This window comes from Harpia harpyja, chromosome 11, assembly GCF_026419915.1.
Source record: "Harpia harpyja isolate bHarHar1 chromosome 11, bHarHar1 primary haplotype, whole genome shotgun sequence".
NCBI classification, from domain to species: Eukaryota; Metazoa; Chordata; class Aves; order Accipitriformes; family Accipitridae; genus Harpia; species Harpia harpyja.
The window spans coordinates 35,665,130-35,777,435 of NC_068950.1; the positions used below are offsets into that span (position 1 = coordinate 35,665,130).

General features: G+C 49.2%; 7 protein-coding genes across 15 annotated transcripts; 3 read left to right on the plus strand and 4 right to left on the minus strand.

Annotated features, from left to right (window-relative positions):
- Positions 1-20,033: 20,033 nt before the first annotated feature.
- Positions 20,034-43,541, plus strand: RAD54L (RAD54 like). Of its 3 annotated transcripts, none has more exons than XR_008237137.1 (19): positions 20,034-20,137; positions 20,234-20,338; positions 21,395-21,514; positions 22,282-22,342; positions 24,116-24,251; positions 25,033-25,102; positions 27,576-27,864; positions 28,341-28,465; positions 30,319-30,469; positions 32,379-32,505; positions 34,641-34,715; positions 35,151-35,281; positions 35,389-35,499; positions 35,645-35,768; positions 36,087-36,165; positions 36,273-36,452; positions 37,853-38,016; positions 39,197-39,971; positions 43,440-43,529. XR_008237137.1 is itself a non-coding variant. In XM_052801201.1 (19 exons), the coding sequence occupies exons 1-18, from the start codon at positions 20,135-20,137 to the stop codon at positions 39,396-39,398; spliced, it is 2,253 nt and encodes a 750-aa protein (XP_052657161.1). In that variant the 5' UTR covers positions 20,034-20,134; the 3' UTR covers positions 39,399-39,405; positions 43,440-43,541. The 3 variants fall into 3 exon arrangements, 2 of the variants coding, with proteins under 2 accessions (XP_052657161.1, XP_052657160.1); XM_052801201.1 differs by having other exon boundaries at positions 39,197-39,405; positions 43,440-43,541; XM_052801200.1 differs by lacking the exon at positions 43,440-43,529 and having other exon boundaries at positions 39,197-39,405; positions 39,799-39,937.
- Positions 40,206-48,962, minus strand: LRRC41 (leucine rich repeat containing 41). 4 transcript variants are annotated; one of them, XM_052801196.1, is made up of 10 exons: positions 48,854-48,962; positions 48,681-48,767; positions 48,001-48,071; positions 46,026-47,193; positions 45,357-45,602; positions 44,287-44,451; positions 43,858-43,956; positions 43,242-43,364; positions 42,226-42,301; positions 40,206-41,018 (listed from the first exon to the last, which is right to left on the minus strand). In XM_052801196.1, the coding sequence occupies exons 1-10, from the start codon at positions 48,939-48,941 to the stop codon at positions 40,784-40,786; spliced, it is 2,358 nt and encodes a 785-aa protein (XP_052657156.1). In that variant the 5' UTR covers positions 48,942-48,962; the 3' UTR covers positions 40,206-40,783. The 4 variants fall into 4 exon arrangements, with proteins under 4 accessions (XP_052657156.1, XP_052657157.1, XP_052657158.1 ...); XM_052801197.1 differs by lacking the exon at positions 45,357-45,602; XM_052801198.1 differs by lacking the exon at positions 40,206-41,018 and having other exon boundaries at positions 42,234-42,301; positions 43,176-43,364.
- Positions 48,963-49,303: 341 nt separating this feature from the next.
- LOC128148518 (cytochrome b-c1 complex subunit 6, mitochondrial) lies at positions 49,304-50,818 on the plus strand. Of its 2 annotated transcripts, none has more exons than XM_052802426.1 (4): positions 49,304-49,435; positions 49,526-49,552; positions 49,886-50,047; positions 50,551-50,818. In XM_052802426.1, exons 1-4 carry the CDS (start codon positions 49,394-49,396, stop codon positions 50,581-50,583), a joined length of 264 nt encoding a protein of 87 aa, XP_052658386.1. In that variant the 5' UTR covers positions 49,304-49,393; the 3' UTR covers positions 50,584-50,818. The 2 variants fall into 2 exon arrangements, with proteins under 2 accessions (XP_052658386.1, XP_052658387.1); XM_052802427.1 differs by having other exon boundaries at positions 49,330-49,435; positions 49,532-49,552.
- A 632-nt stretch (positions 50,819-51,450) lies between these two features.
- On the plus strand, positions 51,451-54,939 carry NSUN4 (NOP2/Sun RNA methyltransferase 4). Its single transcript, XM_052801476.1, has 6 exons — positions 51,451-51,573; positions 51,847-52,277; positions 52,441-52,595; positions 52,761-52,915; positions 53,606-53,730; positions 54,514-54,939. Exons 1-6 carry the CDS (start codon positions 51,451-51,453, stop codon positions 54,785-54,787), a joined length of 1,263 nt encoding a protein of 420 aa, XP_052657436.1. The 3' UTR covers positions 54,788-54,939.
- Positions 54,940-55,514: 575 nt separating this feature from the next.
- On the minus strand, positions 55,515-72,185 carry LOC128148068 (vitamin D3 hydroxylase-associated protein-like). Of its 3 annotated transcripts, XM_052801472.1 has the most exons (16): positions 71,988-72,185; positions 69,727-69,942; positions 64,810-64,923; positions 64,320-64,463; positions 63,210-63,343; positions 62,621-62,827; positions 62,103-62,143; positions 61,750-61,874; positions 61,024-61,149; positions 60,135-60,232; positions 59,868-59,967; positions 58,951-58,994; positions 57,855-57,894; positions 57,273-57,381; positions 56,775-56,920; positions 55,515-56,124 (listed from the first exon to the last, which is right to left on the minus strand). In XM_052801472.1, the coding sequence occupies exons 3-16, from the start codon at positions 64,879-64,881 to the stop codon at positions 55,999-56,001; spliced, it is 1,512 nt and encodes a 503-aa protein (XP_052657432.1). In that variant the 5' UTR covers positions 64,882-64,923; positions 69,727-69,942; positions 71,988-72,185; the 3' UTR covers positions 55,515-55,998. The 3 variants fall into 3 exon arrangements, with proteins under 3 accessions (XP_052657432.1, XP_052657433.1, XP_052657434.1); XM_052801473.1 differs by lacking the exon at positions 71,988-72,185 and having other exon boundaries at positions 69,727-70,546; XM_052801474.1 differs by lacking the exons at positions 69,727-69,942; positions 71,988-72,185 and adding an exon at positions 66,304-66,652.
- On the minus strand, positions 70,803-81,992 carry LOC128147633 (vitamin D3 hydroxylase-associated protein-like). Its single transcript, XM_052800373.1, is given in 18 exon segments — positions 70,803-70,931; positions 71,241-71,383; positions 72,231-72,339; positions 75,763-75,802; positions 76,457-76,500; positions 77,069-77,172; positions 77,175-77,251; positions 77,590-77,781; positions 78,006-78,131; positions 79,317-79,536; positions 79,539-79,567; positions 79,893-79,975; positions 79,977-80,027; positions 80,215-80,256; positions 80,258-80,352; positions 80,685-80,782; positions 80,784-80,800; positions 81,783-81,992. Coding segments are annotated over 18 exon segments (1,809 nt in total).
- Positions 81,993-84,699: 2,707 nt separating this feature from the next.
- Positions 84,700-95,176, minus strand: LOC128148338 (fatty-acid amide hydrolase 1-like). The gene is made up of 15 exons (XM_052802057.1): positions 94,772-95,176; positions 93,354-93,467; positions 92,496-92,639; positions 92,024-92,157; positions 90,737-90,943; positions 90,276-90,316; positions 89,580-89,704; positions 89,241-89,366; positions 87,989-88,086; positions 87,510-87,606; positions 87,154-87,194; positions 86,296-86,335; positions 85,616-85,724; positions 85,137-85,282; positions 84,700-85,045 (listed from the first exon to the last, which is right to left on the minus strand). The coding sequence occupies exons 1-15, from the start codon at positions 94,940-94,942 to the stop codon at positions 84,917-84,919; spliced, it is 1,722 nt and encodes a 573-aa protein (XP_052658017.1). The 5' UTR covers positions 94,943-95,176; the 3' UTR covers positions 84,700-84,916.
- Between the last annotated feature and the right edge of the window lie 17,130 nt (positions 95,177-112,306).

Genomic DNA, 112,306 nt, shown 5'->3' on the forward strand with positions numbered 1-112,306 from the left:
GCATCCTTCAGGGCCTGTTAATAGCTGTGTGTCAACCTCCACTTCAGGAGTCCACCAGCCACAAATTGCGGGAAACGAGGAAGAAATTCTAGAACCTCCAGACCTGTTTTTTTCCCCCTAAACCCCTGCTAGTGTCCCCTACCAGTGCCAGACACAGGTGCATGATGAGATGGACTTCTGGCATATCAGTTTTTATAAGTTATGCTTTTAACTGGCAATGCCTTAATTCCTACCCATGGCAGAGCTTTTCTTTCCACTAGGCTGGAATTTCTCACCAGGATGTGGCCAGACCGTTGCCAGGAGGAACACCAAACAGGCTCAGACCACCCAGCCCTTGGAAGCCCAGGCCCCCAAGATATGGTTTTGACTTAGAAACCATGAACATTGAGCTGAGCTTTTCCTGCTGACTGAACCAGGTTTTGCCCAAAGCCTGTGCTCAAACATTTTTCTGTCCCCACAAGAGCAAGGAACTTGGATTTCCTTGCTATTAAGAGACAAGGAATCACCAGACCACTTTATACATATACCCGTGTACCACAGGCTCCTAAATGCCACCTTGGAACCAACCCAGCTCCTCTCTGGCTTAAGCCTGTTATCCAACTCCCAGTTGAAGGCACCCAGAGATACCGAGTGCCGTTCTCCTTGAGTTTGCTCTTCCCGTTTATCTCCCTCTCTGCTAAAGATATGCTCCCTATGTCTTATTTGCATTTGTCTGGCTTCATCTCTCAGCCATTGGCTCTTGTTCGGCTTTCTCTGACAGATTAAAAAGTGCTTTAGAAACTGGTGTTTTCTTCTGCTGACGGCACTTATGCACTGTAATCAAATCACCTCTTGACCTCCTTTCTGATAAGCTAAATAGACTCTTTCAAAGGCTCGTTGAAATTTTTTCTCTTGCTCTCAGATTATTTGCAAGCTCTTTCCTGCAGCACTCAGCCTGTATGCAGCACTCCCGGCATCTGTCTGGGATGGGGAGGGGGGAGAATGGGTGTTTTAAAGAAATAGGAAAAGTTGTGTCATAGCTGAGGCTTTGGTTTAGGTTCTGGCTTCGCTGCAAGGGCATCTACCTGGTCCATAGTCTACCTGGTACATATGGCGTCCTCCCCCTTCCATCTCCACACACCAAACCTCACCCTTTATAAAATCAATCACGCTTTGCCCTCCTATTTAGGGCACAAATGGCCTCAGCACACGGCAGCCCCAGTTCCTAGTCAGGAATGCTTCTCTTCAGACAATGCACCAAGACCAGTGCATACCCACCAGACAGAAGTGACCTGCTGAAGTGTCTCTTGTGGAACTGGGACAGAGCTGTGCTCCAGCACATCTGGTGCTTGCCGCTCCTCTCTTTTGCTGTCCCCTTCAAGAGCACATCTTCTTCCTCTCTTCTCCTCCACCCTTCACTACTCCACCCCCTTAATGGACCTGCAGCCCTTCTTGGGGCACAACAGCAGCATCCTCACCTTGCATATATCCCTTGCAGAGGTGTCTCCCCTCCCTCGGAGCCCTTCCTTTGCGGCAGGATGACCAAGCATCTTCTCTGTAGTATTATAAGAACTGCCGGGATGTGGAAGATCCTCCTCCTTTCCACTGCCAGATGTTGTCAGCCTTTAGTTTCTAGCTCCGTTGTTATTAGAGATCCTCCACTGCTCCCACAGTGTCTGTGTTTTTTCGGCGATGAAGTGAGGAGCCCTGGATTTGAAGCCATCCCTCAGTGTGTCAGACTTGGAATGATTCCACCGTCTTTTTCCCACCGCTTAGAGGCATTCAAAAGGTATTTAATTAAACCCACATCAGAGACCTGTTAGCAAGGTTTCTCCAATTAGCAAGGTGGAGAGGACTACATGTCATGGGGGGAAATGAGCAGACATGAAATGGTTTTGTTGCCTGTGCCTTCCTCAGTGTCAGATTAATTGGCACTTTTCTTCCAATTTAAGGCAGAGCTCTGGGCACAGACAGGTCACAGCACCGCAGTGCAATCCCATCCCATTTCCTAGTTTCCTCTCTCTCTCTCTCTTTAAATATGATGATTGAAAATTTCCTTAGACACCTGAATCATGTTGGGCTCTGTCTGCCAGGGCAAACAAAGAAGAAAAATTAGTGGCACTCAGTTTGGTCCTAGATGTCGAGTTCTTTTAGGATCTTCACTTTCCTCTTCCTTACCCATTCTGTGCGTGTGTGGGTGTGTCGGCTTTTTCTGTTGTTTTAACACATGCCCCAAACCACGACTAGCTCAAATCAACCTCAAATGGACTTGCAGCTGCTCAGGCCCTCTCTGTATGGAGCAAGTTGAATTAGGCAGATGGTGATCCACCCTGACTGAGGATCTGCCTCCATGGATGTCAGTTTGAACTTGCAGGAAGCCACAGGGATCAGATGCAAGGAGAGATGCCTCTTCAAAAGCATTAACAGGAGACTTGCCTAGCAGAGGCACTCCCCCTGCCTACCCCAAGGACCTGCTGGCTCTCAAGGATGTGTGTGCGATACTCACTTGAGTCCTTCACGTGCACTGTCACAGCCCGGTGCCATCTCCCAGCTGGGGCTGGCACAACCCTTCTGTCACTGTGGGACCTTCCTACTGGTTACAGTTGGTCAGTTCTGCAAGACAGCTGTGGCACTGGATGTGGGCTTCTTCCATGTCTGAACATCTCCAGACAGTTAATGCCCCACTGACTATTCGCCTACGTGTACGTGGGAAACAATGGAAGAGTTGCAGGTTTCAGACTTGGCTACTTCTACAACTAAGGCTAGAAATGTGTCTTTTCAGTAGGCTCAGTTCTTGTGGCATGTTTTGTCATGGGTCATTGGCACACTGCTGTTTTAGATCTCCTCTAGAAACCCATGCTACCTTTGGACTGTAGTGATACAGGAAGACAGGCTTGAAAGGTACAAAAGCCCTTCCAGACCTGTGTGGCTCCCTATTGGGCCAGCATGGCAAAGAGCCAATTTAAGTAGCCAACAAGCTGGAGTGTGATCAGGACAGCATTATGTGACATCGTATGACATGACATCACCCCACAGCCTTGCATCCCACTTAAGATCCAGCTACTGATCTCAGTGCACAGTGCCAGGATGACTGGCGGTCAGCACAGACTCAGAGCAAGGTGTGGACCTGTGGCTCAGTGGCTGGAGAGAACCACATGCCAGGACTGGTTAAATAACCAAAGTCCTGCTCCTTGGGCCACGCTACACGAATAATGACACAGCACTGCCAAAGAGCATGCTTCATTTAGAAGAAGAGGGAACCCGACTCTCACTCTGGAGGATACAGAAACAAATTTAACAGCTCTTTTCTTTGGCTCCCAAAATCAAAGTCAAATCTAGGCTGCCTTTTCATCGTTGGAAATCCTTACAGGGGTGTCGTAAGGGTGTTGACAATCATCAGCTCCGTTTTGCCTCCCACAATTAAATGCAGTTGCAATTCCAACAACACAGCAAATCCCCTTCTATCAAAGCAGGGCACTGGGTTTTGTTTATCATTTGCAAATTGCAAACCAGCACATACAAAAGAGCCCTACCTCAATGTGTGAGCCCGCGATGGGGACATGCTGCTATGACAACAACATGAGGCTGAATCATCCAGACAGACAAGACACTCATAATTGTGTGATCACCTGTTCCCAGTTGTTCAAAGGAAATTTTATTAGCGCTGCTGAAAGTACATTAGAGAACAAAGCACAAAGCATCCACACATCAATCAGGGCTCAGCTAATCAATGCAAGCACCGCCTGAGCCTGGTGCCTCACTGTTTGGCCATTCAGCATTTCAGAGGCTTCAGGATAGCATTTACAGAAACTTGTGCTTGTATGTGAAAGATCAAGAAAAACTCAGTTTCTACTAAAATGAAACATTTATGGCTTTTGGATCTTGCTGAGAACACCTGATTTTTGACTGTAGGATGTTTGTGGTCAGTGGAGGGCCAGTCTGGATCCAGGACAATGGTCAGAGAATAAGCACGACTGATAGCAAACATGCCTTTTTTAATATTACCCCCCCCAACAATAATTAAGAATGGCAGGTGGGAGATAAGAGCTGGCCTCTTGTGTTACAAACAGAAATATGCAGAGTCATAATTCACTCAGCCATACCTATAAATCCATATGTGTTTTTGCTGGGCAGGTGCATTAGCCAGAGCATCCATTTCCAGCTGGTGAGAGAGCAGTTCCACTTGGTTTCTTCACTCCCTTGTTTCTCCTAACACGAGGGCATGAAAATCATGACTCTCTAATCATTAGACTGCTTCATATGTCCTTTTTTAGCCATATAACCCCTGGGCAGCACAAAAATGGCTTAATGTCAGTTCCAGAATATCCCTAAATGCGAGTGTCTAGCACTCTTTTTTATGCTCTCTCCTTTCCAAATCTATTGGTATTTTTGCTTCCTGAAGTCTTTCATACCTTAATCTTGTTCACCCAGAAGACTCCAGCAGGTATAAAGGGCTGCTCAAGTGGAAAGAAGCCCATTGTATTTATTAATCACACTCTTTTTGAAAAGGTGGTCAAAACATTCCAAAGGAATTTTTTTTTCAAGCATTTTGTCAAGATTTCAACACTCAGTGACAAAAAAAGCAATTTCAGTAGGGTATTTACAGCATTTGAAGATTTTCTACCAGAAGCATCAATGGCATTTTTACATGACTTGGGGAGTTTTCCGCCAATGCTCCTTTCTGATTCTGCCCAAAGAAATATCAGTTGAGTTCACCCAGAAGCTGACAGGCAGCATTGTTGGCAGCAGCAATAAGAGCTGAGATGTTTTCCTCTGTAGGTATTGCATATGCATGAGTGTCTCCCTGAGAACATTTCCATCTGCTCCGTGGTGAACGAAAGATGTGGGTATTCCACGAGAGCCATGCTGAGACCACTCAATCAACCACTAATAAAACCAGTCCCAGAGTAATCTGAAAACAAAAGGTTCAGATGCATAGACATGAAACACAGCTGAACAAGCCTGTGCTACAAGCCAGGGCTATTCCCTTCAGTGACAGAGCAAATCATGAAAAGCAGCATGTCTCCCCACTTTCCTCTGTACCTGGCACCAAGGTTTAGACAGGTGCAAGGAGGGACTGTTCGAAAGTCAGCTTCAAAAGGCAGTGAGGAAGAAAAAAATATCCCAAGAGGGAGGATAGTGAAGCATGACAACAGATTTGCAGACAAAAGCAAGACCTCTCCATTGCTGAAGATGAGCAGACAGTGGAGTGCATTGAAAACTGGCTGAATGGCCATGCCCAGAGGGTGGTGATCAGAAGCACAAAGTCTAGTTGGAGGCCAGTAGCTAGCAGTGTACCCCAGGGGTCAATATTGGGCCCAATCTTGTTCAACATCTTTATTAATGGTCTGGATGATAGGGGTGAGTGCGCCCTCAGCAAGTTTGCTGATGATACAAAACTGGGGAGAGTGATTGATACACCAGAGGGTGACACTGCCATCCGGAGGGACCTTGACATGCTGGAGAAATAGGCCGACAGGAACCTCGTGAGGTTCAACAAGAAGTGCAAAGTCCTGCACCTGAGGAGGAACTGCCCCAGGCACCACCAGAACATCATGGTGACCAAGCACTGGAACAGGTTGCCCGGAGAGGTTGTAGAGTCTCTGTCCTTGGAGATACTCAAAAGCTGACTGGACATGGTCCTCGGAAACCAGCTCTAGGTGGCCCTGCTTGAGCCACCTAGACAAGATGACCTCCAGAGGTCCCTGCCAACCTCAACCATTCTGTGACTCTCTAATTCTGTGGAGTTTTTAAAGAGCAGGTTGAACAAATATGTTTTCAGACTCTTTTAGGAGGATGGACTAACCTCGTGAAGGCTCCTCCAGCCCTGCCTGGATCCTGGCTGGAGCTGAGAGGACTACCTTCACACCAGGTCTACACCAGCTGGCAGTGTCTCAAACTGCCACTGGACCAGATCTGGCAGCTGTGTTTGCTGAATGACACTCTGCTGTTAACAGGAATCTTCAAGATCAGATGGTGCTATAAGATTTCTGCTTAAGAATGGGGGAAATCTTGACTGCTTTGTCAATATTTAAACTGAAAGCTATCTGGAAAGCAAAAAGAAAAAAAAAATTACATCCACCCTCCTTCTGATTTTGGATCCCCTCCGCAACTCCATCTCCAGTCAGAAGGTCGTAGTTTTGCTGCACGGCTGTAGAGGAGCAGGGGGACCTGTGGGCACGGCTGTCACCTCTTTGCATGTTAGCGCTACAGGTTCTAGTTAGAGAGACAAATTCTAAAGCAGGAACCTCAAGAAAGACATCAAAAAGCAATCCTATGACCTTGCACTGCTTAGAAACCTGGGCGTGCCTTTTGATGGGGTCCCCTTGCCACAGGTGAGGAAACCTTGTGCATTAGCCCTTAAACTCAGTTTCCTTCCATGGCTTGGCAGATGTATTTCATGATTTGGAAAGGACTGACTGAGCTGTAGAGAATGGATCTGCCTCAGATCTCTTCCTTGAACCCTTCCCCTGACAAACAAAGCTGGTGAGGGTGCAGGTGATGGACACAGTGTGAAGTGTGGGGCTGGCTGCCATTCTGCTATGTCATGTTATCAGTCACCTCCTCTCCTCCACCAGCCCAGCTTTGGAAAGATGGGATCCTTTCTACCTGTCTCAGTGAACAGAGCCAGGGGAACATACACACATACAGTGGAGAACAAAAATAACCTAACCTGGCAGAAAGCAGACACGCTGTCACACCTCCAAGGGGAAAACTGATATAGCCTCTTGCTTCTGTTTCAAAATCAATTTCAAGATGGTTCGTTCCATGAAAGAAATGGCATAAAGGGCATTAGGTCCGGCAACAGAGGCTGCCATTCCCAGGATGATGGATGGGAGATGAGTACAATTACCTGGACGCCTAGAGCTGGTACACAGCCTTTTCTGTTCAGCAGGCTCCGGCTGTCCTTCCCCATCAGCAGCAAGATCAAAACAAACTCTGCAGAGCCTCTTATGGGGCTGGGCTTGTCTCTGCTCCAGCTATCTTGGAGAACAGAACAAGGAGCAGCAGTGGCAGCTGCTCAGAAAGGGCTGTCTGTAATGTTGTATCAAAGACGATCTGCTGCACAGCGATGCAGGGGAACCTCTCGTGCATCCGCAACACAGTGCCATGGCTGCTCTCCTGTCCTCTGGTCCCCCTGTCCCCTGAGCTGCTGGTGTGCAGTCCCACACAGGGTCCTGCGGAGGGACCCTGCTGGCAGCACCCTCTGCAGCAGCATCCTGACCTCCCTAGATGAGAGCTGACACCACCCAAACGCTGTACCCCACCCCAGCCTTCACCTTGATGGTGTTGATGTCAATAGCATCAGCCACAAACTCTTCACCAGCTTATCTACCAAAAGGTCCTTGTGAGTAAAAACACAGGGCTGTGTTTACACTAGTTGTAAGAGGTGATGTCGAAGTCGTGCCCACATCAGCCAAGTGTTGATTCTGACTCCTTCTTCCCAATGCCCTGGAGCTGTCCTGCTGCTCATGCCCAAGGCTCGCTTACACCAGTACTCCCAAAGGGGTTTCCAGCGTGGGCAGTCTGTTGGCAGCAATCCCACTGTTCCCTATACCTGCCATTCCATCTCTCCCAAACTCACTTTCCCCTTCCCTTCTGCACCTGATGACAGCAGCAAAGCAGAAAATGCAAGACCAATTCCTACACACACCCTCTTGCAGGTGCCACCTTTCCTTTGGAGGCTCCCCTGGAGCTGGCATGTAGAGTAGGGCCATCATGACCTTGTGGGGAAAGAGATGCTGAGGTCCTGGCACCATCCACACACCCAGTGCTCAGTGGGCCACCCATGGGATCACAGAATGGGGACACTTGCTTAGGGGCCATGTGGCGCTCGCCAAGCTGGCTGTGCAGCAGGGAGAACCAGGTGGCCTGGAGGAAGTCAACATGCTAAAACGGCTGAACATCTTTAGCCCCTGGATTTCACTTCTGTGGAAGAAAGAAACATGGAGGCGCACGGCAGGCAAGGTGTGATGGTCACTGCATTCCCCCCTGATTGGCAAGGGCTTTCCACTGGCTTCTTAGCTCTGCTTTTGTTTGGAGGTCAAATGCGGTAGGAAATGCCAGAAAGTGGCAATTCAGAAATTGTCACCAACTGCTGGCTGTGGTTTTTCTCAGGCCAGCAAAAGTGCAGGGATCTATAGCCAGCTTTAGGAGAGATGGGGACCATGGCATCTCATGTTATTTGATGAAACTAATGAAGTCTAGTCTTTTTTTTTTTTTTCTCTTGAACATTGAAATGCTTTGGGAAAACTGTATCCTCTGTCTCGTGGCTGCAGGCAGCTCTCCCGAATAAGCTATTGTCAGGCCTCAGAGATGTGAGTCAGAGCATCTTTAATCTCTGGGCGGGAGCATTCTCCATGGCTTTCATGCTTTGGAATAAATCTTCAGAGACGTTCCCAAATTAAGCACGATTCCTTTCTAATCTCCTTGCACTTCTTCCTCTCCCCATTTTATCAGCCAGGCTCAAACACATTCAGCATGGCCTACTTCGAAGAAAACTGATTAATGCAATCGCTTCAGGTTTTAGGAAGGATCAGTGCTTACAGCAGGGGCAAGGGCTCCTACTGTTGCTGGCAGCCCCAGCTCCACAGCAGCTTGGGAGGCTTATAGAGATCTGCCTGTGAGCAGAGCTGACAGCAGAGGGTGGCAGCAGGGATCACACACTTACACGGGCATCTTCCAAACTCCAGCAGAAGCCTGCTCAGTGGCCAGGCAGTTCTCTGAGCCCTCGAGGATCAGAAGCTGCATCATGCTGCAGAATGTGGCCAGTACCTCCTGGGCTTGGGGGAGAAGGAGGGAGAGGAGCTCTTGGTCTGCAGAAGGGATGTGCTGTGCGGCTCAGCAGCATCCCTTCCCTCCCTGTCCCCCGGCAGCAGCCGGGTACCACAACCTCTGCCTGCTCCTTCAGTCAGAGACAGCTGAGTGGAGGATCGCAGCTCACGCTGCTCAGCTGCAGCTGGCACACATCTGGCGTAGGAGAGAGGTTTTGGGTTTGCATCACTGCCACGTGGGATTCAGGCCTAGCTGTAGGATGTGAAAAGCCTGAGTCAGGGAGCAGTCGTCTGAATGTCATGCTGCTACGGGACAGGGGTAGAGAGGGATGTTGAAAGGGGGGTGGTCAAATGCTGGGGAAAAACACTAACTCTGGATTCATATGTGTGTATTGATGTTGCTTGCTGGAAAGAAAACTGCTCCTCTTGGCTTTTGTGAATCAATTTTTCTGATAAAAGATGCCATCTCTCACTGCCAACCTTGCCTGCATTCAACTCATGCAAGTCATCTTGTGTCTGTCTAATGGAGGGACTTCTCGCGCGTGGTGTCCTTGGATAGTCCCTAAGAGCTTACAGCCTAAATAGACAAAAGCTGCACAATGATTGGCTGCTTTTTACAGATGAGAAGCTAGAGGTGGAAGAATTATGCAGAAGGGAATCTCCTTCTGTCTCTGCAGTTTTGAACCAACAGGATCCTGAATCCAGCGTTACATTTGCCTGGGGCTGGGAGATACGAAAGCATAAGTGCCCTTTGATTTGTCATCAGACTGCCCAGGACCAGAGTGGGACAGTCTATAATCAGTACATTTTGGATGGGTAACACCAAAATGGGACATTGCCTACGGAAAGGTGAAGCTCATGAAACTCCATGGAGCTCACGGAGCACAGTAGATGTTGATGGTGGAAGGGGTAGGAGGGGCACAACTAAACAAAAAAAAGCCTTGACAGATGTGGGCCTCCTGAAGCTGCTTGTTTCCTGCCGCACCTGCAGAGCCTCTGCTTTTGCCTCCTCGAGTGGGGTGGCGAGGAGCCCTACCAGCTCCTGCCTTTGCAGTCTGGCCCATGTGTCTACAGTCTTGGTTTTTTTCTTGATTGACAAGAGTAGAGGACCCTCGTGCTCTAGTGAGTGTATAATGGCTGCCTTGATGTCATTTATTGATGCTTTGGAATAGCTGTGCTTTCTAATTACTTCTTCCCACCTGCCTGAAGAGCACCTTTTGCTTTCAGATTAACTTCTTGCTATCTCTTTGAACTTGTGCCTCTGTACTCCAAGCACCCTGGGTTTTGTGAGATCAAGGCAAGCTTGGCTAAGGTAAAAGGCAAGTACTGATCAAGGTTTTTTTTCCTTTTCTGCACACAAACGTGCCAGGTTTGCTGATTAGACTGTGTGTGGCACTATCAGCTGACTTAGGGTCCTTGTGCCTTCAAAAGAGACTCTCCAAGAAGAACAAGTTAGTAGGCTGCCTTTGAAGGGGAAAAGCATTCTTCCTGATGTTCAGAGGAGCATTGCTAGTGTCCAGCATGTGCATCCATATGAACTGCACATATATTTTGGACATGTGCAGTGGCTTCTTAGCTCTGGCAAGCAGAGAGGTTTTTGGTCTGTGTGATAGGTGCTTCCTATGAGTACGGTTTTACAATTCAAGCTGAAAGGGCTGATTTACTCCAGGCAGTCAAATGTCCTAAGTAGAAATGGCAAAGTCCAGACCCAGGCTGAAAATCTCCACTATATAGTGGGATAGTGGTTTGGCTGAGTTTACATTACTAACCGTTGCATTGTTCTTACCGAACATAGATTCAGCAGAGCTTTTAAAATGCTAATTCACTGTAGTTTAGTTGTGGCATAGAAGAAAGCCCCAAGGTTTTCCTGAATACAGATAGGAAATTTAGGCATGATTGATAATCTGGAATATGCAGCATCCTTATTGTCCAGAGCAATGGGGCAGGAGTTGTCCTTGGGCTTTGTGCAGCACCAAGCACACGAGGCAAGCTGACAAACTGGCATCCTCTCTTCTAAAGTTTGTATCCTGCCCATCTATTTCAGGGACTGTGTTAAGCTGCCGGTAGTCTCCTCAGTGATGGTGGCTTCCTTATGGAAAACTAGAAATTAGGTTAGGAGGGAGGTCTAGGGGTCATCTCCACCCAAAGCATAACCCAGCTGAAGGGTATATTGCTTGCTCTTAAAAACTGCAAAGGTGGAATGCTATCCCTGTCCAGACAGGATTATTTTTCCTCTTGGCAAGGTTTTCCTTAATTGCTAACCCATATCCTCTTGGGCTGCAACTGAAGCCTGCCACTTCCTTTCCTACCTGTTGTAATCCCAGAGAAGACTCCCTTCTTCACAAGAACTTTTTGCAAATTTGCGGATTGCTCTCCTATTTCCTTCTTCTGAGGCTAAAACAATCACAGCCTTTTCAGTCTTCTTCTGCGCTTCCTATTTTCAAGGGCTCTTGATAAAGCTGGTCACTCTTCTCACCTCCTGACACACTGACACTGGATACTCAAAATGGGGCACGGTATTGCAGCTGTGTAGAGAGGAAGGATGCCTTGATGCATCTGATGACTTATGCCTGATGATACACCCCAGGATGTAGCAGAGCACTTTAGCAGCTGCACATGGGGTGGCTCCAGCAGCTCAGGACTAAAGAAGCCCTGAGCACAACCTCCTTCCATGCTAGAAATCAACTCTTTATTGCTGCTTGCACACAAGCATTGCTCAGAGGAAACTGCAAAACCCTGCTGTAAAGCAGGACAACTTACTTGGGAGACAGATGGGCCAAACTGGCACAGCCCGTTTCCTACGGAGTTATTCCCAGAGGCCAAGTTCTGCTTGGACTCCACGGTGCCCAGTAAATGAGACGTTTCATGCTCCGTTGTGACTGTTGAGGAGAGGCATTTTGTGCTAGCGGAGTTTCTCTCTCCTCTCCCCAGCTGCCTGTTTACTCCAGACTTGTCAGAACTGCACGTCTGATCCCCCTGTGAAAAATTCGGTGCAAGCAGCCAAAGGATTTAAAAGTTATTAGGCAAAAAAGAGAAGAGAACAGCAGCATAATTCTGCTTCTTTTGGAAATAAAGCTTAAAAAAGATGAAAGGTATTTGCCTCAACTCTCTGCAGGCTCTACCTCAGCAGCCAGCTGGAGAGACTTTGGGAAAGCAATTCCAGGAGCCCGGAGCTCTTAGCGTCAGTAAAACCTGCTGCTGGGACAGCCGAGCCATCTCACTGCAATCCGCTCGCCTCTGCTTCCTGGCAGTTTCAGGTTTTTTCTAGTGGTTTTCGGAGCTGAAATTCCCCCAATAGCTTGATCCAATTCCCGTGCAAGAGGGCAAATGATTGCCCCAAATGGCAAGCAAATTCCTTGCCTGGCAGTCCAGGTTGTGGCATTGAGGTTCTTCCTTTTTGTTTTATAGCTGCAAGGACTCATAAATGAGCCCTGTGCCCCCAGAAATGCTATTGCTAGCAAACTGAAAGGGGGACAAAACAAACAAGGATGACAAACTAGGTATCACAGCTTTGGAGTACAGCTTGGAGGCTGGCTTGTGGTGGGGCTGAGTGTCTACAGCATGGCTGGTTTGGATGAGGCTGGTTTGGAGAGCACCCACACTCGATTACTCATGGCCCTACTGAAGGCTGTGGACAGAGCCTGAAGGTTTCAAAAAGCTCTGGCTCACATCTCTCTTTTTGAGCCTTTCCCCTGTGACTGTAGATGCCACTGCATATGCTAACCCTCCTGGATTTCTTCCATGACAATCCCAGGGCAGTGAGGGGCATTAGGACATTTTTTCATCAGAGCACTGAAGCTGGAGGCTGAAAACTTGGGTGCAATTTCTCTGTGACTGGGATGAGGCTACTGGAGTGTCCATCCTCAGAGATCTTCAAAGCTCAACCAGACAAAGTGCAGAGCAAACTGATTTAATCTTTGAAGTTGGCCCTGCTTGGAGCATGGGGTTGGACCAGAGACCTCCAGAGGTCCCTCCTCGACTAAATGAGTCTGTGATTGCAGGCATGGTTTGGGGTAAGACTCATCTTTCTGGTCCTTAGGTCTCCATCTCTGAAAGAAGGAAAAGTTACCTTCCTAATTCCCATTATCCATCCAGCCAAAATCATAAAGCAGAGAGTAAAAAATAAAATACTCAATCCCTTTTTTCAAGGGTGGGAAGATTGTTGTGCTTGTCAGACATTTCATTTTTTATGACATTTTCACTGAATTTTTTTTCTCAAAAATGTTATTGCTTTTTAGCTTGACTGAAAAGCCTGCTTTCAGAGAGGAGAAATTCTCAATAGCCATCTTGATAACGTTTTCTTTTTTTTTTTTTAAACCCCAAACGATTAAAAGCACTCATTACAAATGCTGAAAAGCCCTTACAGTCTGCCTGTTTTGAACCCTGCAAAATTAGAACAACAGATATTTCTGTATTTTTCACAAAATAGTTTTTCCCCTTTATTTTTTAAGTCCCTCCATTCAGGCTGTAAGCTTTTCAGGGCAAAAATTGCCTCTTTAACAATGTCATTTTCCAGCTCTCACTTCACCAAGGTTTTCAATTTGGATGGGAGCTCTAAGTCAGATAATCATGCAAGACCACAATGTCTCTGGTTCAAAGCAATGCTGACCATTTTAGGTCACAACTCCAAACTAAGACTTTGAGTTTATTATGGAGCTAAGTTTGAAGGTGTTTTTTTCCCCAGCAGCTGAGTTTGCTGGTGCCCTGCTTGTTTTGTAAACTATTATTAAAAAATAATTATTTTTTCAGGGAGATGCTGTAAGTTCTCTGCTTTTCATGAATTGCAGCTATCAGAAATGATTATCTTAGTGCCTAAGAGATCTGTCATGTCTGCCCCTTCCCTTAACACTTACAAACATGTATAATGTTGATGAATTTAGATGGTCATTTAAAGGCAAATTGCTTGTCCTACTTTTTCCTTCTTATTGATTGTCATGTAATTAACTGATTCATTTCGTTAATATAATCCAGAGTGTCTGCAACCCACTTAATCAGCAGAGCCTGATCAGAAGACTAGGGTTTAATTAGACTGTGCTAATTGCCCCAATGAAATGACGTTTCCTCTGTCCTGAGCCATTACTTACAGGACCCAGATTTTTTTTTTTTCTATTGAGATTTAATTAGGGGCAGAGAGAATAATATTTTGCCTCCTGCCAGAGGAAGGACTTCTGTAAGCAAAGACAAAGCGATTGGGGAGAGCAGTCACACACGGTTAGAGGTGACACAGCCCTTATTAGCTGAGCAATATGATGGTCTGCCCATCCAGTGAGACCAGGTGTGTTTCAGGTTGCGTGGTCCATCCCGTGAGCTCCCAAGCTGGTCCTGGAGCTCACTAGAGCCATACAGGACCTGAGGCAACGTGGTACCATAGCGGGAAGCTCTGGGAAGGACCACGTGCTGCCACAAAAATAATACGAAAACCCTGCTGCCTGTGTCTTATACTCAACCGCTGCCAGCCCCCCTTCAAAGAGAGGAGCTGAAGTGTTTGGGGACTGTGCACGCTTCAGAAGATGTCTTCCAAGGGATGCACCTCCACCACCCATCAAGATGGTTTCCTCAAACCCAGGTCTCAGCGTAGAGACCACCTCTGCTCCCAGCCAGCCTCACTCCTGGCCCTTGGAGGTTGTATAAATCACAAAAATCATATGCAGAGGCCAAGCTGTTCTCCGAAGGGAGCCAGCACTTGGTCTCTGCAGAGCTCGGACAGCAGGGAGGGAAGTAATTCCTCTTGCCCTAGAGAAAAACCCATTTGCAGAAAAGTCTTTCTTGGTCATGCAAGCCGATAAGCAAAGATTTTTAAATGTGGTGGAGGGTGCTTGGTAGATTAACTGCTTAGAAAGTAAGTGTGTGTGTGTATATATTATATATTCATATATATTCTTTCAGCTTTCACACCCAGACTGACTATGGTGGGTGCCTCTCTGTAGATCATAAAAGTGACATGATGGAGGTAGCCATTATAAGAAGATGGGTGCAATCCTATTTATTTCAGTTCTAGTCCTGCAACTGGATTTGCATAAAGGCGTATTTGTACCCATGAGCAGCTCCCTTGAATGCAGCCCCAAAGAATTCCGGTGGCAGTGCTGGGTGAGTGGTGAGGACCCAGCGGGATCAGGGGCTGTCCCCGGTCCATAAGGCCGAGATCTGCCCTTTGATGCATTCTGCAGCTCTCTGAGTGCTCTGTAAATGTCTGAGCTGGACATGGAAAATTGCAACTGATTGTAAATTTCTTGCAAAAATGGACCTTCAGCAGGGCTAAATCAATTTGTAAAATCAAGCTGAATTTGGGAAGTCATTTCATCCTCCCCTCGAGAAACGAGGGATGTTTTTGGAAGTGCCAACACAGCTTGACTCTGACGTTTCCTAAAATCAGGCTTTTTAATGTTTGCAGGTTTTGCTGTTGGCTTGCCTGTGCTTATAAAGGTGAACGAGATAAGACTGGCTAATTAGCTTGTAAACAAAATAGAACATTTTGCTTTGCATCACATGAAATATTTTGGGTTGCTGAGTCAGACTCATGCATGTTTAAAAACATTTTGGCAAAAAAGTTAAATTAGAAGCAAAGGTGGTGCAGGGGGAAAGTACCCCACAGGGACAACCTTCCTCTTGAATGAAGGGCTGGCTCTTGAAAGCAGTCCCATGGAGTGGGAAATGGCTGAAGCACTCAAGTCGCTGATGGTTTTTCTTGGAATGGGGGGGGATATCTCTTTGTAGGTGAGCAATGCTAAACCCAGGTTGGTGGGTGAGCCTCTGCTTCCAGGTACTCTTCAGCCAGTGCCATGAGCCTGAATAGGAATCAGCTGCTTAATGTCAAATTAGTGACAGAGACTGTGATTAGTGCTGGATGCAGCAACAACGTTGAAGGAGAAAGTTCAGGGCTTTGTCTCTGCAGGAGGTTGTTGCATTACCCGGAGGCCACCCCTCTTTCTGCTTCCCCGCTCATCCCGTGTCCTCCTCCTGTCTCTGTGGCACTGGTGCCCTCTCCGCCTCATGGCTTTCAAGCCATGGCGTGTGGCTCAGCATGGTGCAGAGGTCTTTGCCCTCGAGGGGAGGGCATCTTGATCTCCAACACAGGGCAAGGAGGTATTCAGAGAGGGACGCACCAAACCCGTGAGGAAGGAAGCGGGTGTGCAGCATTTCTGGGGCTCAGAGCTCACTGGAGCAGCAGCTGTGGAGATTTTTCCTGGCTCCTTTTGCCTTTGCTGCTTTAAGGAAATAGGATTTTGTGGGTCTTTTTTTGGTAAATAAACAAGATTAGCAAAGATTTATTTTTTCTCTTCTAACAGTAATAAGGATTAGGTACCACCGGGGCCAAAGGGACAGCAGTCATAAATGAATCAAAAGAAACTGTGAAATCTAGTATGTAATGCATGATGGCGAAGGGCTCCGAGACCGAAGCGGGCAGCAACTGCCCAGCTGTGCCACTCTGCTGCGAGACACGAGAGCTGTGCCTTCGGGTGTGCTCCCCACACAGCGGGGTTCAGGCTGAAGCGGATGCTGTGCGGCTACGGCTGCGATGGAGGGTACTGCAGGGATGGCTGGGTGGGATGTGGGTCAGCCCTGTAGCCACAGCCCTTCACTGTCGGCCCAGCCGTAAGTGCTCGAGCGCTGTGGCAGCTCAGCAGCCAGACGGCCGGGGGTGGGAAGCGTATCAGCTGCCTGACTCGCATCAGTCTGGGCTCATGACTCAGTTTTCTTTTGGGTGGTATTCATGCAAATGTGCCAGAAGCAGTGGCAGTGCTGGGATCGTTGCTGCTGAACCTCTGCCTCCATCCAGCGTGTGGTCCGGCTGTGTGTTGAACGGCACCTGACCTCCAGAAAGGAAAAACATTTTTCTCCCTGAAATTAATATTTTTAAAGTACTTAGTGTTTCCTCTCTCAATAAGTGGCTTTGGTGGTAGGGCAGTTGAGCTGTCTCTGACGGTGGTGAAATGGGATCACAACTCCAGCTGACAGCAACTTGGTATGATCATACTCAGTTTCCCTCTCGTGGTTTGCAAAGGAATTAACTGGAAGGATATTTAACTAATTACCTTCCCAGCTGAATATGGCCAAGCTATGCTGGTACACAGGGGTCTTAATCCTGCAGTCCTGGTCCCTTCAGAGCTTCACCTGAGAAGATCCAGGTGGCACCACTGAATTTTGTTAAAGCTGTAGCTCTGCCCTTCTTATCACAATTACAGATTTTCACCTCTGCTTTTCATTACAGAATGGCTGAAGCTGTTAGACAAGGTCTAAGGTGTCCTTCCATCAGGAGACATTTTCTCACATTATCTCTCCATCATGCTGTTTTCTGCCTGCTACAAAGGTCACAAGCTCTCTTGGGCAGGACCTGTCCTTATTCCTGCCTGCAAAGCGCTGGATACGAGGCCCCAGTTCCTGCAACGCATTTCTTAAAAGTTTCTGTGGGGAACTGGGGAGGGCCTGTGCTCCACAGCAAAAGGAAGGAGCCTCAAAAAAAAAAAGGGGGGGGGGAGTGTAAAAGAAGGGAGATTCCACACATCAGGGAGGTCACTGGAGAGCCACTGCATCCACCAGGGTCTGGGTGGAATAGTGGTCTCACTGAGGTGTGGTGGTGGTTGACACTGAGGGAGTGACATGAGTTCATACCATGGTGGTGACTGGAAAACAAGCTCTGTTTGATTATTTTAGGGGTTTTTTTACTGTTTTTCTGGCCTAATCCTGTAGAGTCCCTGAGGAAGTTGTTTGGCATCCTCCCTTCTCCCTGCTTGTACTGGAGGGACCCAGCATCCTGCAGAGACTGCAAGGGAAATCACAGGATTATTCCCCATGGTGATTATCCTGTGATCTCTCAGGGCTGTATAAATGGGAACTGATTACAGCTAGAAAAGGAGTAAATTGTGTAATTAGAACGGGGGAAGAGGGGAGGACTTAACCTCTGCCTGAAGGTACCAGTTTGGAGAGAAGAGTGGAAAACAGAATGCCAGCGACATCTGCGCTGGGACCCACAGCACCAGAAAGGGCCACCGCTGACCTTGTCCCTGGCTGCTCCTGCTGCCTTGGGCAAGCCCTTCAGGCTTCCCCCCTGGAAAAAGAATGAAATATTTCTTTCTGCTCTATCTCTCAGCCAGTTTCTTTGGGAAGAAAGGGGATCTCCCTTGTGCATGTCCACCTTGCCCCAGGCTTGCTGCGTGGTTGGCTTACGAGCGGACTGGCCGTGCTCAGGCATTAGCATCACCCCAAATCTGGGACTTGTCACAAACGGTTAGAAGAGAAAAGCTGTTGCAGGATGGAGTCCTCAGTGGTTCTGTGTTGGGTGTAAGATGACCAAAATCTTTGTTATTGCTCTACATGGAGCAGGAAAGAGCATTTTACCTCCCCTTCCTCTTAGGGTCTTAGGTCTTCCAGACCTAGCCTGGCCTGGGCCAGAATACATGTCTGTTCCCACTGCAGGCAAAAAAGCACGCAGCAGAATTGCTCTCAAAGCCATGGTGAGGGAGGCTATTAATGCGAATATTATTCATGCCAGGAAAAATAGCCAATTACCTTCCTATAGAACCACTCTCTGCCCAGTGAGCCAGTAATTGCAACATCTAACATTCGCCACCGAGCTCTGAAAGCACTTCAGGAATAAAATACTGACAAATGGATTTGGACTTAAAGACAGGGGAAAAAGTAAAGTTAAGGTACTAGATATTCAGGAGGTGTAAACGGCTGCAGGGAATCTATGCCCACTTACACCTCGCATCCTACAGATGCAAGAATTTGGCTTTGTCTTTTATCTACTCTATTTTATGTTCTGTATATGTATGTATAAGATTATATATGTATGTATAACTGTATTAACATAGATGTTTAATAAACTGAATAGAAAAATAGTATGTAGCTTGAGGTAGGGATACTGCCAAAGGGGCTTCTTGTGTTTCCTGGTGTTTAAGGTCAGCTGTGCAACTGGAAGTGACTGAAGTAAGTTTTTGCATTTAATTTATTTCCCAGGTTTACCAGTTAAACAACCAACAAAGGGGAAATCTATCCTTCCCTTTCTCCTTTTCCTCCTTGGAGGAGGAAGGAAAGACAAAGTCCTTTTAAGAGCTGCAGGGCATTGCACATTGACTCGTTTGCTTTGCTGGACTGCACTGAAGGCTATGTTTCGTTCCCTGCCTGTCCCCAGGTGCTCCACAGACAGTGTCTGGGGATTTGATGAGTTTCCCAAGATCTATTAATGCTGTCAGCTGCTGAGACCTCCTGGAACCCACAGGCGCTGGAGGACGTGCTCCGAGGCCTGGGAGAGGCACATCTTGGTATCGCAAGCTGTGTGGGAATCTCATCATAAGGGTGCCTTTTCTGCCTGCTGATGGAAGAATTAACTGCATGAATCAGAGGACTTGGCTTATTTCACGGAGTGGTTTGGTGTTTCCCCTGTGTAGCTAGAAGGAGAATTTAGCTTGGGTATCTCCAAAACGCTGTGGGTTTGCAATTTGCAAAAAGTCTGTCCTTTAAATTGCTTGGTGAGCGCCAGCTCTCATTTATCACGTCAGCTGTGATCCATGGAACAGGAGCAGCCTTGCTTTTTCCTGAGGACTAGCTCACTCATCTCTTTCAAGGAAAACAAATCGACACGCAAACTGCTGCTGCTCTGAGTTTGCTTTTCACCCTGAACCCCCCCAGATACCCTCTAGGTTGTACCAAAGGGATTGTCTTTTTGTTCTGTGGGTGCACAAACAGACGCTGGTCCATAACCAGGGCTTTAGGGTCAGCCATACTCTGAACAGGTAAGTATGTAAAATAACATAAAATTGTTCAAAAGTGTCGGTCTATTTTGAAACACGACGGTAAAGGGAAGGCTCCTCCCTCTCCACAGCTCTCATTCCTCCGTGCCAAGGGCCACCCGCCTGCTTCTGTCACGACACCCCGTAATTTAATTCCCTCTACCAGCAGTCACGACAGCCACGGGGCTCCGCCTTCAGAACCGGTGTCTAACTTGCTTCGCTTTAAAGCTCAAGCTCTCGTCCTCCGCACCTTTGTGCGCCCATCCTCCTGACACCGCCTGATCCGCGGTACCGGCACAGCACGAGCAGGCCCCGAGGGCCGCCGCCTGCCCCGCTACCGGGGGGCTGCAGGGAGGCCCCTGCCCGTGACCCAGCGGCCGGGGCTGGCGGCCCCAGCTGAGGCCCCGTCCCTCCTCGGGCCGCTGCCGGGCCGCCGTCGGTCGGTCGGTCGGTCACGTCCCCTCTCCTCCCCCCCTCAGCAGAACCCCGAGCGGATCGATACGGCTCGGCGCTCGTTTGGCCACGCCTGTTGCCTTGGAGAAGAGGCGGGGCGGAGCCCGCCCAGCGCCTTTCCCGCCTCCAGCCCGGGGCGCGCGAACCGCTGCGCGCGCGGGAGGTTCTCGCTCCCCCTCACCCCTTCCCTGTGAGGCGATGGTGAGTGCGGGCCGGGCCGGGCCGGGCCGGGCCGGGCTGTGGGGTGCCCCCGGCCCCGCCGTCCCCTCAGTGTTTGTGTGTGTGCCCCTCTTCCAGAGAAGGAGCCTGGCCCCCAGCCAGCTGGCCAAGAGGAAGGCGGGCGACGAGGAGGAGGAGGAGGAAGAGGAGGCAGACGAGGAGGCAGACCGGCATCCCCCGACGGTGAGCGAGGGGCCCCGGGATGTGGCGGCCTCGGCGGGTGGGGGAGACACCTGTGCCCTTCGGTGTCGAGGCCGGCCTCGCCCGGGTGGGGTTAGGGCGGGCTCGGCCCCGTGTGACGCCCGGAGCCTCTCCAGCCGTGGGCCGGGGGATAGGGTGCGGGGTGGCGGCGGACCCGCCGCTGCCCAAGTCAGTCAGTCCCTGGTGCCTGATCGCAGGTTGTTACCGCCCCCGTTTTCTGGGGAGTGAGGGTCAGGCCCCAAGTTTATGCTGTTTTCACCAGTTGGGAGAAAACTCCTGTCTGGGCATCTAGCTGGTGGAAGAACTTCGTTGTGTACAGGTGATGCTTCGTGGTTGTGGAAAAAACTATCCCTGGGAGAGCTTCCAAGTGTTTTGTGGGAGGGCTGGTAACTAGGAATAGGTAGATGTTTAAGACAAACCAGATTGTTATGATGCTATGCTTTATGTCATACAGGTCAAAGAATCTCACTTAGCGCTTTCTGTGTCAAATCCCTTTTTCTGTGCTGGCAGGTGGTTAAAACCGTGCCTCAATCTGAAGAGGACTGTGCTAAATCAGGAAACAGATCAATCACTTGTTTATCTTAATGCCTTGCAATGTGTCTGAAATTTAGGTTTCAGCTTGAGGCCTTTCACCTGCGTAACAACAGATGCTGTGGGAGCCTCTGGGGACTTTCATGTAGTTTGTTCCATGCTATTGACCCTTCTTTTTTTTTCCTTCCGCTTTTTGCAGGGGGTGGGGACAGGATAAATCTTAACACAGACAAGCCTGCCCTTTTACAGGTTAGCAAGTGGTAGCTATTTTCTTAACTAGGACAGTATTTTAAACTTCATACAAGTTAAACTTTAGGGCATGGTGACCTTGGTGGTGTTGCTGGCTCTGCCCTTTGGCAGTGGGGGTGAATCATGATTGTGTCTGTTTAGAGATACTCAGCTGGCTGGGTGAATTGTCTGTGTGGTTACTGAGCATAACAGTGATGCATCTATCTTCTGGTCTCACCGGATGCCCCTGAGTTGTTTTGTCTTGATTCTGTTTTTCAGACTCGGAAGAGACAGAAGCCTGTCAGTGAGACGGAGAGTGGAGAATGTTACAGGTCACCTTTCCGGAAACCCTTGGCTCAGTTGACCAATAGACCTCACTGCCTGGATAGCAGTCAACATGTAAGTGGGTGTTACTGCTGGCATACCATGGCAGGTGGGTTGCATATGGAGCTCATTCATCAAGGATGTCCAAATGCCTCCATGGACTCATTTAATCAGAGGTATTACAGAAGTGCCACACATACACAGAGTCTTTAGGAGACACCTTCTGCAAGCTCCAACCATTTAATGTTGAAGGAGGTGTGGTGGGGGTACTTTCTATAATGGAAATCCTGAATAAGAGAGTTCTCTGGGGTCTAGGTGAAGGACAGTGTGCAGGGATGTGAGTGGCTTTCTACACAGATGGCTCAAGTACTGTCTGCTTGCCTGGTTCTCTCTGGGTTTCCGCTGCTGGAAACTGGGTGCTGGACTGGCTGGGTGCTCGCTGGTCTGGCATGGATGTTCCTACAATGGTAACACAGCTCCTTTACAGGAAATCAATTGCCTGACTGAATTACTAAGGCAGGGGAAAGCAATAGCATTTAAAGAAGTGACTAATGCCAGTGGATTTGGGAAGATGGGAGTTATGAAAAATCAATTTAATGCATTAGAAAACCCAAAGGAAGATAGTTTTGAAAAGCAGAGTTGGTGGGGGGAATTGTGCTGGTTTGTTACTGTCTTCCTTTTGGATATTCTTGAAAACAGTTGGAGTTGAAGCTTGAATAGATTGAATAGAGGGACTCTCAGCACTTGGGAAAATTGAGTTCTCAAAAAATGACCTGGGCTTGCCTTCTTGAGCAATCTCTGTTTTCAGACTTCTTAAGCATGTTTTCTTTTTGAATTCCTAGGAGGCTTTTATCCGCAGCATTTTGTCCAAACCCTTCAAAGTCCCCATTCCAAATTATAAAGGTAAGATGAGGAGGTTTAAGGATTGTCTGTGTTGACTGACTTGGGTAAAACAGATGATGCTCAGGCCTGTCAAATATATCTGTGGGGATTATTGTTATTTTTTGCACTGATGCGTATGTTCCAGAAATCCTGACTTAATTTTGAAAGAAAAATACTGGCACATTAGCAAAGTCTTCATATTTCTTACTAGTGTTTAGTTTGGATAATCCTACATTTCAGAATTGGATTTTGTATTCTTACTGCTATGTATTTGATGTAGTGCCAGAAGATTGTACACCATATCACAAATACAAAAGCAAGATGAATTCCAAGCGATGAAGGTTTACCATCTAAATAATACCCTAATGATACTAACAGACAGAAGGCTGTAGGTGAAAAAGATAGTATGTGCCAGTTTTCTTTCTACTTGGCTTGATGTGTTGAGTCTCAAGGTGATCTTCAAAGCAAAGCAGTATTGAAATTCAAAGCCTCAGCTGGTTTGAATCAGTGAAACACAAGATCTCAGCAATAAATAGACCTGTTCTTGTCCCCTTCTTCCCCTTCACCCCCCAGCTGAAAACTTCAAATGCAGATCAATCAGTTTCACTCAAACTTTAGTTATAAAAATGTGTCCGTAAGCAGACACTGACTATGAAATGACAAGCCCCAAAAGAGTTTGACAAAGTTAGCTTGTGGAAAAGCAGATTTGTCAGGAGGCTAAAACAGAACTGTAACTGGGGAAGCTGCTTTCTGTGACTGTTATCTTCCTCAGGAGATGAGGCTGTTTCATGTGCTCTTTTCTTGGTGTGTACGCACCGCTGCCTCAGCTTGTGATACTTGCTTTGCAAGGAGCTTTGGCAAGCAGCGGGCAAATTGACCCTGCTTGACTCTTTCCCAAGTAAAATCAATCCTGGTGGCACAGTTGCCTGAATTTTGATGGGAAAAGGGATTTCTGTGCATGTTCTTTTTATGTTCATCTCCATTCCAAAACTGTGACATCAAAATACAATACTAGGAAAAGGGACTCATCGTTGGTTTCTGCTTTTCACTGAAATTGGCTCCAAGGCCAAACACCTACTATTGCTCAGCAGAGAGAAAATAATACCCTAGAGTAGGTAATGGCAATATGGTGCTAACTATGATACTGTAAAACTTCATCGCTGTTAAAGATCGCTTCCTGACTTTGCATAAAAGACGCAACTCTGGCTAAGTTGGGGCTAGGTGATTCAAAAAGAGGATTTGACTCAGTATATACTATGTATGTGGGAATGTATTTATTGAGCTGCTGAGTTGTACATTCTGGAATCCTGCTTGTCTTTCAAAAAACTAGAACAACCACCTTTGGGTACTAGGAGTAGCTGCGATGCCCAGAGATAGCTGAGGGAGATGCTGTGCCCATTTATGGTTGGATGCCAGTGGCACAGGTCTGGGATGAAGCTGTCAGTCACCTTGCAAGACAGCTTATACTGTTGTATGCCAGCATATGTGGCATCTGCTGCATCCAGTTGTGCCCATTTTGGTGCTCCCAATGTGGTGGGCAGTGCCATTGCTCCATCTTTGCCTCTGCTCCTTCATTGTATTCTTTCCTGTTGCAGAGCTACCTGCTGTGTGCTGGGCAGAGTGCTGGCCAAAGAACTGCCCTGTGTAGGTTTGCTCTCTGCACTAGTTGTGCCTGCATCTCCACTCCAGCACCCAATTAATTCACTGTTCCTAAACTAATCAGACTCTTCTGCAAGGCTACGCTTTCTTCCAGGAAGAAGTTGTTCTTTGAGTTGTGCCTTTGTTTGCTTTCAGGGCCACTGGGCTTGCGTGCACTGGGTATCAAACGGGCAGGGCTGAGGAGTCCACTCCACGACCCTTTTGAGGAAGGAGCTCTGGTTCTGTACGAGCCCCCGCTGCTGAGTGCCCACGACCAGCTGAAAATAGACAAGTGAGTCATCACCTGGCACAAATGCTTCAGCTCTGACCTCCTTGTATGTGTAGGTTTGTGTGCTTTCTTCTCAAATGTGTCTGAGCTGGGGTCTGAACGTCAAGGGAAGTTTGGTTCCAAGTATTCTGCCTCTGAATTGATTCAGGTATGGTAACAATCAAAGAAGAAATGTACCCATGCCAGATTGTTTATGTTCTTCCACAGGCTGTTTTATCTTCCACTCATCAAAAATTTAAACCTGTCGCAGGGAATGCACACATGGACAAGCTGCTTAGAAAATCTTACGGCTTAGTCGTTAGTCAGGAAACATCAGCATCTAAGGACAAACAAAGGGAGATGACTGACAGTCAAATGTTAGGCTGCCTGTTGGTTTTTATTCTGAAGTAGTTCCTTTTGTGCTGCTGTTATAACTTAAAAGGGCTGTCAGCTGGATCTTTGTGGACAAAGGAGGGGGTTCCTCTCTCCAGTAATGCAGCTACAGTATTGTTATCGAAACAAGAAAATAATAATGACTTTTTAACTGTGTCTGAACCACATTCTGCCCTTGTTTTAACCACAGCCCGAATACATGGTTTCACTGATGTTTTAGATTGTAGATCAGGCCCCTGTGACTTCATTCTCAAAACTGAATTAATCCATTTTTCACTTTCTTGTTGGCAGTTGCTTCCCTCATGCCACTGGGGAGTCCTCAGTATAGCAGTGAGATTTAAAAAAAAACCTAAACATATGCTGTGCCGAGTTCATTAATCACAGTGTCTTCTTCCTTGACTGCCTCCTGCAGGGACAAAGCACCTGTCCATGTTGTGGTGGATCCTGTCCTCAGCCGTGTTTTACGGCCCCATCAGAGAGAAGTAAGTTTTCCATCAGGACCTGAGGGTATGGCTGGAGGACTTGGTGCTTTTCAAAAAGCTGCAGTTCCTCTGCTGGAATTGTTACCCACCAGCTGTGAGGTCTACATAGACCTCACAGACTAACAGTGTGTGACAGCTTAACAGACTCTAGTCTGTTGCAAATGCGAAGTGAAACATTTGTTTTAACCATCCTCTTAGAAGCCTGAATGCTGCAAATATTCTCTGTCCTGTGTTAAGCAAGAGGACATGCTGGGAGTATTACAACAGTCCTGTTTGTCCTTAAAAATGTGGAAAGTTACTGCTTTCTTGTGGGTAAGAACTTTCTCTTCTCTTGCCTCTGATCTAGCAGGGTCAGAGCACTCCCAGCCTAAATATGATGCTGCCTAATGCACAGGTGTGTTCTCTGCGGGCTTGTAGGTCAGGTCAGCTGATAGTGGAAACTGGGGAGTTTCTGTGACCACTGTGCACTGGTTGCGCAGGTCTAGGAAAGCACATTGGTTGACGTTTGTGTCACCAGTGATACCTTAGGAAAAGACCAGATTCTGCAGGGAGATGGGATCTTGCAGAGTCAGGGCTGAAAGTCCAGTCTTTACTTATATTGAAGTCTGAACATGTAGCTCTGCTGAGTGGAACTCAGTGTAGAAGATGATGGTATATAGTTGCAATAAATTATGTTGCAGCCCAGTCTTGAGTTGGTCAGGGCAGACTGTCCACCACTGTGTTTTGCTGGTCAGCAGAATTAATTGGATCCACAGTCTCTGAGTCAGGAAACACTAAAGCTCTTCTTTCTGGTACTGTGGTTCCCAGCACTGTGGAGTAGATTCCTACTTCATTGTGTTTTATTTGGAGGCTACCCTTTGTAGGTGTGAGCTCTCTGTGACCTACGTAGACTTGGAATTCGCCAGTGGAGAGTGCTGAAAAACATTTTGTGTCATAAATATGTGCAACATCACAATATCAAAGCAGTGGGTACTAATCTCCAAATATCTAATGTAGGTATCTGGACAGTTTGAAGTTCATCACAGATGCAGTATATTATCATTTAAGCCTAGAGGCAGCACAGATGGAAGTTGTGATTGCTGATCTTGCAGGCTAAGCAGGTCAAGCTGGATGTGTCCCTGCGTGGGAGATCTTCAGATGGCTCCGAGAGCGCTGTAGGCTGCTCCTAGCTTGTACTTTTATCTCAGGGTTGGTACTGAACCTGTGACCCAGTGTAATGCTCATCTCTGGCTACACAGCTGGAGGCACTTTGGTTTTGGGTAAGATACTGCCTGCTGGTGCTTTTGTCAAGTAATGATAGTTATGTTGGTGTCCTATACACACTGTCTGTTTTTTCACAGCTAGGTGTCTCTGATAAAGCAGTCTCTGTTCTAGTCTAACTAATAAGTCTTTGCCTGCTAAGATTCCTGTGCTGCTCTATTCAGGTGATGCTCCCAGACTGTTGTACAGCTTTGCTCTGTCTTTGTCATCTCTTATGCCCAGTTGCTGGGAGGTTACCCAACTGGAGCCCCAGTGAAAAGCACTCTTTTAGTCAGTAATGTATTTCATAGTTGTTCAACTGGCTTAAGTAAACTTCATTAATCTGTTGTTAAGGGCCTAAGAAAGAAAGAAAAGGACTTGAAAGTGCAAGAGAAAGTGCTCCATTGACCAGTCCTAAATAGTGGAGCACAGAGGGGTGAATCCATCCAGGTGTGTTTAGGTTGCGTCCCTCACTCCCTGCTCTGTTGACACAATGCAGGGAGCTTGTATGTTCCCAGGACAGTGCCCCTCAGTTTTCTCTGACCCTCTATCCTCACATGATAGAAGAACATTTTGCAGAGTCTGTCCCTATTATTTGTCTTGGTGATGTGTCAGAGCCTAACGCAGGGCTTGAGCTCTTCTCCCACCATGTGACATGGGCTATAACCTCAGCCCTGTGCCTTCTCTGAAGCTAAATCCGCTTTGGACCTTGAGTCCCCAGGTGAGTCATTGCACTTCTAGGCAGAAGTGATGAGGGCTGCTGATAGTATTCTGGGAGTTAATCAGGCAGCAGAAACAATTCTGCTCACTCTATGATTCTGTGTTTTTAAAACTACCTAACTGGGTATTGTTAAGATAATTAACCTGTTTGCAGTGATTGATGCAGGTTAGCTGATGACCTGGGCCTATCTAATGCAGCTAAGGGTAGAAATTTCTGGGAACTCACGTCAGGAAGCTAATTATAATTGTACAGTTAAAATGTAGCAAGATTTCGTGCATGTTATGAGGTACGTGTTGGCACCAGTAATGTCATTCCAAACTGGATGTGGCTGCATTTTAGCTGTGTCTCAAGTGATTTCCCCCTGTCTCATTAGAACACTGCACGTCCCTAGGGATGTGCTACGCAGATTTGCCGTTGTAGTATCAGTCCTGTGCATTGCGGTAATGCAGCTGTAATGAAGTTGTCATTCTGCTGATGTCCCCATCCTGCTCTGAAAGAACAATTTTTTGGCAGGGAGTGAAATTCCTCTGGGACTGTGTGACGAGCCGGCGGATCCCTGGGAGTCATGGCTGTATCATGGCAGATGAAATGGGCCTGGGCAAAACCCTGCAGTGCATCACACTCATGTGGACACTTCTCCGGCAAAGTCCAGACTGCAAGCCGGAAATTGAGAAAGCCATGGTGGTGTCTCCCTCCAGCCTGGTGAGAAACTGGTACAATGAAGTAGAGAAATGGCTGGGGGGAAGGATCCAGCCACTGGCCATTGATGGAGGCTCCAAAGAAGAGATTGACCGTAAACTAGGTACAGAAATGTTTGCAAATGGTGCGGTTGCCTGGCTTAGGTTGAAATCTTGCATTGGAAGAAGCCTACAGCAGCTGATGTGAATATCTCTGAGCTGTCATTAGAGCTCTTGGAGACTGATGGAAGTCTCTCCACTAACATGTTTAGATCAGGCCCTTGCATGTTTGGTAATAGTTGGTATTTTGGAATAATCCAAGTCCAGTCATGTGCTTAAGTTAGGGCAGTCCCAGTGCCTCCTCTTTATTCCAGCCAGAAGCCCGGAAAGGAGTGGGCAGAGGTGGGAGGGGGATAGAAATGGGGACAGTTGTGGAGAAAGGAGCATGGGTACATGTGGGTGGAAGGGATGCTACAGAGTAATTGAAACAGACAGGTTTTCCTAGATTTTTAAGGCAAAAGTTGTGACTACAGAGCTTGAACCCTTTTCTATTAGTCTTCCTCATCCCTCTTTTTTTCCTTTTCCCCCTTTCTATCTGCAGTTGGCTTTATGAACCAGCGTGGCCTACGAGTGCCTTCACCCATCCTGATCATCTCCTATGAGACCTTCCGACTCCATGCTGAGGCATTACAGAAGGGCAGTGTTGGGCTGGTCATATGTGATGAGGTACAGGGGAATCTTTAAGGAGAATCTGTTCCTGATATTTTCTCGAGATCCGGGCAAAACTGGCTCTGCTTTCTTAAAAGGGGGGAGGGCAGCAGGAAACAAGGTTTAGCTGTGGACAGCACCCTTTCTGGTGTTTGAGAGGCTCTGGGTAACTGGCTTATCCATACAGGATATGTTCAGGTGAGCCTGAACAGGAGAGGCTGTTTTCAGGAGCTGAGATATGAAGAAAATCCAGGTGGTGGTAACTGTGGCCACTTTGTAGGTCCCTGACAGGGTGGGGGCACCTACTAGGGTCCTCGCAGTGTGAAATACGTAGCAGAAAGATCCACTGCCTGTCTCTGACTCTGAAAGAGGCCTCACTCTATTGGGATGGTAGCGCCCTGGCTCACTGATCTGGTTTTCATTTGTTCGTGTTTGTCTTTGCTAAAGTGAGAAGTACTTTCTGTTTGGCCTGGCCTCATGTTCTGCCGAGTAATTTTTAACTTGGCTCTGTTTTGAGCAAGAGGTTGGACTGGAGACTCCTGAGGTTTCCCAACCTAAATGATTGTGTGATTCAGTATGCTCTTGTGTGTGGAGTTGGCTGCTGTCAGCCACTTTATCTGGCCACCTTACTCTGTGCTCCTGGGGGATTTTGAAGGGCACTCCTATGGCAGGAGTCTCTTCCGCTCTCTGCAGTCTCCTGCTTGGGGCAGAGGCAGGAGAGCTGGGTGAGAGTTACCTCGTGTACTGCTTGTTCAAGAGGAGGCAGACCTGGCTTTACTCCCTGCTTGCTGACTGCTGGATCTAGCTTTGCCAAGGCTGTGTTGTCAAGCTGTGCTTTCACATGGCTGAAATGGAGTTGTTTTTTCATTTATCGTTCCCTATTTGTGGTTATAGGTGGTGAGAGCCAGAGATGCTCTGAAGGACAAAATAAAACAAATGCCCTCTGCCTCCTTGAAACGATCAAACTGGGAGCCTCAGCCACTGTTGAGGTGTCTTCTGCTGCCAGTTAGAGGGGATTTGTTGAATAGCGGTGCCACCCAGTGGTTTGATTTTGTATTTGCTAGAACAGTGCTGAGGAGCTTAAAAAGAGTGAACGTCCTCACAAGTGTAACTCCCATCCACTTTTTATCTACCGAGTCCATGACTGCCCGCACCTCTTGGTGCCCCTGGGATGGGGCCAGCAGCTAGCAATGCTGGGAATGCAGGTCCTTGGCCTTCTGTATGTTCCCAATAAATACTCAGTTCTGCAGTGGTCTGGCACTTGTGAAAAGCATCTCATCACATATGCTTTATCCTACAGCATAGCACTCAGATGCTAATAAAGTTGCTTTTCCCAGGCATGGGAAATGGGGCCTGTATTCAGATTACCCCTGTAAGAGGTGCAGAACCTCTTTTTATTAGTGTGCAAAGGCCTGGCAATCCTGGATATAGGTGGTCTTCAATGGCTTGTGATCTTGATCTTTGGTGATATAATGTTACTGGTCTAGAGTTCAGTGCCTAGTGTTGGTAGCTGAAAACATCCCTGTCTTTGAATGGGAAACAGTTCTTATAGTTAGACCACATCTTGGTTGTTATTTTCATGGTAGGCCCTCTTGCCTGGATGTGACTTGGATGTTCCTGGTCTGGGAAGCTTGTAATGTCATGTTTCCTCACGTAATGGCTTCAGGTTTCCCACCAGATTCTTGCCTTTGAAAGAAGTCTGTCACAACAGCTGAATACACGTACAACACTTAGTCCACAACCAGGAATGGGAAAAGTGGTGAGATGCCTTGTGGGAGATACAGCGTATCCGTGTTGATGAGGATCTCCAAGTTGCTTCCCGTCAGGGCCACTGGCTTTATCAGCTTCATTCCTTTTTTCTTTTTTCAAAGGGCCATAGACTGAAGAACTCTGAAAACCAAACATACCAGGCTCTCAACAGCTTAAATACACCTCGACGAGTCCTTATCTCAGGCACCCCCATTCAGAACGACCTGCTTGAATATTTCAGTCTGGTGCACTTCGTCAATTCAGGCATCCTAGGTAAGAGTTGAACGTGTGAGAGACATGAGGGAGGGGGAAGTTGCTGGCAAGGCCTCTCCTAGTTACCAGTGCCAGCAAAAGCAGCAACCAAGACATTAGTGAGAGGAAAGGTCATGTACAGGTTGGACACTTACTCTCCCTCAGCTTGTATCCAGAAAGTCTAGATGAGGGTCCCGTGTTCTAGAGGCTGTATATCATCAGAGCTCTGTTTCAAGAAGATTGTAATTTAAAGTACACCAGTCTAACAGGTATTTTGGAAGGGGAATTAATTAAGGTAAAATGAATATATGACCCTGAGTATTACATGGCTGATCTTGTGTAGCTATACTGGTCAGCCAAAATGTCCACGTAGGCTAGGAGTTTGTCTACCAATAAGCCCTTAGAGATACTGCAGGAGTTGCTGGGCAGGAAGAGCTAGCTCATAATGGTACTTCCCACAATACTCCCAGGCTATAGCAAATCCAGAAATCTAAGCCAGGAATGATGTCTGTGTAGGAGAGGCTCCATGCAGAGGAAGGTTTGACATAACATGTTCTCTGTGTTGAGTACAGAGGCAGCCTGGGAGACAGCTTTTCCCCGCTCTCTCTCTTGTATCCATCTGGCACAGGACATTGAAGTGACTGGTGCAAGGCAGAATGGTGTACCTTGTGGCAGAGTTAGGCAACAAAGCTCGAATTTCTGGCAGTCTGCCATCCCACTTTCAGATAATCTGAGAGAAAGCTGAGGGTGAAGCATTTGGAGTTAAGACTGCTCTTGTTTTTTAAGGCAAAGGAGGCCTGTGAATATGGGGTTAACTTCACCTGAGATAGAAAGAAAAGACTCTGGAGGAGAGATACTGATTAGTGTGAGTTTTCAGGGTCAAACACCTTCTACAATTGCTAGTAGCAGACTGAAATATTCGGTCTCTGGCTCTTATGCTCTGCTTATGTCTCCAAGCTCTGGTTTCATTTTAAAAGCAAAGTAGTCTTTGCATCCTCTCCTGCATCACTGGGTTAGGAGCAGGTCTATTGCTTTCCAGTGCGGAGCAGCTTGGCTTTGTCGAGAGGTAATTTTTTCTGTCAAGGAATGAAAATAAACCAATCTGTAAGTCATTTCCTTATTGCTGTAACTTGTCACCTGTGTTTATCTCGGATTGTTTGGCGTCCAGTCCAAGAGGCTTCTCATTAATTTTAGTGCATACACAATTCTAGTTAAACACCATTCATCAGGTTCTTAGTCTTACAAGCAGCATTTGGGCCATATTTTTTTCTGTTCAGCTGTTTTGCTCCCAGGATTTCTCAAGGAAAGGATGGGATGGGGTGGTAGATGTTCTACATCTGCTTTTTCCATGTGCTTCAATTTTGGGTAGTTATTACAAGGAGCTGATGTGATTTCCCCTGCCCCCCTTGACCTGTACTTTGGGCAAGCCTAGTCTCCCTGTAGTTCCAGTTCGTTCTCTCTGAGGTGAGGTTAATACTGTAACTACTGCCAGCAAAGCTGCATGCATGCATGCAGTAGTCATTTTTCCCTCTTTCAGCCTATGACCAGTAATAAGCAACTGATTACAGATAATTTTGGAACAGGCACACGTAATGCTGCACTATTGTTTGCAAGGACAAAATCTGAGAGTAAAAGTATAGCTGGAATGTAAGCAAAAACAGTACACACCTGACTGGACTCAGGTTTAACTAAAATTGTATGACCTTTGGCAGTGCATTGTTGTTGGAGTACAGAACAATTGTCTGTTGTACAGATTTGCCTGCCTTGTTTGAATCTTTCCTGGCTAGAAGGGAAAACAATCAGACTGATGGGATGGGTGTTTGTTTTATCTGCTGGGCCCCATGCTTGTGGTATGATAAGTGGGGCTGTGGGGTACTGATCAAAGGTTATTTGGTAGTAGTTGTCACCTTTTCACTTCTGTTTTGTACAGGGACTGCACAGGAATTTAAAAGACATTTTGAAATTCCCATCTTGAAAGGCAGAGATGCGGATGCAAGTGAAGCTGAGCGACACAAAGGAGAAGAGAGGCTTAAAGAGCTGATCAGCATTGTGAACAGGTGAACTTCATCCCTCTTCCCTTTGCAGAGCTTTTGCATAAACCCTTGGTGAACACTCATATCTTTTCAAATTACAGTTGTAGCTGTAATGAATTCTCTTGCCAGTTATGTCTATTCAGCAAGTGACTGTGCAAGTATTTATTGCCTAAGAAATCTACATGGCATGTAGCTTTAGTCTGAAAAATAGCACATTGACGTGGCACAGTTAGCTGCAGTCATCCCCAAGCAAATGTACTCAGATACTGAATCATGATTTGACTCTTATGTTTCTGTTTTCTCCTGGGATCTGAATAGTCAGGCAACATCCTTTTATTTGTGTTAACATAACTACAGTGTAGACTGGGTCATACTTGAGATCCATCCAGGGGTTGGATGTTGAGTGGCAGACAGAAAGAGTATAAAGAATGTCGCTCAGTTCTGCTGTTGATTGCCCAAGTCACAGAAGAGTCCAGCTCACACTGTCATAGCTGTGTTGGATCTGTAGGGCTAATGGGATTAGACTGCTAGTGTCAGAGATGTGACTTTTGATCACCAAGAAGCACCTCTGTGATGTAAAATACTGTCTTATTTCTCTTTGGTTGATTTTTGGTATTTGTTTAAACCTGGCTTCTTTTCTGTTCATGAATACAAACAATTTATCTGCATCTGCTGGCAATCACTTGTCTCTCTCTTAAGAACTCTTAGTAGATACTCTTTTGAATTCTCATCGTTACTGGTGTCTGTCTCTTTTTTTTTTTTTTTTTTTTTTATCTGAGCTTTTGTAACCATCACAAATACAATCCTGCTGTTCATAGTCATGGTAAATCGAATTTCACACTGAGTACAGCTTCTCTATAGAGACAGCCCTGACCTTGACTCTGGGCAGCTTGCAGAAGCCTAAGAGAAAGGAAAGGTTGGGAGAAGAAGAGCATATTCCTTCTTGAGGTGCATTTATTTCTTTTATAGTTGATGGAAAAGGGGTGTAAAAGTGTGTTCAGGAATGCTTGTGCCTGGCTGTGTTGAGGTCTGTGTCCTTTCCTTTATTGTGCAACAGTCATGATACACAAATAGGGAAGATGAAGTACATAAGTAGTAACAGATGAATTGGTTGAATTTGGTAGCAATTACAAATGAGACAGTGATGCAAAGATATGTGGAATCATAGGTGTAAGGCTGGAAGGGCCCTGAAGAAGGCATTTAATCCATCTTGCTGTCCCAACATAGAAGGTGTTAGACCTAAACCATCCCTTACTTAGCCCCCACCCAGCACTGAAGACCTTACAAATTCCCCAGGACACCTTTTTCAGGGCATCACTGTCTTTGCAGTTAGAAAATGCTCTTAATGTGTAACATAAATCTTCCTTACCACAGTTTAAGCCTGTTACTTTTCATCCTACTGCTTATGGGTTTGGAGACCAGATTATTTCTTTCTTTAACAGCCTTTGATGGATTTGGGGGCTGTCATATATCCCTGCTGTCTTTCTTCTGTAGGTTGCATAACATCTTATTTTCAATGTTTCCTGGCAGAACTGGGTTTCTGCACCTCTTTCTTATTCTGGTTGCTCAGTTCAGCACTTTTTCTAGTCCATCCCATCTTTTCTAAAGTGTGGTAGAACTGCTCCATGGGGCATTTCTATAGCCCCAAAGGATATGCCCTTTGCTGAAATCTTGGGCCAGACAAAGAACCCATCTTGGCTGAGGATGGCTGCTAAGTTATTACGTGGGGAGCTGCCTGCTTGTGCTTTGGGTTATGTCCATGGTGTGTGGTGATTAAATCCTGTCCTTGTTTGCTGTCCATGCCCCTGGTCTGTTGTAGCTTATGCTGAGAATGCCATTGGTAGTCTGAGGAAGAGCTGAGTTTCTCTCGTAAGGGACTGGGCTCTGTTACGTGGAATTATGCCTGATCCTTTCAAATCTCATGAACCAAATTTGGAAGCCTCACAAAAACAGTGGGTTATATTGGGCTCCGTAGCATGGGCTGATGGAGCCTCCTAGTGTGGATGGTGGGTGTCTGGCCTTTACCATGTGTTGGACTGTCACAGGCTTCTGGAGATAAGGTGTCAGAGGGACTTTCTGTGGAGCTTGTGAGGAATAATAGTGATACAACAGGGTTTTGATGTCATCCAAGCATCTGACCTTAATTTCCCTCCCTGCAGGTGTCTAATCCGAAGAACTTCAGACATCCTGTCCAAATACCTGCCAGTGAAGATCGAGCAGGTGGTCTGCTGCAGGTATCAGAAAGCATGTAATCTGCCTCGGAAACGGGAGGAGCAACAGGAAGGACTGAAAAGTTGCAAAAAGCACTCCAATGCTTGTGGTGACTGCTTCCCTTTAGGAGTGTGATTGTAGCCATTGTCAATATGTTGCTTTTCCTCCTGAAGCAGGGGTGGACAAGCTGCAACTGGTGGTTCCGCCAGCCAGCTGGCATGCTCTGGGCAGCTGTGTACAGCAGAGCCCTGGGGCTGTGCATAGTATCTGCAAGCTTCTCTTCCAGCTCTGGGTTGAGATATCAGTGCTCTACCATCAGCCTTGGAGGCAGTTCTAGGCTGTCCGTGCTGTAGCTAAAAAAAAATCGGGCTAAAAGGAACCCACTGTGTAGACGCAGGATGAAAGATGGGGTTGGTTTGGGGGCAGGCTGAGACTGCAGAGCTCTTGTTCTGTTTCAGACTGACACCTCTGCAGGCTGAGCTGTACAAGAACTTCCTGAAGCAAGCCAAGCCAGTGGAAGAGCTGAAGGAGGGCAAAATCAGTGTGTCATCTCTCTCTTCCATCACTTCCTTGAAGAAGCTCTGCAATCGTGAGTAGTTCCACTCATGTGATAGGTTTGGTTTTTGCACTGCTGGTGGGGTTTTTTTGGGTCTCCCTTGTGCACTGCACAGCCTCTGAGCTCTGTTTGTTCTCCAGACCCTGCTCTTATCCATGATAAGTGTGTAGAAGAGGAAGAAGGTTTTATGGGAGTCCTGGACTTGTTCCCTGCCGGCTACAGCACCAAATCTGTGGAGCCCCAGCTTTCAGGTGCTGTGGAACTCAACAGTACAAATGTGCTGCCTAACACAGGCAACCACGAGACTATATTTGGCATCTTATCAAGTACCCCTCTAAGGACTGGAATTTGGGAACTTCTGCTCTAGCTTTATTCTTTCGTTCTTTTTTTATCCAGGAAAGATGCTGGTTTTGGACTACATCCTTGCTGTTACAAAAAGCACCAGCAATGACAAGGTGGTCTTAGTGTCTAACTACACTCAGACACTGGACCTATTTGAAAAGCTCTGCAGGAACAGAAGGTTTGTCTTTGGGCTTCATTTGTTTAATCTTGCAAGACTGTACTTGCAGCCTACACTGTAAAAGAAACTGGCTATTTTTAAAGTTTCTATCAGCAGGAACTTGTGATCCGTCTTTTACCTCAGATGTTCCTGAATTGGAACTAATGTGGCTTGTGCTTTGGCTACTGGGGTCACTCAGCAGAAAAGCTCTGGCTCTCTGCAAGCTCCTAAAGCCCAGGGCCTTGTTACAAGGCTGTTGGTGAAAAGATTTTTCTCTTTCAAGTAGGATGCTCTAAAGGTCTCAGCAGTCTGATTTGTAGTAAATGCTGTATATTCTAGGTATTTATATGTTCGGCTGGATGGCACCATGTCCATTAAAAAGAGAGCAAAGATTGTGGAGCGATTCAACAGCCCCTCGGTAAGTAGAACCTGCCAGATGTGAGCAGCTCTCCTGCCAGTTCTGAATGCTGTGAGTAGAAGTACAGCTGCCTCTGTAGTTTAATCCAAGCCTGCCTTTTTCCACAGAGCCCTGAGTTTATCTTCATGTTAAGCAGCAAAGCAGGTGGCTGTGGTTTGAATTTAATTGGGGCTAACAGACTGGTTATGTTCGACCCAGACTGGAATCCAGCTAATGATGAGCAGGCCATGGCTCGTGTGTGGCGGGATGGCCAGAAGAAGACATGCTATATCTATCGACTGCTTTCAGTGAGTCCTAATCCTCTCACCTCCTCAACATGGAATTCTTGGTGCCAACCCAAACTGCAGCTGCTGTGATTGGGACCAGAAGGGGAAGAACTCTTCTGTGTCAGTGACCAGAATTGATTGGAACTTAATTGCTTCCTACCCTTAGATGTGTTGCCATGGAAAACCATGAAGGTTCAAGCTGGAGGGTCATTACTGCAGGCCTCTGTTTCTAATGGTGACTGGCTTCTGAGAAATAGAAACAACTGTGGCTTTCCAGATAAGATGCTCCTTTGAAGACATTTAGGCATCAGACTTTAATTTTGTGGGGTGTCTGATGCTGAGTTTGCTGTTTTTCAGTCTGGCTGCAGTCTGTTTTGGTTGGGTGTACATGTACTTAATAAACAGCAAGTATGTTCCCAGAATTACAGCAGCTTTTGGAATGGGGCTGCCTGTTAGCAGGTGGGGTAGCTGCTCTGTAAAGGAAAAGCATGAAGGACACTAGTCTTTTCAGGCTACTGCAACACTTTGTCCAGCAGTGCCAGTAGGGATTACTGCTCAGAAATGTCCCCCGTCTGCCCTTGTTCACCTTCACCTCTCATTAGTTCAGACTGGTTTTTTGTTTTGGTTTGGGGGTTTTTTGTAAGCTTGTGTTCCTTGGTCAATTATTATTTTGCTTTGACAAAACAGATGTCCTTTGCCCATCTCCTCCTTGTCGTGTTCCATTTTTTTTTTTTCTCTGACCTGGCTGCACTTGGAAGCAGGGAGCTCCTTTGCTTTTAGAACTAGGAAACCAGTCTGCAAATCATGACTGATCACCCCCCTCCTTTGTATTACATTTATTTGCAAACCAGACATTTTGCTTTTAGATTTTTGCTTTAAAAATGTAGCATACTGGCCTTTCTGCACATCTGTTCTAGAACTAGTCATCTCCCTCCAGACAGCGAGTATGATTGATCTGTGTGTGGGTGAACCAGCAAATACTGCTGATGCTCGTGTCACCCAGGGCTAACCTTTGTTGCTGTTTTTTGGGAGAGGTTGTGTTTGGTTTTCTTTTTTTTTGTCAGGGAGTGGCTGAAGCTGCTCAGCTCCTTTCCCTTCCTTCCTGTCAGCACAACTGGGTGCAGTGTGCAAGCTCCAGCCACAAGTGGCAGCTCCACCTCTTCCTCATCCATATCTCAGTTGGATTCTCTCCTGTAACCACGGTGAAAGACAAAAGAAGCAGAGTTGGCTTAGATCAGCAACCAAATAGGATGTTATTGGAGTGCAGCTAGTAAAACTTGCCTGTCATCTGTACTGGTCTGGCAAGGCACTAAATGGTCCTGACAGCTTACTGCTGTTTGATCTGGGACCTTTTCCCAACATAGTGCTCCTTTAACACTAGTGTCCCAACTGTGCATTATCTCTGACTCTCTCTTCTGTAGACTGGGACCATAGAGGAGAAGATATTCCAACGCCAGACCCACAAGAAGGCCCTCAGCAGCTGTGTGGTGGATGAAGAGCAGGATGTAGAAAGGCACTTCTCGCTTGGGGAGCTGAAGGAGCTCTTCACATTGAATGAGACCACCACCAGTGACACACATGACAAGTGAGTATACTGAATGACTAATGGATGGAGTCAGCAAAAAAAAACCCCAACCCTCCACAGTTCGGTCTACTGTTTCAGGGGTTCCTCAGGCAGCAGGAGGAAACTCAGAGAGAGAGGGCCTCAAGTGTCTCTGCCTCTGAAGCTGTTAACCACCCGCAGATGAGCACTTTGTTGTCTTACAAAAGCTGTGCTGGCTGGACAAGTGAGCCATGTATCTTGATGCTGCCTGTGTTTGGAGGCTGTGAAATGCTGCAGCTTATGAAAACAGAGAAATTGATCAGAGGTGTTCAAATTAGTGGAGCCCAACTTGGTCCTTCCTTGCCACTCTCCTCCTGGTGGTCTGTGATCTCCAAATGCTGAGCTGCTTCCACTGTCAGGGCTACTGCATCTGCTAAGAATTTATGAGGCCAGCCCAAGTGCTGTTCTAGGGACTAAAAGAATCCTCTTCTCCCTTGTCTGCCCTTCTCCCCCACCCCTGCAACTTGTGGTATTGTAGCCACCAGAAAGAGGACAGGGAGTGCAGGAAAACGCTTCACTGTGAAAGTTAAGACTCTTAGTTCAGGCAAGAAGTGAAGAGGATTAGTTTTAAGCTGACTCAAAGCTTAGGTCTGTGTAGGTATCTTGTCTGCATAGCAACAAGCTTTGCTTGCAGGGCTGCTGGTGCTCTTTGTCTCCTTATGCGGCAGCTCGGTAGGGCATCTCCAGAACAGCCTAAGCATAACCCGGTGGCTGTGGTGGGAGTCAGGATGGAGCAGTTTGGAGCATGGTGTGCTGTCTTGAAGTCAGAAAGCCTGATGCAGTGCTAAGAATGTGTTAGCAGTAGGGGTGTTCACTTGAGATCTGCTCTAAGCAACAACCTTTCAAGGGAAACTCCTCCTGAACTTCCTCTGGGTCCTGCTGGACCATTCCCACAGGGCTAAACAGTGACGGGGAGTGCCATTAGAAACAGAACCCCAGGGTTTCCAAAATGTGAGTCATTCCTTATCTGTCACACATGCCAGAAGGTGGCTGTGTGTTTAAATGAAAAGTGGTAGTAATTAATCCTGTCTGAAAATCCAGTTGCCAGTGTTGCATTGGAAGAGGTGTTAATCCAAATGTTACTGGGCTGCATTTTTTAAGCAACCCATATGCTAAAGAAGTGGAGGAACCTTGCATTGCCCTTATGCTGGCTCTGTTCCAGGATCAAGTGTCGTCGCTGTGTGAATGGCCACCAGGTACGGCCCCCTCCTGAAGGGTCCGACTGTACCTCTGACCTCTCCCAGTGGAACCACTGTGCCGATAAGCGGGGGCTGCAAGACTCCGTACTGAAGGCTGCATGGGATGCTGCTGTCACCTTCACCTTTCATCATCACTCCCATGAGGAGCAGCGAGGGATTCCCTAACAAACAGGTTACTGTCCCCTGTGGGGGCAAGGGCAGACTGCTGTGGCAGTCCACCCCACTTTAATCGCTTTCAAGGAAAGGGGCAGTCAGTAGCAGTACATGCTGGGTGGTTGTGTGGCTGTGAAATGGTTTCCGAGAGGCTGGAAGGCCCCTAGCATTGGTCAGTCTACTGCAACAGCAAGGAGTCCATGGCTTTTTCTCTGCTGTTGTATTGTGTACCTGAAAAACAGCCCTTTGGGCCCTGGGAATAACTGGACCTTGTGCACTTGATGAGATTCAGCACTGGTTCTCGTGCTGTTGGTGTCTGTACCTTCTACTCAGCCAAGTTTTTCTTCAGGTTTAAGTTAAGCCTGCAGTTTTATAGCACTAGATGTGCACAGTTGTGTTTTTTCCTTGACAGCTCTGGCTAACAGCTGCAGATCAGAAACTTGCAGGATCCATTTCTGTTGTGAAATGTGAACCTTGCTGATTACTCAGGAACAAGAGGATTTGTACAACGGAAAAAAGTTTCAGCTTGTATGAACATCTGGCCTGAAAGATCATGCAGGCAGTAGGAAATCAGGCTCTATTAAGGTAACTCCATTTTTAAAACCACTTGCTTTGTTATGGGCAGGATCCCCAGATCTAGCAGAGTGTTTTAACTAGATCACATTACAAGCCAATAATAAAATTCACACTTTGGTACATTATGGGTCTTTATAATAAAAATATAATTAAAATGTTACAAAAGAACAAACTATTCAAAACCTCTGTAAAATGACTGCAGACATTGGAGAGGACCAACATGATTGCAAATAAACAGTAGGCTACTTGGTACATAAAGAATTTTTTTTTTTTAATAAAGTAAAATTTTCCAAAGGTAAAAGGTCAAGACCAGGGCCTTTTTTAGCTTGTTTTCTACTGCCTTTAAGCAGAGGGAAGAGTTCTTATTTCACAGAATGGTTGAAGTCAAGGTCATATTGTCCAATGCCCCTGCTCAAAAGCAAGGTCACCTACACCTGGTTGCCAAGGACCACAGCCAGATGGCTTTTGAGTCTCCCCAACGACGGAGATAGTTAGTTATTGATGAGAAATTGGCTGTAACAACACCCAGTGAAATAACTGCTTGTCCAGACATCTGCAGGAATTTGGTATCTGTCCCACTTAAAATATTCAAATTAAGAAGATGGTAGAGTTAGATCATCTGCAAATACAGATGTTAACCCACAGGGTCTTGTGTGTCACTTCACTGTGGTACCCCTTCTTCAAATGAATAGAAAATTGACAAGACCAACTGTATACTGCTTGAACCAGAGGAAGAGAACTCCACCTGTGCTATGCAATAAGTCTTATTGGCCAGGGACTGAACTGCTTAGTTCAAGCTGATGGGTTTGCTCCTGGGTCCATCACATGACACTGATGTAGTCAGCAAAGGCCTGGGAGGAGTCCCACGAGTCATTGACCACACTGCATACAGCTTTGAGACGCCGAAGTGCTTCTTGAGCTGTTTCAGCATCCTGGTCCAGCCAATTTTGGAAGAGGCGGAGGTGCGTGAATTGAATCTGTCCCCCTCTCTGCTGGATGTGGCCTTCCAGCTTCTTTGTGAACTCCAGGAGCCCATCAGGTTTGATGCAATTTGAGCTTTCCAGGCAAAGACAGACCAAAAAAAAAGTCATTAAGAGTCTAGGCTATAATTTGAGCAGTTTAAATTACTGTTCCTTCTAGTAACTGCCAGTGCAGGTACTTGAGGATGTTTCAATGCAAAGTACAACTTTCTTCAGCAAAGTGTGAGTGGTCCTTCAGTTGTGATAAAACACAAAACTGAAGCACAGTAATATGAAGGGCCAGAAGCTTTTTAAAACTAAGGTGGTAACCACCACCAAGTTAAACTCATTTTCCTGCCCTCCTTACTACTGACTAAGTAGACCTAGCTGTAGCCTTACACTGTTGCTGGCCGTAAGCTGCTGGCTAAGTAGTGCCAGGAGCACTTCAGTCTCATAGCAACTGTCAACTGCCTGGACCAAGGGGCCTGGCCCAACGTACAGGTCCCAGTGCAAGCCTCAGCAGCAAGTGATCATTTATCTCTTCCTTCTGAGAAAATCAGGAGAGCATGTGTCACACCCTGGTGTTTCTAGGAGATTAAAAGGTCATTTTACCTGCATAGATGTGTAAATAAATAGGAAGTTGCATGCTGGACTTAATTTTGTGAGAGGTGCAGTAACAATCAGGATTCAAGGCTGCTGAAGGAGTGGCCATGATTAAATAAATTGTCAAGCCTATGCCCTCTCAGCAACATGAGCCATTAGGATGTAAAGCTGGGGGGGGAAATCAACCAAAACAGTCATTAGTATTGCAGAAATGCCACCCTCCATGTGCTTCGTGAAGGTTACGGCCTATCTGCAGCAGTTCAGGTTGAAGACCAAAGACAATGAAAGGAATGCAGAGGCATTCACAGGATCTGACAGGGGCAATGACAGCGTTCTCTCCCTATTCCAGGGCAGTGGGAACAGAGCTATTCACACTGAGGCCTAAGAATAAATGTACATGGGAATGTTGGTTCTAACCTACAGCACAGGAAGGGCTTGAAGCAGCCTCCCAAGTAAGCAGAAAACCAAAGCTGCTTTTAAGATGGAACTTGACTCATTTATAAAAGGGACAGTAAGATGCCTCAGAGATGCTGGAGGTCCCTGAGCTTGTATGTGCTCATTGCAGCATTTCTCTAAGCTTTTCCTGGGCACATGTTCCCTTGAAGAAGGAACAAAACCATGCTTAGGCTTCTCCTGCTGTCTGAGCCCAGTTCAGCTCTGGCCCTCCCAAAACAAGAAATTCAGTGAAAGCAGCAGAATACCTGACATCCAGCTGGCAAAGAGAGGAGGAGGAATCTTCAGAGAAAATATCTGCAAGGGCAACCAGCCTGTGATTCCCTAAGAGGGGAGAAATGCAGGTGTTAAGACAGTTCCCAGTTTGTATCTAATTATTTAAATGGCCACATGGCTGGGATAATAGTGCAGAAAGGAGGCTGTAAGCCTGTGCATGCAGCACAAAGGGCTCATCTCTGCACCCTCCGTTTGTCCCCCTTTAGTGGCTTAAAGCAGTTCACCCTGCTGAGCACAGTGTTCAAGGCAATGGAAACATTTGCTGATAGGGCAGTTTGTTTCACTAGAAAAATCGTGGTTTTGTTTGAGATGTCAATATGCAGCTTTGTTTTAAAAATGGCCAATAGCACACGGTTAAACTCAAAACCTCAGAAATTAGGTGTATTTCAGGTGATCCCAAGCTTTCCCGTTTCATCTCATTAAAAGAACAAAAACCAGTATTCTGGATTTACCTGAAATTCATTTCTCAGACATTCCTGCTTGGCCTGTGATCCAAAAAGCCTATCATTTCTGTAAATTCAGCTCCACTTCTTTGACACAAACCCTTCATTTACTTATCCCCATCCCTCAAGTGGCTGTCAACAGCTTTTAAGGCATAAAATCCCCAATCTTGGGCAAAATCTGTGCCTCTGGATAAGAGGCAGTGCATCTGCTGCTGGATCTGTTCCTGTTAAAGAGTCTGAAGCAGATCAGTGTTCAGTCAAATCTGGAGTCCCACTGATACTTGCTTTTGCTGCAGAGAAAAGCAACTGTAATGCCCATGCAGCACCTGGGCTCTTGGTACATTGCTGAAGGTAACTGAAATTCTGCCTTTAAAAAATGAACTCAGCGCTCCTTATTTTGTGAGCTAAATTCACTCTGTTCATGCACATGTTAAGTTCAGCACGGAGGTCACCAGCTAGCAACAGTCGTTAACTCCTACCCTGAAGTTATCTCCAAGAGAACTGGTCTAAGGTCAAGGCCCCATAGCAACATCCACTGTACGCACCAAGGCGATTCCCAGGCAGTTTGAGGCTCTTCAAAGATGAATTTCTTTTCACTGTATTGATTATTTCTGACAAAAACTCAGTAGTAGAGCTTTCAAACAGCCGGCAGAAGGAAAACGTGATTTCTACAGAAGAAATGCATTGACAGTACGTGTTAGTACTCCCTGCGTGCTTCATTATTCCATAATTACATCCTGCAGACAGCTCCAGCCCCTAATCCATATGCAAGAACAAAGCCTCCCCAGCAGTGGATTGCATACAACAGCACTGCCGCTCTGTCACAGGAAGAGAGCAGAGATCACACCCAGGGAAATGGCTTTGCCAGCTGACCCAGTTAAAGGCTGATGTGCTCTGCAGGTTAAAAATCTTTGTGTTATAGCCAAGACTATGGACTCTTCTCTACAGCATACACCAGCTGTGCAGCTGCTCCTTTCTCTGCCCTGCTGGCACAAAGAACCAGACACGTTCCCATTCTGTCAACAGCTACAAATCTGCTTCAGGGACAGGGACATTTGGCTAAGCCTTACACATCTGAAGATCACCTCTTAAATGTCAGCCAGCCAAAAGCAGCCACCTGCAGCATCTTTCCAAGCAACAGCACCCAGGAGATTGCTGTACCTTGCAGGACGGGATCCTGAAGCAAAAGCAGAACTTCTTTCTGGTGCTCAGCCAGGTTCACATCATGAAAGCTCAGTTTCTTCAAATTTGGATTACACTCTAAAAGCAAAACAAGTTCTCAGGTAAAGTACTGTACATCCTTGGGATAAAAAGACCCTGACCCAACCACTAGCTAACACCCAGAAACTGCGTTGGACTGTGGATATTTTGTGCTGGATTGTGGGTAATTAGAAATGAACAATCCTTCTATATAGGATCATTCACACGCTCAGCACAGAAAAGTGGGATGGCTGATAGCCATTTCCTTTTCTCAGGAGACTTCAAGGATGTCCACACTGAAGAAATGGACCCACCTAAGCTGGCTTCATACTAAAGGATGGAAGATCACAGCAAGGAAGCCACTCTGTGTGTCACAGTGATGCTGAGTACCTTTGAGTGCCTCCAAAAGGAGCCCAAGCTCCTGAGAACCGGGCAGCGTGGCGCTGTCAAGGGACAGCTGCTGGAGGGACTTTGACGCCTTGAGCACTGGCAGCAGGAACATGGTGTGCAGAGGTTCCCTGGGGAATCGGATCTCCAGCTGCTCCAGGCAGCTCTCTTAAGGGAAGAAAACCAAACAACAATGAAAGAGCTTGGTCTGGAGTGCCCATCTTCAAAGTAGCTAGGTCCTACAGCAAGCAAGAAGTCTGTATGCCTGACAGAACTATCATTTAGGTTGGTAGAAAGTGCCTATGCAACATGCCCTGCCCCACAGAGCTCTACAACTCAGACCTATGGTAATGTGAATCACTTCAGGCTCATTTCAGGATTCCTGCCAGACCGCAGGGCCGCCAATTTCTACGGCATTCTGGCAGTGGAACAACACTTGAGAAGAGGTCACCTTTTATGCACAAATCACTCAGTGTCTTCGCAGAGCACAGCTCTTCACTGACGCCACTCCATACTCACTCAGGCTTTGCTTACTGCTTTTCTGGTCATTCAAAGGCTAATAAGGCTGATGAGAGACCTGTGAGCTGAGAATATGCTGCTATAGCTCCCAGACTGTAATCCAGAGGCTTGGGCAGTGCTTTGCCATCACCTGTGGTATTGTGATGATCAAGAGATGCTTCCCTCTGCTTAAGGGTCTGTCTAAGGCTTAGAGCCTCACAGTCTATAGGATGGTCAAAGCAGAAGCTCCCAACCCATTTACAGATCTGGTGGAATACACTCCCCACAGGCTGCATGGACAGTCACTGCTAGCAGATTATGACTGGCCCTGTACAAAGCTGATGTTGCAGCAGGTTGGCATACAGCAGTAAAATGCTTTGTCCGAGACTCAGGCTCCACAGAGCATGTCACAGACTGGAAACGACAAACCAACACCATCTAAATCAGAAAGGTGAGGCTGTAATTGCTTAATTACACATCACTGTAACAGTGTAGAGTTCAAATCTGCGTGCCAAGCTTTTACAGTTTTATCTGCCTGCCACATCCTGGTCATCACTCAGAATAATGATTCCTACCTGGGATTTCTACCTCACTGCAGCTTGGATTCCCCTCTGGCCTGTTCCCCTCCAGCTGGTTTTTGAGGTCGAAGCTGACTGAGAGCGTGTGGAGCTGGGGAAAGGCGCTCAGGATGCAGCGAACAAGCTCCATGCAAGGCATGTGGGAGAAGACGTCACTCACACGCACCACACGGAGGTGGCAGTCTGATTGGCGGGAGAGGGCCCGGAGCCCAGAGAGGATGCAGAAGATGTTAGCACCCAGGCCTGGAACAGCATTTGTACAGAAAGGTGTTAGCTGTGCCTGTACAGACACCAGCGCACACGCAGCTGGAGCTGCACCAACGGCCAAGCAACCTAAGGCAAAGGCTAAACTCACAGACTGCTTTATCCACATGTTCTTAAGCTACACTGTGTATACGGGAGAGGGAGATCTGGCTCTTCCCTTCGCCCTCTCTGGATGGCGTTTAAGGACAAGGGCAGGGGCTGTTCTGGGGCAGAAGGGCCCCATTCTCTCCCTCAAACAAGTCCTCATGCTCATTAAACATCTCTACCGATGCCATTCTCAGGATTGGGTACCAATACTCTTACAATGCCCATTCCAGTAAAAATAAAATCAGGGTAAACCTGAGCGATAAGTCAGACCATTAGACCAAAGCTGGAAGGAAGCAACCTGTTGACACCACTAACCGTTGTAAGACAGAACCAAGTTTTCTAAAGATACCCAGGAGCTCAGCAGGTTACTCAGAGTCCGACACGTCTCCCCAGTCAAAGGAATGGAGAACAATTCCAGCGTGGACACGCTTCGGAAGCGGTGAGCAGCTTTCAGAGAAAAGATGCCAGCAGATCCTCCTCTTTTCTTACAGCCAGCATGGCCAGTGCACAGAGATCCTGGGGAGGAACTAGTCCAGTTCTCAGCATTTTCTTCCTCTGTGGTGCTGTTTTTGTCAAGTAACCCTGAATTATCCTCTCTAGCAACAGTAAAAACAAAATCATACAGGTCTTCTGGGTCAGCGTATGGTCCCCTGCTTCGTCTGAGGCAGCGACGTTTCTTCCCCACTGCAGATTTCAGCCGTCTGCGTGTCTTTCGAAGAACAGGGTAACGGGACAGCTGGTCTGAGACGCAACGAGGAGAAGATCTTCCCTGACTGCTGGTGTGGTCACAGGGCATCTTGCTGCTTGCCTCCTCACACGACTGGTTTTGCAGAGGAGGACTTCTTGGTCTGGACAGGACAGAGTTCAGGCAAGTGTCAGCCCCGTATCCATTCACCTCTGCATCAGCCTCCTCTGGGGCCCTGGGGGATCCCTTCTGGTTCTCACCATCGCTCCACTTCCTCTCATCATAACGGCCCCTCTTTGCTTGCTCTCGTGCTGACTCCTGGCTTTGGGCTTTGTCCTCCTCTCTGCAAAGGCCACACGGGCCGCTGTGATACGCGAGGGCGTTTCCCGAGCGCCAAAACCCAGCACTCATGCTCAAAATGAGAACGAGAAGAACTGTGTCAGGAACAGGCCAGGAATACATGGACACTTGGCTGACGGAGCCATGGTGAATCAGCCGGTGAAGAAGTAAAACCAGCGAACGCCTGATGGACTGGTCGGAGGAGAGGAGGTGCTGGAACTTCAGGATCCGCAGGGAGCTAGCCAGGTTTTCAAGCACTTTCTGGTTGTGCTCAGCAGTGAGCTCCACCGCGCCCTGCAGCATGTTGCAGAGGGTAAGCTGAGAAACGTGCGGGGAGCTGTGGAGCAGCGGTGAAAAGTGATGGTCGTTGAGACGCCAGTCAGAGGAAACATCCAAGACACCGTGAAGAACGTTTGAGAAGAATGTTTCAAGGAACTTCTTCCTCCAACAGGTTATATTCTGCAATTAAACAACAGGGCTGTATTAACAAAAAAGTCAGCCACAATTTTTCTCGTTCTTTTTAAGTTAAATTATTGCTAACTGCTAACCTGGTAAATGTAGCATCCAAAAAAACCTACTGCTAGCACAACTGAGACTACCTTTCTAGTTCTCAACATCCTTCCTCAGTGTATTTGTTGAAAACCTGAGCTACTCCCATCGCTCTCTCTTCATCCTGCTTCTGGCCTCATTTAAACATATTTAGTGGTTTGAAGCTAAGCCACATTTTTGCCTATTAAAAACCACATCATCAGGAATCTTCTTCCAGAGTGTCTCTTTGTAAGCTGTGATTAAGTTGTCTGTTAATGATTCTTTTGCAATGCTAAATCAATGGATCTGCTTCAGTTTTTCTACGTAAAACCATTCTTCCAAACTCACTGTCTCCTGTATTTTTCTAGTGTTTTCTAAGACACCAGCACATTTTTTTGCCAGCATAGGTGTAAGCATAATATAAGATACTGTTTTTATCCTCCATTTTCCCAAGAATTACATCTCTAACGGCAGGATTTATTCTTTCGGCAAACTCACTGTTGTGAGATGGTGTGGCTGTGCAGTACGGTTCCTTTTATGAACCCTGTTTCCCCAAATAATTGTACTACTGGGGTCACGCCTTGGTCCGGAGCTCTATGAACGCTTATAAGCAAGCGCCAGCAACCACTTGGAGGCAGCCAGCGGCACCGGCAGGCTTAGAAACCGAAACCTCGTGGAAAACGGCAGGAACGGGGCGCCTGCGTCGTGCCCCTTCTCCCACCAGCAGCGTCCCCTCACCTCTGAGTTGGGCGGCCTGGTTTTCATCACATCGTCCCACAGCTTGCGCCAGATGGGCTGCGTTGAGAGGCCTGGGGGGGGAAAAAAAAAAAAATCAACCGGGTGCTTTCACCCCTTCTCCCCGTCAGAGTGCCCTGCCCTGGAGCTCGCAGGGGCGCGGGGCAGACCCAGACCCCTGCAGCGCAAGGAGGGTGCTCTGCGGTGAGGAGAAGGAAGACCGCTGCCTTGTAAGGGACGCTGGTTAAAAACCCGCAGGTTTTGTCGGTCCTCAAAAGGAGCAAAGGTACAGCAGGGCTCGCACCCCGGCGTGAGCCCTGCCTGGGTGCGGGATGGGGCTCAAGGTTTTGGACACAGAGGGGTGTCCAAGCTCTGGGGGTTCCGCGTGTGTCCCCCCCCTCCTCAGTAGAGGGGTTCACCCCTCTAGCCCTTCACCCCTCCAGCCCGGGGCTCCCGTTTCCAGCCCGGAGGGGTTTGTCCCCCCAGCTGAGGGTTCCTCTCTCCAGCCGGGGGTCCCTCCGGTGTGGGGCTCATCTCTCCAGGTCGGGGGCGGGGGGCATCCCTCCCAGTGTGTGTGTGTGTGTGTGCGTGGGGTGGGTTGCCCACCCCATCAGTTCCGGGGGTCCCGTCCCTCCCGCCCGGGGGTACCCCCAAGGGTCTGTCGCCGTCCCCGCCGGTGTCACCTGCTCTCCGGGCGGCGCCCTCGGCCCGCTCGAGGCGGAAGACGGTGAGAAGCGGCAGGAGCCCCCGCAGGAGGTGCCCGGGCAGCGCTGCGGAGAGCCAGAGGGAGACGGCGGCAGGGTGCGGGCAGGCCCCAGGCCCCGCGCCCCGCCGCCCCGCGCCGCCCGCGCCTTACCCCAGACGTCCCGCTCCAGGGCCCCCATGCTGCGGCTCACCGCCGCCGCGCTCAGCGCGAACAGGCTGCGCGGCCCCTCCGCCGCCATCGCCCCCTTCACCGCCGCCGCCGCCGCCGCGCCGCCGCCGCCGCCATCTTGGGAAGGGACACAACCCCTCCCTCCCTCCCTCCCGCGCGCCACTGCTGCCGCCGCCATCTTGGGAGGTGGAGGGAGCGGGCGGCCATATTGGGGAGGTCGCGTCGAGCAGCGTCCCCTTCCCGCGCCGGGCCGGAGAGGCCGGCAGCGGCAGCCAGGCCGAGCCGGCTCCGAGGTTGCGATCCCCAGGAAGAAGGGCAAAAAGAAGGCAGGGAACGGGGAGGTAGCCATCTTGAGACGGTCACGGCTGCCGTGTTTGGAAGGGAGGCGCCTAGGCCTTGAAGCGCCACCCTCCGGGGGAGGCGGTCCCAACGCGCTGCGGGCGCGTTTCCGCTTCCGGGGCGGACAGCGGCCCTTCCGGCGGGTGACCCTGCGGAGTCCTTCTGGGCGGTGGGAGCGGAGGGATGGGGCTGCGCGACAGCGTCGTCCACGCCGGCGAGCCCGAGGTGAGCCGGGCCGCAGCCCCGCGGGACGCGGGCGAGCGGTCCGCCGGTCGGTGGGTTAACGGCTGTGCTTTCTTTTTTTTTCCCCAGGAGGAGGAGGAGGAGGAGGAAGAGCTGGTGGTAAGACGGGGAGCGGGGCCGGGGCAGGGCCTGGGCCGCCCCTGCCCGGGGAGCTGGCGGGCCTCGGTGGCGGCGGGGGAGGCCCGTAGCCTCTGCGGCCACCCGCGGCTCCCAGGGGTAGATGCCCGGTGCCTTTCAGCGGCGACAGGCAAAATGGCAGGGGCTTGGGCCCCCGTCGCCGCTCTGTGCTGGCGATCCAGAGCTCAGCGGGGAGGCAGCTTGAATCCGGGCTTCGATATGGGTGGATGGATCTCTCTTAAAGCGATGGGTCTCGGGGCGGGGGGAACGGCGTTTCGGGGTCTCCCCGTTCTCACCACAGCCCCGCGTCTGCAGGATCCCTTAACCACGATCCGGGAGCACTGCGAGCAGACGGAGAAATGCGTGAAGGCACGGGAGCGGCTGGAGCTGTGTGACGCGCGGGTGTCCTCCAGGTCCCACACAGAAGAGCAGTGCACAGAGGAGCTTTTTGACTTCCTGCACGCCAGGGACCACTGCGTAAGTGCAGCACCCGTGGATGCAACCTGCCTGCTGGTGCTGGGAGCAGAGCTGCCTTTAGCTGCGCTTCTGAGAGTGCAGACAGCTCACGTAGCTGTTCGGTCACAGTGAGCTCGGAAGAACTGCGAGCCTTGATGCTTTTTCTTGCAAAATGTTTGGTTCCTCCTTGTTACAACAGTTCCAGCTGGAATTTGGTAGGTTATTAAACAATGAAATAAGTCAAACGCATTGTTTCTGCCCTGCAAATGACACTCTGCTCTCTTAGTGCTGTATTTGCCCTTTTAAAGTTAAACCTTCTTAACCTGAGCTGAAACTTTGTAAGAACCCTCGGCTTGTTAGTTTTCTTGAGTGACTTGTTGCAAGACAATGAGAAGAGCGGAGGGCTGTGGGGCCGTGGGGCCGTGTGCGTTAGTGGCCCAGAAAACCAAGAGGTGGCTGGTAACACCCTGCTGATTTCCAGCCCTAAGCTATGAGCTACTGAGTGCTTTGTCTCTTCTTTTCAGGTTGCTCACAAACTCTTTAAGAACCTGAAGTGAAGGCGGGCGTGATTGTCCATCTACTTCCACAGCGCGTGCTGGCAGTTTCTGGATTCACAGTACTGCTTCCTGCCTGTTCATTCTCCACGCCAAGTATAAACGAAACGGCTTCCTGGCAGCGACTGAGCGTCAGTGTGTCGCTGCGGCTGTTTTCGTGGAAGATGCGCAGCTACGCAAAAAATGTGTTGATGTTCTGTAATTTTCCATATTAAACATTCAGAGTTCCCATGGGAAATACCCTCAGTTTATTTACTAGTTCTTGCACTGGGTTACGATGAAATTACTGGGTGTCAGAGCCCAGTTTGGGGGGGGGGGGAACTTTTCCTCACTTGTGGGAATGTCCTTTCTGTGCAACGGCTGGAGCCCAATCCCATAGGTCAGAATTTGTCAGCTGGAGCCACAAAGATTCTTTCCAAGCCCCACAAGACTGATATTGTTTGTGCAGTAAGTTCTGACTCAAACTAAAGGGAGTGACCCTTTTCTAGGAGAGAAGTCCGTCCGTCCGTCCCCCTTCTTGAGAGAGGACTGTCAGCTCTCCCTCACTGTCACCTACTGCTGCCAGAAGGCCTGGCCGCGGTCACCTTCGAGTCCTTGCCCGGACCGACTGACCGCCGGTGGGCAGGGGGTGGTTCTCCCTGCCCAGACCCCGAACGGTCACCGGGGGGAACGAAATCCCTCCGGGGTGGGTCACCAGCCCCTTCTGCTGCCCCGGTGCTGCCCTGCGGGCGGGTCAAGTTCACGCTCTGCCCGTTTTTCTTCCCGCTAGGATGTTTTAGGAGCCGGAAAACGAGGCGGGGAGCCGGGGGGGGGGCGGCGGAGCGGTGCCGGTCCCGCCCCGGAAGGCGCGGCGGCGACGGAGCGGGGATGATGGCGGCGCTGGGGGGGGGAGGCGGGCGGGCGGCGGCAGCGCTGCTGCGGCGGAGGGGGCCGGGGGGGCCGCCGGCGGGGCTGGGAGCGGGGCCGCGCCGGTACCGCTACAAGGAGAAGTGGGTGAGCGTCAGCCGGAGCCGGTCCCTGCCCTGCGGCCGCCCGTCCCCGCCGCGGAGGACGGCCCGGTCCTGACACCCCCCCCCCCGACCACCAGCCCCTTGGGTGTTGGGGGCACAGTCGCTTTCTGGGGCTGCAGAAAGGCCCTGGGGACTTTGGCAGCGCAGAACCCGGCGCTGGATTCTCCTGGAAAAACGTTGAGGCTGGGGAGGGGACACTGGGATGTCGAGGTATTTTGTCGTTTAACATCTCTGATATCAATTTTTTTCCCCCAAGGCTGCCACGGCCCCCCGCATCCCGCCCACGCGGCTGGCCCTGCACCACTTCGACGTGAATTACAGCCTGCAGCTGAAGGACCTGTGGCCCTCTGTCCGCGCCAGCCTGCTCTGCGAGCAGAAGTACGGTGCCCTCCTCAACAACTTCTCTCCTGTCGACCACGTCACCCAAGAGCTGGAGCTGCTGAATGCCACCGATTTTGTTTCCGAAGCCCCCAAAAAGGCACTGCGATCACAGCGGGGTGCAGCTGCAGAGGAAGCAGGGAGAGGGGAAGGCAGGTCCCGGGAGGGGTCTGGCGAGGGCAGGACAGCGATGCAGGCAGAGACGATGACACAGGCAGAGACGTCACCACCGCTTCGACCCTCCATCAGCTCCAACATCAAGTGTTACACCTTCCCCAGGGGCGACATCACGCGCTTTCGCCCTGCACGGTGAGACAACCCTGGGACAGACCGCCCGCTGTCATTGCCAGCCTCGGGGGCTGCATGTGTGTGAGCACCTGCTGCTTCTGTACGTCCCCATCCTCACTTCCAACTGCTGATTTCTTTTCCCCTTGCACGTTTGCTTTTTTTTACACAAACTGGTGATTTCCAGGCCAGATGCTCTGGGGCTCCTCGACTATTATCTCATGGACGCAGCATCTCTCCTGCCCGTCCTGGCGCTCAATGTGCAGCCGGATGACTTTGTCCTCGACCTTTGTGCGGCTCCGGGTGGCAAGACTCTGGCTCTGCTGCAGACTGGGATTTGTGGTAAGTGGAGGTGGGTGTTCCTTGTCCCTGTGCGTAAAAGAGGGCTGAAAGAGTGTGCTGCGCCCATTAATGTCTGACCATTAATCATTTCTGGTTAGAAGAGTTGGGAATCAGGTGTGGTTTTGCAAGAGTGACATTCCCAGTGTGCCTGTTTTGTCTTCTCAGGGCATCTGGCAGCCAACGATGTCTCCATTTCCCGGACAAAGAGGCTGTACCAAATTCTCCATAGCTATGTTCCCAAAGTAATCAGGGAGACCGTGAGTGTCACGTCCTGCGACGGAAGGGACTGGGGGCAGCTGCAAGGCAGCACTTTCCATAAGGTAGGTGATTGGGAACCGGTGAAGATAAACCCATCTAGTTCACTTTCCTGCTGTTTCAGAGGAAGAGAGCAGCTTATCCTACAGTATAATTGTGTAGTCTTAAATGCGGAGAAAGAGAGAAGACTAAGCCACATACGGAGTAGTATTTCCTCCTGCTCTACCCTTCCTGCAGGATCTGGTGCATATGGGCATCTGGAGTTGTACCTTCATTTACCTGTGTAATACCCTTTAAAAGTCCAGTGCTGATCTATCACCTAGAAGGGGTTAAATGTGAAGATTAGATAATTCTTATTTCTCAGCCGTGTCCAGCCATGGGAGCTGGGTTTGTTACTCTGGGAGGCATCACTGCAGGAGCTCTGGCCGTGCATGGTTGCAGCTGTAAGGTGCTGCAGTAACGCCTGCCAGGAAGACACACAGAGTAGAAACGTTAAATGGGGACATGTGCGAGAGCGTGATGCTATCCGCCATTTCTGTGTCTGTTTGCACATTCCTGAAACGCAAAAGCAGCCAGACGAGTTACAGTTCAGTGCGGGTGCACGCCTGCGCTCGGGCAGCATCAGCTAGGCAAGGTACCGAGAGCTGCTTGGTGCGTGGCAAGGGTGGAGGAGTTGGGCAAGGGGCAGGTTGCACGAGGAGACTCGCTGAGCTTGACCTGGGCCCAGGACTGATGCAGGACCTCTGCTGCTGCAGGTCCTGGTGGATGTGCCCTGCACGACGGACAGGCACTCTGTCATGGAGGAGGAGAACAACATCTTCCACAGGAGGCGAACGAAGGAGCGTCAGATGTTGCCCATGCTGCAGCTGCAGCTGCTGATGTGAGTGAGCTCGATGCTGTGTTTTGGTGTCATTTGTGTTACGGTAGCAGCTCTCCATGGCCAGCACTGAGACCTCTTCTTACTTTGTGTGCCCCTGACTGGGAAATGTGGAAACCATGTGTAGTTTTCTGGACTGGCAATAGTTAAACACATCAAATCATAATAAGTGTAAGAAGGTGCAAATGTTCCCAGTCAGATCAAATGTCCTTACTGTCCCCAGCAGTAGCTCACAGGAGGTAGGGAGGACAGTCTCAGGAACAGGATGGGTATAGTGTTGTCCTTTTGTGTGATGATCTCCCTGGTCCTGGCAGTGGAGGATTCCTGAGTGTCCACATCTCCCAGCACATGGGAGGACATGGCGCTTCGTCACCCCATTTCACTGGGAAGGCTGGATGGGCTGGCTGCGAGCTGGGGCAATAAGGAAACAGATTAGACAGTCCCATGGCAGCGCTTGAACTGCAAGAGCCTGTTCCCCTGTACGTACTCGTATCCCATTCCCTTGGAGGTGAGTGCAGGATTACTCCTTCCAGCTGCTCTCCAGTAACGTCTCTCCCACGTTAAGTACTTTATCAGTCTGAGCGCCTATTTGACCCATATTGCCCTGGTCTAAAACAGTCCTCAAGCTGCAGTGACACAGGGAGACTGCTGAGCCTGTGGAGTTCAAGATTTGTCTCTCACCTCCTGAGTTACGTGCTGGCTTCCCAGTTTTGGTGGGTGGGAATGCTGGTGTGCCACGCAGTCTTCTTCTTCCCGTGACAGTGTGTGTGTTTAACTTGCCTGCAGGGCTGGGATCCTCGCTACTAAGCCAGGAGGAGAGGTGGTGTATTCTACGTGCTCCCTCTCCCCGCTGCAGAATGAGTATGTGATCGAGAGAGCAGTAGAAATTGCAGAAACCCAGTTTAACATCAGTATCCATGTTGAGGACTTGAGCCACTTTCGGACACTCTTCCAGGACACGTTTTCCTTCTTCTTGGATTGCCGACTGGGGGAGCTTGTTCTGCCTCACCTCACAGCCAACTTTGGACCTATGTATTTCTGCAAATTACGTCGGATGTAGAAGGGTTGACAGACTATGTCTGTTGGCCATCAGGAAATACCCCAAGTTTCCAGGGAAAGCAAACTGCTTTATATTTATTTTTCTTTTTAAAGTGTCCGAAAGGAAGCCTGCTTTTTTACGGCAGACATAGAGAATAAATGAGAAAGACCTGCTGTGGAGTCTCCTGAATATTTATCTGTTTGAGACTGAAGTGTTTAATCTAGGAAAGAGAGAGAGGTCTTATCAGAGGGAGCAATTTATCCATCCGTCTCAGGATGGGGTAAATGGCCCTGTGTGGATGCTGCTCACTCCCTCCCATCTGACTGCTTTGATCCTACGTGAGCAGGTTTGGGTTAACGAACACCATCTGGGGATCTCAGCCTTTCTGTCCCAGATCTCACCATCTGCATAATTGAGTTGCATCTGTCTCTGCTTATCTCCTGCATTCAGAAAGAGCAGCCTGACATCCTGAAATAAGAGGTTCCTAAGAATGCCCCTGCTGTGAGGTTGGAAACGTGCTTGCGATGCTCGAGATCTGGTGGCGGAAAGAGCTTGGTGCTGTGGAAAGGCCGGTGGCTGTTGCCCTCCCTCACGGACAGGAAAGCTGTGGTTGAGAGGGAAGGTGTGAACGCTCCCATGCTGGGTGCCATTTAATGTCCAGTGGGAAGGCGTTTGTATGATTTTGAGCAGTAACTGTGCATTCATATAATCATAGCCATCAGTAAAGCATTATTGGAGTTCATGATAAGAGTTGCTTAACAGCTATATTTTTATTTTTGTGAGCAAAATACAGTGATGGGGAGGGTAGACATGGCTGTATTCCTTACAGGGCAGCCCATTGTTACATCCATATGAAGTTACTCCAGTGCCAGCAAGAAAATACTATTGAGCTTTTGTAATCCTTTTCTCTCAGCATCACCCTGCTGCTTCTGCAAGAGGGCAGCATAGATGAAAATGAGGGTGAACCCCCATCCATGTCCCTGCTTCCAGGAAGGTGCAGTTCATAGATTTAGCATCATTTGAACCCAGCTTAAGCCAATGCTGCCCTCTGCATGGCATCTTGGTTCCTTACAGGATCTGTGCTTATTGACAAGGAGGGGGGTCAGGAAATGGCTTTTCCTTCCTCCTTCCCTCCTCGCTGTAATCTCTGCACTGCCAGTTGCAAAAGAGAAGTCGTGCAGCACTGTCCGTTTCGCCTTGCCTCTGGCCCTGCGAGCGTGGGACTGTGGAGGCTATGCCGCTCTCTTCTCGCGGCCGAGGGTCTCCACCTCCTTCATGAACCGTAGGCACAGCTCCTCCCGCCACGGCAAGGCCACGCACTGCACGGCCACGGGCAGCCCCACGGCTCCTGCCACGGCCTGCAGCGTGGGCATAAGGGGTGAGGGGTTACCTGGGGGGCTCAGACCTCCAGCAGCTTTTGGAAACTTGGTTTAGGCACGTGGCTCGTCCCAGAGAGCGGGGAAGTTGGAGGCTGAGCCCTGCCATTCAAGCAGCGTTAGCACGCTGGGGCAGAGGGAAGGGTCTTGCTGTTCTCATGATAGAAATGGTTGCCAAATCTTGGGCAGCGTGTTTAAACACCCACTCCTCCAGCCCTCTCTGCTTGGAGCTGTCTTGCAGCCAGATCCCTTTTCTTTCAGCATCCTCATTCCTGATCCATGCTCCGCTGACAGCCTGGGCCTGGTGAAGGCATCACGGAGCAGGAGGAAAATAGAGTGCTGTGCTGTGGCTGTCACAAAAACCTACTCAAAGAAGCCTTGCTGCATGGCTCCTTTCTGATTTCAGCCTATAATCCAGCCTGGGGGTGCACCCCCAGTCCCCCCAAAGCTTAGTGACTTACGTTTTTTGGGGCTTGGGAGAAAAGGGATTTGCAAGGCATATATAAAGAAGAGGTGATTTTTTTGCACAGTGCCTGTATTGCTGGAGACATCTAGGAGCCCCTGATTTCAGTGAAACTATTACTTGAACATGTGTCAGCAGTCTCTGCTCCACCACGTTCCATGTTGCATACCTGTTTCAGCGCCTGGTCCCAGGGGTCATCACAGTATCCTTGGTAAAGCTTTAGCTCTTCCTCATCAGCTTCTGTCACTGTGCTGACGGGTACAACCCCAGCGGGGAAGTTCAAGACGTTGTACAGCATCGTGGAGGAGATGGCAGCTGAGAGAAGCACAAGAGAGAATGCAGGTAGTCACAGCCTCCAGTCTTCCTTCAGACTTGCACATTACATGTTCACTGAAGCCCCTGAGAACCAGCTGCTGCTGGGAGGAGAGATTGCACAGGGCTGGTTATCTGCAGGTCCAAGTTCTACTGCAAGAAACAACTGCCACCAGATCACTTCATCCATGTGTGTGTCTCAATCTGCTCAGGTAGCTTTATGGTAGTTATTTTTCCTTCCTAATGCCCATAAAATGCTTAGGTGGGTGGTGAAGCTCCACAGTAGTGGACGTTTCTGTCCAGTCTCAACCACTGTGGTCCTCTGCCCTCCCGGCAAGGTCCCAGACTCACTTACTGAGGAGTTTCCCGGCGTATCCCGTGGTGAAGGCAGGCCCCAGGACAGGGCACAGCACAACATCCAGCCGGAGTTCCCTCCACCGGGCGATGAACTCGGTGCGGTACGCCTTGGGGAGGAGAGGGGAGATGACATGGAGGCCATATCCATGCCTGGAGCATCTCGGCTTCTCCAGGGTATGCACCAGGCTCTGGCATGGCCAAGGAGGCAGCAGCAGGCAGCCGTGCTCGAGGGAAGAGGCAGGGGAGTGTGTGTCTGCCTCCACAGCACGTGGCCAGGAATTGGAAAGGTCCCTCTTTAGCCATCCCCACACCCAGGACAGCCTTCGTTGTGCTGGGACCGTCGAATGTGGGCATTTGGGCATGAGCACTGTGGGCAACTGGTGAAGTCCTGGCTGGGTTGAGCCAAAAGCCCACCTACCCCATTTCTATGTCTCTTTTGTGCCTTTCCCTCCATCTTATCTCCTCCCTAGCACGCCTTGTACAACCCCTTTCCTAACTGATGACCCTCCGACCTGGCACTTGCCATAGAGCCTCGACTTGTAGCATGATGCCAGAGAGAAAAGAAGTCCTCAAAACATACCTCTATTTGATGGTGATGATTCCACATTTCCTTCACTGACCTGCAAGTGGAAATCATAGCAACATTTTTAAGCTTTAAGAGGAGGAGGAATTGCTTAAATAATTCTCCAGGTTGATAAGTCCTGGTGATTTTAGCAATTTCTTAAAACAATACATCTTTCACAATTTGGCCAAAGGTTCCTTTGGTATTTGGCCAAGCAATTAAGCAACAAATGTCTGGAAGTGGTAGAGAAAAGATTTCTCTTGTGAGCCTGGATTTAGTACTCATCTCCACTGTCCTGGTTTCAGCTGGGATAGAGTTAATTGTCTTCCTGATAGCTGGTATAGTGCTGTGGTTTTGAGTTAGGTATGAGAAGAATGTTGGTAACACACTGATGTTTTCAGTTGTTGCTAAGTAATGTTTAGTCTAAAGTCAAGGATTTTTCAGCTTCTGATGCCCAGCCAGCAAGAAGGCTGGTGGGACACAAGAAGTTGGGAGGGGACACAGCCAGGGCAGCTGACCCAAACTGGCCAAAGGGGTATTCCATACCATGTGACGTCATGCCCAGTATATAAACTGGGGGAGTGGGGGTGGGGGGATCACCGCTCGGGGACTAATTGGGTGTTGGTCGGTGGGTGGTGAGCAATTGCATTGTGCATCACTTGTATATTCCAATCTTTTTATTATTACTATTGTCATTTTATTAGTGTTATCATTATTAGTTTCTTCTTTTCTGTTCTATTAAACCGTTCTTATCTCAGCCCACGAGTTTTACTTTTTTTTTCCTATTCTCTCCTCCATCCCACTGGGTGGGGGGGTGGAAGTGAGTGAGCAGCTGCGTGGTGCTTAGTTGCTGGCTGGGGTTAAACCACAACACCACCACAGGCTTCCTGTATGACCTTATCCATCCAATTCCCTCAATCCTTTCAGGATAACACCAGGGGCAGTGCAACACTGAGGAGATGTGTTCCTAAAGGCTGAAGCCATGTCCAGGATGGAGGGACAGCCCCTGCAGAGAGCAGGTCAGAACCTGCTGTGAATCCAGTCCCCCCCCCACCATGGACACTTAGAGGACCATTCATTTACATGGACGTCCCTGGGGACGATGCCATCTTACCTCATTCCGCCTAAGGCGCTCAGATAGTCAGCCAGGCGGGGAAACTGGAAAGGCAAGAGGTTCTCGTTAGGGACATCACACGGGGGTGCAGTAGTTTGTGCCATCCCGGGAAACCCCCGGTCCTATCCTGCCTCCATCCCTGGGGGTGCTGCAGTGAGGGTGAAAGATAATGATTAAAAATGCTCCTCATGGTTCTGAATTTACTTTGCTTTCAACTTCTGGTTGTTGGTACCCAATGTGTTTCTTACAGCCCAATATTTCGTGCTCACAGAGGAATGCACTGACTTGAACCAAGTCACCTTTCATCATTTTTGATAAATCAAACGTTTTTTAGCTTGGCATCTCACAGAAATAAGACCTCTACAAGCACTTTGATCGCCTCTCACTCACTGCTGCCTTTTTGATCCTGTCAGCTGAGAACAACCCAACCAGAGAGAGAGGCAGAGAAAATGGAGGATGGAGGAAAGAAGCCCTACAGAAGGATGCTCAGCTGGTGAAAGAGCTACAGTGAGGGCCAGCCCTTAGTAATCACCAGCAGTCCCCATGAAGTTGTGACCTTGGGGAGGCCTCCAACATGGCGATAGAGCTTCAACCTTGAGTCCTTCTGCTGCAGTAATCCCAATGCATGAATTGGTAAGCAAGTGGGCACTGCTAGGTCTACCATTTGAAGAAACTCTTGCAGTGGGCTCTGCATTAATCTTTTAGAGCTCTTGGCTGGTCCTTCTCTCATTTGCCTTTGCACTGGCTAAATCCCAGCAGGGATGTAGAAAAGACTTTCCAAAGTGGTAGCATGTGCCTTGGCCTGAAATCCCAGTGTTTCTGGTTAAAGGTGTCCCTCAGTACCATAACGCTTTCAAGCATCTCAAGGCCTTGCTGAGCCTGAGGCCCCTGCTTTGAGCCCAAGGCCAGGGACTCACCAGAGGTTTAAGAATCAGAGCCAGCAGCTTCTTCCCCAGCCTTGGGATCTTGCAGGAATTCACCTGTGATTTCAAGCTTGGATCTACAATACCTCCTGTGCTGAGAGATAACAAGAGGAGGGGATCATGCCAGAGAAGCTGTTTGCCCTTTCTCAGAAACCTGAGTGTCTCTTGTTTGGAGATGGGCTCGTTTTGCCCGTGCGTTGTGCTCCCGGGCGAGGGGATGGAGGTGTTTTACACCGCTGCTGCCAGCAGGCTCCTACTTACAACACGTCCAACCAAGCACGGCCTCCGTCAGCAAAAAACGTCTTCAAAAACAGTTCAGTCATGACATAGTGGATCCGTGGTGGAGAAAAGGGCACCAGCTGCGCCAGAACACAAGATTATGTGGCAGCCTGGGGATGTGAATTATTTCCAAGGCTTGACTGTGGATACACTTCAAAGGCAGAGCAGCACCTCCCTGGGCTCCACACGCCAACAGAGGTCCCGGTTCAACACTTTACCAGCCCAGGCATCTCCCCATGGGATCATTCCTCCCTGATGGCTGTTTGGCTCAGCTCTGAGATCTCTCCAGAGCTGTTGCCTCCTCCAGAATCAACGCCTGCTCAGACACGGACTCGCTTTGCTATGAAGAGCACCACTAGCATGTTTCCACAAGGAGAGAAAGGTGTTTCCCATCCCACGTCCCACAGTCCTTTTCTCTCAGTGGTCCAGGAAGGACAGTAGTCTCCATGGACATAGGGGAGAAAGGAGAAAAACACCTCTCAGAGCCCTGCTGGGGAACAACACACCTAGAAAACGCTGGGGCAGCCTTCCAGAGTCAAATGCAGCACTCCATGGATGCTGCTGTCTGGTGCGGACCACAGCCACCAGATCAGAGATGGATTCGTTACACCCCTGGCCCCTTGAAGGTACAAACTTGCTAATTGCTAGTGCTGTTCCCCCATGAGATGCACTGCTACCTCAGGAAGGCGTGTGTCTGCATTGTGTACGTGGCTGTAGTAACTGAATAGTAACTGAATCCCGTATCTCTGGTAGGTCATTTATCCCCCAGCGGGGCTTGGGGGCTATGTCTGGTTTCTGAAGGGTGATTTCAGCAGTGAGGAGCAAAGCTGGGGACACTTTGGGGAGAAGAACGCGGGGTGGTTGTGCTCACCTGGTGCCCAGCTGCCTGCAGAGCCTCCCGCGTTTCCCGCACCGCCCGCCGCATGCAGGGGGGCAGTGGGAAGTAGCCGTCTGTGTCGTAGTACCCGACCCGCAGGCGAGCGGAGCTGGAGTACACCTGGAGCAAAGAGCCACCAGTTAAGCATTTCCAACCCTGCTGGGAGTAGGACCGCCCCATGCTGAAGCCCACTGCAGTGGGGGACAAAAGGTCCAGATGTTAGGGAGTAAGTAGTTTTCTGGTTTGCTGCTTATAGTTTCCATAGGTTACCCTTTCCAAAAGTCTGCTCTGGCCTTTTTCTCCAGCCTCCCCTTCATCCCTCCCTTCAAGACCTGTAGACTCAAGCATTGCTACAAAGGATGGAAGTGGAAAAATCTGAAGTTTGTCTGCTGCTGAGGGAAAGGAAATGCCCTCAGTCAAGAGATTTGCTGCAGGAGTTTCTGATCCTGTCTCATCTTTTGCTTTTTGCTCCTAGTGTTGCCTTCCTCCCCACCCTTTGCTGGGGTCTCTCAATCTGATAAGCTATACGCCAGCTGAGAAGGCAGAAAGGATAACTACTTATTAACCTATTTTTTTCTAGTAATTATGAATTGTGCCCTTAAAGAGAGCTAGCAAGTTATGGAAACCAGTACTGTAAAGATACCTGGACCCTTAAAGAATGCATACGTTGAGCATGCAGCACCCTCAAAAGAACCAGGGCTTGCTGAATTAAGGACTCACCTCCTCATTGAAGGGGATGGGGGGCACGGTGGGGTCCAGCTGGAACATCTCCTGACAGAGCAGCGCCTTCATGCACAGGGCCAGGCTGTCCACATCTCTCGCCATCGGCCCCAGCACCCAAGGAACTGGAGTGGGACAAGAGCAAACATCCACGTTAAGCAAATGGGTGCACCAAAACACTGGTCCACCCCTCTGCATGGCCACTTTGGCTGCAAGGGATGATCAGGCAATGAGGTGGAATGTTTCGGATGTACTCCAGGCAGATCTTGGTTGTCTCAGGCTTTCCTCAGGCCTAGAGGAGGACATAGGATTCTTCACAGCATACAGAGAAAAGCAATTAAAAATTCGTGTACCTGCCAGGATCCCACTGACTGAGCCACTCACTCCAGACAGACTGTGAGAAAAGAAAAAAAGTATATTGTCATTTCAGTAATGGTGAGATATTCCCAATACATTTGAATAGCATAGTGTCTTCACATAGGGTCTTCAGTTCAGGAGCCAAACCAGAAGAAAATTATTAAAAGTATTTGATTTGAGTCATGTGAAACAGAAAATTTTGGTCAAAATGAAAAAAAAACCTAAACCCCCCCAAATCTTAATTTTTGTTTAACCAAAAATGTTCCATTTTGGCATTATTTAACCACTTTAGACCCTTTTTCCTTTTAACTCCGGGCCAGATTTACAATGAAAACATGGCCATTTCCCCACAAAACCTAACAATGCTGCTTCTTGGGAGAGGTTTTGAGCAAAGCAAGCCAGCCTTTCAGAAACTTTTCCCCCCCAAGCACTCACTGCGTACCTCGCCCCTTCTGCTGAGTTTGACAATTAGCAGGCTTCTTGCAGGGTGGGAAGGGCAGACCCCAGCACCTACCTGAGCCTTTCGGCCGTGGGTTTGAGCCCGCAGAGCCCGCAGAAGCTGGATGGCAGGCGGATGCTGCCACCCACGTCCGAGCCGATGCCCAGGATGGAGCCTCCCCCTGCGATCAGAGCTCCCTCCCCTCCCGAGGAGCCCCCAGGGCTCTTCTGGTGGTTGAGAGGGTTCAAGGTCTGGCCAAAGATGGGATTGCTGCAGTCGTAGCTGGGGAAAAGAAAACCAGCAAGCGGGCTGTCAGGAACAGCCTAATGCTGTTGGCTCTCCCTTGCAGTGAGCTTATGTGGCATAGCCAACCCCATACTTTCATCCCCTAAATCCCTTGGGACATGGCTCATTCCCATGAGCTTTCACTCTCCCTCCCATACATAAGTGCACTTGATTTATCTTTTGTCATGGTAGGTTTTTTTCCTCTTAATCTGGTCTGAAAGCTATTCTCAGTTGAACTGAGATTGTTGGCAGCTGATGGAAGAGGGACTCGTCCAGGCAACATCTCAGGAGGCAGGAAAGAGCCTGTCCCGGGACCTACAGGCTGGGTTTTAGCTTCAGGAGCACAACCAGAGGGAAGATTTCTAATGATGTATATTACTTGAAGAGGGATTGCGGCACGTTGGTCATTGCAAATGGGATGGCCCCTTGACTCTTCAAAACCTTGACTAGGACGCTGTCCTCCTGCACCGGAGTGTCCAGGCATTGCACAAGCCCACAGGTTGACAGGTGACCCTGCAGAGAGGAGAAGTGACAACGGACATGGTCAGCGCAGTTCCTCAGTAGTTTTGGAAGGATGATCTGGTGTCCCCTTTGGGGGGGGGGAAAGGGGGGGTGGGGGCAGGGGGCTACTAACCCAATCCCTTGCAAGCCTTTGCATGAAGGGCCAAAGACTCCCTCTCCTTCCACCTTTGGCAGAGGGTTGCCAAGCACTTACATGGTTAAGGCTTCTCCTGAAGCTTTCCTTGCTCTTTCCCATGCTATTTCTCTCCCCTGACCCAGATGCAACTCCATAGGTACACTAGCTCAGGATCAAACCCAGTGTCCTGTTGTCCAAGTGAAGCCACCAGTGGATGTTCAGGAAGGGAATATACATCCCAAGCAAATACAGTGTGATCCTTTTTCAGTTAGCCTTGGTGTTTGGGGCTTGCTTTGGGCTTAGAGCCCTCTTAACTGTGTTGGTAAGTCAACATGGAGGAGACTGCCTAACAAATTCAGCTCAGGATTGTGTGGTCAATCCTCATTAGTGCTTGTCTGTGAGGGGGTCCCTGGTGTGTCTCATGCACAGGCTCCTTCCTAAGGGGCTCAGTGGCCAGGCTACAGCACAACACGGATTCGAGGTTAATGGTTCCTGCTACTAATGACTTTCTAGAAGCTGAGCCATGTTCTTACCCCTGATACTGCACACCTCTGAGTAGAAGCCTGAGTTATGGCCCAAACAACCATGTAGCCCAGCCTGTGCTGTCTCACATATCAGAGAAGAAATCATTTGGGTGTATAACTATTCACGCCTTGTTTTTTTGCTGATGGAGGCTTCTAACTGCCAGGGTTGCAGCTCCAACGAGATGTGGGGCCACAGCCTCAGACCCAGCCAGGCTTCCCATGGTGTAAGCAGGGAGGGATCAGGCCCCTTCCCCATTCTCTGTGTCCCACCACTTCACCACCCAGCCCAGCTCACGATGCGACACTTCACGGGCACAAAGGGAAGCACCTTGTGGCTGATGTGATCCTTGATGCTGACGGGGATGCCATAGAGCAGCCCTTTCTCCTTCTGCCGTTGTATTTCCTGGAGCTGCTCCTCACACTCTGGGATAAAATGTCGCAAGCAGTTTGTCTGCTGGGTCACTTCCAGGGCCTTTGCCGAACACACGGAGGAATAGGTATTAGTTAAGAACAGCATCACTACACAGCTGCATTTGGTAGCTACCTGGATCTTCAAAGCAAGGGCTAGTGGCTTGGCATGAATGGTAACTCCCTCCCCAGAGCATCCCAGCTCAAGCCATCTCAAAGGACTGTCCAGTGATGGGTCTGACCCAGGAGACAGTCACATCCTTGCCTTTTCATATCTTTCTCTTGATATCTGCTATATTAAAGACTTGTTGTAATCACCAGCTCCAACAAGTCTTCTCAGCCACCAGCCCACACACCACGGCATGGAGAACACAAATGATTTGCCCATCACACTGCAGACAGGCACTCACCTTCTCTAAGTAGGTGTAGAGGACAGTCCTGGGGGACAGAGACCCTTCCCGCAGTCTCTCAGTGAGTTCCATCAGGGACAGGGACAGGATGGCATCTGTCTGGACACTGGGGACCTGCAAGGGAAAGATGAAGTGGATGCCAGGACAGCAGCTTCAGTTACCCTTTGGCTCAGAGGGTATTTAAGTTTTGCCAACATTATCAACAGAGCTTGCTGAAAAGGTGGACCCTGCATGTGGGTGTTCAGACATTGAGCTGCTGAATGTTTCATCCTGAGTTTGGATGTCACAAACATGATGCAAACACAAGAGCCCAGCTATATCTGAAGGTGTAGAAGAGCTTCATGCATGCAGTGCAGCAGAGGGCAAGGCAATGCCTCACATCAGAGCCTTCCTCCTGGCACTGTGGGACTTACCCACTGACCAAGAGTTAATCTCAGCTGAGCAAACACCAGCCTGGGCAGAAGGTACCAAAGTCCTTGCACACAAGTCTGAGGCTGGCCCTTTACCTCTCAGAATGGGTACAGGCAGTGTGGGTCAGCCCGGTCTGAAGACAAACATCTAATAGCTCAAGCCCAGCAAACTGCAAAGAAGTCAGTAGGGACTCACAGGTGGGTAAGGTCTACTCAGGTGAAGACGACTGGCATTTTTCAGTACCACCAGCTTTTTTTAAGGTTTTATATCATATTTATAGATACATATACATATATTTAAGAAAAAAGGTTGTAAAAATATGTACCACTTGTACCTGGTATGCTTTATCTCCAGGTACGTTACCTGTGTAAACATGAGCTGGTTTCACCAGTACCTACTCAGAAGCAAATGGAGTAGGAAGGAAAGGTGGTTAGAAATCAGTGTTGCAGGAGGAATTCAGGGCCACATCCATGCTGGTTGGGTGCCTGCCTCATTCATCCCCATGTTGTGTCCTGGTTGCTCCCGGGGGACACTGAATGCCCTGTGCTTCATTAGTGTTAAGTTAGTTAGGCCAAGCATCTTCTGGGCAGCCTGCTGGGCCGGGAGGTCTCACTTGCTGGGAATCCTAGTGAAAGCTCTTTTGAAGACTCTCCAAGAGCCATCCAAAAGCCAGGTTTTAGAGACCAAGATATAGGGGTAGGGACAGATGTGTAGAGTTAGGAAGAGGAAGAAGCTTTCTTGCTTCTACCCATAGAGGCAAGAGACATTTCTAGATCCTGAAAGAACTGGGTTTTGGATCAATTAAGGTCCAGTGCTTCATCACCTGTGTTGTCCAAAACCTCTTCCCAGTGAGAAATTCACATCTTCCTGGCTGTAGACTCCCACTGCACCTCATCCAGCTTGAGGAGAGCAGTGATCTCCCTTCCTCCCAAGGCAGCCTTTCCTCTTGTTGAGGGCTGCTGGCACATCTCCCCTGGACTCCTCGTTATAAAAGCTATGGAGGCATGAGCTGGAAGGAGGAGCTGAAGAACAACATCAGCAGACACCCCAGTGGGACTCAGACCCCCCAGAAGGACGGGTTACCTGCTCCCTGAACTGCTGGACAGCCTTTGCCATTTTCTTCACACCCTCATCCCGGGTCCTCCGAGCCTCTTCCATTTTCTTCTGGATCTGCCTTTTGCCCAGCCATTTCCAGACCACCACGGCTGCTGCCGAGCTGCAGAGCAGGGCAAGGGCAGCAGAAGGATCTACCTCCCACTCTGGAAGGAGCTGTCTCAGCTGTTGCTGGATCATAATGTGGCCTTCTGGTCTCCAGGGATGGAGTGAGAAAGAAAAGCAAGGCAGGAGCAGGAGACCTTCCCTGCCTCCCCAGACCTGTCCCTCCTCCCAGCACCACTGCCTCGGGTCAGCAAATAGTTTGTAAGTCCAAAGCTGACCACTGCAAAGCTGCCTTCAGTGGAGCGTGCAGTGGAGAATGATTGACCGTGAAATGGAAAAGGTGACGTTTGGCCAGTGAACCTTGGGGTGTCGAGTTTATAGGGGCTTTCTGGACTGCGGGAAGTTCTCCGCTGCGGAGGAAGGGCTGTGGGATCAGCTGAACAAAAGAAGCAAGGAAATAGCTGCTCTCCTATTTCCTGTGTAGCCTGAGAAGGCAACGGGAGAAGGGGAAAAAACAGCTTGAAATCACAAGACTTCCCTGCACGGGGATGGGAAATGGCATGATGAGAAGATGCATAGCTGTGGGGTACCCACTCGCTCACCAAATCCCTTAGCCTAAGCCGCTCCCATGGTGGCCAGAGGCTGTTTCAGGAGGCCTGTGGGATACGGCTCAGCCCTGCCGTGACGCCTGCGTGCGCCAGAAGGAGAGGCTGTTCCACCCCATGACTGAGCACGCTGGTATTGCCTTAGGAGTGGAAAATCCCACAGGGTTGCAGGCCAGAAGCAAAGTATTTCCAACAAACATTGGGACAGCTAGTATCTGAGGTCTTTCCAGCACAGATGCCTCTCACTACAAGCACGCAAGAACCACGCACTGAGCTGAGGGCAACAACCCAGCCAACATCAGCCCCAAAAGAAACACCATGGTCTGCCTGTGATGTTCTCTGCTCGTTTTGGATGGGGGGATCCTCCTATGCGTCCCACCTTGACAAAGGTTTCGGGGCAGCTAGATTGTACATTACAAAACTTTGCAAGGTTGCACTTGGTGGCCAGAGGCCCAGAACCTGATCCTGCTGCAATGGAGTGTGGAACTGGATATGGAAAGGAAGCTGAAGAGCCTGCTCCCATCAGGGCTAGGTAGTCCTCTAATGTGTGATTTTCATCCATTGTCACGTCCATTCTTAGCGGTTATTAGAGCTCACTGTTGTTTTTTGTAACAATTTGTGTCACTAGGGAACGTTCTTCTCCTTGTTCTTAACTAGGGAAATTTATGAAGGACTCCGAAAATTGGTTTTGGCATCCTCTAAGAAACAGTCTGGAGCTGGCAGCAATTAGCTGCATGGTAACAAATGTTCCCTTTCAGTGCACCCTTGCTTAGAGGATGCCTCCCCAGCTAAGGCGCTGCTGGCTTTACGAGAGCAGCGGCATGGGGACATGCCTGCAGCCCATCCAGCTCCCGCTCCTGCCCCATGGTGCTGGCTGCAGCAGGTGCCTCTGGAAGGTGCGTGTGACCAGGGTCAGCACGCAGCAATACCCAGCCGTCTCCCAGCCTCCAGGAATCCGTGCAGTCGCTTCCCGAGGCAGAGGTGTGCTCTTTGCTAACGTGACAGCAACATAACCTCTATGATGGGCTGAGCGGACGTGGGAGGTTTTTTCCCTGTGCTGGGAAGTGTCAGGACATTGGCTTCCCACATCCACTTGTGCAGAGACATGTGCTCCGATCCTGCCCTTTAGACACTTAGCAAATGTTTAACGGAGCCGGAGCCAGCTGTGTCCGGACTGACTTGGCGTTTCAAAGGGCAGATTTATCAGCAGGTGTGGCTGCTTCTCCAGATGGCCGGATGCTGCTGAGGAAACCTCTTTCCCTGTCAATGGGTGAGCATCTCCACCTCCTTCATGAACCAGAGGCACGGCTACTCCTGCCACGGCAAGGCCACACGCTGCACGGCTATGGGCAGCCCCACGGCTCCCTGCAGCAGGGACACAGGCAGTGGGTGTGACTGGAGGGAGTGAGGGTTGAATCCACCCTCAGGACTGGGATGGTTTCAAAATCCAAGCTTGTTTTGCACCCTCCAAGTAGATCTGCTGAGGTACTCCAAGAGCCATAGGAAATTAAAGAGTCCCTGCCAGGAAGAGGAGCAGCTACACAGAGGCAGACGGGTTGGGTCACAGTGGGGGGCTTTGTGTGCCCCACGTCTAAGCAAAGGGGAGCAAGGGATGCTTGGGGGAAAAATCTGCCAAGAAAGAGACCACTGTCCCCATGGGGAAACTGAGGCAGGGAAGCAAATGGTGTCCCAAGTCAAATCTCAAGTCCATAGCAGAGGAGACAGACCTGCCTGACTCACAGATCAGCGTTCACTCCTCCACATTGCACTGGTGCGCGCTAAACAACCAAGGCCAAGCGCAACGTTTTTACAATGTTTTTCTCACCTGAATCTATCCAGGTCCAAGGTCAAACTCACCTCCTTCGCTTTGCACCATCACAGAAAAAAGGCAGACCAACTCAAGACAGTCCACTCCTGTCCCCAGCAAGAGCTGCACTGTCTTTGCTTGCAAAAGCAAACCTGCACTGACTTACTGTCATCACACTCCATGCAACACCGTCAGCTCTCGAGCAGGCTGGGTTTTGACAGAAATTTTCTATAACTAAACTGTCTACACTCTAAATTGGTAATAATTACTTTTAAGTCAGCTTCGACTCCATTTGGATTAAAATGACAAAGAATAAATCCTGACAGTTGTATCTCATCTTCATGTTTTTGGAACCAAACACTCGGATGCGCTTTTTCAAAACAATTTACAAAATTAGGTATGTTAACTACGCTGCTCTAAAAGAATTTTAAGGACATTTCACAAAACGCTGAAATCACAGTGAAATGGGCTGGTCCCCTCTGGAGAAGTTGTTCCAGTTGGCTCAGAAGGCTGAATAAATATTTTCTGGGAGCTCTCCAGTTTCTGACTCATTTCAGCCTGGAATATCTATTGGAAGCATGAGACTTTCCTCAATTCCAGTCCAACTCCACCAACACTCACAGAACATAACAACTGGTAAGAAACTTGCCACTACTTAACCTGCACCTTTCCAACAACCAAGAACATCAGTTGAGAGGTGAGTGTCTGTTTCTATCAACCATTTTTTTTGCGGTTCTCAGCCAGGACCCTGTTGGCTCTCCCTCAATAAACTGCAATAGGATGGGGAGAGAAGCCTCCCATACCAGTCCTCACACCTCTGACAGCGGGGGCTGCTTCCTCTCCTGACCATCCCTACATCTTTCCCACTTTTGTGGGTATTGCACTATTTTCCTTGGGCATTTTCATAGCCAAGTGGGTTGTATGGATCCTACTTACAACTTCTCCAGCAAAGTAGAGCCACCATCAGCAAAGACGCTGCAGAGAGCTGTTCCGGGAGCATTCCTACTTCTTCCGTCATGCCTGGTGCCTTGCACAGGTCTGTCCTCACCGAGTGACAGCAGAGACTTCAGCGCCTTGTTGGTGAAAGACTGGGATGTTCCCAGCTGCTCCATGGCTGAGCACAAAGCTTACAGCAGGAAGTTGGTCTTTTCACTGGTGTCATCATGGGCAAGCAGTGGGGAAGCCAGGTGATTTGAGTGCAAAGTAGGAGAACAGTAACAGAAAAAAAAAAAAAAGAAAAAAAAAGAGCAGGTGAGACCATGCTTGGAAAGATGAGGACTTGTGCAGCTAACAGCTGTTTCAGAGTGAAAGATGTACCAACCCTAATTTTTTGTGTTTCAAGGGTGAGCCTTGCTCTGTATGTCAAGGTGTTTCATTTCACCTATTTTTTTAAACATTTGCTTATAGCTAGTTCAACTACCTTCTCCCTTGAAAGTTGTTTTAAATGAATGACTGGGATCCTGGGGATGTTCGTGTCTCTAATGCCCTCTGCCACTTTCTGTTACACCAGAGAGCTCTGTTTGCTTTGGGTACTGTAGGAGGCCAACTGACCTGTCCTAACAACTCATGTTCTGCTGATATCAGTTCTTCTAGGAGTTTTATTTGCACCTGATGTTGTGACTACACAAAGTCTAACCTGCAAACTAAAGAAAAAACCCTGCAAAATAAAGTAAAACCAAGTAAAAAAGCTGGATTGTCCGATGACTCAATCTCTCAACCTTGCTCGGTTACTTATCTGGCTGCAGAACGAAATAACTATAGTTATTGGACTCCTTTGGTCCAGCATTAACTCTTGTTCCTTTCTCTTTTTTTTGACTCAGTTTAACAAAGAAGGACAATTTGGACAGAGATGAGATTTTTGCTGACTGTTTTTAAACAGCATTAATTGCCAGTTTATTGAAACCGTGGTTCACAGTCTGTAGGTCGCTATCTACTTTGCTTTGTGCATCAGGTAGAAGGTGGCTGGAGTAAAGGAATTTAAAGTCATCATAGTGAAGGCAGGTTCCCAGAAATCACACATTTCTCTTCATGCTGTGGGCAAGTGTCTCCACCTCCTTCATGAAGCTAAGGCACAGGTCCTCCTGCCGTGGCAGAGCCACACATTGGATGGCCACCTGCAGCCCCACAGCTCCTTCCACAGCCTGCACAAATTAAGCATGGTGCTGAGTCAGAGCACCAGAGCACCTGGGGAGGCACAAGAGAGAACGCTGTCTTTTGACATTATAGGAAAAGAAGACAAAGGAAGACGTGCAAGGGGACAGTTGTCAAGCTGATATACACCAGCCTAGCTGCACCACAGGCAGGGTAGTAACAAGGTGTATGCAAACTGCATTACTAAACAAGCTCCCACTCTCATCAGGAGATGTAGACAAGCCTTGGGACAATGTGCCAGAGGTGTCACTCTGCCAGTCATAACCTTCTGCTAAGAGTTAAGCTCTTTCCCTGCTGACGTCTTTCAGCCTCTTATCCCACGGGTCTCTGTAGTGCCCTTGGTAATGCTTCAGTTCTTCCTCAGCTCTTGTGGCTGTGCTGACTGGCACCACACCAGCAGGGAAGTTTATGACATTGTATAAATTGGTATAGGAGGTTGCAGCTGGAAAAGATCACACAAAGCATGCAAAATGGCAAAATTTAGTGTGCTGGGCCAGCAATGACTTTTGGATGACAACTTGGGTTGCAGGAATTGTAGACTGGAGCTGCGGGACCTAAAGAGACCATGGAGAGGTTTGAGGGCCACATGGCTGCTGAGACCAGAGACACATGCCTTCACCTGTCAGTTGGGTGGAGGTTAGATCTGCTGTGGGAGAGACAGATACGGGTATTTGATCTGATTCAGAGTCTGCATCTGTTTCCCATACCCCAGGGAAAAATCCCAGCTATCTTTTCAAGATATTCCAGATGTCCAGTTCTGTAACACCATCTTGGGGATTTTGGATCCCAAAGGGCCATTGCTAGAGAGATAGAGGACCCTGACTGTTTGCTGGAAGGTATAAAAAATTGCCTTTTTCTGCAAGTCACAGGCAACGAGCCTTTCTGCCATTTGCAAAGTCTTGGGAAATGTAAGATGGCCACATTCAGAAGAGCCTGGCCTTGTACTAAGGTCTACCTCCCCTCTCACAACTATCCTCACAGCCACTCTCTGCTGCAAGAGTAGTTCTTGGGCTTTCTACATGACAGACAATGCAGGGGAAACTCACCCATGAATGACTGGGACAGATGTGCCACTAATTGCTGCCCCATAATAATCCAAACACCTACAGATGAGGTGGGAGCATGAGAAGACCCACCCAGAGGAGACCTCTCCTTTGCTTTCTTCCCCAGAGGGAAGACCAAGCACCACACATGGTTTGGGGAATGTCCAAGAGACCAAAATATCTTGCTCCAGCTCTGCCCACAAACACCACCATGGATGCATCCAGAGACACCTCAATGGAAATTACCAGATAGCTTCCCAGCGTAGCCATGGTTAAAGACTGGCCCCAGCGCAGGACAAAGAATCACATCCAGCCTTAGCTTCCTCCATTTGGCAATGAATTTAGTGCAGTAAACCTAGAAGGGAAGAGAGGAGATGACAAACAATGTCTGTTGGACAGCAGTGGCAGATGAATGCCTACAGCATGGGAAAAGGAGGAAAAAACCTTCCTGGATACAACTGAGAAATCAAATAAAATCTGAGCTGTGCTTTGAAAGAGCCAATGGATTTTGTTCTTCCACCCTTAGGTTTCTTGTCAGAATACCATGTGCTGCCCAGACCTAGACATTAATGCTACGTAGGCATTTCAGAGTTGATTTCTTCAAGTATTAACCCAGTCCTGCTTATGAACAGCTTTGCCTTTGAATTTTTTTGAATGGAGATCAGTAATAGTTTGAAGAGTTATGACTAGCTGACTAAAATGTCAAATTTATTAAAAGCTTTGGTTATTTTGGTAGAAGAATCTAGAAGACGTGAGTTCAAAATATTTCCATGAAACCTTCTTTCATTCTGCATCAGGCTACAGGTAATAAAAAGCAGCAGCAAGAGACAGCTAGGTGAGCCCGAGGTCTTCCCCCCACAATACAGGAGGCACAGCTTCAGGGTTGTACTGTAGATCCAAGAGAGTTCTAGATTTGTAGTCTGGTTTACCACAGCTTTGCTGAACATCAGACAACGAATGAATCCATCCTCAAAGAGCGGGTCCACTTTGTCTTAGTAAATAGACATGGGTGGACCACAGTATGGCTGCTTCTGCCCCTGGTTACAGGGGCACATTTGTCCCATGGTCCAGCCCCTGTTCCACACAACTCTCTCACTCCCAAGTTTTCTGTACAAATCCAAGTTTTCTTCCACATGTCTCACAAAAGCCACAGCCACGAGGCTATTTTTTAGTCTGACCTCAATTTCCATCTGCAGTCTGAGATCCTTCCTGCTGAAAGTTCAACAAATGAAATGGGTTTCCAGGAAATACAGTCAGTGTAGCTAACCTGATTGTTTTTCTGAGAAAAAAGCTGGTCGCTAGCCAAAAGTTTTGAATCAGCTCTTGTTTGCAGTAGATGAAAAAATGTTAATATGGTTTTACTGAAGAAAAACAATTCAAAATATCTCTGAGGCCAACAAACCTTTTTAAGAGTTTTCTTTTTGGTTGGGTTTTTTTGCGGAGGGGGGTGAAGGAATCTGTTTTCACCTAAAAAAAACCCCCAAACCCATTTCCTTCCAAACACTCCCATCAGCCCAGTGAGCAGGCAGGTTTGTAGGAGTTTTTCCTCTGCCCTATAATCTGTCAGACCTGCTGCAAGTGAGCATGCACGTCTGTTGTGAACGAGTGGTTTGGGCTGCTTAAAGAATCACTGTAAAGGGTATTAGCAAAAGTGATTTAATAGGAGTTTATAAAAGTGCAACTTCACAAAGTTCAATGGCAAGGTTCACTCTATTACTTAATACATGGATGAAGCGTACAAAGGAAAATCAAGTTAAAATCAAACTAGAATGATTTATACAGAGCACAAAGACGCACAAGGGTAAGGGACACCCTCCAGTTGAGTCATGCAGTTCAGAGAAGACCCCCTTGCTTTCTAAACTCCTGATGGAGCTTAGGGGCAGCTAGGTCCAATCTTCATCTCAGTCTTGGGCAACTGTTTAAGTGTAACGGAAGGAATACAAAGAATAAGGAAGACCTTCCCGTTGAGTCATGAGGTTCAGAGAAGACCCCCTTGCTTTCTAAACTCCTGATGGAGCTTAGGTGTGGCTGGATCCACTCCTAGTCCCAGACTTAGTCAACGGTTTATGTTTTAAGGGAGTATATGTGTGTAGGAGCAGTCTAAGGTTCATTCACAGTTTAAGGCAAATCACAAGATTTAGCAACACTTAATCATTGACTAATTTAACATTTACAAAGTGATTCAATAGAATTTACTACAATCACAACAGTGACTTAATTATAGATTCTAAATGGCAATATTTGTACTATACTTGTTATCGGATATCTAGGTCAATTCACACACGCATGCATGCAGACACAAAGACATAGATATATGTATAAACAGAGGTATACCTGTTAAAAATTCCCCTTGAGTTCAGTGAAATATTCACATCAAATGTCTTGGCATTTCTCAGTGGGCGAAGGGTTGAGCCTCAAGGAGTGAAGGGTATCAGCCCAGGTCCCGTTGTCAGCTTTTGGCGGCAGTCCTCCGATTTTTTCACAAGCTGGAGAGTTCACGAGCTCTGAGAGGCGTCCCATTCAGAGGGTGATGCTCGTTGCAGCCCGCTGCGGTCCAGGGGAGCTCAAAGGGCCTCACTTAGGACCGCTGTTTATAGGTTTGCAAGATGATTGGCTTTGGTCAGTGTATTTCCATTCTGGCCATAACTCTTGTCAGGTAATTCCGGCACCCTCCAAGGTGGGCCATGATCCAGGCAGCAGGATTTTCAGGTATGGTTAGGGAGTCCCTAATCATCCTAACTCACCGTACCGTAGCCAGGATAAGAAAGTACCAGATTGTCCCAACTCACTGCACAAGAACACAACGTTGGCAGGTCCTGACATCGCAAAGTGGCTGGGGGGTGCTGCACCACCACAACGCCCATCGAGTGACTGGCACTGGTGGAAGCTGCGTGGTGCAGGCAAGGGGCATGTTTCTTCTCGGGAAGGGTTGCGAGGGTGACCCAGGGAACACAGATCCTGCCTGGTGGGAGGACACCGAAACAGCTCAGCTTCTTCAGCCTTGCAAAACACCAGCTGAAAGGGGATACAATTGCTCTCTATAAATAGATCAAGGGCAAGGGAGGCAGTGGAAAACACCAGAGGGGAGAGGTGCTATTTAAGCTCAAGGACAGGAATAAAACGAGGATAAACTGGAAGTGAATAAACAGCACAGGAAATATGAAGGTTTCCAACCATCAGAGCAGGGAGGAGAGGAGCTGGCCAATAAAAACAAATGCAAGCATGAAATTCAACTGGTTTTAAAGAGGAATCTGATCAGTTTGTGGGCAGCAGTGGACTCAGTTGTCCAGGAGAATGCTTCCTGTCCTATGCTCCTGATCCCAAATGAGTTCATTTGAAATCCACCTAAGCCAAACGGTTACAACCACAATTTTTGACTCCTAAGGCCTCTGCTTGATAGTTCAAGCATGGTCTTAGCTCATAACAATAGCATCTAGTGTCTGAAATGAAGGATTTGCACCAAGAGACAGAAAGAAGAAAAAATGAAGCCTCATTTTCAGTGGCTGTTCTTATGCTATTTCTGCTTAGAAAATGCAAAGGATAATATTTCTTCCCTATCCTCCAGTAAGTAGACACCTCCACATGAACATGTATTGCCTTGAGTTCTTAGCACTTCTCGCAAAGCTTGACTTTCAAAGAAAAGCCTAGCTGCTTTATTTCCACATGATCCATTTCCAACTCCGAATACATCACAGAGCTCAAAGCAATTGCTTAGAAACATTAGGGATCTCTCACTATATTTAGTAAGGGAAAAAAAAAAAAAAAAAAATCACATTACCGCCACTGCTCCATGCTGATCCCAGAGGTTTTTGGCAGACCTGGAAAGGTGGCAGAATTAATCAGCTTTGGGACTGTGGCAACAGAAAACAATTAACAAAATGCACAGACAGCCCATTGTTGTGGAAACAGCATAACCCTTCTGGGAGCAAGTCATAATATCACCCAGCTGAGTCCATTGGGTTCACACGTGCTTACAGGTACGTCAAAAGAACTTATGTTGAAAGCATGGCACCATGTCTAGGTGCCAGAGCACCTAGACAAAGATCATGGCAGGCTTCTAAATTCACTTGCTCCCAGTTTGGTGTGTCTCTGTCTCTCTTGGAGGGGCAGGTACTTCACACCACACCGTACCCGCATATGGAGACCTGTCCATTAACTTGGCACGTGATGCTCTGGGTACCAGAATCCACCTGATGGGTGAAGTAGCCCATATCTCTCTGTTCTGATCTCCATGGAGACATCCTAGCCCTGCCACGATGAGGATCCTTGAGCTCTTAAAATAATCTCTGGCTGCATAGCCCTGGTGGTGCTAAACCCAGGTGGTGCTGAGGCAGCACATACTCATCTGGCACAGCCTCTGCTGCATAGCCCCGTGACAGGGGTTTGCACAGTGACCTGGCACCTACCTGCATGAACCGGTGGACACATCTGTGTGCCTCCCCTTTCTCTAGAGCTACTTCAGTGCATCTGACCCCACTCCACAGAGCGCGCTGAGATCCCAAGCGATTCGTAGGTACTTTCAGAGGGAAGAGAAAAATTTAGGATTAGTCAAGAACAATGCATGCAGCTGAAATAGCTGGCTACCATGTGATTGATTGCATTTTGGGCACACTTCTTGTCCTAGCAGAGGTGCGTCTGAAGAACAGGTATGGTTTCCAGTGAAGTAGTTTTATTCCCACATTAATTTATATATTTAATCACAACAACCCATGCCAGTAAGGCTCTAGACCACACTGCTAGCCCTGGAGAGCATCTTCTGGATGCGGGGATGCTGTTTAGACCCTTGCCGCTCTCTTGGAGCTCATTGCTGGATGAGCTGTATGGCTCATGGGTTCCTGAGAATGGATCATATTTCAACCTCCCCATGCAAAACTCCCACAAAAGGCTGTCAGAACCACTTGATAAGTTCAGCCTGGGTTTAGGGACTAAGTGTATTTAAGTGTATTTCACTATTAAGCCCATCAGGCACTTAACATGAAGCAGCAAAGCACTCCCAGTGGGGAGCAGCCTACCTCCCTGCACACAGAAACTTCCCCACCTTGCAGATTTCCTATAACACAGAAGAGACATGTCTACACATTTACTAGGGGTTTCAAAATAATAGCCAAGATCCTTTTCACTGGAGCAGGAAGCCTGTAAGTATTGAACTGGGATTTCAGGTTAGGATCCATGATGTCTCCTTTAAAATCCCTCTGGTGAACAGCTCATCTGCCATATAGTCAATCTTGGGTGGTGCAACGGGGACAAGCTGCAAGAAAACCATCCCTGTTCAAGAGGCAACAAAGATGAATGATTCACAGAGCCCTTTGTGAACCTCTCTGCCTCACTAGTGAGGTGAGTGGGAAGTGGTAGGAAGCTTAGGCCCTCCTTGCTGCTGTAGGACAGCAAGACCCCATTGCTAACTTGGTATGGTCTTTCTGACACCACCTTCTGCCATGTGAACATGTCCCAGCTTTGAGATAGCAGGTGTGATAGCACTTGTACAGACCACGTGCCTGGGATGCCTGGCTACAGGCAGAGTTCAGGGGCTGTTCCTCTAGGGTAAGCGACTGGTCTGTATTGTCTGGGTGTCAGGGACAACTGGAGGTTCCTCAGATCCTAGGACCTGAGGCAGAAAGACACGATCAGATGGTAGAAGCAGAGAGCTAATGGCAAAGGGCAGTGATTTCTTAGGTCAGTGACTGTTAAATCAGGCTCTGTAATTAAAGGTGTGAGGGGTGAATTCTTCCGATCAGGAGAAATCAGCTCCTTGAGGGACTGGGCCAGGCTGGAGCCAACAAGATTGTTCTGGATGTCGCTGGGAAGGGAAGGGGTCAGCATCCAGCAGCTCTCATCAAGGCAAGAGGGGCCTGACAACCCTGCTGCGCGGCGGCTTCTGGTGGTTGCTCAAGCTGGCTGCCCTCTGTTCAGAACGACACTTTCTTCCCTGGGTCCTTCACTATCTTGAGACATGAAACCAGATAAGAATCCCCCATGATCTTGCTGGGCAAATGGAGACATGGGATTGCCTTTGAGCTTCACCTCCTCATCAAAGGACGGGGTGGGCAGGGCATGGTGGGGTCCAGCCAGAACATCTCCTCGCAGAGCAGCGCATGCAGAAGGCCAGGCTGTCCATGTCTCTCGCCATCAGCTCCAGCATCCCTGTCCCTGCAAGCACAAAGGTCCTATCACTGCAGGCAGATGGGCTGGTGCTGTCTCATAGTTACTGGTAGGGACCCAGCATGGAAAAGTTTCAGTCAGGCCAGGGAAGAGGAATGGGGAACTAGTGTAACGTGCAAGCAGTGAGCAAGGAGGTCCAGGGGGGACAATCCGTAAGTCTCAGAGCAGAGGTGACCTAATGAGGCTGAGCTTCTGGGCCAGGCTTCTTCAGGCACAAGGCCTGCTCAAGAGGAGCGAGGACTGCAGCCCTCCTGCCAACAGCAATACCGCTTGGCAGCAGCTGAAGCCAGCACAGTCTCCTGGAAACATCTCCAGTGAAACACCCCAGGCCTTCGGGATGCGCATCTCACATTTCTCACTGCTACACATTGCATTGCCTGAACAGGTATTGCTTCAGTTCTGCTCAGATTCAGCTAACACTTACCACTGTCCAGAACAGAATAAATGGTGCAAAAATGTAATAGCGCAAGGCAGGCCCTGGTCTAATAGATCACTGGTTTTGACTGGCCATTAGACACATAATTGAGCAAGCACATTTGCTGGCATTTCAGCAGCAGGAGGAGATGTGAGAAGCAAAGGTTTGACAGTAATAACATGTCATCTGGATGGATTTACCCGATTTAATTCCTATGGTAGGAGAAACCACACCCAGTTTGCTAGGAACATAATGGGAGAAGCAGATTAGCAGCAGCTCTCGCTGTAAGGCAGGTCACCATGCTGAGTTGCAGCCTTCCCATTTGCCCCCAGTCAACATCTAGGAGGGCAAAAAGCCCTGCAAAGATTTGACCCTTTCTAGGCTAGGAAGATTCCATGGTCTGTAAGCTGCTAGGGGCTAGAGACAGTTTTTATCATCTCCTTTCCCTGGCGCATCTAATTCCTTATCCGTGAGCAGACCACCTCTGATAAACAGAAAACTCTTACAAGCAAAGCAAGGGCTGGAAAACATCTGAAGAGGAGATGATCCTGTAGTATTTGCTTTCAGCTTCCTGGCCAGGGCTGTTAAAAATTGAACAAGTCTTTGCTGTATTAAGAGATGGAGGGCATCACATGTCATTAATAGAGCCCTTAGCCCTAGCTGACACAAGGAAATGGGCAGGTTAGGGTGCTAACTTAAGCCTGGAGGAAACCATGGACGTTATTGCGAAGTTTGATGCACTGTGGGGGACACTTTACAGCCACCACGGTGAGTGGAAGAAGAGGACAGATGTTGGGATGTACCTGATCCTGTTGCCTGTGGGTTTGAGCCCACGCAGCCTGCAGAAGCTGGATGGCAGGCAGATGCTGCCAACTACATCCAACCCGATGCCCAGGATGGAGCCTTTCCCTGCGATCAGAGCTCCCTCCCCTCCCAAGAAGCCCCCGGGGCTCTTCTGGTGGTTGAGAGGGTTCAGCATCTGCCGAAGATGAGGTTGCTGCAGTCATAGCTGGGGAGAAGATCAGCAGGTGAGCAAGGTACTTCTGTCTGCAAACCATAAATACAGGGCACAGAGCATCCGTGAAGGGATGAGTGTGGAATTAATCCCAGCAGGTAGAATCAGCATGAAGTAGATTTGTTGGGACAGCTGAATTTAAGAAGAAAGAGGCATCAAATATAAAAGAAATAATTTCAGATTGAAATGAGGAGGCAATTAACTCAATGTGCATGGTTAGCTTGGACAAAGGTGGGAGCTTGTGCATGCGGGCCCACCCTCTCTCAGATAGCAAGAGTCACATGTCATAGCATTTTCATGAAGATGAACACGCGATTACTTTATCATCATCTGTGGGATGTTGCTTTTAATGAAGGGGATTGCCCCCTGGATTTTTGGAACCTGGATGGTGACACTGTCTTTATTCCTTCACTTGGCCGAGAAACTTCACCATCACTCCAGAGGAGATGTGGCCCTTGGGGATGGGAAGCAAAGCTCTTTAGGTACCAGGAAAGATGCTGTTTGGAGCAGGTTTGATGGTCCCACAATATTTGGCCCAGAACATCCTTGTCTGAGAGAACTCTTAGCCAGTCCTGATGAGGATGGGACATCCTGGCCTCTTCCCAGCCTCAGGCCAAGAGACAGGGGAATTAGGGATGTACCTTGCAGTTAATGTGATCCTTGATGCTAATAGGAATGCCGTAAGAGCAGCCCCTTCTTCTTCAGTTTCTGGAGCTGATCATCACAGCCATGAATGAAGTCTATCACGCAGTTCACCTCCCGAGTCACCTCCAAAGCGTCTCCAGAACAGAGAAGACAGATAAACGATGAGAAGGAAGGAAAGAGTATTTAAATTGAGTTTTCAAGCTGAAAATTCAATCTCCTCAAACCTCCAGCATTCATTATTCAGACCTTACCTATAAACTTCTTTAGATGTTTCTTGCTGGGATAGTTTTCTGCCCTGGATCTCTGTCCTACATATTTGCCCATAAACCACCGTTCGGACATCACAGTATTGACAAATTGTAATCCCCAGCGTTGCCGGTTCTTTCAGCAAATGACCTGTTCTTATATTTGAAAGTCCCCACTGCAGAAGAGCCCTGCAGCATCTATCCCACGCTGGAAGTATCACTCACTTTGCCTGTGTAGGAGTAGAGGACACTTTCTGGGGACAGGGACCCCTCATTCAGCTTCTCCACCAGCTCCACCATCAGCAGTGAGAAGATGTGCAGTCTGAGTGCCTGCATTCTGCAAAGGGTAGGAAATTGGGTACAGAGGGAAGAAAAAGACAGAAAAGGCTGGTGTTGAGGCTGCAAATACCCAGTTTTAACATCTGCCCAGGAATGACCTAGAATGGAGAATTTTAGGAGCCATTCCCTGTGGAAATGCAGGCCTCCCACATAGCACTGCGTGTACTGGAATGGGGAATTTGCTGAGTCTTAGTTCATAAAAACAGATCCAAAACAGGCAGAAAACTGCTTCTTGACTGGGGAGTTGCATGAACCTGTAAGAGAAGTTTGACCTGTCTCTGTCTACTCTCCTGCGGGCCTTCACCCCCCTTCTAACTCATAAGCATTGTGTTGAATAGCAGTTCAACCAGCTAAAGTTTTACAGAATTTATCATTAACATGGGGGAAAAAAATGTGTAGGCTGCTTGCAACCTCCTCCCCCAAAAAAGAATAGCAGTAGGTATTTATTATGGGTTTAAGACAAATCCCAAATCCAAGGACCTGACCTCCTAAAATCCAGGTGCTGCTTTACCTGGGCACGGGTAGGAAGAAATGGCTTTTGGTCATCGATGTGCAGATGTTGGTGGGACATGAGGGCCTCCCCATACTTTGAGGATGATGGGGCAGGGAGGTCCCTATGTAGGGGCAGAGGTAAGGAGGATGGGAGAGGAAAGGCTTCACAGTAGGGACAGATGAGGAGAAAAGGGCATAGGGAGGTCTGGGGTGGTGATCCAATTCAGTAGGTCCCTGACTCCGATCCATCTTTCATCCTCAGGATTCCCTCAACAGGTCTGTATTAAGAAATACTTCCTTTACACTGTCTTTATAGGAGTCTTTTTTGTGATAATGGAGGGTGGTGACCCTCAAAAAAATTGGTGATGATCCAAAACATGCACACACCCTAACCACCATTCAAAGAGGGATTGATCAGCACTCCCCCATTTCTTTGGTTACCCAAAATACAATCCCTTCTTCCCACACTCACTTTCCCCCCAAATTACCTCTTGCTTAAACCTGTGAGCTGCCTTCTCCATTTGCTCCAGGGACACATCCCGTTTCCTCCTCGCCTCCTCCATCTTCTGCTGGATCTGCCTATGTCCCAGCCATTTCAGTAGTACAACGGCTGCAGCTGAACTGCAGAGCAGAGCTGAGAGGGTGCAAGGGCCTCCCAGTGATGGATCTATGACCTGCCACAGTCACTCTTGGGTCATGATTTCTCTCTCAGTCCCTCCTGGTTTGGTCCAGGTACGGACACCTGGGTCTCCCACCTTCTCCTAAGGAGGGCTGATGACTGCAAACTATGCGATTGCCTGCTGTGCAAGATCAGCTCTGAAGCAGAGTCACATTAATAAACTCCCAAGAATGGACTTTTTAGACCATGGACTTTGCAAGGGTCTGCCTGCTGGAGAAGCGTTGTGGGTTGGGCTGCAAAACGGTGCGCTCGGCTCACACTGGGTTTGGGGGGGTGTCCCCCAAGGCTGTGTCTCCCCAAGCCACTGGCTGCTGCTGTACCTGGCTACGTACAGGGGCCAGAGCTGATTAACAAAGCTGAAAGTCTGCAAAACCCAGATCGGGCTATCCCTACTATACCCATGTCTAATAATTAATTAGCACTTAAGCCTATTAACTAGAGGTGCTCAGCCATCATCTCTGTTCCTCAGGCAGCAGCACGTGCAGCCCTTTGAGCCTGGGACAACGTTGCTGTTTGTTCTGGGGAACCTGGTGCGGGGGGTGAAATTGCACCTATTGGAGAAGAGGGAGCTCAGGAGAACCAAGAGTATGAAGGTGCAAGAAGGACACAGTGACTCTGGAAAGGCGGTGTGGAAGGAGCTATCTGAAGATGCCCTCAAGAAGCACGACTGCTCTGTGTCATTTTCAAGCCAAGCCCTTTTGAAAAGTATTTTGGCAACCCAGATCAGGGGGTGAGCACTTCTGGGAAATCCTCTCTGATGGACCCAGTATCCTATCTGCTCTCCACTTTCTAAGCCATCTTCCAGCCAGCACAAGGCGAAGGAGCTGAACTATGCAGCCTTGCCAGCCCCAGGAGCTGCCCCTTGCCAAGGGTGCTCCCCACCCATGAGACTGTCCCCAAGAGTACAGAAAGGAAGGGCTGCAAAATCAAACTTCTCTCAAGTGTCAAGGGTCTGCAAACCTACAGGGAAGGAACAGGAGATGTCTCTGAAAATTCATTGCCAAGCTGTAAGGCAGCATTGCCATATCTGGAGAGATGCTGGCTCTGCTCCAAGAAGTAGGGTAGCAGAGCTCGTAAGGAGGCTGCAACCAGGGTAATCATTGCTCTCTGGTGGAGAGGTCTTGTTTGGGGACCGAAAGCCAGTGACTGTGCTGCTATCGTGTTACCTTCCCTGTTACAGACACATCCCGTGGGATTATTCCTGTGGCAGCGGGGAGGGAGCTTGGGGAAGAAGCAAGACCTTGTAGAGAAATTAGCTGCTGACTGGAAAGGCAAGGAGGATCCTCCCTGTTCAGCCAGGACAGAGAGCAAAAAGAGCCAAACAATTCAATGCAGATGTCACCAACCTCTCCCCACTGACTGTGAGGATGTGGTCTTCATTGCCCCATCCTAGCCTTAAGCTTCAGTGCTGCCATTCGCACTGACCTCCCTCTGTCCAGGCTGGGCTGGAAGCAGCCTGCAGCTGGCCCTTTTTGGCAACCACAAGTCCCCAAAGTCACACAGCACCTTTGGCCCTGTTTGGTGCACTGTCCCGTGGCAGTGGGCACGGCTCGCTGAAGGTCCTCGCTCAGGTCTTCCAGTGAAGTTCAGGTCCACTGGTGTCTCTGTCATTTGGACTCCTGCACCCTGCCCAGCTCCATGCCAGGGAGAAAGCAGTTAAATTAACAGAGCAATGCAGTGCTTGGCTCTCGTGGAGTGACAAGCTCCTCCAGGCTTGAATTTTAAAATGCAAACAGATAAACCCCATCCAGCATTTTCTGTGTGGGCAGGGAGCACCTGCAACTGGTGAAACCCCCCACCCAAGCTCTTCTGTGGCTTGGCTTTACATAGCATTCAGTCCTGGGATGTCTGGAGCTCCCTCCCTCCTTTTTTCAAAGCCTGCTGATAAAGAATCGGGGTCCTGGGGGCTGCTTTCTCCTAGGCTGGGAAAAACCCCTCTGCCCAGCCCTTGAAAAGACCCCATGCTTTTGCATGACTCTGGTTTAAACAACAATAATCCATTAAAAAACCCAAACTTAAATCCTGCCAGAGCTTTGTTACAATCCACTTGTGACATTGCTGCATTGGGAAAATGCTGCAAAAGCATTGCTATATCTCTTTCTGGAACACCCTTAACCTACCGGGAGCAGCCGGGGCTGCCAATCCCGGTGTCAGCAGCTGCCAGCAGCCATAAAACCCCCCTGGAAAACCTGGCATGGCCCCCTCTGCCAAACAGGAGGAGAGGGTGTGCAGGTCAGGCTGTCCAGCTGGCCATCTGGCCCTGGCACGCTGCTTTATACATGCAATACCGTGAGCTGAAGCACTTCGTATCTCTGCTCTGGGGAAAGCAGGAGTAGATGTACGAATGAGATGGGAGTTAACGATCACTCCAGAATTCCCCTCCATGGTGTGCAGGGTGCCAGCAGCCCTGTGCTGTGTGAAGCGGTCCAGCTCCCTCCCTGCTTGCCAGAGCCTGCAGGCAGGCTCAGCTTTGACCTTGGATTGCTGGTCTGTGGCAGGGAAAAGACTGGATTTCATCCTCAGGGAGCTGAGAATGGAGGGGAAAATCCCTTTTCCTACAGCACTCCAAGCAGGAATCTGAATGTCTTGGACAAAACCAGTCCCATGGCTCAGTTTCCCCATTTGTAAGAGAAAGATCATATTCTTGCACTTCCCTTGGGGGTGTTGAAAGGGTTATTAAAATCCACCCCAAACCCACACACAAACACAGACCTGAAACAACAGACTTTCTGATAACAAAAAATACTGTATTAGGACAATGATTGGAAGTGCTCCACCACTGCGGAGCTCACCTCGCTTTCCCCTTGCACCCCAAAGCCAGCAGCCAGACCAGCCATCACTGCATCCTCGTGGAGGGGAACATGAGTCCTGCAGGCGAGTCAGACCAAAGGATGACCTGTGCTGATGTTAGCTGGGATCCTGCTCCGGGCGAACGCGCAGGACTCAGACGAACCTGTTTTTCTTCAAGACGAGGGTCTCCACCTCCTTCATGAACCGGAGGCACAGCTCCTCCTGCCACGGCAAGGCCACGCACTGCACGGCCACGGGCAGCCCCACGCTACCACGAAAAGCCTGTGGCACAAACAGAGGGGGAGAGGGCAGGGGGTTGTCCAGGGGAAGGGATGGGGATGCTCATGCCCCTGGGGAACCTGGTGCCACTCACCTTCGCCAGGGTCCGGTCCCACCAGTCCCGAAAGTACCCCTGGTAGCCCTTCAGCTCCTCCTCATCCTCATCCGTCACCATCGTGACGGGGACCACACCGGCAGGGAAGTCCAAGGCGTTGTAGAGCACGGTGTAGCTGACTGCCACTGGGGGAGAAGGGGAGCTCACAGCACCAGCCCGCAGCAGGGAAAGCCTTCGCCCCCCTCCGCGTAAGCAAGCTTCCAGCTAACGGGGCGCTTGCACTGGGAATTCAAGGGCTGCGGGATGGAAACCTGCCCCTTGGCTCCCACACGCACCGGGGGGTTTTGTCCTGGGTGTACCCCACGGGCTGGGGCTGCAGCTGCCCCAAGAGCCGAGCTCTTCCCACCGCTGGCCAGTGCCGTGGGGCTGTGAGGGAAGGAGGAGGAGGAATACTTCTCGTTGACACTGGTGGAGTGCCACAGCAGGGGTAAAGGTGTCCCCCCCGCTGGCAGTCCTACCTGAGAGCTTCCCAGGGTAGCCGATGCCGAAAGCTGGACCCAGCATGGGACAAAGCATGACATCCAGATTCAGCTTTTTCCACTGGGCAATGAACTGGTGGCAAAACTCCTGAGGAGGAAACGCACTAGTGGTCAGTGGGATGAATGTACTGTCCCATGGCTGCTGGCTGATGCTCTCCTTGGGTGCCCAGCCAGGCTCTCGACCCTTCCCCAGGAGCAGCCATCAGGCTACATCAGGCCTGATCCCACTAAAACCCAGCAACCCTTGGCTGCTTGGTCAACAGCCCTCCCAGTGTACAAAGCATCCTCCCCCCTGCTAAAACTGGAGGTGGGGAAAGACTGAGTGTGGGGGCACATGGCAACCTGGGAAAGGGGCACGGGTCTTGAGGAAACCAGAATGGAAATAGAGGCAAGTCTGCTGCAGCTGATGGCCTACATTTTCAAGTGTAGGAGTGAAAAATTCAGGTCTGATTCGGGATCATGAATGTGTCTACGTGTCGTCCTAATCTTTAAATGTGTTGAGAAGTTGCGCATCCAAGTGAGATCTGTTGAAGAGTGATGTATGTTCCTACCCCACATCACCAGTGACTTGATCATCTAACTTTGGTGGGTACTGAATCTACCTCTTCCCAAAGAGAAATAAAACAAAAATTATCTAACCCTAAATTGCAATACTTTACCTCAATTTCATGATGAAGACTCCAGACTTCATCCACTGTGCTGAAAAAGGAAACAAAACCAAAGAAAGGCATCAAGAGCTCCTGCAAAGAGCAGCTTTAGGGGCAGAGAAGATGGGCACAGGTTAGATCTGCTCCTGGAGCTGCAGCCAAGGGAAGAGAGGACTTTGACGAAGTCTTGGCTTTCCTCTGAAGGGCTCGGGGTCTTATTTCTGCTTCTGCCCATGATGGAGGGATAACTAAAGGCAGATTGGTGCAGTGCTGCTTTGGCCTGACAAGTGTCCAGCCCTGTTACTGCTGCTGTGCTCAGGAGGTGGAAGCCCAGGCACATGACTCCTCAAAGGCCAGGCTGTGTGAGGTGGACTGACCCTTTGATGGGGGGACAGACGTACTGCCTTGGAGGCACAGCACAAAATACACCCTTTCTGCTACGGGACTGGAGTCCTTTCTCACCACTAACTGCCTAACATTGATATCATAGCAAGGAAGAGCAAGCCTCCTTCCCTGTGCATTATCTTTCCTTCTGTCTTACAGGGTGCCTACCTCGTGGTATGACAGATGCATTAACCAGTGCTGAAGGCAACATTATATTTCATTCCCACAAGCTTCATCCAGTTCCTAAGCAAGAGGCTGTGAACCCTTGCCCTCATTCCCATCCTCAGTACTAGAACAGTTTGCCACACCCTGCAGGGTTATGGTGTTGACATAAACTGCTCTGTTTGCTCCCACCCTTGTGTATTCTGCCTTGTGTTTGCTCAGATGCATGCAGCTGGGGCAGTATCCCTAATGCAGCAAACACTGCTGCCCTCCAAAAGAGAAACCCAGATCTTCACACATTTGCTCAGGCTCAGATTTACTCACTTTGCTGTCATACTTCTTGCGATATTTGAAAATCGAGGCACCTGAGAAGGAGAAAGTAAAAAAAAAAAAAAAAAAAAAAGGAAAATAATCTACATTAATCCCAGCCCTGTCCTCCAAGACAGCTCCATCACAAATACAAGCTGTTGACTCAGTGCTCAGGAAGGACTCGTGGATTCTCCCCAAAGGGGGGAGAGGAGGAACAGAAATAGCATCACTCCAGCTTGGAGATGTGTCTAAGAACAGCCAGGAAGCAATGCCTAGAGACTTCTCTATGATGAAGACTTACTGCAATGGGAGACAAGTTCTTCACCACCTACTGCTTAACTCCATCTACTCTAGAAAGAAATGGACCTTACGAAGGGTTTGGCAATCCAGGAGAGGACAGTTTTTAGCCAGTTTGGTGACTTCGCCAACCAGAAGAACAGCCCCACACTTTTGTCCAGCTCCCCTTTGCTGAAAGAGAAAAGGGGGTTTGGCTGAGCAGTGTCGGGAAGCAATCACAGTAGATCAGCTTTCAGAAGGCCAACCCCTCTGAACAGCATATCTAAGTGACAAAAAGGTTTGCTCCACTCCTCTGGGCTCCTCTGATTCTCACAATATTTATAGGATATCAGCACCCAGTTTCCTTTCATCTGTCAAGACTGCTAACAATCCCAAAGAGAGCCAAGGTTCAGCTGAATTGCTTGATGGTAAGCTTCCCAGTAAATCCCAGTGCATATTAGCCACTATCTACATCCAGTAGATCTGCTACCTGTATCTGGATGCTAGCCAGACCCCAGGGAGGATTTTCATAGAAAGGTGCTGATCCCATCAAAATGTTCCAGGCTATACTTACAATTTCTTGAGAAGGGAGGTGCCCCCATCTGCAAATATTCCCCTGAAGCAGAAGTTAAAGACCACGTAGTCCACATTTGTGAGTTCGAAGGGCACCAGCTAGAAGGAAAATGGAAGACGTGTCAGTGGCACAAGCAAGCTGTGTGGGAGAAGCCATTGAGGGCTCTCAGTGGGCTGAGCTGGGCTGAGGATTTCCTGAGAAGCCCTCAGGAAAGCCTCCAGCATCTGAGGCCATGAGGGCCTCTCCATCCCATCCATCCTTCCCTGAAAACACCATTTTCCCTTTGAGCAACAAACGGACGAGTCAAGAGATACAGGATGGGCTTGGCCCCCTGAAGTCCAAGCAGGCACAAAGGTCCCTCCAAAACTGGCAGTGGGGGACAGAGAGCATGAGTCTCTGCTTCCCACTTCACTCCCGATTCTTTTGCAAGGGTACAGGGGAGGTGTGCAGCCACGACCATGCCTCACGCACAGGAGATGACTCGCTGAAATGGCAAAGAGGATGAAGGAGACAACCTCTGCTCAGCACCCCAGAAACCTGAGACCCTAGAAACAGGTCAGGGTCAATATGGGACTGCTTGGCTATAAAAGATCTGCCATCTGCAACTACCCGTCTATTTTCTCCTTAGGTTCTTGTTTCCAGATACAAAACCAGGAGGTGGCTTTCCATGCAACATACAGTAGATCTGTGGAACTGCTTGCCAAAGGATATGATGCAGAAGAGGGGAAATTGGCTTGAGAATAGACTAAACAAGCATTTGGACAACAGCTCGTCACAGTCACTGAAGAGAGTGGTCCATCAGGCTCAGGAAACACGCTAACCTGACAGTAATCATACACCATCAGGACTGTAAGCTCCCTGCGGGCACTGCCTCAGGACCCTGGTTGTACAGCACCTAGCACAATGTGGATCTCAGCCAGGGTGTGAGTAAATGCACCCACACTACAGACAAGTCATACTGCAGTGTGTCTACTCCCCAGCATGTGTTATGGATTGGGGTGGGCTCCCTTTTGTGTTCACCAGCACCTAAACAGCACTGAGACCCTGCCAAGAGGGGAAATCAAGTTGCAATATAAAGAATTTATCTTTTCCAGAAGCAGCTATCTACTTTCATCAAACCTGTGGCAAGCTGAGTGGATTACAGGCCCCCTTTCCTTGCCAAATTTGCTTGATGTTCACCCATGGGTCCCAAAGGCATGGTAGGAAGGAAGAATAGATGCCGCATGACTATTGGGTTCATGCAACATCCTACCGTGTGGCCAGCATCCTCCAACAGCTGCTTCGTCTCCCGAACGGCACGTCTCATGGCAGGGCTTGGCATGGTGAAGAAATCGGTTTCATAGTAGCCTATGCGGAGGGGCTGCGTGCTGGAGTACACCTGCAGAGCAAGGGAGAGTGCCAGCGGGAAGGATGTCAGCAGCGTCAGGAGCCATCAGTACACCCATGCCGCAGGGGGAGTCTGGAAAACAGCACTTCTCTCACCCACGTGCCCACCCGCAGGTCCCGGAGGGCTCCCGTGAGCCACTGGTGTTTTCGGCCTGAGCAATGGCAGCTCTTCTCAGAGACCTTCACCCCCTTTGAGGTCCTTTACCTCTTCATTGAAGGGAAGGGGGGGCACTGTGCTGTCCAGGCTGAACATGTCCTTGCACAGGAGCGCCCGCATGCACAGTGCCAGGCTCTCCACGTCTTTTGCCATCGGCCCCACTGCTGTGACCACTGGAAGAGACCAGAAGAGAGCATTCATGGCTAGGGGTCTTCCAAGGGCATGTCCTGCAAAAGCAGGACCTCTTGGTGTCGTTTTGACTTAATCTAGTCTTCGCAACAGTTCCTCTTTGAGAATTGAGCTGGGGATGCCTACAGGTGTCTTCCCATCAGCAGGCCCATCGTTATGGACCCAGACTTGCTATCCATCAATACGTGCCCTGATGTCTCCATTTCTTGATTTACAAAATTAAACAAAAAGTTTTGTTGATCACAACACAAGGACAGCTTAAGACACTCCCTTTGACTGCTAATCACACCTCCCATGAAGCAGTGGCAGACAACACAGCAACCTGGGGGTTACAGGGTGTGTTGAGGTTTACATGTTACACAAACTGCTCCCCTTGGCTCACGCATATTCCAGGTTTTCAGGAATCACAGTATGGGAGTGGCTCTGTGAAAAAGTCCCTGAAAGGGAACCTGCTTCTCTCTCTGAACGTGTTGGAGAAGGTCCCCCACAACCAGCTGAGGGTCCTTCTCACCCCTGCCCTACTGCCCTCCCTGGGGGACAACCATCAATTCCTACCTGCCTTCTGCCCAAGGACACCACAAGTTATTCCTTTTTTACTGTGAAGAAAAGAGACACACAAAATACAGCAGCTGAGTAGTTTTCATTGAAGGGAAAGGCTTTAAACAGTAGCAAGTGGTAATGAAAACACTGCCCTCCCTTTGCAGATGCAGAGGTTGGCAGAAGGGCCAAGGGGAAGCCCAAGAGAGATCCTACGCCAGAATGGTTTATGCCCTGTCAGTCAGGAACAACCACCCCCTTAGCATGCAGATGGAGAGGTTTCCCCATCTCTGTTCTGGGGGAAACAACGCTTCCCTCCATACAGGCCCCAGAAAATGTCCAGGCAGGAGGGAGAAACAAGCCCTTTGCAGTTCCTCCCAAGTTTCCCCTTGCCCACAGGAGTAAGAGCATCCCAGCACAGCGGTCGGTAGGGTGGCGGGTGAGTCTCACCAGAGACATCACTGCATTACTTGCAGTACCTGAGTCTGTTCCCGGTGGGTTTGAGTGTACAGATCCCACAGAAGGCAGCGGGGAAACGCAGGCTCCCTCCTACATCTGTCCCAAAGCCCAAGATGGATCCACCTCCTCCTACAAGTGCCCCTTCTCCACCGGAGGAGCCTCCAGGGGTTCTGGTGTAGAGCAGAGGGTTGAACGTCTGACCAAAGATTAAGTTCTTGCAGTCATAGCTAAAGAGAGAGAGGGAGATTGCAAATGAGAAGAATGTAGATATCTGCTGATGTGGACCCCAGTCACTACAAAAAGACCTTCAGAAGGTAATTAGATAATTCACTAGTTGTCACATTGACATCACTTCGTCCGAGGGAGCTTCCCAAAGCTCCCATGAAGACCACCACGCTTTTCATGGCGGTCCCATGTCCTAGATTCACTGCCAGCTAATTTCAGTGTCGTCAAGCCTTCCCCAGGCAGACCTTCTGGCAGCACAAATACATCAAGCCTCCTGGAAAGCCTCCCTGCTCAGGTGGTCCTGAGTGCCACAGGACATCCAAAGCAGCCCACCTGCAGCAGGTCCAGGCCCCTCCATGCTGGGGGGGCATTGCTGAGCCCCTGCTTGGGAACAGGCCAAATGCCAACTGCAGCAATATTTGAACATCGGAGTTCCCCAGGAACTGGTGCAAAATCCGATAATCTCTGGGGCAACCTCTTTCTGTGGCTTTTTTTTAAACATGGCCAGTCATTGCCGTGTCGCCTTAAGGAAGGCATTTCATACGGCTTGGGCAATAGTCATGCACGGAGGAGCTTTGCCAGAGTTCACTTGTCAGTACACAGAGACAGCAGCAGGGTGGCTGTCTGACAGAGCGCACCTGACCTCGCACCATATCAATGACATCAAGCATGCTCTTGCCAGATACAGCAGGAGGTTTGGGGGCAGGATAATGTAAGGTCGTTAGCTTAACTAGCTAATGAGCTTCCCCTGCCATGGATATGCGTTTGCACTGTATAGTTAACAGGACCATGTATAAGGGGTTAATAAAAAAAAAAGTGATTTAAAAACACCCAGCACAGGAAAGAAGGGCAGCGATTTCTCCCCTCTTCTCCTTTTTTTCCATTTGGAACTAGAGTTAATTTTCATCCTTAGTGTAAATGTGCTTACTTTTTTAAGTAAAACTTCAAGACACTAAGGATGGGGACCAGGTGTTGTTATTTAAAAAGAAGTGGGAAATGAGAATTAGACTTGATAGAAACCCTCACCTGGGATGAGGGAGGGAGGACTGCTGCCACGCCGAGGAAATGGAGCACCCACCTACCTGATGAGGGACACAGGAACGTTGGTTTTGACAAATGGAATTGCCCCCTGTCTCCTGAGCACCTGCACCACCACGCTGTCCTCTGCTGCGGGTTTATTGAGGTTTTTTATAAACCCTAACGTGGAATCATGATCCTGGGAACACAAGACAATGAGGTTTCCAAATGGAGGATGGAAATTCCCCCTGCCCCTGTGTTTTTATGTATTTTTATATATATATAAAAGCACGTGCATGCACCTCCAACAACCCATCCATCACCCACACCTTGCATAGTATATTGGTAGTAAATCTGACCAGCCTTCTCCGTTGGCTTATATGGGAGACGGGCAGCAAACCCCATCACCTGCCAGGGCAGGCCATCCCACATCAGCTATGACAAAGTCAAGCAAGATGCTGAAGTCAAACCTCCCCCTGCCACCAAAGTTCAAACCACAGGGATGTCAGGATACCCACAGTATCACGCTGGCAGTACCTGGCAGTCGATGGAGTCTTTGATGCTGACAGGCACCCCATAGAGCAAACCCAGCTTCCCTGTCCGCTTCGCTTTCCGGAGCTGGGTCTCGCTTTCCTGCAGATACTCCGTGATGCAGTTGGTTTCTGTGGCGATTTGGAGGGCCTTGGGGAAAGCAGGCAAAGCCCACAGGTGAGACACGGCCCGCAGTGTTGCACAACGGCCTTCTGTTTTGCAAGGGACACCTGCCTCTTCTCCCTTTTCCACCTCCCCATCTGGACAATCGGTATCGGGGCAGCCCTTTCTGTTCCTTTCCAAGACGTTTTCATGCCAAACTCCAAAATATTGTCTGGACACAGGGGGGCCATAGCACCAGCTGGTGCGTGATGAAGAGAGGCACTCAGCCCAGCAGAATACCAAAGGCTATTCTCTTGATTGAGCTTCTGGGGTGGCATAAAATGATAATCCCAAAGTGGGAACCCAGGAGGCAATCAGGGCATTATGGCAAAAGTAGAGAATGAAAGCGGACACTGAGCCTTTGAGGTTTACCAATGCATTTGGAGGTGGAGAGGAGACAACAGCAGCACTCTGCAACTTCCCTATAGCTACACCTGCCCCTGGGAAGGTATGGGCCCCCCTAGCATGGTATGGGCTCTCCAGATGCTGAGCTTGCTGCTCTCTTTTGCTCCAAACCAAGCTGAGAGCCACGGCAGCCAGACGCCCAGCTCTCCCTTCACTCACAGAAAAGCACAGATGGGCCCAGCACTAACCAGCAAGCAATGACAGCTCAGCAGCACTTGAACCTTGTGCTGTGCTTCTCCCCCAAAAAAGCCAGCCCCACGGTGGGTGAGACGCTGCCCCGCCACCCTTGCTCCTCACCTTGCCCACGTAGGCATAGAAGACATGCTCCAGAGGGAGGGAGCCATCCCGGAGTTTCTTGGAGAGCTCCGGCAAAGGCAGAGAGAGGATGGAAATCATGTTCACGGAAGGATGCTACGGAAAAGGTTGAACAGGCAATGACACACCTCTACCTCAGCTGCTGGGCTCCTCCTGGCCCCTTGGTGCCCGCTGTAACCCATCCAAAAAATATCTGCCATTTAGCGGCCAAATGCAGTATCTGCCTCAAGACTGCGATCCTGCTCCTACCCGATACTAGTGAGCATGGCATGAAACCAGCAGGGCCAGCAGTAATCCAGGCTTTCTAAAGCCTTTTCTTCCTGGCCAGACCGGTCTCACCAAGCACCTGCTGCTTAAGACAAAGCCTTTCATGCAGCCTTGTTCAGACAGGTCTTGGCCAGGCCTGGGGGAACTGCTCGGTGCAACGTTCTCTGCTGAATTACAGTGGGAATTGGTGGCGCGGTTATAGACATCGCTCCAGCAAGAAACGAAAGCGGACCCGGCACCAGCTCTTCTCCTGGTATCGCCAAGATATCCTACAGGGAAGCACGCAAACCGGGGAGCCCCTTGGCTGACAGCAGACAGGGCATTTTTGGGTCAGCAGAGATTTCCTCGCCACCTACTGAATACCACGAAAAAAGCACGAAACCTCATCCCCCAAGCTGGACTCTGAACCCAAGCGAGTCCACTCCAAGTCCGGGTCAGGCAGTCTGACGGGATCACAGGGTGCACGGAGCCGTCGAGCCGGATTTCTGGGCACGGCGCCTCGGCACCGGTGGCTTCGCGTCCCATCCCTGCGGGCAGCGTCCTCGGGCAGCGCGGCTGCACTTTGGCCTCTGCTGATAACGCGCTGCCTCTCGCCTTTTCCTACCGCCTTCTCGGCAGCCAGGCTGAGCCTCCTACCGCGGCGGAAGGGGCCGGGAAGCTTTCGGACGAGGGGCCGGGATTTTTCCTCTTCTCGCTGCCGGTGACTGTTTGCTGGCGCCTGCGCCGCTGCCCGTTATCCCCCGCTGCACCGGCTGCCCCAGGAAGCATTTCCTCCCCACCCCTGCTGCAGAGGGGATGGCTGCATTGCCGGGGGGCTTGTGTGTGCACGCACGCGTAGATTTAGAAAGGGAAAAAAAGAAAACGAACTCCCCGTAGCTCCGTATTAGGAGCCGGAATGCCGTCTCGCAACCGAGCAAGCTCTGCGGGCACAACCCAGCAGCTGCCCCTTGCAGGGAGACCCCCCCCCAGCCCGCAGGGAGGGCTGCACGGCCGCTGTCGCCGGGGCTATATGATAAAGGGAAGGGGCCGGGGTGAGGAGCCATCGCCTGGGCGGGCGGAGGCGGCTTGCCCATCCGCAGCCTCTCCCGCCCCGGTGGGTGAAGGAGGGGAGAAGCGCGGCTTATTGCACCCACCTGCTCCCGAAAGCACCGCACAGCCATCTCCATCTGCACCAAGCTCCGCTCCTGCCTCTGCCGAGCCTCCTTCACCTTCTTCCAGAGCCCCCTTCGCCACCGCCATCGCAGCAGCAGCAGCAGGAGGCTGGCGGCCGAGCAGCAGAGCAGGGCGGGCAGGGGGACCCGCATGGCGGGGCTGGCTGAACGACCGACAGACACAGACCGACCGACCGACAGACCGGGCGCCCCGCTCCTCCCGCTGCCGCCGCCTCCCCGCTCCCGGCCGGGTCCAAGGGCACCCGCTCGCCGATGGGGAGGTGGGGAAGAGGGAGGCAAAACCTGGGGAGGATTCCCGAGCGGGAGGGGGGTGGGTTCAGCTGGAAAAGGATTTCACCAGCTTGCCGCTTTGCGAGCAGCTGCACGGGTAGGAGGGAGGAGGAGATTTGGGAGCAGGAAAGGCTCCTGGATGGAAACTCACCCCTCCCTCTGCTGGGTGGTCTCCCTCTGATAAGGTTTATTTATTTTGCCGTCCCCCACGTGAGGCTTTGATCTCCCTGAAATTTTTCAGCCTCTCTGGGGATAGTCTTGGCTAGGAGCATCAAGGAAGCGGGGCGGGGGGGAGTCCCAACGATACCCGGCTACTTTGCGTTTCCTGACCGAGCAGCTGTGTGGGAAAAAGAAACAATAAATGTCCCAGCCTGTGCCCAGTGGAGTCCACTTCATCACTGGCAAGAGCATGGGTGTGCCTGTGCTTTGCTAAGTGCTGCAACTTCCAACATAGAAACCTGGCGTCCGTGCTCAGGCAGGGGAGTGTTTGCTGTGGCCTTGCTCTCACTTCCGAGGGAAACTCCAAAATAATCTGTCACCAGCCCAACATGAGGTCTGTCCTTAAAAGAACCTTCACCGCTTGCAAAAGTTCATCAGCAAATATTTCAAGCTATCCAGTTTAGATGCTGCCCATAAGTTTGTGGAAAACCTGTTGGGCAGGGTTTGGGATGTCTTCTCCTTCCCCCTGCGTCCCAGCAAGATGAGCTGTGCCTAAGGCACCCCCGGGCAGATGCTGAGCTAGAAAATGCGATGGACTTACTTACCCCAGATCTGATTTTACTGGTGTTATTGCTCAGGCTGCTGGCTTTACTTCAACCTTCAAGCCATCAGAGCTATTCTGGCAGCACCCGAGCGGCTTGTGCCAGAGCCTGGCTCCTCTAGAGGGAAATGCTGCGCTGTACGTACACAGCGTCCTGGGACTGAGACTGTCTTTGCTGAAGGGTGTCGAAGCCTCGGAAATATTCAGCCCTCAGTGAACTTGTGGCCTGCATCTTCTTGCTCTGTATTTGAGGATGAGCAGCTCCCTGTTATCTGGGTCAAGGAAATTACATGCAAGAACGGCCCTTTTTTCCCCACCGTTTTGTTTTTTTTTTTTTTCCTCCCCCCCCACCTTTCAGACTGTGGGACTCAGAGGATTATACAGTAATGCGAGCTTCCAAGGGCACTGCAGTCCCATGCATGCAGACTATTCAGGGCACAAGAAACTGCAAGGGGAGCAGGGTTGGTGGGGGTGCCCTTGCCGTGAGCCAGGAGGTTGGAATCAGCTCAAGGTTGGTGAGAGCTGATGCTGTGATCCCAATCTCCTCCTTCCTTCTTTCTCATGCTGGAGGCTTCACGCTCTCCTCAGCTGCACTGATCTCACCCCATGGCAGCATAATGCCAAAATAGGGCTGTTTCCCTGCAGGCTGTAAAACCAGGTGCACCTGAAGTCTTTTAACAAGAAAACATGAAAGGTGGTGAACTTGGAGAAACAGAGGTTAAAAACTAGTTCTGGTGGAAGATGAAATTACTTCTCTAACCCTCTTCCCCCTAGTTTAAACCCTGCTTAAAACCTCTCATGCAGGAACAATTTTCGACTTCTGCAATTCAGCTTGTAAAAGGGAAGAAAAAAAAATACAAGCTTTATGGCTGGAGCACCTGTGCCTCCAGGAGCTGCTGCCAGAGACCCCCTTCTCCTCTCTCCCAGGCGAGTGTATGGGGGTGAATAAATGGGGTTGAGGATCAGGCAGGACAGTGGCAAGATTTGGATCTCTGCTGGGGCCGGTCAGCTCCAGGAAGCTAAGCCAGGGCATGGGAACCCCCAAAATGCAGTGGGTCTCTGCTGTGACCCAGCTGCCAGCAGAGATAGGACAAGGCAGAGGACGGGGGGGCTCCAGCATAGGCGGGTGGTGGCTGGGGACACCCTGTCCAGCAGGATGTGCCTGGGACAACCTAAGAGGGGTAAAATGGGTCTGGCCTTGCTCCCCGCAGGCTGGGGTGGGTGGCTAACTGCTGGCTTGTGGGGCAAGTGAAGCCCTGATGTCCTCTTGGGACACTGGTGTGTCCTTGCCAGATGAGGAAGCGGAGCTTTTCTGCTGTTACGTCCATAGGGCTGCCCATACGCTGCAGCAAAGGGGGCTTGAATCCTGGGGTGCTGGAAATGAGGACGGGTCCTGCCCCTGCACCTCCTCCGCTGCCTGGCAGGGCTGGAGCCTGCGGCTAAGGGAGGGAAAAAGGATCATCTGGATCCTTCGCCCACACCCCTCCCTGTGTCCACAGAGCTGTGGCTGGGTGGGTACCACCACACCCCGGAGACGCTGTAACCCTGTGGTTACCAAAGGAGGGGCAGAAAGGCATCATCTTCTTCTAACTGTGACACATCACACATGATCAGCTGGACTGGATCAGGCTGAAGGACCGGCTAACCCCTGTTCATCTGACACCAGAGCAGAGGCCAAGAGCATGGCAAACACACAGCAATGTTTTCCTTAATGCTGTCTCCTGGCACCCAGAGGGCTGTGGCTTCCCAAGCCAGATGTTAGGTTTCAGTGACTAATAGCTGTGTGCTCATACAGATATTTCTGCTGTGAAGGAATCTGATTCTGGCACTCACAGTGTCCTGCAGAAGGGACATCCACAGTTTACGTACTATAGGAAAGCGACATCTCCTGTTTGCTGCGCTCAGCTAATTTCATTTGCTGCCCCTTATTTCAGAAGAGGCAATAAGAAATTGTTTGCTGTTCACCCAGGAATTTATACACTTCTGTTCTTCCATTTCACCCTACTGCTTTTAGACCGTTTCCCAGAGGTTAACAGCTTGCTCCTGCCACCAGCTGCTAGTCGCCTCCTTCCCGGGGTTTGGCCCTCTGAAAGAAGATCCAAGCTTCATTTACAACAGCCAACAGTCCCTCTTGCTAAATTTCTTCTCTCCTTGTAGGTTCCCAACACTCAAGTGGGATTCGTCAACATGATCTGCAAGAAGGTGAAGCAGCTCCTCTCAGATCTGGAGTTTAACCCCTGCAAGAAAGTTGTCCAGCAGCTCAGGCAAGAGGTAGTGTCACATGGGAGTGATTCCTTTTGCCCCTGCAAGAAAATTGCATGTCTCAACCAAGTTGTTCACTCAGTGACACCTTTGTTATTCACTCTGTAGTCACCGCTGCCTGTAGAAGATGCTTGTCCTCCTCACTGATTATGCTCCAGTGGGAGGACTGGTTCCTCCCAAATCTGCTTCAAGCTGGAGTACCTGAGTTACTGTAAGCAGATTGAATGCACAGTTTGTGCCAGCTTTGTGGACTCTGTTGTGAAGCAGATTAGGGAATGCTCCCCTATTTTCTCCACCAGGAGAGCAGAGGAGGAGCTGACCTGGAAGAGGACCATGACTTGCATGTGCAACTTGCACTTGCACAAGCTCTCTTGTTCCTCGTGTACCTCGCAGCTATCGCATGGCAGCTTGATGGAGAGTAAGGGAAAGTTGAAGAGGTCACAGCAGTGGGGTCCCCAGAATGGGGAGGACCCTTTGGAAGATCCCCAAGATTGCCGAAGACACCTTAAGCAAGTAGTTTCAGGCTTTGAAAACCTCATTTCTATACAAATGGGGGAGCAGGGACTCATTTCTAGTAGGGCATGTGTTACAGCATCTTAAATCCAAACAGCTTTGCATTTTATGTGAACATTAAAAAATAAGAAATTTAAAAAAGGAGAGAGAAAGAAAATTTAAGTGGCTAAAATTGCTCCTGTAGTTGTTTTTTTACACAGCTGAATGAAGATAATTGTATTGGCAATTGTGAGTGATTACAGTATTATCTGCCATCAAAAAAGTTATTTTTTTGAATGCTAAAGAAATTAATGATACATAAAACTGTGCTTAGATTGAGTGCATTCATCTGCAGAAATGCCTCATGCTGGCACTGCTACACTGTAATTACTTCAGCCGTTCAGAGGAAGAGAGCAGGACATAGGGGGCTATTGTGGATACCGCCAAAGATTTACATACATTTACACGCTGAGCTGCTCTGGTGCTCAGAGAGGGGGGAGCAGAGCCAGGGCAGCAAAGCTGCTGAGGTGGGGACGAGTTTTGCCCCTTCTTTTTCTTTATTGTGCATTACAGAGCAAAGAATGAGGGGTCGTCTCTGTGTTTAAAACTTTACAGGGTGAAGCCAGTATGGAGAAGATGGTTAAATGCTCCTCAGAATAGGAAGTGATGAGCCTAGGCTTTACAGGATGCTGCCTCATGGTGTGTTGAATTGATAAAACCATTCCTGGGGTCACAGGCAGTGATTGCCCAGCCCTGGGAGACTGATGGGTTTGCTGGGAACCGTAGAGGTGGTGTCCCCAAGAGACATCTGCTCGTGCCCTGCGCTTCAAGTGAGCCCATCGTGCTGCCACATCAGTGAGGCTGGGAGCATGGGTACATCTCAGCAGGGATGGGGTGAGGAGATCTAGAAGAAATGCTCCCCAGCTTGCTCCACACCTTGTGGCCCTTCAGCAAGGAGATATTGGGGGGTGGGGGGGTGGTTTTTTACAGACTGGGGCAGTGCAGGAAAGGCTGTTGCAAGGGTTGTGAGCAATCTGTGCAGAGCAGCAGGATGCTTACCATGATGCAAAGGATTTGGAGGGACTTTTAAAAGAAGGGTGATGGGCTGAAGCCCCTTTATGGAGCCCCCGGACCCCCTCCAGTGACGGACCCATGCCCCGCTCAAGCAGGGAATCATAAAACCTTCCTCGATCTCCATCTTCTTGTGCATAGCTGCCTTCTGAGCTGTATCGTGAGCTAAATTAATACAGAAAGAGGAGCACAGCCCCCTTCCAGCCCATGGGGGAACACCGGGCCAGGCCCGGTGTGCATCTCCAGCTGCTCCCACAGAACATCGCTGCTGGGTGCGCTTGGCCTTTCGGGTGTGAGCCACCAGAGAGCAGGATTGAGCTGTTGGCCTGGCAGAAATCTCATTCTCGGAGGCTTTTGCGCCCTAAACCCCTGCACTGTATACCCTGTACTTGCAAGGAGTGTTGAACGAAGCAGAAAGCCCTTTTCTGGCTCTTTGGGTGATGGGACAGCCCGAACTTTTGTGGGGAGCAGTGCTTTGATTTCGGACGGTTTAAAGTGCTCTTATAAAATGAGGGGAGATTTGCTGTTGGTCCGTCTGGGCCGGGTTGGTTTTGCTAAGGAGGATGGCCCAGCAGGGCTTGATTCTGCAAACCGTCAGTGCTCAAGACACCTGAAGCTCTGCTGCTGCCAGGATTTGTTGCAGTGGCCAGGACCATGCACCTTCAACTGAGCAAGGGCATCTCCACCTTCTCTGACTGCATATCGCAGAGAAGGGGAAACAATATTATTTGTGTTTGAAGCCCCACAGGCCAAGTTTTGAGGCTAACAGGGGCAGGTCCAAGTTTAATCCTGACAGTCTTCATCCAAAGTGATGTTATTTGATAGCTTGGGGTCAAGATTTAAGTGGGGTCCTGAGTCGTAGCAGGGGCCTGAGCCCTTGTGCGTCTCTGATGTGACTGGGCTGAATCCAGACCTCCTTGACCACTGGTACTGTGGTTTTCCTTGCTTGGAAAAAAGCACACAAACCCTGCTTTTTTTTTTTTTTTTTTTTTTTTTTTTTTTAGAGAGCGCGAGCCCTGTTTTCTGAACAGGCCAGGAGAGGGAGACAGACAGCCAGTTACTGCACGGCCCAAATTTCCAGCTCTCCCTATTTGCTGTGGGATGGGAGCAAACACAATTAAATATACACACTGACTTTCCCAGAGGGAAGGTTTGATCTGTGCAGGCCCTCGGGTGACCCGCGATTTACATTTACACAAGCAGGATGGGCATCGGGCGGGAGGGGAAACTGAGGCACAGAGCAGGCCCATGCCTTGGTGGAACTGGTTGGTGGCATCCTTCTTCTTGAAGACTTCTTGGGGCCTATTGCAGGCTGTGATTGCTCTGTGTCGATCGGTGTAAACATCCCCGTGATCTGGAGTGGGTCCACCAGAAGGGCTATGGGAGGCCATTTTAGCACCATCGCAGGTGTCACCGCGTAGGGTCACACAACTCACACAACACCGATATACCTCTTGCCCCATCCACGCTGAGTGTCTGTGCAGTGTCTCGCACAACCAGCAGCTGGTCCCTGGTTCAGACCCCCCCGATGGAGAAGCGTTGGGGACCCCCACCTGCGGGCAAGCTGTTGTTGGTGAGCTCACCCCAGCATTGTGGAGGTACGAGGGGCGTGAACATGCACAGGCAGTGGTGGGGGGTCCCTCCCCTCCCTCACTCCTGTGTGTCATCTTCCCGGAGCGATCGGAAAGCTGCAAAGCATCACGGCCCGTGCTCGCAGCAAAGAAGTCGATGGATTGATCGGTCCCTCCCGCCGCCCATGTTTTCCCTCCCCCTCTCATCTCTCCTGGGCCAGCACTACCGAAGGACTGGTGAGATCACCCCTGTGTTGAAAAGAAATAAATAAATAACCAAATAAAAATGCTGACGTGGAGAAGTCAATCAGCTTTGTGTGGCCTTGTAATATCTCATTTTATCCGCGCCACGCTTTATTAAATTCTCATAAACCTGTCAATGAGGACAGATACCATTTCAGTTTACCCCATTAGTTCTACACAATGACATCGGGGGAGAGGAAGACGGGGAGGTGGGGGGGAGGCACTCGGCGCGGAGAAAAGAGGAATGAATTTAAAGAAAGAAAAAAAGAGAAAATCAGAGCCAAACTCGGCTTCGTGACAATAATGTAATAACATCGGCGCCCAGGGAAAGTAATTGAATTAAGTGGCTTTTGTTAATGGTTTTAAGATTTAGAAATGTAAATAATAGTTAGGACTCTTTAATGGGACTCTGGTTTTAGGTAACTGCAGCCCTGAGAATGAGAAATGCTTTGCTGCTTAATATGATGTCAGATAGTTTTGTTACTCCTCCGGTTTCATGCCTGCAAAGCATATTTTGCAGTTTTAAAGCCGGGTGTGTTTATCATCTTTCCTTTCTAACTTCAGATGGAGCTTAATTCGGGAGTATTTGCATGAACCCTTCTTAGCCAGTCCCTATCACTTATTTGCACCGCCAGGAATAAAGTATTATTTCTCCCGAGCTGCTTTGGAGAACTTCCTGACTGCAGGGTTACTCTGCTCTGAAGCCTCCTGTCTATTTACATGTTCATTAAAGGCAGGCGGCAGCGGGTGCTCTCTGCGGCAGGGCCGGACTCGGCTCCCGGGAGTAACGCCGTTGGGAGCAGTGATGTTACGCCGGGCTTAGGCCAGTGGGGATGGAGAATCCAGCCGACAGGTAGGATGAGCCAGGCGATTTAGAAATGACTTTCATGGGAACTCGTTCTGCTTAAAATATTATTGGATTTTCATTTAGGAACCTATCAAAGTGCAAGAATAAAGTCTGAGCTGCCTAACCCACATAGGTCTAAACAAACAGTCCTCCCTTCTGCTCTGCGATCTGACGGCTCGCGGATTGGAAAGGGTCCTTCGTTAAGGCACGGGCTGAGTCTCAGGGAAACCCACTGTGCCAGGCAGAATAGGGGGCTTTGCATTTATTCGGGCTGAAAATCTCCCCCGTTGCAGGGTGAAGGCAGATGCCTGTCCTGGTTCTCCCCGGACTGTGCCGTAGGGATGATGTCTTCCCTGCTTGTCCCCTTAACTCTGCCCGCTGGTGTGTGGGCAGCAGCCGCGCAGGCACCTGCAGCTCCCCTCCTTCAGTGCAAGGAGGCAAAAGCTCTCCGACGGCTTTTGCTCCAACCCAAAAGCAAGTGAGCAGCTCTGCATACACTGGGTCACTCTAACACCTCCCGGGGGGAGCTGCCGTCTGGTTTGCTTCACTCGTAACCTGCGGTGATCTCTGCTATTGAATGGCTTCAGCTCCACTTGTGTGGCTGGAGAGCCTGCCTCATGGCTGCAAGCTCTGCTTTCCATCCAGTGGGATCTCGGGACACTACACAGCCTCAAAAGCCTTACCCCATCATCTTCATAAGCCTTCCCCCATCACCTTCATAAACCTTCTCCCATCACCTTCATAAGCCTTCCTCCATCGCATTCAAAACCTTTCTCCTATCATTTTCATAAGCCTTCCCCCATCACCTTCATAGGCTTGGCTGGAAAGAGAGCCTAAAAGTCCCAAGCCCAAGCCAAACCTGACCCAGCTCACATGGACAAAGGAGACAGTTGTCAGGTTGTAAATGCAAAAATAAATGGTTCAAGTTACACATTTCCCCCAGGGGGTTTCTTAAGTAGGTTGTTTGCAAAAAAAAAAAAAAAAAAAGAAATAGTTCAGTTCCTCCTGGAGAATTTGAGAAGAGGTTTCTCACTGCTGTCCATTTGCTGTATTGCTGTACTTTAAGTGAAACTGGGGTAGAACAGAGGAGTTTGTTTCTTCCCTTATGTAAAAATAAAATAAGAACGAAAATAATATTGCAATTAAAACAACAAATCCTTCACTATTCTCCCTGCATTAGAAAAGAAAACCCAACCACCCTATTAATGACCAAATTCTTAAAAACAGCCCCTCACTTAGCAATTTCCCTCTGACAGGTCGCTTTTTTCTGACCATGCCGCCGTGGCACTGACCGTGGCAGACGGAGAGGCAGCTGCGGGCTGGGCTCCTGCCCTGGGCTCTCCTGTGGGTGCTGCAGCATCATGTGGGGTGCTGGGTCCCAGCACAGCCCCTTTCCCGAGGAGGCTGTAATGCAAACAGGATTGGTGGCTTTCCCTCCTCTGCAAACAAGACGGGGACAGATGATTGGAAATTTGGGGACTCGGTGTTTTCTGTGCTTCACCGTTTCCCAGCAGAGGTGGGCCGCAGGCTCAGCACCTGCCTCTCTTCCAGTGGGTCCCAGTGGGATCCCACTGGGATGCTGCTGTGTCCTCGAGCAGGACTACAGAATTTTTCTCCCTAAGCCAGATTCCTGCTGTCCTGTGTCCGTGCAGGCAACAAGTGACCTGCGTTGGAGAAGAAGAGCCGGGGACCTGGGAGAGGGCTCATGTCCCCCTCTGCCTCCGGCAACGTGAGGGGCCACCCTGGCTCCCTGCTTGGAGGGAAGGGACAGCTTCCACTGTAGTCCATGAGTCCATGGCTCTGCTCTGCAAGTCAGGGAGCTCAGCAATGCAGCAGGATAGCAGCTGGAAAGAGATTTACACAGCCCCATAGACAGGTAAGAACTATTTAATGCTTGGAGAGCCATTAAATAATTTGCCATGATAAGACTCAGGCGATGCTATTTTCTGCAGATAAAAAGCAGGTTATTTTTCATTAGCTGCAAAAAGGCTGTTGCCGGTGGTGAGACTTGCCACTGGGTCTGTAGCTCGACACAGCACGAGCAGATACAAGCAATATCCTAAAAATAATTGAAATCCACTGAGGGCTGTGTTGAACTGCTTTTTTTAAGTGCATCAGGTGAAACAACAAAGGGATGGGGTGACCCTGATTCAGGAAACGGTGCTGATGGATGGGGAGGCGCATATGCATTGAATGGGAGATGCGAGCATGCTGGAGCCGCTCCCAATCTGCCAAAACTGCATGTGGACAGGAGCCTGGCTCTGGCTGCAGCATTTTGTCCAATCAAGACTGAATTGCAGGTTTTTTGGTGAGACCACCCTGGGATTGTCTTCACTGACAAGCTCCCAGCTCAGCCAGGAACCTGTTAGAAGCAGACAAGAGAAGAACAGCCCTATGAGCCACAGAAATCAGACTCCAGATGATTTACGTGGAGCATGAGGGGCACCAGAAGGACAGCCAGCCCAGAAAATGAGATTATAAACTATCATCCCCTGTTACATGCTGGGACGTGTCTACAGGGTGGCCCTCTGCCATCATTCGGGGAGGCAGCCATGGTCTAGTGGTGAAAGCAGAAGGCTTTTGTCTCCTCTGATTGGAAAATCCCCCATCCTGAGGAGCGCCTGAGAATATATTTGGTTTCTGCCTTCCCTCCTGCAGCCCTTTCCTGACCTGTGTGTAGTGCCTGACACCTTTAGAGGCCACAGGAACATCCTAACTGGTCACTGCTGCATCTTGCTGTCCCCATGGCATGGTCTGGAGATGTTTGCGAAGTCAATGCAGGAGTGGCAGTCTGGTGGACTGAGATGGTGGAAGAGAAGAAGCCTTTCCTCCAACTGGCCAGGTCCTATGGAGTGTAGAGCCTAAGGTGGACCCACTCCTGCAGTTGAGCTAACAGCTCTGGGGCTGGTGGTATCCGCAGGGCATCGCTCTGAAGTAGTTTAAACGTTGCCTCTTTTGGGGAAAGGAGAGGAGACAAGAACCTGGAAAGAGGATACAGGAACCCTGATGTGGATGCACCAAGCTGTCTAAACTGATTTAGGGTTCAAGCAAGGCCAGTGTTGCATCTGAGCCAAGAAAATGCAAAATAGCCCATCTGCTCACCTAAGTGTGAAACCTGCTGGTAGAGGCTTGGACGTTCAAAGTTCTTCACCTCTGCGATGTGAACTGATAGGAGGGGAAAAGAAGCACTAAAAGGAGTCCTCAGAAGAGTCAGAGCCTGGTGTTTAATCTGTGCTGGCATGGAGGTGGTTAATCAGATAATCTCTGGGCCCTGTAACACAAAGAGAAAGTGAGTTTTCTGATCCATAAAGGATCAGTCTGCAGGAAGCCCCATCAGATTCCTCAGCGTGAAATTACACCACAGCAGGGGGGTACAGTCCTGCTACTGTACAACATTAAAGAGATGAATTAGGACTTGACATTCATGTGCTTAATATGCCTATTCCTGGCATTATCCCACAAGGACCAGTCACCGCCAAGGACTTACGGTCACCGGGTCTAGGAAGGTATTTAGGGTTGCTCATTTGCTTGCTTCCAGAGCCAGGCTATCTGGCTTCCCCATCTAATCTCTCAGCATTAGGAGCAGGGGGGAGCGCAGCCCAGCTCTTCTATCTCACAGCAATCTGGTCCGGTGAATAAACAACCGGGTGCACCCTTGTTCGAATAAATCACAACGATCCTCTAGACTGGTGAGTGTTGCACGAGGGAAAAAACATGATGCACATAAAATCATGACTTGGTCCTCAAGAGGCTGAGAAAGGGGGAGAGAGCCAACCCTGAAAGTATGTCTCTTGGATAGTTGCTGCTACCAAAAAATAAATATTTACTGGAAAGGAAGGCCTCAGCAGATCTATATTAGAAATTATTTCAACTGGGTTAGCCTCTCCAGTGTTAAACTCATTGGATGTGTGCCTTGGACAAACGTGGGCACTCCGAGCTACTTTACTGAACAGGCTTTGCCAAGAAGCCAGAGCCTTTCCAAGCCCAGGTCTGGGCTGCGCGAAAATTCCCGCCTGTTTGAACTCTGAGCCAGGGCAGAGTGCTTTTGGTTTGCTTTTTATCCATGAAACATTTTTTTGAGAACAAAATTTTAGGGGGAGGGGAGAATCTACTCCAAATTCTGGAAGAAATAAAAAGGAAAATGTTGGGTATGAGGCCAAATAGTTCTCTTTTTGAGCTGATCATTTTCCAAGAGAAAATCCAAATTTTTTTCAGAAAGTAGCTGTCCTGCAGGAAATTCCTGATTTCACGGGTGTGCCGCACTTCTGGCAAGAGCACTTGTGATCAAACTGATTGAAAAGCTGTTTAATTGGAACTGTTTTAAGAACAAACTAAAATTTGGCAAGGTTAATGGGGGGAAGCGTGGACAGGCCCAGGAGAAATAAATGAGAAGCAGAGTCCTCCCAGAAGCTGGTTTTGCAATGGTCTGGCGTGGAGAAAGGGCGAAAGCCTCCACGGCACGAGGACGTCCTTGTGGTTGTGGTCACATTGTGCGGCACATGGGCACTTTGCAGCCCACAAATCCCGCTCCTCCGACTCTCCTCTTCAACGGTTTTCCCTGGGGAAAGGGGAGCGGGAATATGGTGGGATCCTGGGACTCATCCAGACATGAAAGTGGTGCTCAGTCTGAACATACTGAGCATGACCATGCAGGATCAGTCCTGAACCTGGTCATACAAAAGCATCTCTTGTGTTGGACACAGTGGATGCCCAAATTTGTAACCCATTTCTACAGCATTTTGAACACAGACACATTCTTGCCTGCCCTGCTTGAGAAGGGATATAGCAGAGAGCTCACTAGACAAATTCATGGAAAAAAGGTGAATTGGGCCTCTAAGACACAAAGCTGCGGTATCGACATGGGGACTGTACCACCAGGCCCCTTTTCTGGCTTGTCCTGCTCTCTATTGAGCTCATGGTAACCCATGGGGGTGGAGGTGAGGATTTCTACAGGCTCTTTTTTTCCTTCAGCCCAGACTTTGTGGGAATATTTTTCTACTTAAATGTAAATCCGAGCTAACATTGTCGTGGGTGAAATCAAATAATAATTTATACCCAGATATCTTTACTCTTTTCCATGTGATGGAAGTTTTGGTGCTGGGCTCATACATCCTGACATCAAGCCAGGCATGGAGGTGCTTCTTGGATGTATGGAACAGTCTCTGGTGAATGCAGTTGCCATCAGGTAAGCAACAAATAGAGTTAATGGTTGAGGTAGCTGAATACCCCATCTCTATGGATAGGATGTGCTCCCCCCAGTTGTTTTCTCTCCCTAGAGGCACCATCTAGGCAAGTGATGTGTGGTCACCACCCTATCTCCTAAATCTTCAACAAACTAGTCCTCAAGTCCAAATAAACACTTTCAGGATGCAAGCAGAAAGGAGATTTGGATGCTGAAAACTGCCCAACATTTTGGTTGTCCCATTGTCCAGACAAGGTAGACAGCAAGTTTTCCCAAACCCACTCTGTTGATTTAAAATAAATCCCAAGAAAAACATCTCTAAGTAAACCAATGTGTGGAGGCTGAAGGAGCACTTTCACACCTGAATGATAAATCCCCATTCTTCAAGAGAGTGACAATTTTTTTTTAGTGTGCTTGGCTTTTGTCTCCTATGAAATTAGAAGTCTCCCACTGAGGGTTGGGTTTCATGTCTGGGTCACAGTTTCTACAGAAAGGAATTTTCATTATGGTCTTGGAAACACTTAAGCCTCCCTGTGCAACTGATCTAGCTGAGCTTTTCATAACCAGCAGGACCATGGATGCCATCAGCAATCAGGGGTGAAATCTCAAGCAATCCGAGAAGGAGATATGAGCCTTAGGATGAGACAGGATCTCATAGTGAGATTAACATGGACTGTGAGGGTAATTAACCACAGTAACTGTTTGCTGAAGGTGTGGTGGGGGGTATCTCCTTGTTGGCAGACTTTAGACTGGAGGATGGATTCCCTGTTTCAAGGGGGAGTTAATTCACCAAAGCCCTTTGCCTTGTGATGTGCAGGGTGACAGACTAGATTATAAAGCTGGAACAGAGGTTGGGGACCAGTGTAGCAATAGTTGAGTCCTCAGGCCACACAAAGTGTGAGAAGTAAATAACTATTCCCAACGTATCAAATGACATGGGAGAGTGTATCCCAAAGAGGTATGAGACCTAGGAACTTCTCACAGGGCATAAAGCCCCAGACATACTCTGATCAGCAAAATTCAGAGAATATATTTCTAAGCCTGGGTCTTGCCCTGTTTCCTGAGGACATGGTGAAGTGACTAGTTCCTGCACTATAACAGCACTTTATGTAGTTAAAGCAGGCATATATCTGAAACTCCATTTGCTTTTCTCTCTCCAGGTTACACAACATCGATAGTCTTCATTTTTCTTTCTGGATGCTGTTTTCCAGTTATTATTTTCCTCTGGACTCTCTCCAGCTAACACACATCTTTCTTGAAGTGGTGCTCAAAACCAGACATGTTTTTCCATCTCAGGTCTAACCAGAGATGAGTAGAGAGAAGATGCATCCCCATGTCCTGTGAGCTCTATCAGGGTTGTCCATGGTTGTAAAAGTACCTCATGGGTATCGTAGGACTTAAATCAAGCAGTTACACCAAAAATCTGTGACAGCAGTTGTGTAGGCTGAAAATGGCACACTCTTTTGTGATTTTTTTCCCTCTTGTTGAATGTGATGAAAATGTGGAATGTGCCTTGTCCCCCCACGCAGCTTTCTCTGCATAGGCGAGATGCCCAAACCACAAAATTAGTAAAAAGAAAGCAAAGTAACTGTTGTAAGGTGGACCTCTTCATCAGTGTGCTTCAAAGGTTTTCTGCATTGAATAAAACAAGTTTTGACATATAATTGCAAGAGAAAAGAGCTGTAAAGACTCTACCATAGCTCATACCCTGATAATGGGTGATGATCCATTGCAATCCAGCTGGGCTCTTGAGGTTTGGGGTAAATCTGACAAGCTGTGAATCTAGAGCATCAATGAACATACAAGGATATTCAGCCTCCTTTAACAAACAGGAAAACTGGAACCAAGAATGTGAAGCCTTTTCTCCAAACCACATGTAATGGGGCAGTGGAGACAACAGCAGCGAGACAGGCATCTTTGGCTGGCTCAAGGTCAAGGCTGCCCTGTTTCTTAACTGAAAGTTAATCATTTAGCATGGGTGGTGGGAGCTCTATTTTTAGTTCTCTCTATTCTTTTATAGCTGATCAGATTTTCACCTCCTAGAAGCTGCTACACAGTCTCACAGTGCCCTTTTTGCAACGGCTTTTTTCCAGAATAAAACTGCTTTTTAAACATTTGGCAACTGAGGAGCATGCTTGGGTGGTGCTGGGGCATTTCTGGGCTCTTCAGACCCACCTCCTGTCTGGAGCAATGATGTTGCCAGCACTAGGTCAGGCTGGCCTTGGCTGTGTTTACCCAAGTTTTTAAATTCTCCAGGGATGGAGACCCCCCACCTCTGGTGTCCTGCCCCGGGGCTGTACCACCGTCGCTGTCAGGAATTCCTAATGCTCAGTCCAAATCTCCCAAGCTGCAAGTGGTGGCTTTTGTCCCTTGTCATACCATCATCTTATACAAGAAAAGTTTGGCTCCATCATCTTTGTGCCCTTCTTGGAGCAGCTGTCAGCTGCAGCCACTAGAAAGGGCTAGGAAGAAAGTGTTGATGGAGCTAGTCTGGACGCAACTGTGAACCAGAGCCAGTGTGAAAGATGGTGATCCTGGGAGAGTTAGCAAGGGGATGCTTTTGCTGTGCTAGGGATACCTTAGCTCTCTCAATTATCTGCACTCTCCTTAATGACCCAATTTTCTGTGCCTTGTTGTAAGGCAGTTCCTCTTGAATCACAGTATTTAGAGCAATAATTTGGGTTGGAAGGGGTCTTTGGAGGACATCTGGTCCATACCTTGCCTTGGTCATGCTAGACAGCATGTGAAGTTGGGGTTGGTAGGAGCTCATCCTTCTTCATCAACTGTACAGTAAGCAGAAGGCAGGTCCCTGGTTTCTGGACGACTGAAGTGAGACAGGATGGAGAGACTGGCATTGTCTTTAGTCCCACCTTTTCCTCAGCCCCGAAGGCGTAGCACATGGTGCTGTTTTAATTACACAGCAGAGGAAGCTCACAGTTGTGTGACAAATATGAATGCTTCTCATGGGCTCAGCTGGAGCCTCCTTCCATGCAGGAGTTGGTAACCTATGTTGGGAAGCTCTTCAGGGCAGGCCATGGGATTTACGTGTCTCCGAGTGCTGAAGACTCCTGCTTCTGATGGGAATTACTGGGAACTCCCAAATTATGTTCACTCATTTAATTTCTACAGCAGATTTCTTGCGTGCTGCTAGGCAAGTCCCTTGGTGTCTCATCGTTTCTGCTTCCTACCAGGAAAATGTCCTCTCCTTCTCCCACCTCCATCTTCACCATTTAGGTGATGCACCTCTCTGAGGAAAGGGTTACAAAGATGTGTATTAGCTGGAGAGAATCCAGAGAAAAATGACAATAACTAGAAAATACACAACGGCTATGTACAGCGCTTTGCACTACCAGGCTCTCATCCTCCTGAGGAAAAAAAAAGCCTCAAGCAGGATAAAAAATAAATACTAAAAATAGCATGCTGCTGAGCAGGTTTGTGGGGCCGCTCTGCGGAGAGCCAGCGAGGCAGCCCTTAGGAATGCGAGCAGAAAAGGACGCAGGGCAAGGGGAGAGACAGCCCTTTCCACCGGCCCCCACCTGCCCCTCTTTCCCCCACTGTGTGAACCTACTGTAGATTTCTTGAATTTCCCTTTGATGTTTATCTCCCCCCAGTAATTCTATTTGGGGGATTTGCTAAAGCGGCGGTTAGAAGAATACAGCCTGGAATAGGGCGGCCGAAGGGCGAAAGAATGTTAGAAACAGGATTAAGATCATATTCTACAAGCGGTTGTCAGCCACTGAATAGGGCTAAAGTTTCTTATCGGGCCGGGGTGCCAGAATGCCTTTGGATTCTTCTCCCCTCTTTCCCTCCCGTCTGCACAGGGCTTTCAGCGTGGCAGGGAAAGCATAATCATCGCCCTGAATGGGGAGGTGGGCTCTTGCAAGCTTCGCCCCATGGTGCGGAGGCTGGGAGAGGGGGTCAGGGGATTGCTGCGGGTGTCGTGGGCAGGCAGCCCAGTTGCTTGGGAAAAATAAAAAAAAAAAAGGCAATGGTGGTTAATGCTGAAGTGGCTGGAGGATTTTAAGGCGCAAACCTCTATATTAAGAGGACAGGATTCCCTTTTGAAAGTCCCAAGCTCAGTTTCTTGATTTTTTAAATTTTTTTTTTTTGCATGGGATTCCATGGCTTTCACTAGGCATTTTAGTTGTTTTTTCTTTTTCTCATTCTTCTTTTTAGGTGGGATTGGCATCCCGGTGGGAACTTAATTGGAAGTATTTGGGGCTTGCTTCTGAATGTTCCAGATGATAGGAAACAGAAGTTCCAGAAAAGTAGAAGTATTTGGAAATAAGGAGTGAAGAAAAAGAAAGTGTGTTTTGAAAACAAACAGAGGCAAAAAATGCTTGTGAAAGAGAATAAATTTTGGAAACTTTTGAAGCTACTTTCATATAAAACAAAAATACAAACACACTGACCTTGCCTGGGCAAAGGAATCAAGTAGTATTAAATTCCCCTGTGTGCTCATTTCAGAAGGCTGAGGGTATACAGGCTTTTGATGTTTCTACCTGTAAGATGCTTTTGTCTTCTTTACAGGTTAGGACCTTATAACAGAGAAGATTTTGAAGGGGTCAGTGTCCTCACCTTTCCCAATCTGCGACACAACAGCTGGACCCATGTGAGTCCTCTCAGATGTGTATGTTCCAGTAGAAGTGTTTCTGGTAAGATATTCAGATTCATTTAGGGAAATCTGGGTTTTGTTTGACTAACGTATTTAGACTATGTAGGCGTGGAATGTTTTTCACTTGTTCTGCACAAAGCAGACAGAAATCTTGCCATCATTTCTGGTTTGTGTTGGAAAAGG

Excerpts from the sequence above, each read along its gene's own strand:
- LOC128148338 (XM_052802057.1), bottom strand. The coding sequence starts at position 94,942 with ATGCGGGTCCCCCTGCCCGCCCTGCTCTGCTGCTCGGCCGCCAGCCTC. Across the intron at positions 92,640-93,353 it reads TCTATGCCTACGTGGGCAAG|GCCCTCCAAATCGCCACAGA; the intron begins GTGAGGAGCAAG and ends GCTTTCCCCAAG. Across the intron at positions 90,317-90,736 it reads CCCACCGGGAACAGACTCAG|TAAAAAAGGAATAACTTGTG; the intron begins GTACTGCAAGTA and ends TTTTCTTCACAG.
- LOC128148518 (XM_052802426.1), top strand. The coding sequence starts at position 49,394 with ATGGGGCTGCGCGACAGCGTCGTCCACGCCGGCGAGCCCGAG. Across the intron at positions 49,436-49,525 it reads TCCACGCCGGCGAGCCCGAG|GAGGAGGAGGAGGAGGAAGA; the intron begins GTGAGCCGGGCC and ends TTTCCCCAGGAG. Across the intron at positions 50,048-50,550 it reads TGCACGCCAGGGACCACTGC|GTTGCTCACAAACTCTTTAA; the intron begins GTAAGTGCAGCA and ends TCTTCTTTTCAG.
- NSUN4 (XM_052801476.1), top strand. The coding sequence starts at position 51,451 with ATGGCGGCGCTGGGGGGGGGAGGCGGGCGGGCGGCGGCAGCGCTGCTG. Across the intron at positions 52,916-53,605 it reads AAGGCAGCACTTTCCATAAG|GTCCTGGTGGATGTGCCCTG; the intron begins GTAGGTGATTGG and ends CTGCTGCTGCAG. Across the intron at positions 53,731-54,513 it reads CTGCAGCTGCAGCTGCTGAT|GGCTGGGATCCTCGCTACTA; the intron begins GTGAGTGAGCTC and ends ACTTGCCTGCAG.
- LOC128148068 (XM_052801474.1), bottom strand. The coding sequence starts at position 66,513 with ATGATCCAGCAACAGCTGAGACAGCTCCTTCCAGAGTGGGAGGTAGAT. Across the intron at positions 61,150-61,749 it reads CCATCCCCTTCAATGAGGAG|GTGTACTCCAGCTCCGCTCG; the intron begins GTGAGTCCTTAA and ends TCTTTGCTCCAG. Across the intron at positions 58,995-59,867 it reads CTCTGATTCTTAAACCTCTG|TTTCCCCGCCTGGCTGACTA; the intron begins GTGAGTCCCTGG and ends TTGCCTTTCCAG.
- LRRC41 (XM_052801196.1), bottom strand. The coding sequence starts at position 48,941 with ATGGCGGCGGAGGGGCCGCGCAGCCTGTTCGCGCTGAGCGCGGCGGCG. Across the intron at positions 43,957-44,286 it reads CCTTTTGGAGGCACTCAAAG|AGTGTAATCCAAATTTGAAG; the intron begins GTACTCAGCATC and ends TTTTGCTTTTAG. Across the intron at positions 41,019-42,225 it reads CTTTGCCAGCTGGATGTCAG|CTCAAATTGCATCAAACCTG; the intron begins GTATTCTGCTGC and ends TTGCCTGGAAAG.
- RAD54L (XM_052801201.1), top strand. Across the intron at positions 22,343-24,115 it reads CCCCATTCCAAATTATAAAG|GGCCACTGGGCTTGCGTGCA; the intron begins GTAAGATGAGGA and ends GTTTGCTTTCAG. Across the intron at positions 24,252-25,032 it reads GACCAGCTGAAAATAGACAA|GGACAAAGCACCTGTCCATG; the intron begins GTGAGTCATCAC and ends TGCCTCCTGCAG.